Source organism: Acomys russatus, chromosome X (genome assembly GCF_903995435.1).
Source record: "Acomys russatus chromosome X, mAcoRus1.1, whole genome shotgun sequence".
Taxonomy (NCBI): Eukaryota; Metazoa; Chordata; class Mammalia; order Rodentia; family Muridae; genus Acomys; species Acomys russatus.
In genome coordinates this window covers 59,541,842-59,686,020 of record NC_067169.1, presented here as the reverse complement: position 1 = coordinate 59,686,020, position 144,179 = coordinate 59,541,842, and positions in this window count along the sequence as shown.

The following is a 144,179-nucleotide window of genomic DNA, read 5'->3' as shown; positions in this document are numbered from 1 at the left end:
CTATAACTGTATAATGATTGGATTATACATTGCCTGGCCTCAATGTGTTACTAGCAGCAATAGCCTTTGCACTTTTAATGTTGAAGCTTAAAAACAAAAAGTTTATTCTCTAGGAAGCTGTCTTTGATCAGTATATCTGTTTGTCTATGGCACCAGCCAAGGACAATACATGCAGTAAACTTTAAACCCCTACCCAGATCTAGCCAATGGATAGGACATTCTCCACAGTTGAGTGGAGAGTGAGGACTGACTTTCACACGTACTCTGGTGCCTCACATTTGACTATGTCCCCTGGATGGGGAGGCCTGGTGGCACTCAGAGGAAGGATAGCAGGCTACCAAGAAGAGACTTTATACCCTATGAGCATATACAGGGGGAGGAGGTCTCCCTCAGTCACAATCATAGGGGAGGGGAGTAAGGGGAAAATGGGAGGGAGGGAGGAATGGGAGGATACAAGGGATGGGATAACCATTGAGATGCAATATGAATAAATTAATAAAATATTTTTTAAAAGTACATCTGTTTGTCAGTTCAGGTTCTTTTCTTTTTCTTTTCTGCAGCCCTGGACTCCAAACACAGAGTCCTGTTCATAATTCATTTAAGTCTTTCCACATTAATTATTCTAGCCACACATGTCCAAAGGCTCATCTCTCAGTTGATTCTAAAGGTATCACACCCTTGGTCCTGCAAGTAAGACCAATAAATTCAGTTTCACACATTTGCACTTGGATGGCATCCTTAGTTCAAAGCCTTCCTTGTGCCATATGCAAGGCAAATAGGCATTTGTTCTCATCTCTTCAGGAAAAGTAACGTCATGACATTCATTAGCATATACCAAATTTGGTTTTTCTTTCTTGGAATTTGTATTTGGAATATAGCATATACGGTTTAGGCGTCATAATAAGCACACACTATATGATAACTGATATATATATATATGTATATATATATATATATATATATATATATATATATATATATATATATAGTGTTAAAGAATAGCATTAAATATACATTGAGTATTTATTGGCTAAAGTGGAAAGGACACATTTAGACAAATATAAAGCATTTTAGAATGTTGTATATTCAATGCATTAATGTAACTTTCAAAGTTGCACAAAATTAAAACTGACAATATTTGTCCCATAACCATACACATTTCTGCCACAGTGAAGCAGCTAGTAAAATGAACCTACCTAGTATGTCTTTTATTAGAGTTTGTAAATTATTAAATTTTTATTGGTTTCTAAATTTCTGTTTAAATGTTATCACTGCAATTTTCAAGAGACTTTTCTAGCTATCCAGCAACAAAGAATGTATTCACTAGTGAGCCACTTTCATCATTCTCTGCATATCTGACTGCAGTGTAAAGAACAATGAGAATTGCTTCCTTATTTATATACAGCTGAGAGTATATTATCATTCAGCGACTTATTAAAGATGTGAGTTGTAGCACACTTTTTGGGCATTATACGTTTAAAAATTTATCTATAATTACAAGAAAAATATAGTTTCCGTTCACTGACATATTATAAGTAGAATGGACATTCTATATATAGTTTAATTAATCATTCAATAAAAATTAGATGCAGTAATATTAAGAGTAATGATGTCAATAATATAAAAAGTAATTAAGTAGCCTAAAAGATAGAGAGAAAATAGTCTATGGAGAGCCACATAGATATCCCAGGAAAGTTTAGAATATGTAAAATATCACATTATCTGTTTCTCTACTGTTTTTCTTCACCATCTATCCTAGGAGACACAAGCACATAATAAACATTTACCACACCCACACACAAAGAGAAGTAGTGTGAGATTTATGTTGCAATTTAGCAACTTCTCAAAAGCAAAAGAACTGAGGTTTGTTCCAAAAGGCCTCAAGCATTTTCAGAAAGCAGGTTACAATTTCTACAATTAGCATCTTATGTACATTTAAATCAAAGCCACCAAGATGACGTGTTTGAAAAACAACAATCTTACTACAAAAATCAATAAAATAAAACAAATGAGACATTCGCAAATAAATAAGCAGCTTTCCCTTTCAGCTCTTTTAAAATATACTGAGGAATTGTAAATCTCAGACAACAACCATTAAAACTCTAAACGTTGTCTGACTCTATTGTTTTGTCTCTTCTGGGCTCTTTCTGTCCCACTTGATTTTGTTCTTTTTCTTTAAATTTAAGAACCATAATTAAACAAGCACTCACAAAATAGTTATCAAAACATGCACACAAATCCTGTGTTTTTGCGCCCCTCTTTTTCTTTGACTAGGAATCAGGATAGAAAAAATACCTAACTCTGAGACAGAAAACTGTTAAATTAATGAATTGATTTTTAAAAACAACTTTGAGATTGTTTGTTCATTTGTTGTTGTTTTGATTTTTAAGTGTCTGGACAAGGCAAACTTATTTTTGATCAAGACAGTTTTTGGGAAGGCAAACACTGCCCTGTAGGCAGTGTGGGAAGCTTCTGTGCTGCTCTATAATACGAGTGCCATGCCCTCTGGCAAACTGCGTGACACAAATGGAGGATTCCGAAAAACTGGTAGAGCCTCAAATTGGGCCCAGAATAGGGCACTAGCTGCTTTCTCCATCTGCACAGAAGTTCTCTTGGGTGACAGCAGGTATGGCACCTCCTCATAGTGACAGTGACATGACTAGCTACCATAGAGCTTGTATCAATTTCCCATTGGTTCAAAGGCTATATAAAAATGTTTGCTACTGCATAGCAAATTATAATATATATGTACAAAATGTCTCTAACAGAAAATATATTATTGAGCAATAAATATATTATGGATAAAAAACAAAGTAGTTCTGTACTTGATGGTGGTCTTGAGAGTCTCCCTCACCTCTTCCTGGTTTCTGGTTCCCAAACACACTGAAACAGGAAAGTAAATTTGATCTTTAAGATAGGAGTAATACCTGTGTCTTTTCCAAATTGTCTGGTATTTTTAAATCTGTTATTTGTAGAATTAAATACCTTGATTTCTAAAGCAGTACATTCCAATAAAATTATTTTATTTTGCAAATTTCAACTTAAATGCTGATATTCCACATGTTTTATCATGACTTAAAAAATAGATGCCTCCTCAAACTCTTGTGTACCTTTTGCATGACTCAAAGTGTCCATCTGTGTTTTGTCATATTTTCAAGTCTCTTCAATGAGGAGGGTAACTTTATTTAACTCATCGTACTGTCTTTATTCTGGTTTTGAAAGTATTTTAAACACTTCTTCATAAACCAATACAGTCATTTTACATTTTTTTAAAGATAGTGATCCTTACCCCTGTTATTTTCCCCACACTCTCTTCCACCCAGTCCACTTTTTTCATCTACTGCAGATGTCTATTTTATTTCATCTTCTAAGTAAGATTCAAGCATCCTTTCTTTGGCTATCTTTGGCTTCTTTGTTTCTGTGGATTGTAGCATCGTTATCCTGTACTAAGTGGCTACTATCCACATACAAGTGAGTATATACCACTGTGTATTTCTGATTCTGGGTTACCTCATTCAAGATGATCATTTCTAGTTCCATTCACTTGTCTGTAAATTGAATAATGATTTTGTTTTTAATAGCTGAGTAGTATTCCACTGCATAAATGTACCACAGTTTCTTTATCTGTTCTTCAGGAGAGGGGCATCTAGGTTGTTTCTAGTTTTCTGGCAATTAAAATAAAGCTGCTATGAACATAATTTAGCAAGTGTCTTTGTGGTATGGTGGAGCACCATTTATATATATTCCCTGGAGTGGTATAGCTTGGTCTTGAGTTAGAACTATCCCAAGTTTTCTGGAAAAAAAAAAAATGGCAGATTGATTTCTGAAGTGGCTGTACAGGTTCACGCCCTTTAGCAATGGAGGAGTGTTCCCCTTTCTCCAAATCCTTGCCAGAATGTGCGTCACTTGAGTTTTTGCTCTTAGCCATTCTAATAGATGTAAGATGAAATCTCACAGACGTTTTAATTTGCATTTCCCTGATGACTAAGGATGTTGAACATTTAAAGGTTTCTCATCCATTGGCGATTCCTCAGTTGAGAATTCTGTTTAGTTCTGTGCCCCATTTTTAAAAGTGCTATTTGAAGCCGAGCGTGGTGGCGCACGCCTTTAATCCCAGCACTCGGGAGGCAGAGGCAGGTGGATCGCTGTGAGTTCGAGGCCAGCCTGGTATACAAAGTGAGTCCAGGATGGCCAAGGCTACACAGAGAAACCCTGTCTCAAAAAACAAACAAAAAAAAGTGTGCTATTTTGTTTTGTGGTGTCTAATTTCTTGAGTTCTTTATGTGTTTTGGGTATTAGCCCTCTGTCCAATATTGGGTTGGTGAAGATCTTTTCACATTCTGTAGGCTGTTGTGTTGTCCTAGTGATAGTTCTTTGCCTTGCAGATGCTTTTCAGTTTCATGAGGTCCCATTTGTTAATTATTGATCATAGGGCTGAGCTATCAGTGATCTTTTCAGAAAGTTTTCAGGTATGAGGAGAGCTGGAGTCAGGGAGGGGAATGGAGGGAGAACAGAAATTGGCTTGAGGCATATCTGGGACAGGGGAGGCTCCCATGAGTCTATGGGAATAACTCTAGCTGAGACTTAGAGCAACAGATTAAAGAGCCTGAAGTTGCTACCCACTGTAGCCATGTGGGACTCCCAGTAGATGGAGGGTGATAACAGCCTACCCATAAAACCTTCCACCCAAAAGTTGTCTTACCTACAAGAAATATAGGTGTTAAGATGGAGCAGACATTGGAGGAATGACAAACCAACGACTTGCCCAAATTGAGACCCATCCTATGGGAGAGAGACAACCCTTGTCACTATTAACGACAACTATGTTTGCAGACAGGACCCTATCATAACTGTCTTCTGAGAAGCTTCATCTAGCAGCTGATAAAAACAAGAGACCTGCAACCAAACAATAGGCCAACTTCTGGGTATCTTGTGAAAGAGTGGGAAGAATGATTGAGAGACCTAGAGAGGTTTAAGGACACTATAAGAAGACCTACAGAGTAAAATAACCTGGGCCCATGGGGCCTTACAGAGACTGAATCAACAACCAAAGAGCATGCACAGGCTAGACCTAGATCTCCTACTCATATGTATCAGGTTGGCCAACATATTGGTCCCCTAAAAATGGTAGTAGGGGCTGTTTCTGACTCTGTTGCCCATCTTTGGACCCCTTACCTCTAGCTTGGCTGCCTTATCAAGCCTCAGTGAGAGAGAAAAATGTTTAGTCCTGCTGGGACTTGAGATTCCAGCGTGGGTTCCTACCCCTTGGGGGGTCTCCTCTTCTCTGAGAAGAAGAAAGGGAGGTAATCGGGAGAGGGACATGAGGATGGGACTGGGAGGAGAAAAAAGAGGGTTGGGATCAGTCTATAAAGTAATTAAATAAATAAATAAATGGAAAAGTTCGGTATAAAACAAAAATACAGTGAATCATGTAATCTTTTTAAATTCTTTTTAAAATATATTTTATTAATTTATTCATATTACATCTCAATTGTTATTCCATCCCTTGTATCCTCCCATTCCTCCCTCCTTCCCAAGTAATCTTATAACTCAGATACTCTTACAAAACCACTGCATATAAACAATTTAAAAAATAACAAATATTGGAGGCTTGAGAGATGGCTGAGCAGTTAATAGGACCGAGGTTTGATTCTTAGCACCCACATGGTAGATCTCAATCATCTGTAAGTCATATTACAGATGATTTAATGCGTTTTCCTAATCTCCATAGGCACGACATAAACATGGTGCAGACATACATGAAGATAAAACACCTACACATACCCAATATAAAATTTTCTTTGAAAAAAGAATCTTTAATTTTTCTACAGTTCTACACTAGCTGTTGCAGTTCTCTGCTTCATATTGCATGCCACCTGAAGCTTTCCAAATTTCTGTAAAATTTTAGGTAATTTTTCTTTCCATTGTAGTGTGTGTATGTGTGTGTGTGTGTGTGTGTGTGTGTGTGTGTGTGTGTGTGTGTGTGTGTGTGTGTGTTTGCGGACCTAGCATGGCATACATATAAAGATCAGAGAACAACTTTGTGGACTTAATTATTTCCTTCCACTTACAGTTTTGAAAGTTCTAGGAATTGAACTCAGTTCATTATCTGGTGACTAATATCTTTACCTGCTAAGCCATCTCTGCTCATAAATTTTAGATTTGTTTCACAGGTTTTATTAAGTAATCCTGGTTGAGGAAGCAACAGATTCCTTAGAACCACCCTTCTTACAAAAATCACAACACGGTGCAAAGAAAAGTCTGCAAGATTATGCAAAATTTCTTAAAATCTTGCTTAGGATTCGTGTATCACATTGGCCAAAAACTAGCCATAAAGACAAACTCAATTATGTGCTAGGCACAGTATCAATTTTAATTAATTCTTTCAACTATCTTGTAAAATTTGCATACTTTCTCTCATATTTGGCAGCTAGACTCAAAATCATACAGAATTTTTTTTATCTAAAATTATGTAAGATTGTGGTTTAAATGTGTCTCCTAACTTTGGAAATTTGGTTTTCTAAACACTTTTGGCATGGGATTTAATCACAAAAGGTCTGTACTAATGAACAGGTTAATCTTTTGCAGATGAATGGATTAAGGGGTTATGAGAGTGAGTGATGTAATGGCTCTGAGTCTTCACGTGGATGTGCCATGAGGAAATAAAACTTTAGAGACTTAGGCTGGCAAGATGGCTCAGTTGCAAAGAGCACTTGCATAAGGACTGACTGTGTCGCTCCACAGTTTGGTATTTAATGAAAGATTATAAGTAAGACATTACAGATTTTGCGGATAGATTTTGTTGAAGTGAGCAACATAGATACTTTGGAAATGTTTTCATGGAGAAAATTTTATCAGTGTAGTTTCAGGTGATACATGGGATTAAAAAAACATAAATTATAGTTCAAAATGTTGCTGAGGGTGAAAACTTGGAATTCCAGAAAAGCAAATGTTTGGGGTCTAAATGGAAGCTTGATTCCCATGAAGACAGGACACTTTTCAGAAAATCTAAACACCAGATTCCTTACAAACTCTTTTCTATGAAAGTCTATTTTTATCTGCATTTATCTCTTTGTCTTATATATACTCTAATCTACTTTAAATATGTGTACTTCCAAATAGCTTCTAGAATATAAAATGGCTTTCTAAGTATTCTATTCATTTCTAACTTTGCATTTCTATCAGAGTTACATTTTCAAAATGACATAAATCATGACATTTCTTCTAAAACCTTCAGTGATTCTCTATTGACTCAATAATGAATTCTTAATCCTCAAGTAAGAATCTAAGGCTCTCCATATTCTGGCCTCAAACTACTTGCCTGAATTTATATTTCAGTAAATCTCTTCATATTTGCTACCTTGGACTCATTTGCCTTTCCCCAAATACATTCTCTCAGCATAGGTATTACATCAGATTTTTTTTCATGTCCTTTTACATATTCATTGTATGTACTAAGCTTTCAAATATGCACTGAACTAAATTTAAAATGGATTTAAGTTTTTAAAATTAGATAAATATTTCACATTACTAAACAGAGAATATCATTAAATTTAGAAAAGATTTTTTATTGTACATAAAAATTGTTTGATGGTTAAATTCAAGGAAATAATGCAACTTAAATGTGTCTTGTCTATATTCCTCACATGTTGGGGGAGGGAAAACAGGGTCTCCCCAGAGGTCAGTGGCCAGTCAGTCTAGCAGAAATGATGAACCTCTGATTTAATGAAAGACCCTACATCTAGAAAAATATAACGTACACAGTGAGATAGGAAATATACTTGATATTAAACTCTGGCCTCAACATATGCATTCACAGGTACACAGACACAGACACATAGACAGACAGACAGACAGACACACACACACACACACACACAGACACACACACACAGACACACACAAACACACACACACATACACAGACACACACAAACCATAATACTATACACATACACAATGTCACAGACTATAATATACAAAGTAATGAATTATAAGAAGATTTATGAGAAAATATGTTGGGATACATCTAAGAAAATTAGGATAGAAGTATATATCCTCAAGGAATGTTAATTTTTTGTGGTATAAAAATGGGTAATCTTCCTGGGCGTGGTGGAACATGCCTTAAATCCCAGCACTTGGGAAGTAGAGGAAAGTGGATCTCTGTGAGTTCAAGACCTGCCTGGTCTACAGAGTGAGTTCCAGGACATCAAGACCTATACAGAGAAACACTGTCTCAAAAAACAAACAAAAAAATGGGAAATTCAAAGCCAGTCCATCATATGTTACTTTTTTTAGTTAAATATGTTAGCTGAAATTTGTGGAAAATGTATTGAGCTAGAAATGATTATAGTGAGTGAGTTAACCCAGAAGCAGAAAGACTCAAACGGTATATACTCACTTATATCTGCATACTAGCCCAAGGGGTACGTCCCACGAAAGCCTTCACTTACCAGGAAACTGGGACAGAGGAGAGGACATCCTATTGGGACTCTAGATGAGAGAAGCATGGGAGAATAGCAAAATAGAAGGATCCAGAGGGTCCTAGAAACCTACAAGTAGAACACTTTGAAAGGCAGATTTGCGCCCAGGGGTCCCACTCAAACTAAGGCACCAGCCAAGGACAATACAGGTGGTAAACTTTAAACCCCTACCCAGATCAAGCCAATGGGCAGAACATTCTCCACAGTTGAGTGGAGAGTGGGGTATGACTTGCACATGAACTCTGGTGCCTCATATTTGACCATGTTCCCTGGAGGGGGAGACCTGGTGGCACTCAGAGGAAGGATAGCAGGTTACCAAGAAGAGATTTGATACCCTATGAGCATATACAGGAGGAGGAAATCCCCCTCAGGAACAGTCATAGGGGAGGGGAATAAGGGAAAATTGGGAGGGAAGGAAGAATGGGAGGATACAAGGGATGGGATAACCTTTGAGATGTAACAAGAATAAATTAATAAAAAATTAAAAAAATATGTTAGCTGTCAAACACTTATTTTTAAATTATAAATAGTCTGCAATTCTTCTGTAACTCAATTTGATTTGTATATCCTTGTTAATCTTTGAGGTTCTGTCATATTTGTGTTTTTACATTTTCTTCAGTTTTTTTAATTAATTTATTCTTGTTACATCTCAATGTTTATCATGAGGCTGAAAAGCTTCTGTAAGGCAGAAGACACTGTCAAGAGAACAAAGCGACAGCCTACAGACTGGGAAAAGATCTTCACCAACCCTACATCTGACAAAGATCTAATATCCAAAATATATAAAGAACTCAAGAAATTAAACACCACCAAACCAAATAACCCAGTTGAGAAATAGGGCTTGGAACTAAACAGAGAATTCTCAACAGAGGAATACCAAATGGCTGAGAAGCACTTAAAGAAATGCTCAACCTCCTTAGTCATCAGGGAAATGCAAATCAAAACAACTCTGAGATTCCATCTTACACCCATCAGAATGGCTAAGATCAAAAATTCAAGTGACACCACATATTGGTGAGGATGTGAGGAGAGAGGACCACTCCTTCATTGCTGGTGGGAATGCAAACTAGTACAGCCACTTTGGAAATCTATTTGGTGCTATCTCAGAAAACTGGGAATAGGGTTTCCTCAAGACCCAGCTATTCCACTCCTTGGAATATACCCAGAAGATGCTCCAGCACACAATAAGAAAATTTGCTCAACCATGTTCATAGCAGCCTTATTCATAATAGCCAGAACATGGAAACAGCCTAAGTGTCCATCAGTAGAAGAATGGATAAAGAAACTGTGGTACATATACACTATGGACTACTACTCAGCTATTAAAAGCAAGGAATTCCCGAAATTTGTGGATAAATGGATTGAGCTAGAAATGATCATAATGAGTGAGTTAACCCAGAAGCAGAAAGAATCAAATGGTATATACTCACTTATATCTACATATTGTACATTTTCTTATACATACCACTGTCAAGAAGCAAAGAGAGATTCACATAAAATGTAGGATTAAAATAGAAAATAAGGAGAGAGGATATAACTCAATTGGTAGACTGCTCATCATGCATACTAAGGAACCTTGAGTTTGATCCCAAATGCCACATAAACAAGGAACACTAGTGCATGCCTTTAATCCCAGAAACAAAATATTTCCCAGAACCTTTTATTGCTGGAGAAACCATTGAGATATTACTATTAATTGTTGAAATTAGGTTTATGATTTTTTAAAGCTACATTCATTAGAAAAAGAAACATCTTATTTTTCCACCTTACAGAAGAAATTATAACATGACTATCTTTAAGAGAATCAAATATCTATGTATTCTAAAAATTATTACTTTATCTAGTAATGGAAGAAACGTTCAGGTATGGAAATTTTTATTCAATCTTTAGCCTATTCTATTTATATTGAAAAATACGTGACCCTAAAGGTAATATATTACTTATCTATTCACTTGAAAACCCAAAGATGACTCTAAAGCAAGCACAGGACCTACACTGATCTGTACCATGACCTCTACATATATATTAGTTTTCAGATTAGTATTTTTTAAATCCTTAGCATATGAATGTGTGAGCCATTTATCCTCTTTTCTTTCTCTTAGGTTGCATTGTCCAACTCCAATGTGATGGTTTTAGTTTTATCTTATATTTTATTTTATTAGTGTGTAGAGTAGTGGTTCTCAACCTGTGAATCGTGACCCCTTTGGAGTCAGATATCAGATATCCTGCATATCAAATACTTACATTACAATTAATAACTACAGTATAATTACAGTATGAAAGAACAACAGAAATAAATTTATGGTTGAGAGGGTCACGACAAAATGAAGAACTGTATCATAGGGTCATAGCATTAGGAAGGTTGAGGGCCACTGACTTAGAAGCCTGTTCTTTTTTTTGTTTAATTAAACATTTTTAATTTTTTACATAAACATTTATATTATCACACATATATACAATAAATTACCTATAGCAAGAAGAACCATGACACAATCAGGAATTATATAAAGGTTACATTCTTAGTGTTTTGGCTATTTGTATTTGACAGCCTTGAAAAAAAACATCTTTCTTATCTTAGTGTGTCTAAAATTCTGAATGTAGATCAATCTCCATCACATCTTGTCATTATCAACTTAAAACATCTATCCAGACCTAAAAACATCTTAACCTCTAAATAACTAAGTTTCATTGTAAAAATAAGCTACCTGGTCTTCAACTCCATCCGAGACTTGAGAAGGAATAAACTTGATTACCTGAGTATACTGGCAGTTTAGTAGCTTTACAAATGAGAAGATGACAGTGACAGTTTGCTGCCTGAACAGTCACCCAAAACTCTCTATAACATTGGAACATCTTCTTCAGCCTTCAGCCCAATATATTTAACAAACATATTTGTGAGGTAGGAACTATTGAGGACTTGCTTACCCTGTCTTGGCATAGTTTGGCTATCGACTCTGCCTGCATCTAAGCCTGCCCTTTTTTTAAATAGAATTCTGTCTGTGGTCGAAAAAAGGACATTTTACCAAATTACTTCTTTGCCACATTTGAAGCCATCTTCATAAGGAGGTTCTTTGATGCTCATCCTCCTCTTTGAGGTAGGCTGGGTGTTGCCAGGAGTTAACCTATCTCATTGTCAATGAATCTTTAAAATAGTAAAAGCATTTTAAATTCCATATTCTGCATGTCTCTGAGGTTTTTGAAGACCATATCTAACTATCCTAGCTTATCTTTCTATAGAATCATATCTATCTGCCACACCTAAGGTGTAAATTCTTGTGAAAAAAGTAGAGTAGTGATAGACATGACCATGATATGATCAACTAACAATTACCTTGTATAACATATTTATATTAAACAGCCTGCAATAGCACTTTCAAAGCATTAGAAGCAAACCTTCTATTACAATTGAATTATATGGGTATAATACTTCATATTAGAATATATATTATATGTATGTATAAAATATGTGTGATGATAAATTTACATTTGAGTTCTATACCACTGTATCTAGAATTAAACTTATTTTGCAACTATATACAAAATTCTATACCAGTGAATTAAAAATAACTTTTTGAGTGACAATTGAAGCATTAGGTTGAAGAGTAGGTTCACTAATATAGTTTTTGTTTTATCTTTCCTATATATTTCTATATTCCCCATTTTTCCTTTTCAATCTCTATCTCCAAACCTTTGAATGTATGATAAGGAAGAAGAGAGACATCACTGAGTATATCCTTGTTTTCTTTCTAAATAAGACCAAAAATAACTTTTAATCAAATTCCATTGGTAGTAACCCTCTATAGCCCAAGAAAGCAACTAAAAATCTACCCAACCCCCCTCATAGGAAATGAGGTGTCATTTCCTTAAGGTTTCTTCTGGCAGATTTAGCACTAATAATACCTAGTAGGGGCCCAAGTAAAATTGGGGAGATGGTTGAACAAGCTAGGAATCACATTTGTGGTCTAGTTTCTAAATGCTGAGAAATTCCAGGCTTAATTAGAGTCCTGTGTGGGACAGTCAGAAATGCTGGACCAATTGGAATTGTAAGCTTTCTTTGAAAGTGTCCTGGTAGCTGTCCTGTTCTGATGAGGAACAGCAATTGAAGCACTTGGTGCTGGAACATGAAGGATGAAGTATGTCAGTGTCCAGCATGCTGAGAGGATTGAATCCTGCCAGGTCTGATCCAATGTTGGTGTCCAGTTCTTTTGTTCTGAAAGCATATAATTTCTCACAAGCATTTACAGTTCTAAAATTATAAGTGTATAAAGTGTGCATGAAGCACAGAACAATTAAGGCAGGTTTTCTGCTCTGTGTATGAACAGAAGAAAAGGACATATGTAAATCTTCATTCATGCCATATAAAGTATGGTATCTAATAGTATTTTATAGGGGTTCTGAGTCCAACCAGAAACATTGTCTATGTCTATACATTCATGTCTCTGCCAGTCTCAGAACTAGTCCCATATAGTGGGATTAGGAACATGAGTTACGTGCTTGTTCTGCAATTTGAATGATTCACATCCTGATTGTATCCCCCTCCCTCATTCCCTCTCAACACCCCTCTCCCTTGTCCCCTGTCTGGCAGAGTTTGCCTGTCAACTCTGCCTGCATTCAAATTTGCCAATCTACCCAGAAAAACTTCCATCCCAAATTTACCTTACCTACAAGATGTGCAGGAATAAAGATAGAGCAGAGATTGATGAAATGAGCAAACAATGCCCCAACCCACCCAAGTCCCACTCCAAGGGAGAAAGGCAACCCTTGACATTATTAAGGATACTCTGAAATGCTTGCACAAAACAGCCTAGCACAGTTTTCCTATAAAAGTCTCCCACCAATCATAGGTTCAAAACAGATACTGAGACTCACAGCCAAACATTGGCTAATGAGTAGGAAGCCTTATGGAAGGGTTGGGGGGATAAAAGGACCTGGCGGTGACAGGAACTCCACAATTAGACGAACAGAACCAACTAACCAGGGCCCAGAGGGGCTTGTTGAGACTGAGCACCAACCAAGGGCTATGCATGTACTAGACCTAGGCTATCTACACAGATGTGGTCAATGGACAGCTCAGGTTTTATGTAGGTCCTCTGGTAAGGGGAATGGGGGCTATCTCTGATATGGAATCTGATCACAGATTTTGATCAGTGCCCCCTGGTGAGATTGCTTTGCTAGGTAACAGGAGAAGAGGACATGCATAGTCTTTATGTGACTTGATGATCTGGGATGGATGGGAAGGGAGATTCCCCTTTTCTGAGGAATAGGGAAGGGAAAGGGGGAGTGAGAGGGGGAGGAGGGACTGGGAGGAGAGGAGGGATTAGACTAGGATCAGACTGTAAAGTGAAGAAAGAAAGAAAGAAAGAAAGAAAGAAAGAAAGAAAGAAAGAAGGAAGAAAAGAAAGAAATAGAAAAATGGGAAAATAAAATAAAATACAATCTCAAAAGATAATTTTGAAAGTATATGACCTAGGGATCACATAGAAGCAATAATGTCTTTGGTTAGAGTCTATGATGGTAGAACAGAGGAAGCAAGTGACAGGCATATTGTTTGGAGTAGCAAGCTGAGAGCTCACATTCTAGGTCATAGGCATGAAACAGAGAGAAGAAACTGGGAATGACACATCAATTTGAAAGTTCAAAGCCCTGCCCCCAGTGACATACTTTTTAAGAAAATGCATGCATCCTCCACCTATGCCAATAGTACCCACCAGGGACAAAGTATGAAAACTTCTGAATACTGAATATCTAAAATATATGTATGTGAAATGGTGATGTAGAGATAGATAGATAGATAGATAGATAGATAGATAGATAGATAGATGATAGATAGATATTAGTATAGATGTAGATATAATATATTGTATTGGTTTATTAAATTGGCGGCTAGGCATCCAGCAATGGCAGTATGGATACCCCAGACCCAGAGAACTCAGTACTTTCTCAATCCAAGAAGCTGGAAGCCTGAGAACTGGAGGGAGTAATTATGCAGTCCTAGTTGGTAGCCAAAGACTCCCTGAATACATGTTTTAAATAGCTAAAGAACCTAGAGTATGATATGCCAGAGAAAGGGCAACAGCAACAAAGGCACTCACTCTGAAAAATAAAACTTTCACAAACTATCTGGTGTCCATTTTAAAATCATTTTTGTTCCATGTGTACTCTTTTGCTAATCACATTCAAAGTTTGCCTTGGCTTTACAGCTGTTTTCCTACACATTAGTAATTTTTGCAAATGTCTTTATAGACAAATGTAATGTACACTTTACTAATCTAGGAATCTCTCAATATAAATAAAGTTAGTTAGCAAAATTAGTCATAATACTGCTCAATGAAAAACTGCTTTCCATCTTGCTCTCCCCAAATCTGTCAGCTCTTTTGTAGTATTGATAAAAACTGTTCTTGAAAATCCTTCTAAAAATTCTGTATTCTGCCTTCCTTGATTATTTCTCATTACTCCCTACTAGTGTGTGTCACTCCTCCCAAATTAGATAATCAGCTGTTTCTCACATCTGGAATTTTCCATTCCCTGTTTTCCCAATTGTCCTTCTTTCTTGATAGATTGTTTGGTATTCAATAGCAATCTGTCATTTTTCCCCAGCTTCATGATTGCATAATTCCTTTAAGTTTTCCATTCATTTAATAGAGCATTCTCTGTATTTTACAATTCCTCTGATATTGAAATTTCTTGGAGGACAAGTTTTTTAAAAAATTATTTATCTATCTGAATGAAGACAAAGAAGAAAGGGTTTTATTGAGGCATCATTCATAAGTAAATTCATTGATTACATCTTTACATTTATATTTTTTACATGTATTTAATAAATACTTACTGTGACCCAAATACTATATTGTATCTTAGGATTTCCCTAATGAACAAGAACAGGCCATTTGCACTAAGAAAGAATTAACTGTTCTGTATTGAATATTTTAGTAGTTACCACACATATCTCCAGAGTATTTTCAATGACTTTTTTGGAAGTTTGGTGCTTGGTTGGATTGCCTTTTCAGGTTTCCAAAGAAACACAAGCACTAAATTTCTGTCTTTTGATTTTTTTATGCCCAGTTTCACATTGTTTTTATTCCTCTGTCTGATGTATCTGACAATCTCTGTTTATTGTGTTTAATCTAAATCAAACTTGTTCTTCCTGCTGTGTTTAGTCAGCATTTTGCAATGAGTTACTCTGGAATCCATCGACTCTGCTTTTCTTTAACACATTAACTCTTTGAATATTGCCCAGGTATTCCCAGGCACCCACAGTAAGATTAATTCTTCTATTCTGTGCAATGATAGCTTGCTGTGACCTTGTTCTCTTACAGGCTCACATAGGACAGATGTTGACTGACTGGTTATTCATTGCATCAATGTGTTTCTAATATTTTGTGCTAGTAGCAGGCAGAGAGCAAACGAAAATGCTCTTTATTGAGGACCTGATGATTATTCAGTACTGTGTACAGAAATTATGAAATAAAAAAAAAAGGTATGGGGTGATCCAAGATGGCAGCGAGCAGTGTGGACCGTGTTTGGAGGCTCCAGTGAACAATTCAGGGAATTGCACAGATTTCTGAGCCAGGAACACCGAGGTCCCCACACCACAGCAGCGGGAGTGCTCCATGGTTCGGAGGACCAGGGTGCGGAGGACCTGCATGCCCCTGCACACAGGAGGAGCACAGATTTTCTCAGATCAGTGTAGCAGCAGCAGAGACAGAGGGAGCAGCGGCACCAGCGGCACCAGCGGCACAAGCAGCGGTGGCTGAGGTTTGCAGCTCAGAGCCTTCTGGTGGAGGTGATTGGTGTGGTGGCCGGTGGTAGCTGCTACGGGAGAGGGGACTCTGGGCAGGATTTGGGTCACATGGTGCCTTGGGTCCCAGACTGGACCCGGCAGACAGTTCGGTCCCAGAGAGTCCCGGGTTCTGGCTCAGCCCACCAAACAATTCTGCCCGAGGCACTAACTCAGCTCAGCCACAGCTCCCCTGCTGTGGCAAGGCTGGGCAGAGCACTCAGTTCCACCCTAGGCACCACCTCAGCTCAGCAGCAGCTCCCCTGCAGTGACACAGTCTGGGCAGAGCGCCCAGTTCCAGCAGCGGTGCTAACTCAGCTCAGCCACAGTTCTCCTGCTATGACACAGGCTGGGTGGAGTGCTCGGTTCCCCCATTGGCGCTAACTCAGGGCAGCCACAGTTCTCCTGCTGTGACGCAGGCTGGGCAGAGCGCTCAGTTCCACCACCGGCGCTGGCTCAGCACAGCCACAGTTCCCCTGCTATGACGCAGCCTGGGCGGAGTGATCAGTTCCACCGGCTCTAAGACTCTGGTTGGACACAGTGTGCACTTTGAATCCAGAATGCCTGGCTGAGCTTGGCAGACAGTTCGGGCCCTGAGTCAATAACTGACCACAGCATGCACTTTGGGCCAAAAGCCCAGAGCTGAGCTGGGTGCCTAGTCCCAGTCCAAAAATTCTGGCTGGACACTGTGTGCATTTTGGGCCCAGAATCCCTAGCTGAGCTCGGCAGACAGTTCAGGCCTGAGAATCTAGCTGAGTTCAGCCCATGGTTTGGGCCCAGTGTTCCCGGCTGGACTTGGCAGGGGACACAGAAGGCTTTGGATACCTTGGCCTGACCCAATGCTCATTCAGAGACACAGAACGATTGCAGAACCCACAGCACACGGGAGCTGAAGATCACTGGCTGTGAGAGTCCAAAACGACAGGGCTAGCCTCCTAACAGCACATGACCTCAAATCCTTAGCAATGAGGATGATAATGGAGGAAACAAATAAAATTCGTAATCAAATGCAGGAAGACGCAGACAAACAGGTGAGAGACATAAAAGAAGCACATAGAGTGGAACTGGAAAAATTGCAGGAAAATGCAAACAACCAGATGAAAGAAATAAATAAAACAGTTCAAGCTCTGAAGACCTATAAAGAGGCAATGGAAGAAACTCAGGAATATACTAACAATCAGATGAAAGAAATCAAAAAATCAGTTCAAGATCTGAAAATGAAAATGGATTCAACAAGAAAATTTGCTCAACCATGTTCATAGCAGCCTTATTCATAATAGCCAGAACATGGAAACAGCCTAAGTGTCCCTCAGTAGAAGAGTGGATAAAGAAACTGTGGTACATTTACACTATGGAATACTACTCAGCTATTAAAAACAAGGAATTCCCGAAATTTGTGGATAAATGGATTGAGCTAGAAATGATCATAATGAGTGAGTTAACCCAGAAACAGAAAGAATCAAATGGTATATACTCACTTATATCTGCATACTAGCCCAAGGGCATGTCCCACAAAAGCCTTCACTTACCAGGAAACTGGGACAGAGGGGAAGGCATCCTATTGGGACTCTAAATGAGAGACGCATGGGAGAACAGCAAAATAAAAGGATCCAGAGGGTCCTAGAAATCTACAAGTAGAGCAATATGATAGGCAGATTTGGGCCCAGGGGTCCCGCTCAAACTAAGGCACCAGCCAAGGACAATACAGGAGGTAAACTTTAAACCCCTTCCCAGATCTAGCCAATGGTCAGATAATTCTCCACAGTTGAGTGGAGAGTGTTATACTACTTTCTCACATACTCTGGTGCCTCACATTTGACCATGTCCCCTGGAGGGGGAGACCTGGTGGCACTCAGAGGAAGGACAGCAAGTAGCCAAGAAGAGACTTGATACCCTATGAGAATATATAGGGGACGTAATCCCCCTCAGGAACAGTCATAGGGGAGGGGAATAATGGGAAAATGGGGGGGGGAGGAATGGGAGGATACAAGGGATGGGATAAACATTGAGATGTAACAAGAATAAATTAATAAAAAAAAAAAAAATTTAAAGCAAAAAAAAAAAAATAAATAAATAAATAAAAAAAAAAAAAAGGAAAAAAAAAAAAAAAAAAAAAAAAAAAAAAAAAAAAAAAAAAAAAAAAAAAGAAAATGGATTCAATGATAAACACACAGACAGAAGAAAAACGAGAATGTGAGACCTCAGAGAAGAAGGCGAGCAACACAGAGGTGAGCTTTTCTAACAGAATCCAAGAGATGGAAGAATGAATCTCAGGTCTAAAAGATACAATCACAGATCTTGAAGCAACCACTAAAGAAAACGCCAAATCTGGAAAACTCCTGACACAAAACATCCAAGAGATTAAGGACACCATGAAAAGTATCAATTTGAGGATAATAGTCATTGAAGAAAGAGAAGAGATCAGACTCCAAGGCCCAGAAACTATTCTCAACAATATCATAGAAGAAAATGTCCCCAATCTAAAGAAAGAGATACCTATAAACATACAAGAGGCCTACAGAACACCAAATAGAATTGACCAGAAAAGAAAAACTGCCCGTCACATAATAGTCAAGACACAAAACATACAGAAAAAAGAAAAAATATTAAAAGCTGCAAGGGAAAAGGGACAAATAACATTTAATGGCAAACCGATCAGAATTACACCTGACTGCTCAGCAGAGACCATAAAAGCCAGAAAGACGTGGACAAAGATCCTGCAAACCTTAAGAGACCAGAGATGCCAGGCCAGACTACTCTACCCAGCAAAACTATCAATAACCATTGATGGAGAAAACAAAATATTCCATGACAAAAACAAATTCAAACAGTACCTATCCACAAATCCAGCTTTACAGAAGGTACTAGAAGGAAAACTCCAGCCCAAAGGGTCAAGCTACAACCAAAACTACTCAGAAAATAGATAACTATCCCATGGCAAAAACACAACTACACAAACGCTCGACTGGAAACAACATCAAAATTAAGACTCTTAACAGTCACTGGTCATTAATATCTCTCAACATCAATGGCCTCAATTCTCCAATAAAAAGACACAGACTAACTGAATGGGTGAATAAAGAAGATCCAACATTCTTCTGCATTCAAGAAACACATCTCACCCATAATAATAGGCATTACCTCAGGGTAAAAGGTTGGAAAAAATATTCCAAGCAAATGGTCACAAGAAGCAAGCAGGTGCAGCCATTTTAGTATCAAACAAAATAGACTTTCAACCAAAATTAATCAAAAGAATGAGGAAGGACACTTCATACTCATCAAAAGTAAAGTCAACCAATATGATATCACAATTCTGAACATCTATGCTCCCAATACAAGGGCACCCACATTTGTAAAAGATCTCCGAAAAAAGCTGAAACCACACATTGTTCCCCCACAAACACCCCTCTCTCACTGAAGGATAAGTCATTGAAACAGAAACTAAGCTGAGAAATAACATTATTAACCAATGCCATGGGTCAAATGGATCTAACAGATATCTATAGAACCTTTCATCCAAACAAGAAAGAATATATCTTCTTCTCTGCACCCCATGGAACCTTCCCCAAAATTGATCACATCATAGGTCACAAAGCAAGCCTCAATAGATACAAGAGGATTGAAATAATACCTTGTATCCTATCAGATCACCATGCTCTTAGGCTGCAATTCAACAACAACAGAAATAACAAAAAGGCCTACACGTACGTGGAAACTAAACAACTCTCTGCTAAATGACACCTGGTTCAGGGAAAGAAATAAAGAAAGAAATCAGAAGTTTCTGAAATTCATGAAAATGAGAGAAAAACATACCAAATTGTGGGATACATTGAAAGCAGTGCTAAGAGGAAAATTCATAGCACTAAGTGCCTTTAAAAAGAATTGGAACATCGCACATAAGCATCTTAACAACACAACTGGAAGCCCTAGAGAAAAAAGAAGCAGAAACACCCAAGAGGAGTAGATGCCTGGAAATAATCAAACTCAGGGCTGAAATTAACAAATTAGAAACTAAGAAAACAGTCCAAAGAATCAACAAAACCAAAAGCTGGTTCTTGAGAAAATCAACAAGATAGACAGACCGTTAGCCAAACTAACTAAAAGGCAGAGAGACAGTATTGAAATCAACAAAATCAGAAATGAAAAGGGAGACATAACAACAGACACTGTAGAAATTCAAAGAATCATAAGATCCTACTTTCAAGGCATATATGCCACAAAATTTGAAAATCTAAGGGAAATGGACGATTTTCTTGATCAATTTCACTTGCCAAAGTTGAATGAAGAACAGATAAACAAGCTAAATAGTCCCATTTCCCCTACAGAAATAGAAGCAATCATCGATGGTCTCCCAACCAAAAAAGCCCAGGCCAGATGGTTTCAGTGCAGAATTCTACCAGACCTTCAAGGGCTAGCTAATACCGATACTCTTCAAGCTACTCCAAAAGATAGAAATGGATGGAAAATTACCAACTTCATTCTATGAGGCCATAGTCTCATTGATACCTAAACCTCACAAAGATTCAACAAAGAAAGAGAATTTCAGACCAATTTCTCTTATGAACATAGATGCAAAAATACTAAATAAAATACTTGCAAAAACGAATACAGGAAAACATCAAAGATATCATTCATCATGACCAAGTAGGCTTCATTACAGGCATGCAGGGATGGTTTAATATACGGAAGTCCATCAATGTAATCCACCATATAAACAAACTGAAAATAAAAAACCACATGATCATCTCCTTGGATGCACAGAAAGCATTTGATAAAATCCAACACCCATTCATGTTTAAAGTTTTAGAGAGATTGGGGATACAAGGCACTTTCCTCAACATAATAAAGGCTATACACAGCAAGCCAATAGCCAAAATCAAATAAATGGCAAGATACTCAAGGAAATTCCTCTAAAATCAGGAACAAGGCAAGGCTGCCCACTCTCTCCATATCTCTTCAATACAGTACTTGAAGTTCTAGCCAGAGCAATAAGACAACAAAAGGAGATCAAGGGTACCCAAATGGGAAAGGAGAAAGTCAAATTATCCCTATTTGCAGATGATATGATAGTGTCCATTAGTGACCCTCAAAATTCCACCAGAGAACTCCTAAAGCTGATAAACACCTTGAGCAAATTAGCTGGATACAAAATTAACTCAAAAAACTCTGTAGCCTTCCCATACACAAATGACAAGCTTGCAGAGGAAGAAATTAAGAAAACCACACCCTTCACATTAGCTACAACCAATATAAAATATTTAGGAGTTACTCTAACCAAGGAATTGAAGGGCTTGTTTGAAAAAAATTTCAAAACTCTGAAGAAAGAGATTGAATATGATATGAGAAAATGGAATGATCTTCCTTGCTCATGGATCGGGAGAATTAACATAATAAAAATGGCCATCCTGCCAAAAGCAATCTACAGATTCAATGCAATCCCTATCAAAATACCTACACAATTTTTTAAAGACATTGAAAGTTCAATTCTGAACTTCATATGGAAAAACAAAAAACCCAGAATAGCTAAAACAATCTTGTACAATAAAAGGTGCTCCGGAGGAATCTCCATACCTGATCTCAAACTGTACTATAAAGCAATAGTAATTAAAATAGCATGGTACTGGCACAGCAACAGGCTGTTTGATCAGTGGAATCGAATCGAAGACCCAGATATGAATCCACACACATACGGTCACTTGATTTTTGGCAAAGAAGCCAAATCCATTCAATGGAAAAAGGATAGCATCTTCAACAAATGGTACTGGTCTAACTGGATGTCTATGTGTAAAAAAATGAAACTGGACCCATATTTGTCACCTTGCCCAAAACTCAAATCCAAGTGGATTAAAGACCTCAACATAAAACCAGAGACACTAAGTCACTTAGTGGGAAAAAGCCTGGAACATATTGGCACAGGAGACAACTTCCTGAACAGAACACCAACAGCCCAGGCCCTAAAGTCAACATTTAATAAATGGGACCTCATGAGGCTGAGAAGCTTCTGTAAGGCAGGAGACACTGTCAAGAGAACAAAGCGACAGCCTAGAGACTTTAAACCCCTACCCAGATCAAGCCAATGGTCAGAACATTCTCCACAGTTGAGTGGAGAGTGGGATATGACTTTCTCACATACTCAGGTGCCTCACATTTGACCATGTTCCCTGGAGGGTGAGACCTGGTGGCACTCAGAGGAAGGACAGCAGTTTGCCAAGAAGAGACTTGATACCCTATGAGCATATACAGGGGGAGGTAATCTCCCTCAGGAACAGTCATAGGGGAGGGGAATAATGGGAAGATGGGAGGGAGAGAAGAATGGGAGGATACAAGTGATGGGATAAACATTGAGATATAACAAGAATAAAATAATAAAAAAAAACAATGTGAAAAAAAATAAAAAAGAGTGAAACTCAAAAAAAAAGAAAAAGGTATAATATTCTTCACATATAATCTTTGACATTTATTTATTATTCACATATATTTGTACTCATACACGCACATTCTACAACATGTAGGCAGAGTTAAAGAACAACTTTGTAGATTCTTTCTCCTTTCCTCTACATGGGTTTGCACAACTAAAATCTGGCCATCTTTGCCACACATTTACTCATTGTGACATCTTGTGAGCCTCACATAAATTTTAACTGTACTTTGGATCATGGTATACAAGGTATACATTGCAAAGTGTATTATATATGATACTCAAATTACTTAAATATGCTTTCCTCTTTTTAAAAGATTCATCTATGTGTTATATGTATTATTAATCTTTTTGAATGTATGTCTGTGTGCCATGTGCATGCAGTGTTTGGTGAGGCCATAAGTGAGTGCTGAATCTCTATGAACTGGAGTTGCAGGTGGTTTTGAACTGTGATATGGGTGTTGGGTATTAAATCTAGAACATCTGAAAAAAACATCCAGTGCTCTTAAATGCAGAGTCATCTTTATTCTTCATTACTTTTCTAAATTGCAGAGGCCACTATTTTAAAGTGTATTCTTCAAATATTTTACAATGTAATTAAGAAATTTTTAATCTCAAGTTTCAGCAATTTTCATCTACTGTGACTGTTAAAAGACCAAGTAGACTGAAGAAGCAGAAAATGTAGGTGTTAATATTAATAAGTTGATTAATATTGCTATTCATCTATGACTCCATCCCATCTCCTTTGTTTGGAAGTTTTTCAAGCTAAAAACTGAAATCTTAGCTTTTGGTTTATAGCCAGAACCCAAAAACTAATAGTCATAGGAAAGGATAATTGAAATTCATATATTTTAATTATATGAATTCAGTTCTCATTTTTATGTATTTAACTATAATCTGTTAAAATAATTTATACAAGCAGTCTTTCTTATATAAACACCACATTTACTTTTATAAATTATGTGCTCACTTATATTGTATATATGCTAGGAGTACATGAAAATCATTTAATGGCAGTGTTTTTATGAACAATGTAAAGTAATTTCAAAATGAATTTTGGGTAAATAAGAGTTTTAACTTAAATGTAATTACAACATGACACAATGTATAAGATATTCCTGTGAATTAGTATGAATTAGGCTTTCATCAAGTTTAGGAACAACCCCAGCTACCAGGGCCTGACACTTTTTGAAGTATTGTTTTGTTTGTTTGTTTGTTTGTTGTTTTTGTTTGTTTTCTTTTGGGGGTTTTTTTGTTGTTGTTTTTGGTTTTTCGAGTCAAGGTTTCTCTGTGTAGCCTTGGCTGTCATGGACTCCCTTTGTACACCAGCCTGGCCTCGAACTCACAACAATTCATCTGCCTCTGCCTCCTGAGTGTTGGGAATAAAAGCATGTGCCACCATGCCCAGCCTCCTTTTGAAGTATTGTAAGCCAAGTTATTTCTCACTAGTGGTTTGATGTTGGATGTAGAGAGAGACTGTTTCACTTTGCTACCCAAGTGGCAAAACTTCAAAAATCATTATTAAAATTTCTAGCTAGATTATATTGGAAGAACAGATGCCCATATTTTCAGTTCTGAAATCTTAGTCTTGGTCTTAGGACAGACTTCTGATTTAAAAAGAAGCCTCACTCAACCCCATGGGGGAATCTATATAACCAGTTAGATTATCTACACACCCAGCATTATGGGCAGCAAGACTGGACAAGTAAATCCATCACACCTGCCTCAAAACAGAAGCTATTCTTGATTCTAAGACATCAAAGGGTCCCAAGACCAAGAATCAACTTACTCTAGTTACTTCTGTAAACCACTAGAGCAGCTAAAACTGCCTTTCACATTTTTAACCCCCCCGCTGTCTACATGCTTCAGCCTAGACTAGTAGCTTACATAGGTATTGCTCTGACAGTGGATCTTATTATTTCTGTCTTCTCTTATTGTGCTTACCCCAATTTGCTTTATAGTGGAACATTTTATCACAATTTCAAAGTATTTACTACACTCCCTCTCTCAGGACTAAAAATTCCCTCTTCTACTCAGCCTACCTTGGTACTCCCTGATCCTGATTAAGACTCACAGGTTCTACAGTCCTATGTCCCACTAGCAGCCTGGTGAACAGGAATGGGAAGACACATGGTGTTATTCATTTACCTCTGACAAAAAGGAATCCTTTGTTATTTAGCCCATACCAGTCACAGAGAAGCCTCAAACTGATGGAATTGGGGTTATCTGTTTTAACTTACATAAAGAGGTCTCCTTTTCAGGTCTTCTGTATTTTATGTCAAAGAGTATAAACCAAAGACCTATAACCATTGGAAGTTACTCTTATAGAATTATAGGATATCGATCATCTTCCTGTATTGTCAGTAAGTTACACCTTAATGCCTCTATAAGTGATTATCAATTTTTGTCACCACTATGTAAGTCTGACTATTGTGCCATTGATTGTATCCCAAGCTATACACTGTTCAATTGTGGCTGTAAAATCCCAGACACTTGTACTCATCAGAGGGATACTTGTTGGACTTAACTCTGGAAAATGTTTATGATATCTTTAAGCAGAAAAGTGTCTTACTAGCAACAACTCTTTTAAGCATGAGAAGACATGTAAGCCCCTATGGCAGATTCATATTTCCGTTTATCTTGGAGTTCAATATAATGAACAAACTAGAACATTCAGAGATTTATGGAACATATCTCTTATCTTACCTACATTCAAACAACTGCACTCCAGTCCACCAATATTCCTGGTGGATTACCAAATATGACCTACTGAGTTGAAATTAGGTTGATGGGTTAAAAAAGATATTATGATTTGCATTTCTCTGATGACTAACAATGCTGAGCACTTTTTTAAGTGTTTCTCAGCCATTTGATATTCCTCTGTTGAGAATTCTTTGTTTAGTTTGGAACCCATTTCTTAATTGGGTTATTTGGTTTGGTGGTGTTTAATTTCTTGAGTTTTTAAAATATATATATTTTGGATATTAGACCTTTGTCAGATGTAGGGTTGGTGAAGATCTTTTCTCAGTCTGCAGGCTGTCACTTTGTTCTGTTGACAGTGTCTCTTGCCATCTTCCACCCATTGGAATGGCTAAAGGAAAAAATTCAAATGACACCACATGCTGGCAAGGATGTGGAGAAAGAGGAACACTCCTTCATTGCTGGTGGGAATGCAAACTGGTACAACCACTTTGGAAATCTATCTGGTGCTTTCTCAGGAAAATGGGAATATGGCTTCCTAAAGACCCAGATATTCCACTCCTTGGAATGTACCCAGAAAATGCTCCACCACACAACAGGGACATACACTCAGCCATGTTCATATCATAATGGCCTTATTCATAATAGCCAGAATATGGAAACAACCTAAGTATCCCTCAGTAGAACAATAGATAAAGAAACAGTGGTACATTTACACTATGGAATACCACTCAGCTATTAAAAACAAGGAATTCCTGAAATTTGTGGACAAATGGATTGAACTAGAAATGACCATAATGAGTGAGTTAACCCAGAAGCAGAAAGGGTCAAATGGTATATACTCACTTATATCTAGATACTAGCCCAAAGAAAATGTCCCATGAAATTCTTCACTTACCAGGAAAGTGGGTCAGAGGGAAGGACATGCTATTGGGACATTAAGTAAGAGAAGTATGGGAGAATGGGGAAATAGAAGGATCCAGAGGGTCCTAGAATCATACAAAGAGAACATTATGATGGGCGGATCCTGGGCCCAGGGGTCCTGCTCAAACTATGACACCAGCCAAGGACAATACAGAAAGTAAACTTCAAACCCCTACCCAGATCTAGCCAATGGACAGGACACTCTCCACCTTTGAGTGAACACGAGTTCACACGAACTCTGGTGCCCCATTTTTGACCATGTCCCCTGGATGAGGAAGCCTGATGTCACTCAGAGGAAGGATAGCAGGCTACCAAGAGGAGACTTGATACCCTATGAGCCTATACAGGGGGTGTATGTCCCCCTCAGTCACAGACGTAGTGGAACTTTTAGAATTCCACAGCCTTCAGGTTTTTGAAGCCTTATGATAGGCAGATTTGAGCTCAGGGGTCCTGCTTGAACTAAGGCACCAGCCAAGGACAATACAGGTGGTAAACTTTAAACCCCTACCCAGATCTAGCCAATGGTTAGAACATTCTCCACAGTTGAGTGGAGAGTGGGATATGACTTTCTCACGTACTCAGGTGCCTCACATTTGACCATGTCCCCTGGAGGGGGAGACCTGGTGGCACTCAGAGGAAGGACAACAGGTTACTTAGGCCTGTTTTATGATCCTGTTTTTGAGGTAGGGAATTTCTTTTATTCCAAACCTTTTATATATAAAAGATTGAGGTCAGAGGTTATTTTTGTTTGCCTACTTTCTGCTGGCAGAGGGGGTCTGGTTTTAGGATCTGGAGTGACTCTAGGAGAAGCATTGTTTTTATTTCATCCTATGTTGTAGACCAAGAAATGCTGGTAATTTAATCCAGTATATCTTGGTGAGAGCAATGAATTTATTAGAATATCTTATAGTCCACAGATGAGAGGCTATTTATAGCATCTTCTGTGACCCTTAAGTAGGATCATCACCACAAAGTCCCACACCATCATTAATAGAAACCTCAACACTTTCAATCATGTAATACTAGTTAATTTAACCTATTTCTTATGTACTCTACCATACACACAAGACCACTTGAAACTGGAGGAGGGAATAATAACTGGACTCCTAGGTAAGGAACTCTTGACCCTTCTTCTGATTCTCCATAGAGAGTGTCTATGCTTCTATTACTGCTGCTACAGACCTAGATACTGCTCTGCTGTAGTTGTTATAGCTAACAGGATAAACTACAAAATGACATCTTATCAAGACAATGACATCAGGAAAATGTGTAATACAGTACCTCCTCAAGACATAGAAATAGACAATAACCTTATGAATATGACCCAAAATTCAGAAAATAATAACAAAAACTTACCAATTTCTCCTTTGACCAAAGATAACTATTCAGTACATATAAAGAACTCCCAAAATTAAACTATAAAAAGTAATCTAATCATTTAACTGACAAAGGAATCAAGTTGGGTGTTTTAAAAAAGAATATATTGAAAGTTTCAATACTTATAGTAAAATTGTTCAGTGTTCTTAGCCATAGAGCATAGACAAGTCCAACTACACTGAGAGTCTCATGCCAGTCAGAATGGCTGTCTTTGAAAAAACAAACAACAAATATTTTTGAGATGTGGTGAAAAGGATTTCTTGTATTTTCTTGGTATGAATGAAATTAGTGTAACTATCATTGAAATAAGTGTGAGGTTTCTCAAAAACTAAATATGGACATACCAAAGGCTCCAGTTATTGCTATATGTTTTATATACCTAAAAGTAGCAAAGTCAATATACAATAAAGATACCAGCATACCCATGTTCATTACAGCACAGTTCACAAAAATCAAGATCTGTATCAGGCTAGATGCCTATCAATAAATGGATATATAAAGAGAAAATAGAAGCATAAATAATAGAATACAATGTGGGGGGATTCCAAGATGGCGCCGACCAATAAGCCACATATCTGATCTACTCCGAGGAGACCAGAGACATAAGAGGAGCAACAGATTGCTGGACTTTGAGAACTGTAGGTGAGTGGGACCCCAAAGGCCGCAGACCAAACAGGGGGCCTACCCCCTGGGACAAGCAACATCCCGGAGGTACTAAACACACTCCCCAAACTCTGGAACGGAATCCACATGCAAACTGCAGCCTGTATATAAAGCACAGACTCACTGTTTGGGGAGGGGATTTTCCAGAGTCCCTAGCCAGAGGAGTCTCAGTGAAGAGGGTGAATCTGCCCTAGGTCCTCCTTCCACACCACCCCAAACTGCGGACTATACCCGCCTAGGCGGAGTGGAAACACAGGCGGCGGGACCCAACAGAGACAGCTCGCTGGCCTTCCGGGGCCCAACCTAATACCGATCATAGCGGACTGAGCCTGCAAACAGAGGCAGTGAGAAACCAGCTTGGACTGCTTCCACAGACCTATCGGGAGACATGGGTCTTGCTGACAGTGATAGCTGAACATCATAGCCCTGCGGGAAGACCGGGTTCCGCTGGCTTCTGCCAGAGCTCCACAACCCTGTTGTTCCTACCCAGCCACAAGGCACTGGCCCTGCACTCCCCGAACAAAGGAGCCTAGCCCGGGCTCCTGGCCCTGAGCAAGGCAGGCACTCCCACATTATAGGGAGACAAGACGTGGGTGGGTCGTGTTTGCAGTGTCTAACTGCTGACCTAGAGCATTAGAGGAGTGCCATAGCCCGGCGGGAAGATCTGGTTCCATGGGCAACCGCCAGAGCTCTGCAACCCTAGGCTCCCTAACTTCCCATCTGCAAGGCTCTGGCCCTGCACTCCTGGATTGAGAGAACCTAGCTCAGGCTCCGGGCCCTGAGCAAGGCAGGCACTCTCACATTATTGGGAGACGAGACGTGGGAGACGTGGGTGGGTCGTGTTTGCAGTGTCTAATTGCTGACCTAGATCATTAGAGGAATGCCATAGCCTGGCGGGAAGATCTGGTTCCGCGGGTGACCACCAGAGCTCTGCAACCCTAAGCTCCCTAACCTCCCAGCTACAAGGCTCTCGCCCTACACTCCCTGAATGAGAGAGCCTAGCTGGGGCTCCTGGCCCCAACAAGGCAGGTACACTCACATTATTGGGAGACGAACCGTGGGTCTTGCTCGCAGTGTCTAATTGCTGACCAAGAGCGACCTTGGTCCCTCCAGGCACATAGTTCTGGGAGAGGTTGGACACCGCTACAGGGTATACAGACAGAGCTAAAAGACAGCTATACCCCCAGATGATCTGAACTACCTGGGGTGTGGACTACAAAGCCACAGGAAGAACAGGCAGCTGGAATCAACTTACACAACCAGAACGTTTGTGTGCGGACCTTATTCTAGGTCCCAAAGCTGCTGTTCTGAATTACAGTAGTAAAGTCCAAACAAATATCTACTCTGGCTGACTCAGCCTGGAGCCAAAGGTGCAGAGGAAAATCACCAGGAGTGAAACCGGATCACCTATCTGTTCCATGGAAATACTCCCTGATCCCCACAGGCAAGAGCACCTGACCTATAATCAGTCATCAATTAACCACTCTCAACCAGCGAAGGTCACTACAAAATACCTTCCAACATCAGAGCCATCAAAATGACAAGAGGACAGTGAAAGAACACTAACAAGAACCAAAACAATTTGGCATCTCTGGATCCCAACAATCCCAATGAAAACAACCTAGAGAACCTAACAGCAATGGATAGGCAAGAAAATGACATCAAGTCCTTAGTAAAGAAGATGATAATGGAAGAAACAAATAAAATCTGTAAACAAATGCAGGAGGAGGCAAACAAGAGGGCTGAAGAGTTAAAAGAATCATATAAAGAGGCACTTGAAGAATTTCAGAAAAATATAAATAACCAGATGATGGAAATCATTAAAACAGTACAAGACATGAAGATAAAAATGGAAGCTATGATGCAGGAACATACAGAAGAAAAACATGATCAAGAGGCATCAAAGAAGAAAGCAAATATCTCAGAGGTGGCCTTATCTAACAGATTGCAAGAAATGGAAGAACGAATATCGGGACTTGAAGATACAATCGCAGAACTGGAAACAACGATTCAGGAAAATGCTAAATCTGAAAAGTTCCTAACACAGACCATTCAAGAACTAAAAGACAACATGAGAAGACAAAACTTGAGAATAATAGGGATAGAGGAAAGAGTAGATAGCCTACTCCACAGCCCAGAACACATCTTTAATCAAATAACGGAAGAAAATTTCCCCAATTTGAAGAAAGAGATGCATACGAGCATACAAGAGGCCTATAGAACACCAACTAGAATAGACCTGAAAAGAAAATCTTCCCACCACATAATAATAACAACACAAAATATACAGAACAAGAAAAAATTATTGAAAGCGGCAAGAGAAAACGGCTGAGTAACATATGAAGGCAAATCTATCAGAATTACTCCTGACTTCTCAGCAGAGACCATGAAACCCAGAAAGGCCTGGACAGAGGTGCTGCAAAAGCTAAGAGAACACAGATACCAGGCAAGACTATTATATCCAGCAAAATTATCAATAACCATTTATGGAGAAGACAAGCTATTTCATGACAAAAACAAATTCAAACAGTACCTAGCCACAATTCCGGGTTTACAGAAGCTATTAGAAAGAAAACTCCACCCCAACTGGTCAAACTACAACCAAAACTACATAGGAAATAGGTAAATATACCATTGCAAAATCACAAACTCACAAAATCTCAACTGTTACAAATATCAAAAATGAAGGGACTTCCCAATCACTTGTCATTAATATCTCAATGGTCTCAATTCTCCAATAAAAAGACACAGACTAACAGAGTAGATGCATAAACATGACCCAACATTCTTCTGCATTCAAGAAACACACCTCAACCACAAGGACAGACATTGCCTCAGAGTAAAAGGTTGGGGAAAAATATTCCAAGCAAATGGTCACAAGAAACAAGGTGGGGTAGCCATTCTAATATCTAATAAAATAGACTTTCAACCAAAATTAATCAAACAAGATGAGGATGGACACTTCGTACTCGTCAAAGGTACAGTCAACCAAGAAGACATCACAATTTTGAACATCTATGCTCAGAATACAAGGGCTCCCACATTTGTAAAAGAGTTATTAACAAAGCTTGCCCCACTCATCGATACCCACACATTAATAGTGGGAGACTTCAACACCCCTCTTTCACTCAAGGATAAGTCTTTGATTAAAAAACTAAGCCTAGAAATAACTTCATTAACCAATGTCATGAATCAAATGCATCTAACAGATATCTACAGAACTTTCCACCCAAATGCAAAGGATTATACCTTTTTCTCAGCACCCTATGGAACGTTCTCTAAAATTGATCACATAGTTGGTCATGAAGCAAACCTCAATAGATACAAGAAGATTGAAATAATACCTTGTATCTTATCAGATCACCATGGTCTAAGGCTGGACTTCAACAACAACAGAAATAACAAAAAGCATACTAACACGTGGAAACTAAACAACTTTCTACTTAATGACACATGGGTCATGGAAGAAATAAGGGAAGAAATAAAAGACTTCTTGAAATTCAATGAAAATGATGGAACAACATACCCAAATTTGTGGGACACATTGAAAGCAGTGGTAAGAGGAAAATTCATAGCACTAAGTGCCTTCAAAAAGAAAAAGGAATCATCCCACATAAACAACCTAACAACACATCTGGAAGCTCTAGAAAAAAAAAAAAAAGAAGCAGAAACACCCAAGAGGAGTAGACGCCTAGAAATAATCAAACTCAGGGCTGAAATCAATAAATTAGAAATAAAGAGAACAATCCAAAGAATCAACAAAACCAAGAGCTGGTTCTTTGAGAAAATTAACAAGATAGACAAACCGTTAGCCAATCTAACTAAAAGACAGAGAAACACTATCCAAATTAACAAAATCAGAAATGAAAAGGGAGACATAACAACAGACACTGAAGAAATACAAAGAATCGTAAGAACCTACTTTAAAGGTATTTATGCCACAAAATTCGAAAATTTAAGGGAAATGGACAAATTTCTTGACCGATTCCATTTGCCAAAATTGAACCAAGACCAGATAAACAAATTAAATAGCCCTATTTCGCCTATAGAAATAGAAGCAACCATTGATAGTCTCCCAACCAGAAAAAGCCCAGGGCCAGATGGTTTCAGTGCAGAATTCTACCAGTCCTTCAAAGAGGAGCTAATACCGATACTATTCAAGCTATTCCAAAAGATAGAAATGGACGGAATACTACCAAATTCCTTTATGAGGCCACAGTCACATTGATACCTAAACTTCACAAAGACCCAACAAAAAAAGAGAGTTTCAGACCAATTTCTCTTATGAACATTGATGCAAAAATACTCAACAAAATGCTTGCAAAGAGAATACAACAGCATATCAAAGACATCATTCACCATGACCAGGTAGGATTCATTCCAGGCATGCAGGGATGATTTAACATACAGAAATCCATCAATGTAATCCATCATATAAACAAACTGAAAGAGAAAAACCACATGATCATCTCTTTAGATGTAGAAAAAGCATTTGACAAAATTCAACACCCATTTATGTTTAAAGTTCTGGAGAGATCGGGAATACAAGGCACTTATCTAAACATAATAAAGGCTATATACAGCAAACCAACAGCCAAAATTAAATTAAATGGAGAGATACTCAAGGAAATCCCTTTAAAATCGGGAACCTGACAAGGCTGCCCTCTGTCCCCATATCTCTTGAATATAGTTCTTGAAGTTCTAGCCAGAGCAATAAGGCACCAAAAGGAGATCAAGGGGATCCAAATGGGAAAGGAAGAAGTCGAATTATCCCTATTTGCAGATGATATGATAGTGTATATAAGTGACCCGCAAAATTCCACCAGAGAATTCCTACAGCTGATAAACACTTTCAGCAAGTTGGCAGGATAGAAAATAAACTCAAAAAAGTTAGTAGCTTTCCTGTATACAAATGACAAACAGGCAGAGGAAGAAATTAGAAAAACTACACCCTTCAGAATAGCCACAAACAATATAAAATATCTAGCAGTAACTCTAACCAAGCAAGTGAAGGACTTATTCGAAAAAAACTTCAAACCTCTGAAGAAAGAGATTGAAGATGACATCAGAAGATGGAGGGATTTACCTTGTTCGTGGATCGGGAAAATCAACATAGTAAAAATGGCCATCTTACCAAAAGCAATTTACAGATTCAACACAATCCCTATCAAAATACCCACAAAATATTTTGAAGATATTGAAAGATCAATTCTCAAATTCATATGGAGAAATAAAAAACCTAGAATAGCAAAAACAATCCTATACAATAAAAGATCCTCCGGAGGAATCTCCATACCTGATCTCAAGCTGTACTACAGAGCAACAGTAATTAAAACAGCATGGTACTAGCAAAGCAATGGAATTGAATTGAAGACCCAGAGATGAATCCACACACATTTGCTCACTTGAATTTTGACAAAGAAGCCAAATCTATTCAATGGAAAAAGAATAGCATCTTCAACAAATGGTGCTGGTCTAACTGGATGTCTACATGTAGAAAAATGCAATTAGACCCTTATTTGTCACCATGCACAAAACTCAAGTCCAAGTGGATTAAAGACCTCAACTTAAAACCAGAGATATTAATTCAGTTAGAGGAAAAAGTGGGAAAGAGCCTGAGACACATAGGCACAGGAAACAATTTCCTGAACAGTATACCAACAGCCCAGGCCTTAATGTCAACAATTAATAAATGGGACTTCATGAGGCTGAGAAGCTTCTGTAAGGCAGGAGACACTGTCAGTAGAACTAAGCGACAGCCTACAGAATGGGAAAAGATCTTCACCAACCCTTCATCTGACAAAGGCTTAATATCCAAAATATATAAAGAACTCAAGAAATTAAACACCACAAAACCAAACAACCCAATTGTGAAATGGGGCTTGGAACTTAACAGAGAATTCTCAACAGAGTAATATCAAATGGCCGAGAAACACTTAAAGAAATGCTTGTCCTTGTTAGTCATCAGAGAAATGCAAATCAAAACGACACTGAGATTCCATCTTACACCTATCAGAATGGCTAAGATCAAAAACTCAAATGACACCACATGTTGGCGAGGATGTGGAGAGGGAGGAACACTCCTTCATTGCTGGTGGGAATGCAAACTAGTACAACCACTTTGGCGCTTTCTCCGAAAAATGGGAATAGGGCTTCCTCAAGACCCAGCTATTCCATTCCTTGGAATATACCCAGAAAATGCCCTATCACACAATAGGGACATATGCTCAACCATGTTCATAGCTGCTTTATACATAACAGCCAGAACATGGAAACAGCCTAAGTGTCTCTCAGTAGAAGAATGGACTAAGAAAATCTGGTACATTTACACGATGGAATACGACTCAGCTATTAAAAACAAGGAATTCCCGAAATTTGTGGACAAATGGATTGATCTAGAAATTATCATGAGTTCACCCAGAAGCAAAAAGAGACAAATGGTATATACTCACTTATATCAAAACACTAGTCCAAGGGATACGTACCATGAAAAACTTTACTTACCAAAAAAGTGGGTCAGAGGAGAGGACATCCTATTGAGACTTTAGGCGAGAGTAACATGGAAGAATAAAGTAATAGTAGGAACCACAGGGTCCTGGAAACCTACAAGAAGAACTTTATGACAGGCAGACCTGGGTCCTGGGGTCCTCCTCAAACTAAGGCACCAGCCAAAGAGAATATAAGCATTAAACTTCGAACGTCTACCAAGACCTAGCCGATGACCATGATATTCTCCACCGTTGAGTGGAGAGTGATATCTGACTCTCACACAAACTCTGGTGCTCCTTTTCTGACCACGTCCCCTGGATGGGGAGGCCTGGCGGCACTCAGAGGAAGGATAGCAAGTTACCAAGAAGAGACTCGATATTCTAAGAGCATATATAGGGGGAGGAGGTCTCCCTCAATCATAGACATAGGGGAGGGGAGAAGGGGGGAAGTGGGAGGGAGGGAAGAATGGGAGGAAACAGGGGAAGGGCTAACAATCGAGATGTAATATGAATAAAATAAAAAATTGGAAAAATAGAATACAATGCAGTTATAAAGAAAATGAAATTATTTTATTTAAAGAAAATAAATGGACTTGGTGATTAACACATTAAGTGAAATAAACAAGACTCAGAAAAACATGTATGTTTTTTAAAGGTGTGAATAAAAGGGAACTATTTTCATGGAAAGCTATGACAGCAAATGAAGGGAGGGTACAAGGCAGTGTAACAAGGGTTGTGAATATTATCAAATATATTTTAAACATGAATGAAAATATAATGCAAACCATAACCATTAGTTTGTGTAATTTAAGCACACTTTAAAAAAAAAAAGAAGTAAATAGATAAAACACTGTCCACGACCAGTTTATTGTGGTATTTAATGACAGGAATGTCTTGTAGATTGCAGCAAAACCGAGTACATTGATGTATACTGATTTGGCAAATGTGACTGCATCATAGCCAAATGTGTATGGTAACAAAGTCAGAAACATTGACTGTTCCTGCTTCTTATAAAACTCCAAATAATTCTGCAATTTTTTGCACATAAAATTTGCTGAAAAAAAAAAATAGAAAAACAAGCTGTTGTTACTCTGGGGCAATCATTGTTCACTATGACATGGTTCAACTTACATTAAGCTCAATCCATATGGCAAGGTTAAATCTGAACTTGTTTAGTATTACAGTGATTTGCAGTTTTCAAAATGAGCCCTTTCAAAATTTATGTTTTAATGACTTTCACATGTTGAAAATTAAGGATCAATGATATAAATGATTGGATAAAACCATTAAATGTATTTTTAAGAAAGGCTTTGTTATGTTCATATTAAAGTTATAAATCTTAAAGTCACAATTTATATTTTTTGATTTAATATCATCATTGTAAAATTAATCATATTGTACTTCAAAAAAACCATCAGAATATTGATGCCACATTCTTGAAGTCACAAGAGTCTAGTACCAGGGGGATCACAAATTTGAAATCATTCTGGGTGATATAGAAAGTACTAGTCCAGCTTGATCTACATAGAAAAGCCTGTCTCTAACAAATGCTTCAGAATATTGCTATGGCACATATTTTGTACTGTGAAAATGTTTAACTTTAATAATATCTATTAATGGTAAATATTGAGGAAGCATTCCAGATAAAGTTATTTTCATAAACTATAATAAATATTTCTATTCCTTCAGAGAAAAATATCAAAAAGAATACAATACACAATTCTCTTTCATTTCATTGCTTTGAATAACTCAAGACAAACCCCCTCCAGAATTATAATTAGTGTAGTAATAAAAGGAAGCAAGCAGTATTTGTCAGTTATTTCAGTGATTTTACTGTGTAATAATGCATTATTGCTAACTCAATCTCCTCTACACACAACCCTCTTGATCCTCATACATCTCAGGTCCCAGTCACCATAACATAAATCCTCTATAAAAGAAACTTTATAACCTGGATTAGATAGATGTCTTATTGGACAAAGCACTTATCTCCCAAAGATTTTGCATCACCAGCATCCAAATGAAATCTTGGCAGGTTGAGCAGCCTCCTGTAATCAGCCTTTGAGTGGAAAAGACAAGAAGTCACTATTCAGCAAGCTAGCTAGCTAGACTAGACAGAATTGGTAGGTGTGTTTTGAATTCAATGAAAGACCCTGGCTCAAAAATGAAATTGGAAATGGTAGAAGAAGTAACCTGACCCGATATATATATAGACAGACAAATGTACCCATACAAATCTAAACACACAATTGCAGATATACACACACCACACTGACACACAGACACACACACACACACACACACACACACAGAGAGAGAGAGAGAGAGAGAGAGAGAGAGAGAGAGAGAGAGAGAGAGAGAGAGAGAGAGAGAGAGAGAGACAGAGAGACAGAGAGACAGAGAGACAGAGACAGACAGAGACAGAGAGAGAAAATACTGAAGAGACTCTGTTTTTAAGAAAATAGTATTTTAGAGATTCTCATAATCTTTTTTATCTTAACACACACACACACACACACACACACACACACACACACAAACACACACACACAGTAAAAAATTCCACTAAGCATTCCTGAGTACAGGACTAAAGAAATGGAAGAGATTAATCTTGCTCTTGGCTTTCTGCCCTGAAAAAAACTGCAACCTTTTGTATAATTTTAAATCTTTTTATCTTAAGTGACTCTAACTAAATTTTAACCAGGACTTTTGTGTAGAAAATATGAAGAAGGAAGAGTTTAAGTTAAAAAAAAATAAATTATTTATTTGACTTTTCGCACCTCTATAACATTGAAACATCAGGAAAATTAGAATGAATTGTCTACTTATTTTAACAGGAAAAAACATAAAAACCATAGATATGCAAATATGTACAAGTCCCTATATTGAATCACATCACATCAAACAAATTATGAAAAATTTCAGGCCTTTACTTTGCATTAACTCAGATAATTTCTATAATGATCACATGAAATAATATATTGAATATACTATTGAGCAGGAAGAATTCTTGAAAACCTAATTACTTATTTAAGCATTCCTTTTTAAGGGTTTGATTTTATGTGCATTGGTGCTTTCCCAGCAACTTTATAAGTGTACCACATGTGTGCCTGACAACAGTAAAAAAGAGAACTGAAGCTATAGATAGTTGTAATCCACCATGTGCATCTTCTGAGACATCTATCCAGCACCATTGATTAATTAGTCTTTAAAAATATATCTTATATTTTTGAGATTTGAATGTAATTACATGATTCCCTCCTTACTTTTCCTCTCTCCAAGCCATCCTATATATCTCTCCTTGCTGTCTTTCAAAGTCATGGCACTTTTTCATTAATTTTTGTTACATACTTATATGAATATATTCCTAAATACATAAATACACTATGCTCTATGTATTCTGAGTGACCATATAGTTTTGGAGAGTCTATTGGTGTTCTCTTTCTTAGGGAAAACTATTTCTTTCACTCTCAGCATTCCTTAGTTTCTGCAGTTATTTGCATAGCAATGAGGCCCCTTGGGGTTTACCCTGTATACCTTAGTATGTCTACCTTTATTGTTTTTGTTCAGCTCATGTTTTTTTTTCTTTTTTTTTATTAATTTATTCTTGTTACATCTCAATGTTTATCCCATCCCTTGTATCCTCCCATTCCTCCCCCCCCCATTTTCCCATTATACCCCTCCCCTATGACTGTTCTTGAGGGGGATTACGTCCCCCTATATATTCTCATAGGGTATCAAGTCTCTTCTTGGCTACTTGCTGTCCTTCCTCTGAGTGCCACCAGGTCTCCCCCTCCAGGGGACATGGTCAAATGTGAGGCACCAGTTTAGGCAGTTATATTGGTAAGATTTGATGGCATAGTTACCTAAATTCCTTGTAGACACAGACTCACAGCAAATTCCCTGATCTTCTGACTCTGACTATCTTTCTACCTCCTCTTTCTCAGTGATTCATGAGCCTTAGATGTGAGAGTTGTATGGTAGATTAATCAATCCAGACTAGCTTCCATCTAACTTTCCCATTGAAAAACACCATGCAAGCTTCCAAAGGAGGAAATCAACAATTCTACCTAGCTATAATTCCTATGGCTCACATAATGACCAACATATCACATTAAATTTAAGGGTGCAATAGTAGAACACAAAATTTGGCAGTAACCAAAAACTCTGTAATTTACTTAAGACACACACAATAGGGAAATCATGACTGGTGCTGAAAACCTAGCCATCTATCCAGATATAGAGAAGTCATGAATCTTGGAGAAGAGCCTACAACTACCACTTTATTAAACCATGGTAACTCTTAAGCATATTCTAAATATTTGTCCTTGTACTCACAGATAAGTGAATGCACACCCATCAAAGAAGCTTCTCTTTGCAACAGAGACCACTATAGCAACATTAAGTATTCTTAGAACTAATTTGCCATAAAAAGACTTCAAATCCAAAATTCTAGTTATTTACTTCAAATGCTTCAATCAAACAATCTGGCATCTATTTTCTTCTATATAAACCTATTTTCTTTATAAACTTTTATCCATAAGAGAAAAAACTTTTAAAATTATTTTTATTTTTTCACATATATTTATACTATTACACATATGTACAATAAACTACCTATAGCAAGAAGAACCCCGAAACAATCCATAATTACAGAAATGTTACATTCATAGTGTTTCTGCTGCACTTCCTGTCTACTCATATAATAAATTTTATTCCTTCTCAAGTCTCTGATGGGGTTGAAGACCAGATAGTTTAATTTTACAGTTAAGCTTAGTTGTTTAGGGGTTACGATGATTAAACCTTGATAGATGTTTTAAGTTGATAAAGATGAGATATGAAAAAAAACTTTTACTAGAAAATATAATCAAGTATGAAATGAAAATACTTGCAATACAACTCATCTAGCTTTAGGAAAAGCAACTGATTAATTTGGTGAATAAAATGTTCATTACTGTGAAGTATTACACCCATTTCTGTTACTCTTCTTATGAGGTTCCTAGAAGATTGTGATGTATTAACATACCAGGACGAATTTACGTAATAAAACATATGAACAGACTCTCTTCATTTATGCCTCAAGTATGTACCTGCTTGCTTAATTTCAAATATTGCAAATTGGAATGTTACAATGCTTGTTAAAATCGTGGTCTGTAATTGCAGTCTGAAATTTTTTAATTGTATTAATTTATTCAGGTTACAGCTAAACTGTTATCCTGTATTAATTTATTCAGATTAGAACTCAATTGTTATCCCATCACTTGTATCCTCCCATTCTTATCTCCCTCCTGTTTTGACCCTATTCCCCTCCTCTAGGTCTATGACTGTCTGGAAATTTTTAATGTATGTTGGTGCAGAAAGTTTCTCTATGACTTAGGAAAAATTTGCCATCTTACCGAAAGCAATCTACAGATTCAATGAAATTCCTATCAAAATATTTACACAATTTTTTACAGACCTTTAAAGGTCAATTCTCAGCTTCATATGGAAAATAAAAACAAAATAAAACAAAATACAGAATAGCTAAAAATAAATCTGATACAATAAAATATCTGGAGGAATCTCTGTCCCTGATCTCAATCTACACTATAGAGCAACAGTAATAAAAGCATAGTACTGGCATAGAAATAGGCTGGTTGATCAATGGAATCAATCAAAGACCCAGAAATAAACCCACACAACTATGGACACTTGATTTTTGACAAAGAAGGGAAAACCATACAATGGAAAAAGACAGCATCTTCAACAAATGGTGCCGGTCTAACTGGATGTCTTATAGCTCCATAATTTTCACCCTGCACAAAATCCAAGTGGATTAAAGACCTCAACATAAAACCAGACACACTAAATCTGTTAGAAGGAAAATTGGGAAGGGGCCTTGAACTCATTGGCTCAGGAGACAACTTCCTGAAGAGCTTAGGCTCTAAGGTCAACAATTAATAAACGAGACCTCCTGAAACTGAAAAGCTTCTGTAAGGCAATGGACACTGTCACCAGAACAAAACAGCAGCCTACAGACTGGGAAAAGATCTTCACCAACATAAGACTAATATCCAAATTATATAAAGACCTCAAGAAATTAGACACCACAAAACCAAATAGCACAATTTTTAAAATGGGGTATGGAACTAAACAGAAAATTCTCAGGAATCTCTAATGAACTAAAATCACTTAAATGTTCAACACCCTTAGTCATCAGGGAAATGCAAATCAAAATGTCTCTGAGATTCCAACTTATACCTATCAGAATGGTTAAGATAAAAAACCTCAAGTGACAGCACATGCTGGTGAGCATGTAGAGAAAGGGAAATACTCCTCCATTGCTGGTGGGAGTGCAGACTTGTACAATGACTTTGAAAGTCAATCTGGTACTTTCTTAGAAAATTGGGAATAGTGCTACCTCAAGACCCAGCTATAACACCCCTGGCCATATGCCCAAATGTGTTCCACTATACAGCAAGGACATATGCTCAAGCATGTTCATAGCAGCCTTATTCATAATAGCCAGAATCTGGAAGCAACCTAGATGTGCCTCAACCGAAGAATGGATAAAGAAACTGGTAAATTTACACAATGGAATACTATTAAGCTATCAAAACCCAGGAAATCTTGAAATTATCAGGCAAATTAAAGGAAGTAGAAATGATCATCTTGAGTGAGGTATATCAGACCCAGAAAGACACACAGGGTGGATATTAGCCCATTGTAGATGTTCTCTGAGAAACTTCACCTATCAGTGATTGGGACAGATACTGGGACCTGAAGCTGGTCTCTGGGGGCAGTGTGCTGAGAGTTGTAGTGAATAGGGGGAGGAATGGAAGGTCCAAGAGGGCAGCAGGAACTCCACTGGGCCTGTAGATCTAGGCACAAAGAAGCCTACACAAACTGATTCATCTACCAAGGACAATGCATGCAGAGAACAAAGACCTTCTGTTCTGATGTAGCATATGGACAGCTGATATTCCACGTGGGGTGAGTCTGCTGATGAACCTCTGACATGCTTTTTGATGCTCACGGTTTGGTCACTGCCCCTATGCAAGAAGGCCTGATGAGACCTAATACGTTGTGCACATATATATGAAAAATTAACAAAAACACAGAGTACAGTAATGAATTATTATAGACTTCACAGTTGGGCTCAAGTCAACTAATCCAATGGACATTCACATTTCTCAAAGAGAAAATGAAAAAATTAACTTAAAATTTTTTATATTAGAGAAACCTATGAATTTTGCTGATAAACACTTCTCTCACAAACAGATACCATTTAAAAAGAGAGAGATTTTTTTGAAAGTCAGAAGTAAAAAAATTGAATATTTATGCTGAGTTAATTTACATTCTGTAAGTTACAGTTAGAGAAAATTTTAGAAAAGAATGAACTAGCTGTCATTTGACTAATGAGAATACTGAATATCTACAAACTTTAACTTCTAAAAGGATAAATGTGGGACCAATGAAATCAGATTTTTCCCATTTCACCTTATCTCCTAATTAACTTTAAGATTACCAATTTCCATGTGGTAAACAATATTTATTTCATATACTTTTAGTCTCTTAGATTATTTTATTTACTTAAAAATAAACAAAGGTGGTTAAATGTTTTACTTAAAATGAAGCTTTTCCTTCTCTAGCACAAAAAATTCTCACTGTTTTAGATGACTTTTATATTTTATTTGAAAAAATATGTTTGACATAATCACTTAAATAATTAGCCCTCCAGTCAGAATTTTAGTTAACTCTATATTGGAGTAGCCCTATATTGATAAAATTGGATCACACTTTGTAGATTTTAGCATCTTTTGAATGTTTATGTAGAACATTCTGAAGCAGCAATTAAAATAATTAAGGAGGGTGAAAAAATCTTTAGCATGCAACAAAGATTTCTGCAAAATGTTAATTTCTGTCAAATAAGTGAATCTATGCACAGATGCCTCCTGACAGAGGCTGTGATTTCGAAATGCTTTGCATGCCAAATAACTTGTTTACCCCTTCAATGTTTGCCAAGTTTACTGTCAATTTACAAATAATTTCCATTTTGCTGTTTATTCCACTGCCTTTTGATGGATATGTCTTCCAGACTCTTATCTAGCATGTAGACAAACTAATTAATATTTTCCCTTCAGGCAAATATTTTTTCTTAGATCTAAATGTGGGTTAGATTCTTATTCGTTTCCATATGCTTTGTTCTGTCAATCATGTATGTTTCTGAGTTGCTAAAAATGTAACTCAGTGGATGTCAACATTCATTTCTATAGTGCATTCACACTCACTCACTCACACACACACACACACACACACACACACACACACACATACACGGAAGAAAGAGAGGGTGGTGAGACAGAGATAGAGAGATGCAGAGAAATAAGGAGGGACAGAGACAGAGAGACAATGAGAGACAGAGGAAGAGAGTATATTTAGTCTGTACACAGAGACATATAGTGCAGATATAATTGTAAGAAGTCTCTATGATAACAAATAGATTTAATAAATCAGTTTCAAAGTAAATATACCATACAGAAAATTGTGTTTTGGTTCCCTAATATGAATGACTTTATTATCCTTGAATGCTGATATTGCTGAAACATAAAGATCCTCATAGTATTAAGGATAAAATAAAATCATATATTATTTAGTATGCACATGTAGATACAGGTGAGAAATGAATTATGTCCAAACCTATTAGGCATACATCTAAATATAAAGTACATTGTGAAGACATTAAAAGATATTTAGCCAACCTTGAGATGGTAAAATATCACTTTGTTATTGATCACATTTTCTATGAGTAAAAATTTATTCTATTTGAAATAGTTGTGCTTTTCATATTTATATGTAGAGGGTGGTATAATACATATATCTATGATGAATTTTTAATGAAACTTTCCCAAATATAATTGCCAGTTATTCTTGATGTTAAACCAGAGAATCTAGAATATTTATTTTTTTGACAGCTGCACAAATTATCAAAGCTTTTGTAGGATTTTGAGAAATTTATGACCCACATAATAGGAAAAAATTAAACCTAAGCAGACTTTCAATGGAAAAGAGTAAAAATACATGAATAACTGATAATCCACAGATAAACATGTAGATTTTTACAATTTCAGTTGATAATCCTTATGTGTATATATTGATTTTAACTAGCTAGCAAGAGAAATGACACATTTCTACTAATTACAGTATTTTCAAGGCTTCTTGTGGCATAAACTCTCAATATTAAGAGTCTCAGAGTTTTCAAGTAATCTATCTGGAGGGTAAAATTTAAAATCTACTCCCTCTATTGAAATGAAGCACTGTCAAAGTTACATCAAGAGCACAAATTAAAAGTGCAAGAAATGTTAAAAAAAAAAAGGACATAAGAAACAATTTCAAATAGGTAATATTCACATACTGAAAGACATGAGAAATCAGGTGATAAGATGAATGATAAAACTCTTGACAAAATTAAATTCTCCTAAAATGAATAAATAAGGTGTAAATATGTTCTTTTGTACAATTTGTGTTTGCTAGTGGTCTACTGTGTAAAAGGAAAAGATTCTCCTACAGACCCTTAAAGCCTATGTATCCAATACTTTAGGTGTTCTCAACTCTTTTTCCATTAAAATTAAGTGATATATGATTTGCATAGCATACCTATTTCTGTGAATATACGGAGATATGTATACAGTTTTTAAAAAAACATATTAGTAAGATATGTCAGTTCCACTCTAATTCCTTGATAGCTACTTGAAATTTAGCTTATCTAATACTTCCATTAAGTATTAGTATCACCTCTATAATATAGAAAATGGAACTAAGGCTCAGAGACAGTATGTAGTCTTCATGAATTCACATGGTACTAAGAACTTAAAGAATGATTCCGAGGCAATATCCCCTTACTACATTGCATTTCATATTAAACAAACCGTAAAATACCCTAAAAACCAAGTGGCTTTGATTTTCTTCCTTTTTTTTTTTTTTTTTTTTTTTAGAAAAATCGTTCTTATACATCTTGAAAATATTTTGATTTACTTTGGCTGGCTTTTTTGCTGGATTATGGCCTCTTTAAGGGCCAAGCAATATATCATTCACACTTTTATCCATGACAACAGCATCTGGTACCTAAAAGTCATTGCATGAATGTATTATGAAATAAAAAAATGGCTTAATAAAGTAAAGGATTCCATTAAAAATATGATGAACATATTTACTTAGGTCTTAACACTGTGATACAATATAGATTAATGTCTATACATTTAAATATCTATATTCTTAAATACTTTAAAGTATATTCTTTTATTCATCTTTGCCATTCTGACTGGGGTAAGATAAAAATCTCAAAATTGCTTTTATTTGTTTTCCTTAATTGATAATGATGATAAACACTTTTGATATGTTTCTTAGGAATTTTTCCTTTGATATCATATATGTGCATTTTTTAATAATTACTAAAGGCTATGAATTTGAAAGATGAAGGAGAGATATACGAGAGTCTTTAGAGTGATGAGAGGGAAAGGATATAATATGTAATTATATTCTAATTTGAGAGTACAATTAATTTTTGAGTTAAATCAGTAGAAATATAAATTTTATATGATCATTATGACTTTCCTTATGTTACTTTACCACAGAAAACTAGGTATTCTGCTTTTCCAATCTCTGGGAAGAAATGTGAAACAAAAATTATGAAAAGGAATCTGCATTTCATAAATAAAAATGAGAGAATAGATGTTAACTTTAAGTGTAGAAGAGTGACATTCAGAAGCTTAAGATTAAGTTCTCAAGTAGAAGTACATTTCAAACAAACATGTGATAAGTCAATTCTGTCATCTTAGGAAAAAAAAAAAAACAACGGAAGAATTGGTTGACTAACAACTGATAGAATGTAACTATCTAGCTGTTTCTACCTGATGGAAGAACATCATACATTCAGTCCCCCAGAAATAGAAGTCCTTTATTTTGGACTGATATAGTTTCTCTACTTATTTTGTCATATTTTTATAATATATGTTATAATTTCTAAACCCCTGCTTTTGGGTGAAAGATGATTAATTCTTTGTTTTCATTAAATAATTTTAGCCAAAATATTTTATCCAGTTTTTAGCTGTTATATGTCACTAAAAAGAGCCATTAAATGAAGGATAATTTTGTGAAGAATACCTAATAACTGTTCCTCATGCCACAAAAGAAACAATGATTGCTCATCTTATACTAAACAACATATAAAATGACACTTTCTTTAAAAGAAATGAAATCAGTAACCTTACAGAGTAGCAGGTTTCCTAAAGGAACTTGCAGACCTACTTCATTTTGACTGATCTCTTCCCTACTCATCCAACTGCTCCATTCTTCTTTTCTTTACAGCATCCCTTTGCCCTCAAGACTATAACTCTAACATCTGGTGTTTTACTGCCTTCCACATCCTCACACACCAAGGTTCAGTAGTTATTATCCATCACATGAGTCCATTTTTACTTTCCTGTTCTTTTCACACATATACTTCCATGCAGATTCAGATTTCTGATAATTAGCAGGTAGGGTACAAATATGAAAGAGAACATACAGTACATTTCTTTTTGTCTCTCACGTTAATGTTTCTAGGACCCATAAGTTAATTTCTTTTCCTTTATATCTTAATAAAACTCTATTGTTCATACAGACCACATTATACTTATCCACTCCTATTTGAAAGACAGTTCTATTTCCTTGTTATTATGAAACAAATAGAGATAAATAAGGACATGCAAACATTTTTATATAGGGCAAACAGTCCTTTGAGTGTATGCACAGGAGTAGTACCACTGTGTCATTTGTAGTTCTAATCTTGTTTTTTTTTTTTTTAAAGAAACTTCCATACTAATAACTATGGTGGCTGCATGATTTACACTTCCATAGACAGTATAGGGTTCTCACATCCCCACAAGTATTTCTTGCCAAATGTTTTCTACAGGTTAGTTAGTTGTTCTGACTGAGGTAGAATCGAATATCAATGAAGTTTGAATTCATATTTGTTTAATGACTAGTAATGTTGAGGACTCTTGAAAATATTTGCCATTTGCATTTCTTTTTTTGAGTACTGTCTGCTTATACCATTGTCTCATTCATGGATTGGCAGTTTGTGTATTATGTTGTTCAGTTTCTACAGTTCTTTGAAAATTATAGTGTTAAGTCCTTATCTCAACTATAGCTGGCAAATATTCTCCCATACCTATATGTCATCTGTTCAAACTGTTGACCATCTGTCTTTTTGTGGAGAAGTTCTTTTTTAAAAAGAATATTTGAGGCTTTTTATTGTACTACTGATCTTCTTTTTTTTTTTTTAATCTTTTTTTTATTATTAATTTATTCTTGTTACATCTCAATGTTTATCCCATCCCTTGTATCCTCCCATTCCTCCCCCCCCCATTTTCCCATTATTCCCCTCCCCTATGACTGTTCCTGAGGGGGATTACCTCCCCCTATATATTCTCATAGGGTATCAAGTCTCTTCTTGGCTACTTGCTGTCCTTCCTCTGAGTACTACTGATCTTCTAGTCTAATATTTCTTTACTTATCTTCTGAAGTAGTACCCCTATATTCCTTTTGCAATTTCAGTGCTTCCATTTCCATAGCTATGATTCACTTTTAACTAGTCATGTGAAAAATGAAGAATGTGGACCTAAAGTTAATTCTTCTGTTTATAAGTATCAGTTTTGATAGGATCATTTGTTGAGTAAGTGATCTTTTTACACTGCATGCTTTTTGTCAAACATAGATATCAATGGCTGTATAATTTTATGTCTGAATCCTCTATTATATTTTCTTAGTCTACATGCCAATTTTTCCCAGTACTGTGTAGTCTTTGTCACCGTGGCTCTGCAATATAGTTTCATATCAGGAAATTCATCACTGGCAATATTCTTTCTGTATTGAGCTGCTTTGACTATCAATTACCTTTTGTGGTTTCATATGTTAGCAAAATTTTAAGTCTCTGAAGAGTATCATTGAGAAATTTCTGAGATTTACATTAAATATGTAAATTGTCATTGGTAGTAAAGGCATTTTCACCATATTAGTTGTAACAATTTAGTAGCCTCTAAGGTCTTTATAACATCTGTAATTTTCAAAAAATTTCAGTTTCTTAAAGTTTTCCTTTAATGCAAGATCTTATGATTCTTTGTATTTCTTCAGTGTCTGTTGTTATGTCTGTCTTTTCATTTCTGATTTTGTTGATTTGTATAGTGTCTCTCTGCCTTTTAGTTAGTTTGGCTAACGGTTTGTCTATCTTGTTGATTTTCTCAAAGAACCAGCTCTTGGTTTTGTGGATTCTCCAGACATCTACTCCTCTTGGGTGTTTCTGCTTCTTTTTTCTAGGGCTTCCAGATGTGTCATTAAGTTGATTATGTGGGATGTTTCCAATTTCTTTACAAAGGCACTTAGTGCTATGAATTTTCCTCTTAGCACCACTTTCAATGTGTCCCACAAATTTGGGTATGTTGTTGCTTCATTTTCATTGAATTTCAGGAAGTCCTTTAATTTATTTCTTTATTTCTTCCCTGACCCAGGTGTCATTAAGTAGAGAGATGTTTAGTTTCCATGTGTGTAGGATATTTGTTATTTCTGTTGTTGTTGAAGTCTAGCCTTAGACCATGGTAATCTGCTCAAACTATTGTACTAACCAAGGAAAATACAAGTAGTAAACATTGAATTTAGCCAATGGACAAGACATTCTCTACAGTTATGTGGAGAGCAGGGACTGACTCTGACATGAACTCTGATGCCCCATATTTGACCATGTCCCCTTATTGGGGAGACCTGATGGCACTCAAAGAAAGAATAACTAGGCTACCATGATGAGATTTGATAGCCTATGACCATACAGTAGGGGAGGAGGTCCCCCTTGGTCTTAGACCTAGGGAGGGGAATAGAGTGAAAGCTGGAGGGAAGGAAAAACAGGAGAATACAAGTGATGAGATAACAATTGAGTCATAAGCAGAATAGATTAATAAAATTAAAATTAAAAAAAGTTTCCCTTGTAGAAGTCTCTCACCTCATTTGTTAGGTTTACTTCTTGGCATGTATTTTTTCAAAGCAATTATGAATGTACTGTCTTTCAAATTTTTTCCTAACACATTTGTTGTTGTTATAGATAAATGCTATAAATTTTTGCATGTTGAAACAGGGATATGCTGAAAATTTATTAAAAATAGAGATAAATATGGGCATGCAAGCATCTGTACATAGGGTGAAGAGTCCTTTGAGTATATGCACAGGAGCAATACCACTGAGACATATGGTAGTTCTAATTTTTTTTAGCATTGTCCATTTCATAATTGTCTATGACTTTCAAACTAAGGTAATATGACTTAATATGCTATATTAAAGATTTAACTGCAAAGCACAGCAGAAATAATTCTTTATGAAGTTTAGGTATGCACAAGGCAGTGGCTTCTAATTATTAAGTCATGAATAGTAATATATGCATATCCCATTATTAAAAATGGATAATGAGTAATCATACTAATTATAGATGATGCTGATGCTGTGACAATGTCAAAATCAGGAAATATTGGAAGCAAAGGTTGAGTTATGAGTTTTTCTGTATTTCCATCTTTATAGTTATTTCATTACATTATACATTTTAACCCACTAAATTAGTTATTGCTGATAAACTGAAATTTATGAGTGTCTATAAATTAAATGCATGTATATTTTGGCAGATTTTTACAAGTTTATATCAAAAATACGCCATACTAGTTTTTTTTAATAAATTTCAATATCAATATTATATTATTGAATGTTAATATTGAGAAAATGAATTTGTACAATTTATCATGGTAATGTTCTTTAATTTTGTGCATGCATATACAAAATTACTTAAAATATAATTATGGCATAGCAATTATCTGTTGATGTTTAATAAGAAAATTTTATCAAAATAATATGTACCATATTGATAATTACCTTTTTCTATGTGTTTCTAACATTTTTTTTGGTTGCAAGGGAAATGAGCAAATTAGTCTTTATCCTTCTGTCTTTCAGAGGCTTTGTTGATTATTAATTTATTTTGAAACAACATTTTACTGTGTCATCCAGACTGGATTTGAATTACTTTCTTGGCCACCACTCAAGACCATGAGGACAGGAAAGTAAAGAATATATAAGGGAGTCCAAGACACTGTTTGTTCAATCTCTGCTTGCAATGAAACCAGATAATTTGATCTTCATCTCCTACCATAGTCAAATGCAAAAAACTGAATAAAGATTTTTATCTTTTTGAATAAAGATTTTAACCATGATATAAGATGATATAAGAAATTCTGAAATTCATAACTGCCATAAGGGAAATAATTTGTAACATTGTTATGTTCATCACATACAGAGAGAGAGAAAGAGAGAGAGAGAGAGAGAGAGAGAGAGAGAGAGAGAGAAAGAGAAAGGAAATAAATAAAGAAGAAGAAAGAGAGACAAAGAAACAAAGAAGATGGAAAAGAAAGAAAATATGTGATCAAAGATAAAATTAGTGATTAAGCCTAAACAAATAATAATAAATAGTATAATAAAAAAGAAGATTTTTCTATAGCTATGGAAATAATTAAGAATGAAAAGGAAAAGAAGTAATACATATATATTATTAACCATTTGCAAGATATATATCTAATATAAATTAACTCTAACAATCAAATACTAAAAAATAACTAACAATAAAATGGACATTTTTTTTTCAAAACACAGACACCTGATATAAGCAAAGGTGCTAAAAATTGCTCATTAACAGTTAAAGACAATTCTAAAATCTTGTAATATGTCATCTCAAATATTCAGAATTTATAATATCAAAAAGAAAGAAAATGAGAAGCTAAAATTTTTACAGTATTTGAGGCATTGGGTAACCCTGGAAAGATTTTTGATTGTTGGTGAAATTATAAAATGTAGCATTTAGGGAGATGGAGAGCAATTTACAGAAATGGGCTTTCTCTTTCTACTATGTAGGTCACTGGAATTGAACTGAAGTTGTCAGACTTGGCAGCTGGCACTATACCCATTGACTCAGCTCTCTGTCTCAGATACTGATTATGATAGAGTACATTAAATACATGAGCTACTATGGAACATCTGAATATTTTACAACCTATATCATCCTCTAGTTTGGAATGTCTACTGTGTTTCTATTTCTATTTCTGCATTTTTAAATTTCTTAGTGTGATGATTGATATTATTATCAAATGGAGTAGGTTTACAATTACCCTGAAGACCCATCTTGACAGATATGTCTATGTGGGTGCTTTCAGGAGGGTCTAATTGAAGTCTGTTTTGTCAGATATTAGGTTGATGATGTCTACTTGCTTCCTTTTCTCACTTGATTAGAGTATTGTTTTTGACCTCTTGCCCTAAAGTTGTACCTATCTTTAGTGCTAAGATGTATGCCTTGTAGAAAACACATAGACAAATTTTGTTTCTTGGTGAATTCATTCAGCTAGTATTTATTTTACTGGAGAATTGAGATCATTTGTATTTAAAGATATTATGAAAGTGTGTGTATTAATTGTGGCCATTGTTCTGTTGAAATTTGGTATTGTTCGTATTCTCAATGACACTTTGTGTTTTAGTAATTGTGGTTATATATATGATGTTCATAAAGTTTTTCTTTCTCTAATTATGGTGGACAATTTTGCTATATATATTATAATAGTCTATGTTGGTAATAATCTTTGAGGACTTGGAATGCATTGCTCAAGGCCCTTTGGAGTTTAATGTTTCCACTGAGAAATATTTATAAAATCAAGTTTTAAAAATACATGGAGCACTACCTGCCCAAAGATGGCACCAATAACCACTGACTGGGTTCTTTCACATTCATAATTAATCAATGAAGTGGCCTAGGGACTTACATACAGACAATCTGACATATGCATTTTCTCACCTGAGTTTCTACTTTCCAGATAAATATGGCTTATGTCAAATTGCCAAATAAGTATCTAATACAGACATGTAATAATCTCATTTTTTTTCTTGTAAAATTTTTCATCATCAAATTAGTCATTTTTTTCTTTAGATTGGGGAAGCTTTCTTTGAACCCCTACCCAGATCTAGCCAATGGACAGGACATTCTTCACAGTTGAGTGGAGAGTAGGCTATGACTTTCTCATGTACTCTGGTGCCTCACATTTGACCATGTCCCCTGGAGGGGGAGGCCTGGCGGCACTCAGAGGAAGTATAGCAGGCTAGCAAGGATAGACTTGATACCCTATGAGCATATACAGGGGGAGGAGGTCCTCCTCAGTCACAGTCATAGGGGAGGGGAGTAAGGGAAAATGGGAGGGAGGGAGGAATGGGAGGATACAAGGGATGGGATAACCATTGAGATGCAATATGAATAAACTAATAAAATATATTTTTAAAAAATTATTCATTTTTTGGTTGCACATTCATTTTTCCCCTCATCTAAGTTTTATGTCTGAAAAGAAGAGTTAATTTTTGTTCCTCTAATTTAGAAACTATAGAAACAAATGATTGTTGCTTTTATCCATGAATCTCTTATAATAGTTACCTTAAGCAGTTCTTTATGATCTTAATCCACAAGATTTAATAGTATAAATATCTTTTATTTGTCAAACCATCCAATATATGCCACATAACATTTTCTTTTACTATTTACCTGTTATAAATACTGCATTAGAATTTGTGTACCCAAAAATCTACAAATCTTTTTTTATTATTGGTCATAATTCAATTTTTAACTAATGAACAAAAATAAAAGTTGTCTAAGATAAAAATGAATGATATATAAAATGTAGTATGTGTACTAAAGTTTGTTCCAGTTGTAAGATGAATAAACTTATATCATTTAAATCGAAAAAGTGGGTAGCAAAACAAAAGAGAATTTAGAAGACAGGCACAATTCTTAATCTAGTCATTAATTCATTCATTCATTTCTAAGACAACATTTGACTAAGAAATGAAATATATTCAATTTTAGACAATCTTGTTCATCAAATAGAAAAAGCAGAACACTTCAAACGTCATTTTATTAGGTGCATAATGCCTAATAACAAAATCAGATGAAAAGGAGTAAAAAGGAAAAGATAAGTACACACCAGTATATATCATAATCTTACACAAAAACTCTTCATGAAAATGTTATACAGTCTAATATAATATTGCAAAAGAAAAGAATAAACCATAATGAGCAGTTAGAATTTATTTTCTAAATGAATAAAATAAGTCCAATCTTAAATGAAACAGTGGAAGTACAAACTTGCTTGACAAAACAAGCAAGAAAAAGCAATGAAAATATACAGAGACAAAATACTAAGTCAACATTTACTGAAACAATACAATTAACCATAAAAATGAAATTTAAAAGGAGGCAGGGGTAAAATATCAATGATTAAGAGGGAGTCTTGCCCAACACTTATTTCAGGTGGTTCATAACTGCCTATAACTGCAGATGATCTGACACCTTTGGCCTCTGTGAACATACACACACACACACACACACACACACAAACACAAACGCAGACATGGTAAACAGGATAACAGGATAACTAATTATGTAAATTATATAGAATGTGTTTTAATAGAAGTCAAGACTCACAGTCAAAATACTCAAAAGAACCTACTACTTCAGTAGGATGAAACAATCTACATAATATCAACACCATCAGTAAAGTAATGAAGAAGTAATATTAGTGAAAGTGTAGACACAGCACCAACGATAAAGTGGATCTAATGTGTAGCCCATTTAACCTGGAATTCAGCTTCCAATGTGCTAGAATATAGGCGTATACCATCACACTTGTTTTGAGTTTTGATTAAGATACAAAACAGTAATATTTTAAAGAAAATAGTACTGAAAAAGATTAGACTTCTATAAGAGGAAAACACAAATTGAAATAAATAGCACAAAGTTTTGAAAACAATTTCACATAATTTAACTCAAACTATATTTCACATTTAAACATCAAAATAGAACACTTTATAAAAATAGGAAAAAATCTTTAGTTTCTAGACTCAAAGAAAAGATTTTATATTTAATTCTGGCAACACTATAAATGGTCTAAAAAATAGAATTTCAGACCAATTTCTCTTATGAACATTGATGCAAAAATACTCATTAAAATGTTCGCAAAATGAATACAAGAACACATCAAAGATATCATTCACCAGGACCAGGTAAGCTTCATTCCAGGCATGCAGGGATGGTTTAATATATGGAAATCCATCAATGCAATCCACCATATAAACAAACTGAAAATAAAATACTACATAACATCTTCTTAGATGCAGAGAAAGCATTCAATAAAATCCAACACCCATTCATGTTTAAAGTTTTGGAGACATCAGCAATACAAGGCACATACCTCAACATAATAAAGGCTATATACAGCAAGCCAATAGCCAAAATCAAATTAAATGGTGAGATACTCAAAGAAATTCCTCTAAAACCGGGAACAATTCAAGGCTGCCCACTCTCTCCATATCTCATCAATATAGTTCTTGAAGTTCTAGCCAGAGCAATAAGACAGCAAAAGGAGATCAAGGAGATCCAAATGGGAAAGGAGGAAGTAAAATTATCCCTATTTTCAGATGATATGAATAGTGTATATAATAAGTGACCCCCAAAATTCCACCATAGAACTCCTACAGCTGATAAACACCTTCAGCAAATTGGCTGGATACAAAATTAACTCAAAAAGTCAGTAGCCATACAAAGGAATGTTGTCATTCATTTTTGCCTTATGTATTGTATGTTATATGTTGACAAAATATCATATATTGTATGTTAGAAACTTAAGTTCATTTTGTTCAATGTTTATTTAATGTATTATTCATGTACCACTAATGTCTTATGAAAAACTGTTCAGGAAGATTGGGGATAAAAGTTGATATTTAGTTACATAGAAATCCTACTAGATAGTAACTTACTTTGTCATAGAAGCAGGTTTGTTTAATTCCTTGTATATGTCTTCAAAGGAATAGATTGATAACTCTAAGAATAGATAGAGTTGGTCTTCAAACTCCTCAGAGATCCACAGAATATTGCATTTAATGATGAGGGCTTTCCTGACAGAGAGAGACATCCGCTCCTGGCTGCTTCTCCATTTGCATCATTGAAGATGGGGGCTTCAAGAGATGAGGGTGACAGAATGGTCACTGGACAGAGAAACTGCTCTTATCTCTACTGCTGATGACAGGCTGACTGTCTGCAATGATCAACAGTGATGCTGGAAAGTTGACTGTCCAGCTTTGAAGAGACTAGATGGATCAGACCGTCAGATTTCCTGCTTCAAAAAGCAGTTTGTTGGATGTGTTGGGCCGATAAGGCTGAAGACTGATTGCCCCAATGAAGGAGAGAATCCGGTGACTATCCAGGCGGTCTGTTCTCTCTGTTCCATGCAACTTGGAAGTTGCCTGCCAGCACTTCCTTTATTAGATAGATTTTCCTTCTTGGGTCTCTGATGGGATTGAAGACTAGATAACCACAGTATTACTAGAAGCTTTAGTTTAAGAATTAAAAACACATTTATAGATTGATAATTGCAATTTCTCATGAAAGAAAAGGACTCTTTTTGGTAGGATAGTGAAATACTTTCTCTCAGGTTAACAAGTATAAACAGATTTGGTTATGTACTTGATACCCGATGATTATTTATATGTGTATATGTGTGTATATAGTTCTTAATTTTTGTTTAAGAGAGAAGGGGGATGTGTGGGAAAGATTAAACTTTGTCACAGGTGGAAGCAATCTTGGCGGGCTTTACCCTTGGGGCACCCCATGAATACCTTGTGACAGGCTGAGTGGAGCCATCCTGTGCCTGGAGTTCAGGAAACAGACATGGGAACCCCTCCTGGGCTATTGTTTTTCTAATGGACCCTCACCTGGAGAAGGAGACCGCCTTTCCCACGTGACTCAGGCAGGTGGGGAGGAGAGAACAACAGGTTCAGCCCAGGCTTGCGCGTGTGTGGAGCAGCGAACAGGCCTGACCAACACGCGGGCCAGAGAGACACCTAAGGACCCGTCCCATGGAACAGATGCCGGAAGGTTCATTCTTTTGTCCCTTTAACCTTTTTTCCTTCTTGTGTAAGCTAGTTAGGTTGTATAATAAAGTTTAATTGTTAAGAAACAGAGCTAACATATGATCATATACAGAGGGAGGAGGTCCCCCTCAGTCACAGTCATAGGGGAGGGGAGTAAGGGGAAAATGGGGGGGGGGAATGGGAGGTTGCAATTGAGATGTAATTTAAATAAATTAATAAAATATATTAAAAAATAAACGCTATAAAAATTGATAGGTGTCTCTCTGTGTAGCTCAAACATTTTCTCTATGAATAAATGGATTAGATGAAAAGATGGAATACTGGGAGTAAATATTTACCACTCACATATTAACAGGATTACTCTCTAGGTACTAGAAGAACTTTCAAAACTCAGTAATGTGGAAACAGTCAATACAATTAGAAAATGGATAGATGTTATGAATATGTATTTCACAAAAGCATATGTCAAAAAATGCATAAAATAAGTTATAACTGAAGGCTGGGAGAGATGGCTAAATGGATAAGAGTACTGTCTGCTCTTTCAGAGGTCCTCAGTTTAATTCCTAGCAACCACACGGTGGCTCACAACCATGTATACTGGAGTCTGAAGCCCTTTTCTGTCATGCAGGTACACATGCAGATAGAGCACTCATATAAAAATAAAAAATAAAAATTTTAACAAAGTTATAACTAATCCTTGAATAGAATGTTAGGCACTTTTTATTGTTGTGAGGAGACACCATGACCATAGCAAATCTTATAAAGGAAAGCATTTAATTGGAGCTGTCTTACAGTCCAGAGGTCTAGTCTATATCTACAAACCTGGAAACATGACAGTATGAAGGCAACACGGTGGTGCAGAAGGAAGAGAGAGAGACAGACACTGGGCCTGGTGTGAATATTCGAAACCTCAAATCCCACCCTCAGTGACTCACTTCCTCCAATAAGGCTACACATCTAGTAGTGCCAATTTCTTTGAGCATATTAGGCCTATTTTCGTTGCAACCACCATAAGCACAATAATTTTTCTTCTGCTCTTCCCATTTTACTAGCATGTTAATACTCTAAACCAATATGATCTGTCAGGGTAGCGTGGAACATGCCTATAATCCCAACACATGGAAAGCTGAGTTAAGAATATTGTCATAAGTTTGAAGCAGCCTGCATCATATGCTGAATTCCAGGCCATCTTTGGCTAAGTATGGAACTGTTTCTCAAATGAACAAACATATAAATACATTGGTTTAAAATAATATATATATCATTTTGCTATATTTATAATGAAAGCCCAACTTTTTCTATATAGAATATTTTCTTTCACTTACAATAGATTTTATGGCACTAAGACAGGCTTTTTAATGATAGATGAGTATCTTTCTCCATTGTCACTTTTATCTAAAAATTATGAATATGTTGAAGTAAATATCCATACAGTTTTAACGATTTTAGTGTTGAATAATAAATGTAAGAAAAATTCTTAAGAGTATAAATGAAAATAAAAACAACAGAAGCCACATATTATGATTATGCCAGTAACCTTCATATAATATCAAGAAACTAGAAAATACCTTGTGAAAAGTTACTTGCCAAAATTAAATGAACATTTACTTATTCAAACATGTTCATTATGGTTTAAGAACAGTTGATTGTTAAAGGCATTGGGATTAAAAAGGTGGGTAGGTGTCACAACATCACTGTTTACATAGAAGCAATTTGTGTGTGTCATGGGTGTGAAAACACCGAGAAAAGAAAATATATTATAAAAGTGAATTTCTCACAGCTACACCTTATATCAAGTTCATTATATTTCTCCAATTGTGCTGAATAATAATAATTTAAAATTTTTTATCCTTTTGTTTTATTCTATTGTGTTATCCTTTTAACAGTATAGTAAAATAAGGTTAAGTGTGTGATAGACAAAAATCTGTCCTTATAACTAAAAAGATAATGCTAAAATAAATTGAAAGATACAGGGAGGGTTAAAAGAAGCTTCTCACCCTGATTTGAGCCAGATGGAGTCTGTGAACTTTAATTCTAAAAATTCCATGCCCTTGAGTTCATGATAGTCTTTCTACATTGAGCTCAGAGATCCTTCCTAGCTAGCAACAAAAGATTCTAAACCTTGAATGAGATGTTTGAAGTAAGCGCTTCCAATTCAGAAGAGCTCTTACATCCAAACTGCTTAAGCCCCTCAGCCTGGACAGCTGGACAGCAGCCTTTGTGAGGAAAGCTCTTTACTAATAATTAACAGAAAGGTCTGCAATCAAGTCAGGAAAACCCTAGCAGCTCCAGTGTCACCGAAAGGGCACTTTAGCACTGTTTTCTGTAGTCTACTAATGAAATGTGAATTTGGAGGTTATAAGATCGGCACTACCTTAAGTGGATCCTGGATTGTTTGGGTTACAAAAGTAGATTTATGAGCTTTTTTCCTTGCTATTTCTAGCTAAAGTTGCATGATCAGATTAGGGTAACAGGAAATCACTACATTTAAGGGGCCTTTGTAGGTGAGGACACTTGCTAAATTCTTTGTTTTTTCTCAATGGGTTTAACATGAAATATGACCTTTTTGTCTAATAAAAGCTTTGTTGATGCAAATGTCTATTTTCAGAAACTTCTGAAGCAGGTTTAGCAAGAACAAAATTGAGACTAGAAAACTTTTGTTTTTCATGATTTCCATCTTATCTCTCAATGCTCTGGTTTGCCTTCCCCAGCCCCCATCAACCCACCCACCAAGAACTGAAAGCCTTTATCCTGCCTGTCTGGGGTCCAGTCATTCTCATGGCCCATTCCACAGAACTCAACTGTTCTAGCTAATTGATCCACATTTTGCTTCCTTTATTTACCCTACAAATTCCATCCAGTCTTTATCTAGTGTCTACCAGGTAATACACTAAATTTACGTTATTATTGAATGATAGATACTGTCTTAGGTAGCAAATAAAATATTGAATCAGGTTCTTATAGATATCAAATATTTCAAAGACATAAACATTGAAACAGAACACTAACTAGTCAGTAGTTAACAGGACAAAAAAAGCTCACTTGTCACCTTTGAGTTACAGAGCTAAACAAATGCCCACATAGGAATGTCATTTGACATCATGTTTCCAATAGTTTCAAAGATAAAATTTGTTTTATTTTATATAGCATATTTAATTCAAAACAAAGATAATTATAATAACAAGTTAAACTTATGGAATACAAAGACCAAAGGAAAGCAATTCAAGACTATTTTCCTTCTTTTTCATATTACATTATTTATTTCAACAAAGCTTATGAGACAAAGGGAAGCCAGATGCCAAAAATTAAGATCAGTTAAGTCACAGCATACACTGCTTCTATTTTTTTTTATTGTAAGAAAATTTTAAGGGGGGTTGTATATCATTTATTTTTAATTAAATGTATTTATTTATTCATTTTACATCTCAATCACAGTCTCTGTCCTCTTCTCCCCCACTTCCAAAGTCCCACCCTTTTCTCCTTTCCTCCTCCCTTTCTCCTCAGAAAATGTGAGCCCCCTTGCCCCATACAAACCCACCCCAGCACATCAAGTTGCCTCAGGATTAACTGCATCCTCTTCCACTGAGGCCAGACAAGGCAGCCCAGATTGAAAAAAGTGATCCAAAAGCAGGCAACAGAGTCCATGTCAGAAACAGCCCTTACTTGAATTTCTAGGGGACACTCATGAACACCAAGTAGCCCATCAGCTATATATGTCTCAGGGTCCTAGGTCCAGTCCATATATGTTCTTTAGTTGATGTTTCACTTTCTGTAAGCTGCTATGGACCTGGGTAAGTTGACTCTATTAATCTTGTGTTCTTATTCCCTCCAGGACCTTCTAGTCTTCCTGACCCCTACTCTTCCACAAGACTCCCCACACTTTCCCTAATGTTTGGCTGTAGGTCTCAGCAGTCGCCCAGTGAATCCTCTCAGAGGACAGTTATGCTAGGCTCCTGTCTTCAAGCATATCATAGTATCATTAATAATGTCAGGGACTGGCTTTCTCCTATGGGGTGGGTCTCAGGTTGGGCCAGTCATTAGTTGGCCTTTCCCTCAATTTCTGTTCTATCATAATTCTTGCATGTCTTTTTGCAGGGTACATTTTGGGTATAAAGCTTTCTAGGTGGGTTGTTGTCACCCTCTTTCCACTAGAAGTCTTACCTAACTAGGGGGTGTCCTATGCAGACTCTATGTCACCCAGAGATAGTAGTCTCAGCCAGAGTCAACCCCTATACTCTCCTATTAGCCTACCTTGTCACAGATCTCCAGTTTGTCTCAGAGATGCCTTCCCAACTTGATTTCCCTTTACTCTTCCAGCTCTTGAACCTTCCACCCGAGCTCTTCCCAGGCCTGATCTTGACCCTCACTCACCTCCTCACTCCCTCTCCCACCCAGTTACCTCTCCTCATCCACTTCCAATGTTGTTCTATTTTCCCTTCAGAGTGGGATTCAAGCATGCTCCCTTGTCCCTCATTGCGACTTAGCTTTTTTGGGTATTGGTATTGTAGTATGTTTATCCTGTATTACACGGCTAGTATCCATTTATAAGTGAGTATATATCTTGCATGTCTTTCTGGGTCTTGGTTACTTCACTCAGGATGATCTTTTCTAGTTCTATCCTTTTGCCTAAAAATTGCAGGATATCCTTGTTTTTAATAACTGAGCAGTATTCCATTGTGTAAATGTACCACAATTTCTTTATCCATTATTTGGGAGAGGAACATCTGGGCTTTATTCCATTTTCTGGATATTACAAATAGAGCTGTTATGAACATAGTTGAGAAAAATGTCTCTGTGGTATGGTAGAGCATCATTTGGGTATATGCCCAGGAGTGGTATAGCTGGGTCTTGAGGTAGAACTTTTCCTCAACTTTCTGAGATACTGCCAGATTGATTTTCACAGTAGTTGTACATTTGTACACTCCTACTAGCAAAGGAAGAACAATCTCCTTTCTATACATCCTCTGCAGAATGTACTGTCACTTTAATTTTTTATCTTAGCCATTCTTATGGGTGTAAGATGGAATTTTAGAGTGATTTTGATTGCATATCCCTGATGAATAAGTATGTTGACCATTTCTTTAAGTGCTTCTTGGCCATTACAGATTCCTCTGTTGAGAATTATCTGTTTAACTCTGTACCCCAATTTTAATGGTATTAATTTGTTTGTTGGTGTTTAATTTCTTGAATTCTTTATGTATTTTGGATATTGGCCCTCTGTTGGATATAGGGTTGGTGAAGATGTTTTCCTATTTTGTAGGCTACTGTTTTGTTCTATTGACAGTGTCATTTGCCTTGCAGAAGCATTTCAGTTTCATAAAGTCCTATTCATTAATTGTTGATCTTTGTGCCTGAGCTATTTGAATTCTGTTCAGGAAGTTGTCTCCTATATAAATGAGTTCAAGATTATTTCCCACTTTCTCTTCTATTAGATTTAGTGTATCTGGTGTTGAGATCTTTGTTCAATTTCAATGTGGACTTGAGTTTTTGCAGGGTGATAAATGTGGATCTATTTCCAATCTTCAGCATGGCAGCATCCAGTTAGCCCAGTATCATTTGTTGAAGATGATTTATTTATCTGCAAGACTTGATAATCTCCTTGTGGAGCTCCTGACAACACCCCCTGCTCCTTCCATCCCCCAACTTTTCTATACAACTCATAACACTTCTCATGTCTGCAACTCCCAGTATCTGTCCAGATTCCCTGCTGGGTGGAGTCTCTAAGGGGACATCTATGTTGGGCTAATATCCACTTATAAGTGAATATATATCCTGTTGTGTCTTTCTGGATCTGGTTTACCTCACTCAGGATCATGTTTTAGTTCTATACATTTGCCTACAAATTTCCAGATTCTCTTGTTTTTGATAGCTGAATAGCATTCTACTGTGTGAATACAGCACAGTTTCTTTACCCATTCTTGGCTTGAGGGACATCTAGTCTGTTTCCAGATTCTGGCTATACATAAAGCTGCTACTGTGGTTAATTTAGAAGTATGATCTAATAGTGCTTATTATTAGCCTTAGTGTTATTAATATTGTGGTATTTTCTAATCTCCTAGCAATTTATGAAGACTCAGACATGTGTTATATTTTAAAATAGCTTAGTTATCATGGGCCAGAGCAGACACTAATCCCCTAAACTAATTCCCATATTGGGGCAGGTATCCCATTTTCTGCCTCAATCCCATATCTGCTTGCAAGGGCACAGAGGAAGGGGTTACAGATAGTATAGATGAGACTTGATAGGCTGAGTTCAGATGTTAGGAGAGGAGGGCTCGCTTCCCTTTCTGAGGACAAGGGGAGGGAGTAAGAGGGGATGAGGGAAGGAGGGGCAATTGGGAAGTAATGAGGAAGGGGGCTACAATTGGGCTATAAAGAATTCAAACTGTAGAACAAGCAGGTAACTTATATTGCTAATACCACAACATGGGAATAGCACTGAGACTGGCTGAGACATGAATGTCTATGGATAGATAAGGCTTTTTACTTGTTACAGAGTCCTTGTGACTTATTATTAGATGCCATTCTTCATATGGCATGCAAAAAATTTGCAGATGTCTTACTTCTGCTCATACAAAAAGCATTCTGCACACCTCATACATTTATAGTTTTAGATATAGTATAGTATAGTATAGTATAGTATAGTGTAGTATAGTGTAGTATAGTTTTAGGACAGTATAATGCTTGTGAGAAAATATGTTTTCAGTACAAAAGAACTGACTGGATCAGATCTGAAAGGATTCATTCCTCTTAGCATGCTGGAAGCTGATTTCCTGAATCCTTCATGTTCCAGCCCCAGGCACTTAAGTTGCTGTTATTCAACAGGACAGGACAGCTTCAAAGAAAGCTCCCACTCACAATTGGTCCAAAATTTCAGACTGTCCAACAAAGGACACCTATCAATCTTAGAATTTCTCAACATTTAGAAACCGGACCACAAATGCTATTCCTGGCTTTTTAACTGTTGTCCCCAATTTCATTGGGGCCCCTACAAAGGTATGACTCACCCCAAATCAGTCAGATGAAACCTTGAGAACGACACCCTATCTGATAAGTTTTTGTTTGCTCTCGAGCTACAGATGCTTATTATCATTGGGAGTTAGTTATAAGTTATTATTGGTCTTATACAGAGAGAAACCAGGTTAGACTCAGGGATGTTTCACTTTTTCTTTATATTTCTTTTGTAGATATGGATATATGGATTAAAAAAAGAAAGAATGGGGGAAAATAGAAATATATATATAGAACAAAAAAGTAGATTATTGAATCTTCTCCTCAATTTAAGGCCTTAATTGTTATTCACAAATGGGGTTATTTTTAATTCACTGGTATAGAAGTTTGTATATTGATGCAAAATCATTTTAATTTTGATACATTGGAATAGAATTCAAATTTAAATTATTACTCACACATTATATATATACATACATATATGTATATAGAGAGAGTATATATACATATATATACTCTAATATGAGTTATTGTACCCATACAACTCAATTGTAATATAAAATTTACTTCCAATACCTTGAAAGTGGTATTGTAGGCTGTTTAGTTTAATTAAGTAATACTAGCTAATTGTTAGTTGATCAAATCATGGCCATGTCAATTACTAGTCTATTTTTATGACAAAAATATACATCCTAAGTTTAACATATATGATTTTATAGATATGCAAGGTAAAATAGTTCAATAAGGTCTTCAAAAGCCTTAAAGACCTACAGAATATGACATTTAAAGATGTTTTTATTAGTTTAAAGATTATTTGACAACATGACAACTCCTAGCAACACCCAGCCTACCTCAAAGAAGATGATGAGTGTCAAAGAACCTCCTTCTGGAGATGGCTTCAAATGTGGCAAACAAACCACTGGACAAAATGTCATCGCTTCTACCAACGACAGAATTCTGTCTAAAAATGGGCAAGTTTGGATGCAGACAGAGTCAACGGCCAAACTCTGCTAAAACAGGATAAACAAGTCCTCAATAGTACATGCTTCACAGATAAATAAGTCAGATATATTCGGGCAAGAAGGCTGAAGATGATGCTCAAATGTTATAGAGAGTTTTAGGTGACTGTTGGGGCAGCAAACCGTCTCTGTCATTTTCTCATTTTGGAAGCTGCTCAACTACACTTCCAGTTTACTCAGGTATTTCTTTTTATTCCTTCTCAAGTCTCTGATGGGGTTGAAGATCAGATAGTTTCTATTTAGAATTAAGCATAGTTGTTTAGGGGTTAAGATGTTTTTAGGTCCAGATAGATATTTTAATTGACAGAGATGAGATATGACAGATACTGATTTACATTCAGAATTTTAGACTCACGAAGATAGGAAAGATGTTTTCTTCAAGTTTACCAAATACAAATAACCAAATCACTATGAATGTAACATTTATAAATTTCTTGATTGTTTCATGGTTCTTCTTGAGGTAGGTAGTTTATTTTATTTATGTGTAAATGTATATGTAAAAAGAAAAACAATAATAAAGAATTGCAAAAAAGAAAGTAATCAGCACACACATGCACGAACACACACACACACACACACACACACACACAACACACACACACACACGCACAGAGTAGGATAAAACAAAAACAAAATTCCGAAGAGTGTAATCCTAATTCATTGGGTTGCACCTGTAAAACAAAAAGAGAGAAATAGAATCTCAGCTTCACTCACTAGTGATTATCTAAGTATGAATTTCTTGCAACAGGAACACGAGTAAGCCAGTATATGTTGTCACAGTTCAAGATGGTTCGGGTTTAATTTTGTTATCTGTCAAGAAATGAATTTCTTCTCTTAGGCCTAATAATGCCTTTTATAAAAAGGATAATGAAAACACCTTGTTAATGGAGTTTTCTTCGTTAAAAAAAAAAAAAGTGTCCTAGTCCCACTGTCCATGTATTTTCTCTTGGAGTAAAGCTTTAAATATTATCATGTTTGTATGTACATAATCACTATGACAACTCAGATACAGAAAGTTATATCAACCCAGAACATTTATCAAGCCTTCCCCTTAGAACAGAGTTTGAAATTTAAATATAAAACAATAGCTTCAGCCTAAGAAAATTCCCCACAGATATTTCCCAATGTTACAATAAATATTTCATTGTAATACCTGAGTATGAAAATTTGAAATTAAAGAAATCCATAGCAAAAATTTTATAGTTACTGACCTTTTACAAGCATGGTTTGTAGTAAATCTTTCTTTCTGATAACTTCTGGCAACCTGCCCTAGAGGTTTGTCTTCTCAAAGTTTCTATATTCAAGTTTCTTTCACTAAAAAAGCTGATTTTTAGATTTCATCATGACACATCAGAAATTGGTTTTTATTTTCGAGCAATATCACAGTGCAGAAAAATGTAAAATATAACATAAACTCACAGTTACTGATCAATGTAGTGTACTGCATACAGGCTTTGTAGTTATGTATAGATTCCAGGAATACTTATGCACACTCTTTTGTGCTAACATAACTTTTTAATTTACAGGCTAATATTCTGTACTAGAATTACTAATGTGTGTAGCAATCATGTAGAGTTTCTCTATGTAGCTTTGGCTGTCTAGGCTGGTTTTATAATAAACAATCCCACAATTTTAGAGTGTCAGTGAAATTTCTCACGACCACTACATGATCAGAACTCATTTTTTCATACTTGGCTTTTGTTGGCTTTTAATCTAATTAGTGTTTAGTGCTGGTCTGCTTTTGTAACAAATTCATAATTTTTGTTCATTAGTATTATTATAAACTTGTGTTTTTATTGCACAATTTATCAAGTTTATTTACATTATCTTTGTGCAGACTTTATAAAACCAAAATTTAGTCTTCGCTAAGAGGTGAGAGGAAGCAATCTCTTATATGACAAATACAATATTATCATATGTAAACCTCATTTACTAGGGAATACCTTACTGTTTTCAGCTCATTAATTGAATGAAACCCATTTTCACAATTTACTAAACAGCAATGCTCTCCAAGTAATGAAATGGTATCTTTAGAAAAAAAGTGTGTGTGTGTGTGTGTGTGTGTGTGTGTGTGTGTGTGTGTGTGTGTGTGTGTGTGTAATGGAAAGATAATGTGAAGAAATAATTCCCTGAAAGGACTGCAGTGAAAATATGCAGATAGAGATGGTAAAGTAATAATATTATACTAGGTTGAGAAATATAAAATTAATAGGCAGAAGTGGTCATTCTTAAGCTACTAAAATTCTCTTTACTAAAATCTACCAAATAATTAATAAGAGGAAACTTGGATGGTTTTTCTCTATCTAATTAAAATTTCCCTAAATGACAAAAAGAAATGATTAATCCTGCTTCTTCCATATCCTTCTGTGGTGGGAAACTCCAAGGTCATTTAGTTTTACAATAGACACACCAGACTACCTATATAGACTGGCTGATTACAAATGTATAGTTATCTTACCATGAGACATTTGGGTGTATCATCCAAGTTCTCATCATGTATTTCACTCTTAGACTTCTTGACAAAGCTCCAAGGTTTAAATGTTTACAATGTAAATGGCCTATGAACTCTGGAAAAACACAACATAGAAAAATAGGCAATAATTATTAACTTCATTTTCATATGGTAATAGTTCTTCCTTGGTAAAGTTTATTTGAAAATCTATTTAAAAACCTTTTTAATATATAAAAACAAAGTAGCAAAAATAAATTATATTTCATAGAAAGATAAAAAAAGAACATACAGAAAATAACTAGGTGGAGAGAAAAAGAGGTGTTGTACTCCACCAATGTCCGTGTATACAGTGATGTTGAGTTACATTTACAGAACATATAGTGTTTTTGAATATATTACCTAAGTTGCTATGCAACAACTCCATACTGTTTCTCTGGGGGATTAATCTGCTTATGGAAACAAAATTACCTATAACAATAGTTTACACTATACACATTAGCATAACAAGTGTCTCTTGGATTTTGTCTACATAATCTGTTTTCTCTGAGAGAGAAAGCATATTCCTTATTGCAGCAAAAGACTGAGAGTTTCATTGACCATGTATTATGGCTCTGTCATTCAGACATTTCTCTACACTTTTCATAAATCTATGTATATTTTAAATTTTTATTATTTGCTATTCTGTTTTATTTTATTGCTTTTCCATTGGGTAAACAAGCAGTCTGTTTATTTGTCTTTTATTGAAATTAATAGTATAATCACACAATGAACATTCAGAATTAAAGAAAGAAGTAAAATAACTCTCCCTTCCATCCACTGAGATCTAGCCTCTTCCTAAGAAGTTAGTTATTAACTTTTTGTATATATTTAAAAACTTTCTGTGTGTATATATATACATATATATATTAAAACTTCTTGTATATATTTTAAAACTCATTTTATGTGTATGACTGTGTTTTCTGCATATCTGTTCATGAATCATCAGAGGATAGAAGAGGGTGCCAAATTATTGGTATTGGAAATAGAGAAAGTTCTGGACCCTTATATGGGTACTAGGACCCAAAACTAGGTCCTTGATAGTCCTCTTTATGTATTTTTATTGTTTAAAATGTAGAGATCAGACTATTCTCTGCTATGAGTTATTCCTATCATGGAAAACACTGATTTTTCAGTCTCTGCCATACACTAAGACTCTAGAACTCCGTTATGAGGCTGGAAGATGATTGAAGACTTAGGGGAATCTGCAAGCAAAACCAACTGTCTTCACTGTCTTTTCTGATAAATAACATTTTCCTAGGAATAGAAAAGGAACCATCATATAAATTTATTAAAATAAATGTACACTGTAGGTCCACATGGGCATATTAAAATTGTATTCTAGAAATAAGTCCCAGGAACTTATTGGGTATTTCAAGCTGGAGATCATAACTCTTTTTCCTAGCACTAGCATCACAGAGCTCACCTAGCGTGTATGCATGTCAATGGCTGATATAAAGAGAACTACCAATCATCCTTGCTGTTTCAGTTGATCTCAGTTTCCACTGTTGATGTTGCTTCTATAAATACAATTTACTTATCTATTTTTATTTGTATGGGTACATGTGACTGCCTTTATACCTGTATATCCTCATGAAGGGCATAAAAGCATGTTGTCTTCTCCAGAACAGGAATGAAAGGAGTTTATTAAATATCTGATACTGATGCATGGAACTGAACATATATTCTCTTTATGAGCATCAAGTGCCCTTAACCATTGAGCCATTCTACAGCAACTTGTATGTCCTTTTTCACTGCTTTCTGCTCATTCATTTGCTTACCCCTTTGTACTTAGAACTGTTTTCCTTCTCTTGAACCAGATCTGCTGTTTCATCTCCACACCTAACTATATCATTGTTCTCAGTCTTCATTCTCCAAGATATGACTTACAGTAGTAGCTTCTTCATATACCTGGTTTAGGTTTGTTATCTTCTCTATACATACTGTATGCATATCTATTAACCCAGTTCTCAAACCTGTTGAACTATACAATAGCCACTTTAAAGATCATTCTGTAGCTCAAGTCAATGGATAGATAGATGATAGATAGTAAATATTGGATGAATAGGCAAATATATTTTATGTGTGCTATATTTCATATGGTATGAGAGAAAATAGTAGCTAATAGTGAGATAAAAGGAGTTGCAGTAGCCTCAGCTAGAGTTCCAAGATAGATGTGATTGTTTGACCAAATGGCTGCTGTTGAAGCCTCTGAAAATTGCTGATATATTGTTGTTCCACAAATTATGACGTTGTGGAAAGAAAGAGATATGTACATCTACATTTATGGAATAGCATAATCACAACAAAATACAATTCTCTGTTGAAAAAAATATTCATATAGTGTCTCCTTAGCTCACCAATGCAGACAATATCTGTTAGTGACTTGTGGCTATTGAGTAACTATAGTATAGATTACATGAATCAAGTTGTATAAATGTGAAATACTAGCAGATTTAAGAGCCTGTATATTAAAAACAACATATCCCAATATTTCTATGTTTAAAACATATTTATATTATAATTCACTTAGTTATTAAACTTAAAAGCTTCCTTTCACTTGTTTAATTCTCTGTCTCTCTGTCTCTGTCTCTGTCTCTATCTGTCTGTCTGTCTGTCTGTCTGTCTCTCTCTCTCTCTCTCTCACACACACACACACACACACACATGCACACGCACACACACACACACACACACGCACACACACACACACACACACACACACACACACTCATACACACATGCACACATGCACATATGCAGTAGCAAATGTCAAAGATGATGGTTATTTGAATAGAACTGTTTCTTTTTTGGGATTTATTTATTTATTATGTATACAGTATTCTGCCTGCATTTATACATGCAGGACAGAAGAGCATAACAGATCTCATTATAAATGGCTGTGAGCCACCATGTGGTTGCTAGCAATTGAACTCAGGACCTTTGGAAGAACAGCCAGTGCTCTTAACCTCTGAGCCATCTCTATAGCCCTATTTTTTTTTTATTAAATTTATTTATTTTTAATTTATTCACTTTAAATCCTGACTGTAGCCCTATTCCTCATTGCCTTCTTACCCCACTCTCCCTCCTCCTCCCTCCCTACCCCCTCCCTCAGAAAAAGGTAGCCCTCTTCCTCTACCATTTGACCACTGCCTATCAAGTCTCATCTGCACTGCCTTCATCCTCTTCCTCTGTGGTCTGGCAAGGCCACCCCACCAGTAAAATGATCAATGAGTGGGTAACAGAGTCCATGTCAGAAGCAGCTCCTACTCTCTATATTAAGGGACCCACATGGAGACTGTACTGCTTATCAACTACATCTGAGCAAGATATCTCTCCTTGCATGCTTCTTGGTTGGTGCATCAATCTCTGCAGGCCAATATAGGCCCATTGGTTATATCTGTTGGTCTCCTTGTGAAGGTCCTGTCCTTTTCAGGTCCTTCTGTCCCCAATTCTTCCATAAGGCTCCCTGTACTCTGCCCCAAAGTTTGAATTTGAGTCTCAGCATCTGCTTGGTTCCCCTGCTGGGTGGAGACCTTCAGAGGACCTCTATGGTAGACCCCTGTCCTGTTTCCTTTCTTTGATTGCTACTAGTATCTGTTCTATTTGCCCTTCTGAATAAGAATTAAGCCTCTTCCATGTTGTTTAGCTTCTTTAGGTCTGTTGATTGTAGTATGGCTATCCTGTATAATAATGTTAATAACCACTTATAAGTGAGTATATACAATGCATGTCTTTCTGGGTCTAGGTCATCTCACTCAAATTCATGCTAAAAGGTTATGGTCACATTTACACCTAAACCACACTAAGACAGAACAAAGAAAGTGAATTCCAGACCAATTTCCCTTATGGACATTGATGCAAATATACTCAATAAAGTTCTCGCAAATCAAATCCAAAAATCACATCCACCATGATTAAGTAGGATATATACCAGGCATGCAGGGGCAATTTAATATATGGGAGTCCATCAATATAATCCACCACATAAATGAACTGAAACAAACCTACAAAATCATCTCTTTAGATACCAAAAAGGCATTTGGCAAAATACAACACCCATTCATGTAAAAAGCTTTGGAGAGATCAGGGATACAAGGCAAATACATAAACATAGTAAAAACACCATACAGCAAACATATAGGCAATATGAAACTACACAGAGAGAAATTAAAATCAATTCCACTGAAATCAGGAACAAGAATAAGACTGTTTTAAAAATACTAGGAATAGAATAAAATATAGAAAATGCATGTATGATCAAACATTTTATCAGTTGCATCTATGACCTTCCTAAAATTGATTTAATCTTCAGAAGCAAACCTACCTAATGAATTATTTTTTGTAGATTAAATTTTGGCTGATCACATACACTGCTATAAACAATTGGAGACTTAAAATGGATGCAAATTCATTTTATAAAATACTATACAGTTTTGCCATTTCCTAACCCTGATTGAGCAAGTGAACTTCGTTCCCAGGAATTTCAGTACATTTTCCGTATACATGAAGGTTTAAAAAATGTTGTATGTGATAACTAAATATCTGGTACTTTGGTTGACACAGAGTAAGATAATAAACATGTTTCTGCCCAACTATATCCAGCAGATTAAAAAACACTTCACATATTTCCCTCTCTTCCTCTTCCCCTCCTCCATTGAATTGTATGTATATATTTCTTCCTTGCTGACTCTTCCTTTACTTTTTACATCTCAAATTCCTGAGACTTTATTTTCACTTTTAAAAAATGATTTCTCAGAGGCAGAAAAAGGCAAATCTCTGATTTCAAGGCAAGCCAGGTCTATAAAATGTGTACCAGGACAGTTAAATTACACAGGGAAACTTTTCATATATATATATAATGAATATGTGTATATATATGTATGTATGTGTGTGTTTTCTATTATTTCAAACTATACTAACAAATTACATCATTTCACATTTCATATTTCCTTTCATCCAGTAAATCCTCCCACATTAACCTCTTTGACCTCTTTCAACTCTCAGACTTTTTAATTTATTTTTATTTACTTATTTAATTTATTCAGATTGCATATCAATTGTTTTCCCCTCACTCATATCCACCATTCCTCCCTCCCTTCTGCATTTACACTATTTCCCTTGCCTAGGTCTATGACAGAAGGGGACCTCCTCCCCCACTATATGGTCATAAGCTATCTATGAAGTCTCATCTTGGTAGCCTGCTTAAACTTTCTCTGATGGCACCAGGCCTCCCCACTATGGGGAACTGGTCAAATATTGGGCACCAGAGTTCATGTCAGAGACAGTTTCCACTCTCCACATAACTGTGGAGACTGTCAGGTTCATTGGCTAGATCTGAGTAAGGGTTCAATGTTTACTGCATGTATTGTCCTGGGTTGGTGCAGTAGTTTGAGCAGTCCCCCCAGGTCCAGATCTACCTGTCATGATGTACTTCTTGTAGGTTTCTAGAACACTCTGTGTCCTTCTATTTTCCTATTCTCCCATACTTCTCTCACCTAGGGTCCCAATAGGATGCCCTCATATCTATCCCAATCTCCTGATAAGGGAAGACTTTCATGGGGTAGTGTCCCATACTTGACAACCTCCCCTTGGTGGGGAGGCCTGGTGGCACTCAAAAAAAAGAATAAACAGGCCACCAAGATATGACTTGATAGCCAATTACCATAAAGTGGGGGAGGAGGTCCTCTTCCTTCATAGACCTAAGGGAGAGGAATAGAATGAAACTGGGAAGGACAGAGGAACAGGAGGATACAAGTGATGGGATAACGATAGAGTTGTAGATTGTATAAATGAATTAAATAAAAATTTTTTCAAAAGATGAAGAAAGGAGAGATATATACAACACTGCAATATTTGAAGATGAATAAAAAGAGACATAAGTTTTAATAAAATTAGTTATATAAATGTATGAAATTGCTGTTCACTAAAGCCATTAAAAATAAAAACAATGTACAAAATCTCTTGAAATAAACTCTGCTTAGAGGGACATGTTAAGTGGAAGTCTCCACTTTAAAAATAAATACCAAGATACAGGTGCAAGAAAGGATGTTCTGACTAAGATGTCATTCTCCTTGGACCTCATTAAATAAATAAAATGCTTCTCTACAGGAAAGATGACATCAGCTGTGCAAGGAAGAAGCACACAGATTGAAATATCTGCAAGGTGTACATCTAATAAAGAATTAAAACCCAGAATATACAAAGACCACAAATAAAGTGTCAAGAAAACAAATGATGCAATTATTTGGCACCCGCGCCACCGCGGTACTGAGTCGAGGGCAAGGGACTGCAGACTTAACTCATACACACACACACACACACACACACACACACACACACACACACACACAATAACACAGCAGGTCCTTCCTGCTAAGAGAGCAGTAGCTGCAGCAGCAGCCATGACAGCAGTTTATTATTCTCTTGAGTTCCAAAGAGCCTTCTTATAGGCAGCAAAACAGGAATCCTCCTCCCAGGTGAAATCCCTCAAGAGGTAATCGCACACAGGAGGAAAAGTCTCGAAGAAGGGAGGGGTGCGTTCTCAGAGCAGTAAACATGACTAGTTAACCAAGATAAACACAGACATGGAAGCTGCTAGAAACAGAACAAGAAACAGCAAGACAGGCAGGCAATCCAGTCAGGCCTGGTTCCTACAGGTCCCCCCTTTATATAAAATACAAATGAGCTCCTGTCTTAGGTTGCCAGGACATTGGTTTCCTATCTAACTCGTCATTGGAAAGGCTTTGTACTTCAAACCCCTCCTGTCTTAGGTTGATAGGTACCTCCTTGGTCTTATCCATCATTGGATACTCATTTATCAAGGCTCAGCCAAGCCAGGGCAGTGGGGTTATCCCCTGCCAAAGGCAGGACCTGTTGTGCATGGAACCGTTGAAATGCCTGTTGCATTCTCATGTGGCAGAGGCTGCAGAACGGAAAACCTCCTAAGCCACATAGCAGGATGCCTAGGGCAATAGCATCACTTCAGCCTTTTAGCAAGCTTCCCACATCTGTAGACCCTTTATAAAGGCATTCCCAGTAATGGGTAGATCTCTAGTCTCCTGTAATAAGACTGTTCACTGATTAAGATTTTAGATAGCCAATTGTATCATAGAATTTAGAGAATTCTGAATAACCAACGCACTGGCCACTTCTCCTGAGAGTTTATCCATCATGTGCACAGTGTTTAACAGACTGAGAAATGGCAATGCTCGCGGCAGCAGTAGAGGCAGTAGCTGCTACAGCAATGATGACAATCACAGCGGCAGTAGATCCGAAATCTCTCCTTTCACGATAGATCACTCTAGGTTTCTGTGCCACCACGGCAGTCTTCTCATCATTCCAGCAACTTCTTAGATGGCATGCAGGAAACAATTTAAAGCCTGCCCCTCAAGGGAGTCATTAGTAACAACAACAAGGAAAGCTACATCGCAGATAGCTGCACTTATAATATTTTTACTCCTTTTCAAATCCTCAGGCATAGCAGCTGTGCCCAGGCTGCAATTACTCAAATATAGCCATACTGGTCTGCTCAGACCTACTGGCATCAGGATGGGAGTGCTCTTCACCAGAGCCCTGTAGGCTGGGCTGACTCTTGTGGAAAAATGCATAGGTTGAATCACTTGAAGGGCAGGTGTCTACAATGCTCTGCACACCTGTCTTGACAGGGCCCAGAGCTGACCCCGGGGCCCATTTCCCTGCAATTGCCTCCCTTGCCTATTTGTCTTAGAGCGGCACTCATTCCCCCAACGATACCCTCGTTGGCAACAAGGACACAAACCTGGCTTAGGATGATTAACTTTATCTCAAGCTTGTCCAGTCTCCCTTCGAGGACATTCTCGCTTAAGGTTTCCTATCTGGCCACATCTGAAACATGTTTTTGGCCAAACTCCCCCAGAAGGTGACCATCCCTGAACAGCAGAAGCTAATACTTGTCCCATTATGTGAGTAGTATCTATACTTTGGCAAATTTTCAGATAGTCATTCACACTTTTATATTTATAAGGCCGAAGGGCTTCCTGACAATACTTATTAGCATTTTCAAAGGCCAATTGTTTAATAATAGGCATGGCTCCTTCCATATCTCCAAAAATCCTTCCTGCCAATTGCATAAGGCGATCTACAAATTCCTGGAAGGACTCTGAGGGTCCCTGGACCACTTTAGACAGCTGTTCTCCCACCCCCTTATTAGGCAAGGACTTCCAAGACCTCGTGGCGCAAGTTGCAATCTGTGCATACACAGCTGGGTCTTATTGTATCTGGGCACTAAGTTCAGTATACAAACCCATGCCTGCTAGCATATCCACATTTCTCTGTGGAACCCCAGCTGCTGCATTACGTGCAGCGGTCTGAATACACTGCTCTTGATAATCACTGCACCAAAGCAAATAATCATCCCCACTGAGGACTGCTCTACACATTTGTTGCCAATCACTAGGTGTTAAGAATTGTCCTGTGAAGGATTCAAAAATGGCAATTGTAAAAGGGGCATGTGGACCATAGGCCATAACTGCCTCCTTAAGCTGCTTTATGTCTTTAAACTGGAGGGCTTCATGCTGTCTCTGCGTTTGCCCTGGGTTAGTTGGGTGAGGCACTTCGACTACTGGAAAGACTACTCCCCGAGGGGAAGCAGAAGGCTTTGCCAAAAATAATTGACTTTGATAATCTGGGTTATACGTCGGAGGCCGCTCTCCTCTAGTTTCTTTTCCTTCAATCTTACACTCCTTCAACTTCGTCTTTAGGGCCCATATCTCAGAGGTTAAAGTTGCCTCTTCCTCCTCAGAATTAGAAGAAGATATATCAGAGGCAATCTCAGATGGGGCCAAATATTTTACAGATTGCTCCTCCTGCACTTCATTTAGGGTAAGTTCCAAACTTCCTCGCTGCTCTCTTATTTTCTCGTCCTCGCTCCTAAGTGCAACTCTAACAAGATGCCATAACGAAAAGGTAGCGATAGGAACACTATTGGACCCTCCATTTCATAAAGTCCTCTGGATATCAGACTTCACCTGATCCCAATCTTGGATATTTAGCTCTCCCGATACCATAAACCAAGGACTACTCGATTCTACTGTTTTTATAAAATCTTTAACACTCGCATACTTAATCCCGGTGCCTTAATCACTAGTCCACCAGAACCGTGGATGAACCTGCGGCACCTATTTTCCTGGTGCCTTAATCACTAGCCCACCAAAACAGTGGACGAACCTGTGGCACCTATCTCCATTACACCCATTTCCTACCTCCCTGAGGCGCTGGCCAGCTTCCCTGGGCGATCCGATCCGTCAGTTTCCTCCCTTTTTTTCCTGATCTTGGTGGGACCTCCACTTGTGGCGCCGCACCACCCTGGTACCTAGTCGAGGGCAAGGGACTGCAGATTTAACTCATGCACACACACAATAACACAGCAGGTCCTTCGTGTTAAGAGAGCAGCAGCCACAGCAACAGCCATGGCAGCGGTTTATTATTCTCCTCGTTTGTTGGTTCCCAGAGTTCCAAAGAGCCTTCTTATAGGCAGCAAAACAGGAATCCTCCACCCAGGTGAAATCCCTCAAGAGGTAATCGCACTCAGGAGGAAAAGTCTCGAAGAAGGGAGGGGCGCGTTCCCAGAGCAGTAAACATGACTAGCTAACCAAGATAAACACAGACATGGAAGCTGCTAGAAACAGGACAAGAAACAGCAAGACAGGCAGGCAGCCCAGTCGGGCCTGGTTTCTACACAATTAAAAGAAATGGGTTATGGATGAGAGCAGAGCTCTTTAAAAAGAAGAAACAGAAATGGCCAAAACCATACCTTGAGGCAGGATGATGGTGGTGCACACCTTTAATCCCAGCACTCAAGAGGAAGAGGCAGGCAGATCTCTGTGAGGATGAAGCCAGCCTGGTGTACAAAGAAAATCCAGGACAGCCAGGGATATTACACAGAGAAACATCTGTCTTAGAAAAAAAAACTTGAAGAGTGTTTATCATCCTTGGCAATTAGGGTAACGCAAATAAAAAATTACTTTGAGAATTCATTTTACCCAAGAATTGCTATGATCAAGAAAAGAACCCATAACAAAATTCTAGTGAAGATAATTGCACTGAGGTCTAACTACTCTAGAAATTAGTGTGGCTCATTCAAATAGCTAAAAGTGGATCATCCTTATGATTCAGCTATACTATTTCTTAGAATATATATATTAGAGACTCAATTTCCTACTATTGGAAAAAGCTGCTTAGGCACGCTCATTGGCATTTTATTCACAATAGCTAGGAAATGGAAACAACCTAAATGTGTTTCAACTGCTGAATGGAAAATGAAAATGTACATATACACCGTAGAATACTATTTACCCTTGGAAAAAATAAAATCAAAAACATTGCAGGTGGATGACTTAAATCATAAAGTAATGACCAAATGCAGAAAAGACAAATGCTATATGTACTCTCTTATTTGTACCTCCTTGATCTAAATTCTTAAATTTTAGGAAACTACAAAACTTAGGAAAGTAGAAGGGAATCTTGTGGGAAGAAGAGAATAAACTCTAAAGAGTGGAATCATAGGACACAGATGCTGCAAAGTAGAAAATGAGAAGAAAGGTTAGACAGAGGTTAACTAGATGGGAGGATAACACAGAAAAAGAGAGAGAGAGGGAAGAGTGATAAGCAACACTGAGACTATTTGAACAGACTGAGTAATTTTAGAGTTCTCTTGGTACCCACTATTTCATCTCTCATCTTCCTCTTCTCTACCCTCCATTGATATGTCCTCCCATCCTAGTCTCCTGCTCCTCCTCCTCAATCCATAACTACCTGTTCTATTTCCCTTTCCTCATGAGATCTGTGTGTGTTCCTAGTCCCTTACTCTATACATAACCTCTATAGTTCTATGGTTTGTAATTTAGTTATCATTGACATAAGAGGAAGTAGCCACAAACAAGCAAATGCATACCATATTTATCTTTATGCATTTGTGTTACTTCACTTAGGATGATTTTCCCTAGTTCCATGCATTCACCTGTAAATTTCAGAATTTATTTTTTAATGGCTGAGTAATAATTCATTGTTAATATGTATCACATCTTTATTCATTCATCTGTTAGGGGACATTGCAGATATTTCCAGTTTCTGGATATTATGAATAGGGCAAGAATTACCATGGCTGAGCAATTGTCCCTGTGGAAAGTAGAAATAACTTTAGATATATTTCTAAGAGTGGAATAGATGGGTCCTGAGATACATTGATTCTAATCCTCCTGAGTAAATGCCACAAATTTCCATAATATCTGTAAAAGTCTGCACTCCCATCAGTAATGGATGAGTAGACTCCTTACGTCACATCTTCGGCAGCATAAGTTGTCACTTGTTTTATTGATCTTAACTATTCTGATGAGTGTAAAAGAAAATTTCAAAGTTGTTTTGATTTGCATTTCCCTGATGATTAATGTTGAACATTTCTTTGAGTATTTCCCAACCATTTACATTTCTTCTGAGATTTCTCTGCTTATCTCTGTACCCCATTTTCAATTAGATTATTTGTTTTCTTGACAGTTTTTTAGTTGTTTAAATATTTTATATATTAATCCTCTATCCAACATATACTTGGTAATTTTTCCCATTCTGCAGGCTGATCATTGTTACACATGATTGTTCTTTACTGTTCAGAAGCTTTTCTGTTTCATGAAGTTCCATTTAATAATTTTTGATCACAGTGTCTGTGCTAATGATAGTCTGTTGATAAAGTCTTTTCTTGTACCAATGAGTTCAGGGTTTTTTTCCACTTTCTCTTTTATCAGGCTCAGTTTACTGGTTTTTTTTAAAATATTTTTTGTTTTTTACATATACATTCATATTATTACAGATATATACAATAAACTACATACAGCAAGAAGACCCATGAAACAATCAGGAATTGTATAAATGGTATATTCTTAGGTTTTTGGATATTTGTTTTATTGTTGATGTCTTTGTTCCATTTAGAGTTGAGTTTCATGCAGTGTGATAAATGTAGATGTATTTGTATTCTTCTACATGCTGCCACCTAATTTGACCAGCACCATTTATTAAAGATGCTTTCTTTTTCCAGTATGTATTTTGGGCTTCCTTATTTAAAAAATCAAAAGTCCATATATATTTGGGTTATATCTGGGTCTTTGATTGGATTCCATTGATCAATCTCTCTGGTTTTATGCCCATACCATGTGGTTATTAACACTGTAATTCTATAGTATAATTTGAGATTGGGAGTGGTGATACTTCCAGCAGCTTTTTTTAACTATTCATGATTGCATTAAATATCCTGGGTCTTTTGTGTTTCCATATAAAAGAGAAAGTTGTCCTTTTAAAATCTGTGAGAAACTATGTTGGAATTTCAATGGGAATGGCATTGAATCTGTATAATGTTTTTGGTAGGATGCCCATTTTTGCTATGTTTTTTGTATTGATCCATGAGTACGGGAGGTCTTTCACTTTTGGTATCTTCTTCAATTTCTTTCTTCAGAGACTTGAAGTATTTGCCATACAGATCTTTCACTTGCTTAGAGTGGTTAGAGTTATCACAAGATAGTTTATATTATTTGAGGCTATGCTAAAGGGTGTTGTTTCCCTGTTTTTAGTCTCAGTTCCTTTGTCATCTGTGTATAAGAATGCTACTCATTTTGTGAGTTAATTTTATATCTAGCTGTTTTGCTGAAAGTGTTTATCAGCTATATAAGTTTTGTCATGGCATTTCAATTGTCACCTATGTATATTGCCATATTATTTGCACATAAAGGTACTTTGACATCTTCCTTTCCTATTTGTATCCCCTTAATCTAATTCCGATGTCTTATTTCCCTAGCTAATACTTCAAGTACTATATTGAATAGGTATGGAGAGGTAAACAGCCTTGTTTTGTTCCTGGTTTTAGTGTGATTGCTTTGAGTTTCCCTACATTTAACTTGATGCTGCCTAAGTGCTAGCTGGAAACTGCCCTTATAATATTTAGTTATGTCCTTTGTATCTTTAATTGTTCTAGTACTTCAATTATTAAGGGATGTTGGATTTTGTCAAAGGCTTTTTTTCTGCATGTAATGAGATGATCATGTGGGTTTTGTCATTCAGTTCATTTATACATTAGACTATATTTCTCAACTTACACTTTTGGAACCATCCTTGCATTTCTGGGATAAAGCCATCTTGATTATGGTAGGTAATCCTTTTGGTATGTTCTTGGACTAGGCTTGCAAATATCTGCTGAGAATTTTTATTTCCATGCTTATTTCCAGACTTTCTCAGTTTGGATTTGCTTTACTGATTCTGTTTCTCACTTCAGACCTTAAACTATTTTATTCAGTTTCTTCCATTGTTTGTTTATATTTCCATAGATTTATTTAGGGGATTTGTTCAGTTTCTCCTTAACAACCTACATAATTTTTATAAAGGTTATTTTTTTTTTGTCTTTTGGTTTCTTATTTTTCCTTCCGTTTACTTTTTATATTATTTTTATTTTTAAGTTATTCACTTTGCATCTCAATTGTAGATTCCTCCTATATCTCCTTCCATTCCCGTTGTCCCTCCCTCATCTTCCCTCCCTCCTCTGCTAGTCTTCAGAAATGGAGAGACCTCTTCCTCTATCATCTGACCCCAATCTATCAAGCCTCATCTGAACTGCCTGCATCTTCTTCCTTTATGGCCTGGCAAGGCCACCTCTCTCCAGGGGAAAATGATCAATGAGTGGGCACCAGAGTACATGTCAGAGGTAGGGCCTAATCCCCATATTATAGGACGCACAAGGAGTCTGTGATGCCTATGGACTACATGTGAGCAGGGGTCTACGTCCTAACCAGGCATAGTCCTTGGTTGATGCATCGATTCCTACAGGCCCCATAAGGCCTAGATTTGTTCATCACATTCATCACATTGTGGAGCTCCTGTCCTCTCCAGGTGTTTCTATCCCCCTGCTCTTTAGTTAGACTCCCTATACTATACCCAAAATTTTGGCAGATAGTCTCAGCATTTGCTTCAATCCTCTACTGGGTGTAGTATTTCAGGAGACCATTATGGAAGGCTCTCATCCTCTGTCTTCTCTTCAACCTCTTTTGGTCTATATTTTATTTGCCCTTCTGAATGAGAATTAAGCATCTTTCCTTGGGTCCTCCTTCTTATTTAGGACTGTATATTATAGTATGGTTATGGTTGTCTTGACTTATTGGGCTAGTATCCATTTATAAGTGAGTATATATCATGTGTGTCTTTCTGGTCTGGGTGTTTCATCTATGTTGCAATATTCAGGGCCTGTTGTAGTTGGATTGCTTAGATCTAATAGAGAAATATTTTCCTGGAGGCCATTGATTGCATACGTAGGCTGATGTCTAGGCATCTGTGTTTGGAAAAAATATAATTCAAGTGCTGATGTTTAATCATGTCTTTGTTGGGTTGGTGTTTTGTTCCTTGATTTCTGTTGCTCTCTATGTTTCTAAGAAGTGTGTGGTAGATGTGTGATGCCTAATAGGGAAATCTTCTGGGATTCTGCTTGGGTTGGTAACTAGGAGATCATAGTACAATGTGTTTCCATGTATTAGGGACTGACACTTAATAAATAGGATGAATTGGAAACATCTAAGATAGAAGCACCAAAGACACACCATGTCTGATCAGCAGGACAACAGTGACTGCACCACGACATAAGGACTGAACTGAAAACTACAAAACACCAGTGCTGGAAGTTTCCTGGGGAGAGGGGTACACATTGTGTGGAGGAAAGGTGTATCTGGACTTGGGCCACCTGCTAATACACAGAAACATCCCTGGATCCCTGCAGGCCTATGTGCAGTGTCCAAAGTCTAGCCACTTGCCTACATGTTCAAGGTACCTTTGCCCTGGGTATAAGATTAAACTCAAGACTACAAACACTAGTTTCCAAGTTTTCTATCTCAGAGGACACCTAATGGTCTGGAACACAAGTGCATCTCACCAAGGTCACCAGGACAATCTAAGGAAAGTCCCTGTATCCATGTAGGCATTGGGGCAAGCTCCAAGGTCTAGTCATGTGCCTGGTGGGCATGTAGCATTTGAGCACTGTGCCTTAGAAGGAACCATGGGCTAAAAAAACCACTGTCTGAGTCTTCCTCATGAGAGGAGAAACCATGGTGAGGAACACAGGTATATCTCAACTCTGGTCACCTGGCTATTCCATGGAAAGTTCCCACGTGTGATCTCAGATCACCCATCTGATACAACTGAAGAGGTACCTTATCCCCACAAGTAAGGGGTCTCAGCCTATAGGACTTACCTATTGGCTGCTCTCAATGGGCAATGAAGGACACCAGAAACTACCACCCAATACCAGAGACAATAAAATGGCTAAAGGCCACTGTAAAAACAAACAACAAAAGCCAATATAATATGGCATCTTCAGAATCCAGTTAGCCCTGGAAATTATAACACAATTAAACACAATAAAATGATCACAAATAGTTCATTATGAAGATGATTTGGAGGAAATAAATAAAGTCCATAAATAAATAGAGGAAGATATAGCCAAACATATTGAGGCCATTAGAGAGGCTATGGCAGGGACCTATAGAGAAGAAATTAAGAAGCCACTGGAAGAAATTGAGGAAAATACAAACAGTGGAAGGAAATAAATAAAACAGTTCAAGATATGAAGATGAAAATGGAAGCAATAGTAAAAGCACAAACTGAAGAAAGCTTGGAAAGAGAGAAATTAGAGAAGCAAACAGAAACTGCAGAGATAAACAATAACAACAAAATACAAGAGATGATGTGGAAAGAATTTCAGGTGTAGAAGATACAGACGAATAATTTGATACCATGAAAGAAAATGTTGAATATAAAAAATTCCCGGCACAAAACATCCAAGAGATCAAGGACACCACAAAAATACAAAACCTAAGAATAATGGGAATGAGGAAAGAGAAGATGCCTGGAAGCAAGGCATAGAAAATATTTTCAACAAAATCATATAGGAAAAAATTCCCAATTTAAAGAAAGAGATGCCTATAAACATACATGAAGTCTACAGAACCCCAAATAGAGAAGAGCAGAAAAGAAAATCCTCCTGACACATAATAATCTTAACAATAAATGTAAAGAACAAAGAAAAAATATTAAAAGTAGCAAAGGAAAAAGGTAAAGTAACATAAAATGGCAAACCTATAGGAATCACACATGACTTCTCAACAGAGACCATAAAATCCAAAGAGCCTGGGCAGATGCTTTACAAACCCTGAGAGAACACAGAAGCCAATCTAGACTAAGACAACCAGGAAAACTTTCAATAACCATAGATGCAGAAAACAAGATATTCCATGACAAAACAAATTTAAACAGTACCTGTTTACAAACCCAGCCCTACAGAAGATACTAAAAGGAAAGCTCCAACACAAGGAGGATAACCGCACCTAGGAAGACACAGGAAATAGATAATTTCACTTTAGCAAAACAAAAATTAGATAAGCACACAAGCACATTATCACAACCAAATGCAAAATCAAAGTTACTGGTCATTAATCTCTTTCAACATCAATGGTCTCAACTCTCCAATAAAAAGACATGAACTAACAAAACAGATGAATAAACAAAACTCAACATTCTGCCACATACATCTATAACCCAAATACACACATTTGTAAAAGAAACATTAATAAAGCTTAAACCACACATCAAACTCCTCACATTAAGAATGGGAGACTTCAACCCTATCTTCTCACCAAAGGATAGGTCGATAAAACAGAAACTAAACCTAGAAACAATGACATTAACAGATATCATGAATCAAATGGACCTAACGGATACCAGAGAAATTTTCACCCAAACACAAAAGATTATAACCTCTCCAAAATTGAGCATATAATAGGTCACAAAGCAAACTTCGTCAGATAAAAGAAGATTGAAATAATATCTTGTATCCTATCAGACCACCATGGACTAAAGCTGGGCCATAATAACAACAGAAATAGCATGAAGCTTATACACACATGGAAATTGAGCAACTCTCTACTCAGAGAAGAAATAAAGAAATAAACTGTGGACTTCTTAAAATTCAACCAAAATGAATGTACAACATACTCAATCTTATGGGACACAATGAAAGCAGTTCTAAGAAGAGCATTCATAGCATGGAACACCTTCACAAAAAGATTGGAAACATATCATACAAAAAAATTACCAGCAAATCTGGAAGCCTGAGGGAAAAAAGAAGCAGAAACACACAAAAGAAGTAAATAGCTGGAAATAATCAAACTCAAGGCTGAACTCAATAAACTAAAAACAAAGAGAACAATTCAAAGAATCAAGGAAACCAAGAGCTGGTTCTTTGAGAAAAATCAATAAGATAGACAAACCTTTAGGCAAACTAAATAAAGGCAGAGAGACACTATCCAGATCAACAAAATCAGAAATGAAAAGGGAGACAACAATGAGGAAATCCAAAAAATATTTAGGGCTTATTTGAAAAGCTTATAGGCCACAAAATTTAAAAATCTAAATGAAGTGGACAATTCTCTTGATATATTCTTTGATGTATTCAAAGAAGAGCTAATACCAATGCTTTTGAAACTATTCCACAAAATAGAAATAGAAGGAATATAACCAAACTCATTGTATGAAGCCATAGTCACCTTGATACATAAACCACACAAAGACCCAACAAAGAGAATTTCAGACCAATTTCTCTTATGTACATTGATGCAAAATGACTCCATAAAATATTCATAAACTGAACCCAATACTACATCAAGGATATCATTAATAAGGACTAAGTAGGCTTCCTCACAGGGATGCAGGAATGGTTTAATATATGGAAATCCATCAATATAATCCATCACATAAACACCGAAGGAAAAAAAAAAACACATGATGTTCTCATTAGATGCTGAAAAAGCATTTGATACAATCCACAACCTATTCATTTTTAAAGTCATGGAGAAAGCAGTGATATAAGGCACATACCTAAATATAGTAAAGGTGGTATATAGCAATCTGAAAGCCAACATCAAATTAAATGGAGAAAAACTCAAGTTAATTTCATTAAAATTGTGAATTAGACAAGGCTGCCCATTCTCTCCATATCTCTTCAATATATTACTTGAAATTCTAGCTAGGTCAATAATACAAAAGGGGATCAAAGGGATCCACATCAGAAGGAAGAAATCAAAGTATCTCTATGCCCAGATGATATAATAGTGTACATAAGTGACATCAAAATTTCACCAGAGAGCTCCTACGCTGAAAACTACTGTCATCAAAGTAGCTAGATACAGATTAATTTAAAATAATTTGTAGCCCTCCTGTACCCAAATGACAAACAGGCTGAGAAAGAAATAAGTGAAAGTACATCCTTTACAATAGCTACAAGTAATATAAAGTAACTTGGTATAACTCTAACTAAGCAGGTCAAAGACTTGTATGAAAAAACTTCAAGTCTCTAAAGAAAGAAATTGAAGAAGATATCAGAAAATGGAAAGGTCTCCCATGCTTGAAGATAGGGAGGATCAACATAGTAAAAATTGTCATCTTACCAAAGCAATATATAGACTCAATGCAGTCCTTATAAAAAATCTAAAAATTCTTTAGAGACCTTGAGAGATAAATTTGCATATTCATATGGAAAAAACCAGAATAGCTAAAACAATTCTGGAAAATATAAAATCTTCCAGAGAAATCTCCATCCCTGATCTCAAGTTGTACTATAGAGCAACAGTAATAAAATGACATGGTACTGGCATAGAAACAGACTGGCAGAGAAATGAAGTCCAATCAAAGACCCATAAAAAAAAGACACACCTGTGGACACTTCATTTTCTTTAAAAGAGGCCAAATCCATACAATGGAAAAAAGATAGCATCTTCAACAAACTATGATGCTGTGATAGGCAGATTTGGGCCCAGGGGTCCCGCTCAAACTAAAGCACCAGCCAAGGACAATACAGGAGGTAAATTTTAAACCCCTTCCCAGATCTAGCCAATGGTCAGAATATTCTCCACAGTTGAGTGGAGAGTGTGATACGACTTTCTCACGTACTCTGGTGCCTCACATTTGACCATGTCCCCTGGAGGGGGAGACCTGGTGGCACTCAGAGGAAGGACAGCAAGTAGCCAAGAAGAGACTTGATACCCTATGAGAATATATAGGGGGACGTAATCCCCCTCAGGAACAGTCATAGGGGAGGGGAATAATGGGAAAATGGGGGGGGGAATGGGAGGATACAAGGGATGGGATAAACATTGAGATGTAACAAGAATAAATTAATAAAAAAAATAAAAAATAAAAAAAAAGAATAAGCAGATTACCAAGATGAGACTTGATAGCCCATGACCATATAGTGGGGGAGGATAGCCCCCTCAGTCATAGACCTAGGGGAGGGGAGTAGGGTGAAAGTAGGAGGGAGGGAAGGGAGGGAAGGAGGAATGGAAGGATACAAGTGATGGGATAGCAATTGAGTTGTAATCTGAATAAATTAATTAAATTTTTAAAAAAAGAAAGAAAAAAAAAAAGAAAAATGCCAATAGATCCATATTTATCACCCTGCCCCAAACTAAAGTCCAATTGCATTAAAGATCTCAAGGTAAAACCAGACATACTAAATGTGTTAGAAGAAAAAGTATTTATGAACCTTGAAATCACTGGATAGTAGACAATTTCCTCAACAGAACACCAGTAGCTCAGGCTCTAAGATCAACAACTAATAAATAGGACCTCATAAAACTAAAAGGCTTCTGAAAGGAAAGGAGTCTGTCAATAGAATAAAATGACAGTCTACAGAAAGGGAAAAGATCACCACTAGCCTTTCATCTGACAAAGGGCTAACATTCAAAATATATACAGTACTCCAGAAATTAAACACCACCAAACCAAATTACCCAATTAAAAAACACAGTAGAGAAGTAAACACACAATTCTCAACAGAAGAACATCGAGCAGCCGAGAAACACATAACGAAGTACTCAATGTCCTTAGTTATCAGAGAAGTGCAAATCTAAATGATTCTGAGATTCTATTCCTACCATAGTGGATAAGATAAAAAATTCAAATGACAGCACATGCAGGCAAGGATGTAGAGAACAGGGAACACTCCTCCATTGCTGATGGGAGTATAAACTTGTACTACTTTGGATCAATTTGATGCTGTCTAAGAAAATTGGGAATATTACCAATTGGGAGTGGGCACTGCCTCAAGACCCAGCTATATGACTCCTAGGCATATACCCAAAAGTTGTTCCAACATGCAACAAGGACATTTATTCAGCTATATTCATAGCAGTTTTATTTGTTATATCAAGAATCTGAAAACAACCTAAATGTCCTTCAACCAAAGAATGGATAAAGAAACTGTGGTACATTTACATAATGGAACACTACTTAGCTATTAAAAACAAGGAAATCTTGACATTTTCAGGCAAATGGATGGAACTAGAAATAAGTGACATAACCCAGACCCAGAAATACAGGCATGATATATACTCACATGTAAGTGTATAGTAGATGTCCTCTGAAAGTCTCAACTCAGCGTGGGATCAGGACAAATAATGGGACTTGAAGATGGACTCTGGGCTGGAGTCTGGAGAGTTGTTGGAAGAGTTAGGGGATTGAAGGACAAGGGAGGCTCGGGAGCCCCAATAGAAGACCCTCAAGGCTGGCATATCTGGACCCAGAGGAGCCTGCACAAACTGTTGTACCAAGAACAATGCATGCAGCAAACTAAGACCCCATGTTCAGATATAGTTAATGGACAGTGCATTCTCTACGGTTGTGGTGGAAGTGGGGACTGCTTCTGACATGAACTATGAACTCTGGTGCCTGCGATTTGATCACTACCCCCTGGTGGGGAGGACTGGAGGGCACACAAATGAAGGGTATACATGCTATAAGAATGAGACCTGATAGGCTGTGGTCATATGGTGGGAGAGGAGGTCCCCTTCTGTCAGAGGTCTAGGGGTGGAGAATAAGGTGGAAAAAGGAGGGAGGGTGGGAATGGGAAGATACAAGCAAGGGGATAATAATTGGAATATAATATAATTAAATTATAATAATTTTAAAAGAAAAACAAAGTATTAGGATGGTCTAAGTGGGAAGTTCTGAGGGGATGAAAGCAGAGGTTTCCACCAAGATCTTAGTTCTTTTCAAATGGTAGAAGTGATTGTGTAGTGGCCACAACTAGTCTGCTACAGAACAGGGCATGAGAGTTGGAGTATGCCTACTCACAAGGGAGAATTAAGATCTTAAGCTTCTTTGCTTCTCTGCCAGGCTCGGCTGGTGGGATCGTAGGGAATGTGTGCTGGTGTTGGAGGATGGAATACATGATGAATGGAGAGAAATTATTGGAGATCTCTGTGATCCATTGTAGAGGCAGAGAGGTAGGAGAGGCTGCAGCAGATGGTCTACTACAGGGTTGCAGATGATATAAGTCTGTTGGTTTTAGAGAAGAGGATGAAGAGGTTAGGCTACTTGCTGCTTAAGCTGGAGTGGCCTGCAGGCTCCCAAGGAATATCTGAAGGATTTGAGCGCTTAACTAAAGCAATGAATGGGAGACAAGAAGATTGAAGTGGATAATCATTATGATCTGCAGATGGAAAAAAATGAGGAAGAGGAGTCCACAACACCTTCTCTACTAAAAAGCTGGGCATTTGGCCTGAGGGATTGGATTTGGAGGAAAGGATGAAGAGGCCTACCTGCTTATGGAATGGAGTGGCTTGTGAAGTTGCTAAATAACTCAGGAAGGCTTTTTTGCTTACTCTGCTCCCTCAACTTTTGAAGTTCAACGATTGTAAGCTCAAGCTATCAAGCCTGGATGAATTTTTGTATATCTTTGGTATTTAGTAATTTCACTCTCGTCATTTCTAATTAAATGTATTTGACTCTTCATTGTCTTTTTCTTTGTTAGACCATTTGAGGATATATTCTACATTTGCTTCATTGATTTTTTTTTTTTGTAGTTTTTCTTTCTATTTTCATTTAGGTTCACTGTGATCTTTAACATTTCCTTCATTAAGCTAATTATAGGGTGGTTTTCTGTTTGTTTCAACAGTTTCTTTATATGCAGTAATAGGTTGCTAATTTACGGCTTCTTGTTTCTTTGAAGTAGGAGTTGATTGCTATAAACCTCCCTTTTTTATTTTGCTCTTTTTCTCTCCTTGGCCACCAGCACACTTTCAATATTAAAGCATTTTAAATATTTTTCTCATTAAAACATTTCATATATTTGCATATTTTCTTCTTAGTAATCTCTTGTACTATTACATAACTTCATTTCTGAGCCTAAAAAATTAAAACAAAGAATAATGTCTTTTATTTCTGTATTATTGCCTGAGTTAAAACAGTTTTTCTTGGTCTGTATTCTAGTTTTGTTGCATACTGTCTAGAACAGATAAATACCTGATCTAATTTCAACCTAACACAAGTGAGTTGATTTTTAAAGTCTGACTTCTTATATTACTTTACATGATAATATATGCTGACTTTGTTTTTCTGAAAACTATATAATTATATTCTTTCTAATAATATTTGAATCACACACACACACACACACACACACACTTTTTTATCTATTCACTTACATGGTTTCCATTGTTTGTTATTATTAACACTGCTCTATTAAACATAATATACAGTTATCTCTATGATAAACTGTCTTTGGTTGATTTGTGTAAGTACAGAGAAGTGAAACATGTCTGTGTTTTGTTGATTAGTTAACACCTTTAATGATTCCCATATTGTATCTATTTATAGTATGAACTTCTCTTTATTTTATTTTCTTCTCAGTGTTGTCAATTTTCTTGATAATTCTCATTCTAACAAAAATAAATTGCCTCAGTCTAGTTTTAGATTGCATTTCCAAGATAGTGAAGATGTTGGACATTGCTAACCATTTATACTTTTTATGTTTGCCCAATTTACTTACCCATTTATATGTTAGGTTATTTGCTTTTTTGGTAGTTTGGTATTTTGGTCTCTCCCCTCACACACACATATGGGTAGCATATGTGTATGTGTGTATACATATATACATATGTGCATATATTCATATATACATATATACAAATATACATATATATGTATAATACACATATATGTGTACATATATGTGCATATAAAAATATATATGCATCATATTTGTCTGTGTATCCGTAACGGAGAACTTTTAGCTGTCTTTATTGAACTTCACAAAAGAATCACATGATGAAGGAATAGGATACCTTATAGAACTCTTTAAAATAATTTACAAGGAATTAAATTGTCTACAACTAACTCTAACTGATGAAATAACAAATAGTACTGCAAATATTATTGTTTGTAAACCAATATCTAAATGTTGTATTCAATATTCATGATAGATGTCAGTTGTAAAATTGCTATCAACCTCTGTATTTTCTGTATTTAGCAAATAATAGACATGCACTCTTCTGGGTCAGGGGTATGGAAGAGCTCATAACTTCGGGTTGCAGTTGTGGGCTAGCTTAAGTTGTAAAGAAAATATTACATAGGAAATCCAATGCAAATAAAGTTGCTTCATTACTATCTTAAAATCAGGTTAAACAATAGACTGAGTACACGATAAGATAACTCACTGTGAGATTCCCCCAAACATTTCCATTTCATTTAATTTTATTATTTTATTGTATTAATTATTCACTTTACATCCAAGTCATAGCCCTATCCCTCCTCTCCTTCTTATCCCACCCATCCTCTCTGCTTCCCCTATACTCTCTCATCTACTCCTCAGAGAAAGGAAGCGCTCACCCACCCACTTATCCCATTGTATCAAGTCGCATCAGAACAGAGTGCATCTTCTTCCCCTGTGGCCTGGTGATGTAGCCCCATCTGGGAAAATGATTTAAAAGCAGTAAATAGAGTTCATATCAGAGTCATCCCCAATTCCCCTTACTAGGAGACCCAAGCTATCCATCAGTTACATCTTTGCAAGGGATCTAAGTCCATCCAGTCTATGCATGGTCCTTTGTTAGAGCTTCAGTATGAAAGCAACCACTGCCTTGGTTAGTTGACTATGTTGGTCTTCTTGTTGGGTTCTAGACCTGAGTCTTTCTATAGATTGTGGTTGCTATAATATTTTGATTAATTTCACCACATCTAAAAGTTTCATATCAAAGCTAAAACAGACAAAATATTTTCTTTTTTCATGGTTAGCTTTTCATGTTTTTATTGTGAATTTACATAAATGTTGGTATTTGAATATAACCCAATGCTTCTAGCTTTCTAGTACTCTCATTGCAAGGTGTTACAAATGCATTGCCTGTACAGGACAAATTTCAGTGCTCACACTTGTAGAGGAATGATATCTGAACCTAAGGGTCATCCAGATTTTGGTCTTTTTAGACTCCTCTTGTTGTAGAATCATGTGGTCTTTGTTGTGTATATATATTGCCTACTTTTTATACGCTACTTTGATAAATATATCAATTGTATTAGATAGCATACACACTAGTAATCTCATTTCAATTTAAAAATCTTATCTCCAGATGAGATCACTTTCTGTAATAGCAGAGTTTAAAAATTCAGCAAATAATTTTGTAAATAGGAGAAATTCAAATAAAACATTTTTAAATTTCTTATTTTCCTATTTGTGCGTTTGATGTACTATCTCAGAAATTGTTGTTTACTCAATCCATAACACTGTTCACCAGACTCTTCTAACAGTTGCATGGTTTTAATCCTATTACATCTATAATTTATTTTGAGCTATTTATTCTAAATATTAACATAGAAGAATGATTTTATTCATCTGAATATAAATAATCTAGTATTTCTAAGAGTACATATGTTTAAAATAATATTTTAATAATAAAACATATCTTAATCCAAATATCAAATTATCATAAGCATAATGTTTTATATTTGCATTATGAATCATATTTTACTTATGTAGGCATTGAATTTTATACCTTAAATTACTTTCCACCTGTGTTTCAAGTTTACATAGTGGAGAATTTTGGAAGTATTTTTACTCAAATTCAGAGTATCCATGAAGATAGGTTTTCTTTCCTTTATTAGATAGTATTTAAATGCTTTGAAAAACATCTTGAGTTTTGGAGAATGGAATTTACAGATTGTTGTAATACACTTACATCTTAGTGTTCCCATTTTTATAAACCACAAACTGAGTCCTAAAATTTAATTTTGTTTGTTTGCTGCTTGCTATTTTTAGAAAAAAAAATAGATTTCACATATAAATTTTACATATTGAATATATGACTCTTTACTAGTTAAAATAAGCTTGGTGATGTCTATTTTTATGTACAATGCTGTATAATCTGTAAATTAAAAAGACTTTCTTCTTCTCCCCAAATCTATATGGCTTCAGCCAGTTGTGGTGGTACATACCTTTAGTCCCAGCACTTTGAAGGCAGAGGCTGGCAGATCTCTTTTGTATGTACTCTCATACTCAATTTATTTTCACTTTTCAGTCATATACAATAAATACCAAAAATGTAAAGACTACAAAATATTGGTATTTAGGTACAAGGACTTAATACTCACACAGAATAATCAAAAAAGCAAAGGAAAAAATGTTAAATATTGACCATTTTTATATTTTTAAAAAGAGACAACTGTATGAATTTCCTCATTGGGGAAGGACATGCAGGGTATCCAGATGAGAACAGATAGGCTGTGGTCAAAAGTTGAGGGAGGAGAACCCCACGTGATAGAGGGCTGGGGATTGGAATAAGGTGGAAGAGTTAGGGAGAGAGGGGACAGAGAGATAAAAGTTGGAGGATTACAACTGGAATTTAATGTGAAAAAATTATAATAATAAAAAATTTTACATAAAAAATGTCCTTATTGGGAAAGTAAAACTTGCATTTTACAAAATCAAAAACAACAACAACAAACATGTAAGAATGTTAAATTTCTCAAGGTTATGCTAGAAGTAAAATACAAAATAGAGATCAGTCTTTCAAATTTGAATAAAATTATTTCTGGTATAAATTACTATGTTCATACCATGAAAATGCAATATCTAAACAATCTTCGGGTTTGCAAGTTTTCAGAAAATTAGAACTTCCTAAAACAGAAGATAAAAATTTCCTTCAAGTTTTAGAAGATCAATAAAGATTAAATCAAAGTATTCAGGAGGAAAATAAATTTATTGAGAAAATACTCAAAAATCATTTCAATGATGCTTAGAAAAGCATATCACATGATGACAGCTGATCTGTAGACCTAAAGATATGACTGATCAGATTAAACTTGGACTATTTAGAATTCAAGAAAAAGCATTTATCTTTGGGTACCTTTAGTAGAAAAAAAGCGCTTGCTATTCTTGCAGAGAATCCAGATTTGTTTCCCAAAATACACATCAAGATACTTACAACTTCCCATAGGTCAAGCTACAGAGAATCCATGAGGACCTGATGCCCTACTCTGGCCTCTAGAGGTACTGAATTCATATATACAGACTCTCACACATATACACACAATTAAAAAAAATAAATCTTTAAATCTTTTTTTTTCAGATTTTTCATTTTATTATTTAATGTATAAGAGTATTTCTACATGAATATCTGTCAAATCATGTTCATGTAGTGCCTCTGGAAGACATAGAAGGATATTTAGCCCCCTAAGACTAGAGTTACAGTTTTGAGCTGCCATGTGGGTCCTTGGGTATCAAACCCAGGTCCTCTGAAAGTGCAGTCAGTGATCTTACCCACTAACCCAACTCTCCAGCCCCTAAATTCTTTTTAAAACATGTTAAATGCAGTATGTGGTAAGATATATCAAATAATATATTATATGTTTAATTTTTGAAAACATGGCGTAAGCAAGAGTTGTCTATGTAGAGAAACCTCAATTAAGAAAATGCCTCCATCAGATTTTCTATTGATTGCTGGTACGAGTTTTGGAAGACCAGGCCCACTGTGGGTGGTACTAAGCCTATGAAAATGGTCCTGGATGGTATAAGAAAGTAGGCTAATTAAGTTCTACAGAGAAAACTAAGACTTTCCTTCACATCCTACCTCAAAATCTCTGTCTTGACTTCCTCTTTTAACTTCCCTCAGTTAAAGTGTGACTTATAAGTAAAAGAAACCCTGTCCTCCTCTTTTGGTGACTCTGTTGACAGTAAAATATTTGGTGACAACACCAACTTGACTATTTTTTAAATGAATTAAAGCCCAAGCAACAAGGTATCTGGACACTGTTTTCTTGGAGTCATCTATCACCTATGACTCTTACAATCTTTCAGCTTCCTCTTCTGTATAGCTCTCTGAGCCCTGATAGGAAGTTTGATGAGGACATCCCATTTGGGACTTAGTGTTCTAAAATATCTTCCTTTGCAATTATCCAGTTGTGGGTCTCTGTGTTAGTTGCCAGCTACTGAAAGAAGAAAATTCTCTTATGAGGGCTTAATCAAACACTTAACTCTGAGTATAGCAATGTGTGTATGTTTTTTTTTTTTTTTGAGTCATTTTACTGCTATGTTCCTTTAGAAGAACAATAGTATTTTGTTTTCCCCTAGGCTCCTGGCCTATCCAGTCTCAGGTTCTTGGCCACCCAAGCAGTGTCAGACATGGGTTATATGTCCTGGACTGGCCTTTAAATCCAATCAGAGAGTTGTTAGCTACTCACACGTTTGTGCTGTTATTATTCCACCAGCATATCATACAGATAGGTCACTCTTGTAGATCAAAGGGTTTGTCACGGGGCTGATGGTTCTCTCCTGCAATAGTGTGAAGAATCCCCTTAAGTACAATGAACACTAGTCCCTAAGGACAAAGGTTCTACTTAGGCACTAGCTCTACTTCTCCATGTTCAGTGAGATATGTAAGATTTGTCTTAGCTGTGGTTGTAGACAGCAACCATGGATGGTAGTTGCTAGTAGTGCTTAAGGGTTTCCATGTGTCTCCTTTGGTCAATGGCTTAACTGGGTGTAGCCCACTCTTGACACTGAGGTTTCACTTGGTGAAGAAAGATGTTTAATTGGGGCATTGTACCCTCTGTTATTTGATGAGGCTATTTAGATTTACTTCATATATGTTTGTATTGTAAGAAGCTTCACCTTTGATTCCCCAAATGGTCATTATTCTTAGCTGTCTCTCACTGTACTCTCTCTGTTATCCTTCTCTTTCTCATTTAATTCTCCCACTATTACCCCCAAAACTATACAGTATATTTCCCATTCCTTGGGAGATCCTCCCCTCCCCACTAGGACCTTACTCTATACCTAAACTCTGTGGTTATAGAGATTATAGCATGCTTATAAAGGCTTAAAAGCGAGCACCCACATATAAGAGAAAATACAATATTTGTCTTTGGGGTCTTAGTTAACTAAGAAATTTTCTTGATGGGATAACTTGAGGTGGGAAGACCTACCCTAAACATGGATCATTTAAAACCTCTTTTAGAAAGACAAATTTCTGCTCTTGATGAGATACTTTCCTTCTCCCATATTAAGATCCTTATAGAAATTCCCATTTCTTTGAGATCTCAGCATGGTAAAAGGAAATTCAAGATAAACGTAACATAAAAATCTATCCATGAAGCCTCCAAATGCAGACATGGCAGTGTCTTCCTGTGATATTTTATAAGTGTAAGATAGCTAACCAGCCAGACTCCAATATTCTATAAATTTCTGCCACCTGTAATTCCTCCCACAGGGTAAAACTTTATGTAATTAAAAAAAATCTCTTATAGTTCCAATAAGGTATCTTATCACCTTAGCAGATAAGACTGAGGGGTAGACAAGGACAGATTGATGGTGAGTAAGACCATATCTTCACTTAGACTGTATAGAAATGCATGCCTCTGGACCTCTATTTAAACTTTAATCTCATTTTAGGACCATGAAGAGGGACATGAAAGATTCAGTAATATCTATTTGTACCACTTAGAAATGTGGCCACATTGAATAAATCTTCTTTTCTGTCTTCTGCTATTAAAAAGGGAGTCTTCTATTCATATTACAATATAGGATTCAGAAATAATAAACCAGCAAATTAAAAGGTTAATTAAAATTTTAAAATCATCAAAATTTTAATCGCATCAGTGAGATAAAGATTTCCCTTTCATATTAAGCAAATGAAGACCAGAACAAATAAATAATAGTTTTCAGGATCATTAATATTCTAGACCAAATTACTCTGGTCATTGATTGATAGAAAAAATGCCAACTTTTAAAATTATATAGAAAACAATACACAGAAGAGACATGTTTGTACATATCAATACATAACAATGGCATGACAGAGACTAGAGTATCTCAATCTTCAGACAATTTCTGGACTAGCATTTCTGACTATTGGAATATAGAGTACCCAGAGTATACTGAGAATAGGATTGGGTTTGAGTTTGAGGAAACTATTGCAAGATAATAAAAGGAATAATTCAAAGAAGTTGCAGTACCAAGAGATGACACAGTGATGAAAGGATTTTCTACTCCTATAGGTCATTAAATAAAGTATGCAGAAGTAATTGGCATGGTAAGAAGGAACTTTGCACTGTGAGAGTTGTACTTAAGATACTTTATTAACTTTTAATTAAAACTGTGCACCAATGAGTTTCATTATGGACTTTTCATACATATTCATTTTACATTGATCTTCCTTTGCCATTCACATGCCATTCACAAAAATATCCATTTTTTTTTCATCACAATAAAACCACTTTCCTTCCCATAGTAGAATCTGCTGAGCTGTCCTGTCCAATGCATTGCTTTTCACTCTTTATTCCTTCCTCCCTATTAAGGTACCATTATTCCTACATACAGCTGTTGTTCTAGTTTCATGACCTATATACAAACACATACAATGTGTGACACACACACACACACACACACACACACATACTGTGTAGGACCTGGGTATGAAAGAAAGCATGTGTCTATGTGAGTCTTTCTACACTTTAAGATAATTCTTCCCATTTTTCAGAAAATGCCTTGATAAAATTTTTCTTTGTAGCTGTACAGAATTCCATTCGGTGTAAGGTTATAAAATAAGGTTTCTCAGTGGATTTTCAAACATTCTTGGTGTTATTTATTTCTCCTCCCTCTTTTTCTTTCTGTATTCTTCTCCCTACACTCCCTCGCTAATGTTTCTCCCCAGATTTTCTCATTTCTTTTTCATGGCTGCATCAATTAATGCATTAAAGTAACCTCAGAGAAGGAAGCAAAAAGCATCAATGGCTCATTAAGAAATTAAAATTGAGTTATTTCACTTCCATCTCTCCAGATTTACTCTTAGTGCTACTGCAGAGGAGTCCCTCCTCCATCCTTACCTTCATTCCCTGAGGACTCCACCTCTTGGTACAGATCCTGGGTCTCATTAGGGTTTTCCTGCTGACTCTTTCAGTCTCCTTGCCTTTGTGTCAACTGATGATCCACATAAACTTTTTCTACCAGGAGCAACCTAGGCAAAGTAGCTAGGACATAGGTAAGTGATTTTCAATACCATTTCTGTCCTCCATTCCAGTCTTTCCAAACTTACTATTAGTCTTTCTTTTCTTTATTTTTTTTGTAGATTCAGTGATTTTTTTGTATTATTGTTTTTCTTTTTTTATTTATACTCTATAAGTTCTACCCTTTTAAAATTATTTCTCCCTATGTAGAAGACATTTGTTTAGCTGTTCTTCTTGTTATTTGTGGTCTCTCTGATTGTTATTATTTCTTTTATTTTTAGGGATTATGATATAATTACATCATTCCCCCTTTTCTTTTATTTCCTCCAAATCTCTCCATATGCATCTCCTTTTTCTCTTTAAGTTCATGGCTTTTTTTTTTTCATTAACTGTTGTTAAATATATGCAGATTCTTAAAGATATAACATTGTCTCTTAAGGTTTCTTCTAATGTGTGGATATTTTCTATTTTTACTTTGATTATTTCTAGGGATTTTTAAATTTTCTTTTTGATTTCTTTTTTTACCCATTCTTCTTTCAGTAGTATGTTGGTTATTCTCCATGAGTTTTCATAATTTCTATGAATTCTTCTGCTCTTCTTTACATGCTTCACTGGGAAGGTTTAGGTAGTACAGCCTTGGGGAGGAAGTCTTCTTAGACCAGGCTTTGAGATTTTCTTACACCTTTGCCAGTAGATTATCACCTTTGTGGTTGAGGATATGAGCTTTCAGCTTCTTACCTCTGACAGCATTCCTGCCACTTGCAGTCATGTGTTTTGCTATGATAGTCTTTTTCTTCTAGAACCATAAGTTCTAATAAACTATATTCTATAAGATGTGTTTATTATAATATTTTATGGCAGCAATGAAAAAGTAACTAATACAGTTGAGATACATTTTGTCTCACAATAAGTCATTTGTTTTAGAGAAATTTCTTTGGCCTGTTAAGTAGAATGTGTATTCTTTCATATTTGTGTGAAATAGTCTGTAGATATTTTAAATCTATTTTATGAATAATATTTAATTTCAGTCATTTTCTTTTTACGTTTTCCCATATTACCTGTATATTGGAAAAAGTTGGGAATTGAAAGCACCCAATATTATTGAGTTGGAATTAATCTCTGTCCTGAAGTCCAACAGTATGCTTTTTATTAATTTTAGTCCTCCAGAATTTTGTATCTACATGTTTAGGATTGTAATATATTAATCACAATTTATTCCCTTGATCAGAATAAAATATCCTTTATACTTCATGATTAATTTTTATTTGAAGCCCCTTTTGTCAGATATCAGTAGATCAAAGCCTACTTTGATACCTATTAGTAGTTTGAAGCCTACTTGAACAGATATATTAGTATGTCAAAATATGATTGTTTCCTGATATCATTTTCTTGGAGTATTTTTCCATTTTTCCTTCTTCCTGTACTTGAAGATAAGATGAGTATCTTTAGACAACAAAACAATGTGTTTTATTTCTTAATCCATTCAACTAATGCATTCCTTTGGATTGGTAAGTTAAGTTAATAGATATTTAAAGCTATAATAGAAAAGTATGTGTTTTGGTTGCCGTCTTCCCCCCCCCCCCATTTTTGTGTTCTTATTCCTAGTTTTCCTTGCTCTAGGCTTTTCTGTCCTTTAAAGTTTCCATTGATAACTAATCTGGTGGGTCTCTTTTATATTTGGTTCATGAGTTTTCTTTTGTCCTTTCTATGTTCTGTATATTCATAATTTTTGCTGTTATATGCCATGAGGAGTTTCTTTTCTGGTCCTGTCTATTTTTGTATTCTGTATACTTCTAATATCTGTATGAGTATATCTTTTTATCATTTCAGGAACTGATTTTTTATTATCTTGTTGAAAAACATCATTTATGCCTTTGACCAGAGATTCCTCTCCTTTGTCTATATGTATTTTTAAATTGGCTTTTCAGGTGTCTCAAAATACTGCATATTCCTTTGGTGTGTGTGTGTGTGTGTGTGTGTGTGTGTGTGTGTGTGTGTGTGTGTATGTGTTAATGTATCATATTATTGGACTGAGTATTTCAATTTCACTACTTTATCTTTGAGGCTTGATATTGCTTGCTACTTTGTCCATTCTACTAATAAGGTTTCCCCCTGCATTTTCTAGTTGGCTTAGAAGAGAAATTTTAATTAAAATTTATAATGCATGTTGACTTTTACCTAAAGCAACTAATCAATATAACATATGTCGTAATGTGCAATACCCAATACCATGTTTGACTTGTTACATGTTACATTTTGCTGTGCTAAAGATCAAGCAAGAACATTGGCTTACACATGCAGCTTAGTAAGCATTTTACCACGTGCTCAATCATTATTAAACTTAAATAATCTTGAAGTCCAGGCTTGCCTCAAATTTGCAATCCCCTGCTTAATCCTTTCAAATATTTGAGTTACAGATGTGTGCTATCATACTCACCACATATGATTTCTTGAGTTTGAAACAGTTTAAATCAAATTAATTATAATTTTGTTCAGATTCTTAATGCCATTTTTATCATCCTCATTTCCAAGTAACTACCTGGTACTATTTCATTCTATGAAGTAATAACTAAAATGTTTTCCAATTATTTCAAACATTTAAGACTTTAATTACATATGTCCCTATAAATTTAAATACAAAAGTAAAGTGATAAATTGGATCCTTTAAGTCTTAAATTATCTGGTCTCAATTACCTGTTTGTCAATAACTCAAACCAAAGTGCTTTCAACCTATGTTCCAGGTAGTCACACTTACCCTTCATTTCCTAAAAACAGACATTTTAAGGCCGTAAAATTCAACTTAAATAGCATATTTTTTACTCTCTGGATGATGTAGGAATGTGAATGTTCTTCAGCCTTTTTCTAATGCATATAGCTATAAACACAGAAATGGACATGCACATATAAATAATATGTTCTCTGTTCTCATGCACATCTATATTTCATTAAAATCATACAGTTATTTCTATAAATAATTGGATTGAGGATATGTTTCAGACATTCCAAATAATTTACTTTTAAGCTAACCAACATGGTCTTTATCTTCCTAAATGCTGATTTTCAAAGCTTCTTGAGTGAAAGAGAACTTTAGAAAAATCTAAGTCATTCTGCAATTTACACATTTTTTATATCAGCACACTTACTAGTGACATACATAAGTGTTTCCTCTGAACAGATTTAATTTTTAATTTTCCTGAATCAGTGTTAACCAGGAAGAAGGTAATTGTTGTCAAGAGTATTCAAACTGTCAGAATATCCTTCAATCTAAAAGCTGTTAGAATCTGTGCAAAAGTAATTACTGAAACTCTATTCAACTGTAATAATAACCTGCCACTGATGACAGCAATTACTGGGAAAGTGCAATAGAAATCAAAGGCACATTTTTCTCTGACAAGTACATTTCTAACTAAGGTTTACATTGGCTGAATAGTGTTGACAATGATGATGTGCTGTATCATTCTTAATCACGTCTGGCATGATGTTACAGTTCGAACTGCTCACTGTTAGAAAGCAACTAATTGCTTGTTTCATTTGACACTGTCCAGACTCTCTCTGCAAAGAAATATATATTTTAGATGAATAGAGGTTAAGTGTTATGTTTCTTTGACTGTTTTACATCCTTTTAAGTGCAGGTTTTAAGTACATTGTACCTCAAATAAAGGAAACTAATTGCACTTAGGCCAAACTGACAAGGCAAACTTCTAAGATTTTACAAAGATTTGGTAACCCATAATTAGGTCAAATTATGGCTTCTTCTTTCAAGATGAACTTTTAGCAGTGGTCATCTTCACTATCAACATTGTTGGACATATTGCTTCTCGTGCTTTGAAATGAAACCACAATGAACCCTTTAAACTGAATTATCTCATATTATCATTAGGAAAACCCACAAAACATGAAACAAGTGTGCTCTCCCTATTTTTATTGAAAGAGTTAGAAAATAATAAGTAGTAGATGGTCATTTTTAATTCTGAAAGAAATAAAATATAAACAATAAGATTTTGAACATCAAAGACACTACAATAAAAACTACGACTTACTTGTTTATCCTCTTTGGATGAATCAAATTATCTCCAACATATAGCTTCTAAAAATAAAACTAAGTTTCTCTTCCATTTATTTACTTGTGATACATTAGTAACAAAGTTGTAAGATAGAAGCAACTCAAAAACAAAGAAGAAGTCGAGAGGTATCTTTCACAGTGTCCAGAACAAAAAGATATTTTAGATGTAGGTATATTTTTTAGCTTGTGACGTTGTTGATTTTTGTAAGACTGAAATTTAAAGCAATACTAACTGAAGTACTGTGTTTTTTTACTTTTTGCAGTAGCTCAGGAATTGATTTTGGAAGTCTTCAATATAATAATCTCAATTTTTTCAGGTTGTTTAATCAACAAACCCCAGTTTAAGCTATCAATGCCTCTGGAATAAGAAACTGTATACAATACTTTAGAGGCTACATAGAGAGTCTGAATCTTCTACAGACACATGTTATGAATAAAATTTCTTCTGAGTAATTAGAAGGATGCAATGGAGAAAGTACAATAATTCTGTTACTAGCTTTATACCTTTATTTATTGTGCTTTGGGAGAACAAGCATAATAAGCTTTGTATGAAAAATCTGGGGATGCAGAGATGAAAGAGGACACAAGCATGATGAACTGAGTTTGAGCTCTAGCACTCATTTGAGAAGAGCCACAGCAGCACCTTCCTATAAGTTCAGTTTTGGGGAGACAAAGACAAGAGGTCCTGGTCCAGCTAGTCCAGCCTAAACATTGATCTCAAAGAACAGGAAAGGACACTCTCAAGCACCAAAATGGAGGGCTACCACTACTACTTAATGGATAAAGTGTTTCCTTCATAGGCCAAATGGCCTTAGTTCTACCATTTCCTGGGAAGATAGTACACACAATTCTATTCATTCATATTGGAACCCGTGGCAGACCAAAGTAACAATATCACCAAAATCCGGCTTGATGAGCCATGAGATGACAGAAATATAGATGATGGGTTACTTACAAGAGCAGAAATGATTCAAAGACCAATACCAATCCCAGTACAGGTGATAGATCACAAAGTCTGTGAACCTGAAGCATACTTCACACTCCACAACCCCCTCAGCAGTTTAAAGAGTGCCCATTTTAAATGACTGTTGTACTCTTTCCGGGGAGTTCAGTTGATTTCTCCTTTTTCTAGGCAAAAAGAAAAATTATGTTCCTTTCTGGTCTTCTCCAGAGTCTTCTTTGTATCTTGGATTGTCTGAGAGGTTTCTTTCTTGATTGGCTTACTCTTACTCTGCGAGAGAAGAGACTAGTGAATCTGGCCTTTCTCAGGAACTTTTTTTTTTAATTTATTTTTATTTAATTAATTTATTCAGATTAAAACTAATTTGTTATCCTATTATTTGTATCCTCCCATTCCTCCCTCCATCCCTCTTTCACCCTATTCCTCTTCCCTAGGTCTATGACTGAGGGGGACCTCCTCCCCCACTATATGGTCACAGGATATCAAGTCTCATCTTGGTAGCCTGCTTATTCTCTTGAACCTATTTTGAGTTGTTTACCTTCCTTCTTAAAGAGCTTTCCCGCAGAATGGAATGTTTCAATCTAGTAGAAAACAGTTATACAACATATCCATAGAATCCATGATATAAGCAAAGAGCCACATCCACTGCACATCTGCATTTACACACATCAGATATACATGCACAAATAATAATAAAAATATGGACAAATACTGAGAGAGACATTTAGTGGAGACCCTTGGTCTCCAGAAACATATGCACATGTACATGCTAATACATACATGATCACATTAACAGTTTTAAAAAACACACTTTAAACATTAAATATTCTCCCTGTTGATTTAAGGAATATGCATTTCAAAAGAGAAAAAGATAAAATTCAAAATTAAAACAAAATTTTGGTACATTTAAAAAAGGAATGCATACCATAAAGGAGACTTTCATTTTTCTTTCTTCTTGTAATAATATGTGAGTCATACATAAAGAGACATCAACTAAGTAACAGAGGTCTCAGTTTCCTTTACAAATGTCTTCATCATTATAATAATTTGGATAAACTATAATATTGATAATTCTGGATTATATATATATATATTTGAATAATTACTGAACTATTCATTCTTTACAGTTGTTACAAAAATAAAAAGAAACTTATTTCTCAAAATACTTCTAAATTATTAAAAATTTGCAAATATAATGATAATTTATAACTTTACCCATGAATTAGCTAAGCCTATGTTCTGAGATATGATTATTTGTTTTTTAATATCTGGAAGATATCATTTATTATATCCTGTCACAGATAAAGCTGTTTAATTATAAACTATAAGCAAAGCAGAATATTAAGTGTAGAAAGGTGGTTATGGTTATGGTACATCAACAGTATGAATTGTTCCCTAAAGTCATCATGAGCTCAAAATAATTATCATTCATCCATTCTTAATATTCTGTCTGATTGTGCCAAATCTCAGCATGACAAAATATTTCACAGTCTACCAATAAGTTTTGGTTATTGAGGTTATCTAAGGGATTGATATACTGGGTACCTCAAAAATATGCCATATTTTACAGGTTGGGATGGTTCTACTCTAGTATGCCCTATTGTACCTGTACAACACAATTATAATACAAGATTTACTTCCAATACTTTGAAAGTACTATTGCAGGCTATTTAGGATAAATAAGTTATACAAATTAATTGTTAATTGATCAAACCATAATCATATAAATAACTAGTCTATTTTTATCACAAGAAGATTCATCCTAGATGTAACAGATAGACATGATTCTATAGAAGGACAAGGTAAAACAGATAAGGTCCTCAAAAACCTCAGAGACATACAGAATGTGGCATTTAAAGATGTTTTTATTATTATAAAAATTCTTTGACAAAAAGACAGGTTAACGCCTAGAAATATCCAGCATACCTCAAAGAAGATGATGAGCATCAAAGACTCTCCTTATTGAGATGGCTTAAAATGTGGCAAGCAAGCTACTTGGGAAAATGTCCTCGTTTCTGCCACAGACACAATTCTGCCAAAAAAGGGCAAGCTTGGATAAAGACAGAGTCAACGGCCAAACTCTGCCAAGACAGGATAAGCAAGTCCTTAATAGTTCCTGCCTCACAAATATGCTGTCAGATATATTTGGCCCGAAGGCTGAAGAAGATGCTCCAATGTTATAAAGAGTTTTCAGTGACTGTTCAGGCAGTAAACTGTGTCTGTAATTTTTTCATTTTGGAAGCTGCTAATCTGCACTTCCATTTCACTCAGGTAATGAAGTTTTATTCCTTTCCAAGTTTCTGATGGGGTCAAAGACCCTTTTCATTTTTATTACTTAATATTATTGAGCTTGAGGATCCAAGATGGTGGCAAGCAGAGTGGACTGCATTTGGAGGCTCCAGTGAACAATTCAGGGAATTGCACAGATTTCTGAGCCAGGAACACCGAGGTCCGAACATCACGGCAGTGGGAGTGCTCCACCGTTCTGAGGGACCAGGGTGCAGAGGACCTGCATGCCCCTGCACACGGGAGGAGCGTGGATTTTCTCTGATCGGAGCGGCAGCGGCAGAGGCAGCAGCACCAGCGGCACCAGCAGCGGTGGCTGAGGTTTGCAACTCATAGCCTTCCGGTGGAGGCGATTGGTGTGGTGGCTGGTGGGAGTTGCTGCGGGAGAGGGGACTCGGGGCAGGATTTGGGTCGCGTGGAGCCTTTGGACCCAGACTGGACTCGGCAGACAGTTCGGCCCCAGAGTCCCGGGTACTGGCCCGGCCCAGCAAGCAATTCTGCCCAAGGCACTAACTCAGCATGGCCACAATTCCCCTGCTGTGGCGCAGGCTTAGTTGAGCACACAGCTCCACACTAGGCAGCACCTCAGCTCAGCAGCAGCTCCCCTGCGGTGACACAGTTTGGTCAGAGCACTTGGTTCCACCACAGGCACTAACTCAGAGTAGCCACAGTTCTCCTGCTGTGCCGCAGGCTTTGCCAAGCACTCAGTTTCACCCTAGGCGCCACCTCAGCTCAGCGGCAGCTCCCCTGCGGTGACACAGTCTGGGCAGAGCACTTGTTGCACCACTGGTGCTAATTCAGAGCAGCCGCAGTTCTCCTGCTGTGGCGCAGGCTGGACAGAGCGCTCGGTTCCACCAGCTCTAAGACTCTGGTTGGACACAGTTTGCACTTTGAATCCAGAATTCCTGTCTGAGATTGGTGGACAATTCGGGCCCAGAGTCAATAACTGACCACAGCACGCACTTTGGGCCAAAAGGCCCTAGTGGAGCCTGGTGCGTATTCCCGCCCAAAAATTCTGACTGGACCCTGTGTGCATTTTGGGCCCAGAATCCCTAGCTGAGCTTGGCAGACGGTTCAGGCCCTGAGAATCGAGCTGAGTTCAGCCCGTGGTTCGGGCCCAGTGCTCCTGGCTGGACTTGGCAGGGAACACAGAAGGCTATGGATACCTTGGCCTGACCCAACGCTCATTCAGAGACCCAGAACAATTGCAGGATCCACAGCACAGGGGGGCTGAAGATCACTGCTGTGAGAGACCAGAACAACAGGGCTAACCTCCTAACATCCACACCAGTGAAGCTTTGAGCTCGCAGCTTTGGGAAATCGTGAGAAAACAAGTGAATCTATAGTCAGACACCCTCCATCCAACTCTGGAAGCTACCCAACAAAAACAAAGATGGCAAGATGTCTAAAGGACAACGAAAAGGCATACGCAAAAAACCCCAAAACAACATGGCGTCTCCAGTTTCCAGCTATCCCAAAGAAAACAACCCAGCGAACTCAAATACAACGGAAATACAAGAAAATGACCTCAAATCCTTAGTAATGAGGATGATAATGGAGGAAACAAATAAAATTCGTAATCAAATGCAGGAAGACGCAGACAAACAGGTGAGAGACATAAAGGAAGCACATAGAGTGGAACTGGAAAAATTGCAGGAAAATGCAAACAACCAGATGAAAGAAATAAAGAAAACGGTTCAAGCTCTGAAGACCTATAAAGAGGCAATGGAAGAAAGTCAGGAATATACAAAAAATCAGAGGAAAGAAATCAAAATATCAATTCAAGATCTGAAAATGAAAATGGATTCAATGATAAACACACAGACAGAAGAAAAACGAGAACGTGAGACCTCAGAGAAGAAGGCGAGCAGCACAGAGGTGAGCTTTTCTAACAGAATCCAAGAGATGGAAGAACGAATCTCAGGGCTAGAAGATGCAATCACAGATATTGAATCAACCATTAAAGAAAACGCCAAATCTGGAAAATTCCTGACGCAAAACATCCAGGAAATTAAGGACACCATGAAAAGAAGAAATTTGAGGATAATAGGCATTGAAGAAAGAGAAGACATCAGACTCCAGGGCCCAGAAACTATTCTCAACAAAATCATAGAAGAAAATGTCCCCAATCTAAAGAAAGAAATGCCTATAAACATACAAGAGGCCTACAGAACACCAAATAGAATTGACCAGAAAAGAAAAACTGTCCGCCACATAATAATCAAAACACAAAACATGCAGAAAAAAGAAAAAATATTAAAAGCTGCAAGGGAAAAGGGCCAAATAACATTTAATGGTAAACCTATCAGTATTACACCCGACTTCTCAGCAGAGACCATAAAAGCCAGAAGGGCCTGGACAGAGATCCTGCAAATCCTAAGAGACCACAGATGTCAGGCCAGATTACTTTACCCAGCAAAATTATCAATAACCATTGATGGAGAAAACAAAATATTCCATGACAAAAACAAATTCAAACAGTACCTATCCACAAATCCAGCTTTACAGAAGGTACTAGAAGGAAAACTCCATCCCAAAGGGGCAAGCTACAACCAAAACTACCCAGGAAATAGATAACTATCCCCTGGCAAAAACACAAGTACACAAATGCTCAACTGGAAACAACATCAAAATTAAGACTCTTAACAGTCACTGGTCATTAATATCTCTCAACATCAATGGCCTCAATTCTCCAATAAAAAGACACAGACTAACTGCATGGGTGAATAAAGAAGATCCAACATTCTTCTGCATTCAAGAAACACATCTCACCCATAATGAAAGGCATTACCTCAGGATAAAAGATTGGAAAAAAATATTCCAAGCAAATGGTCACAAGAAGCAAGCAGGCGTAGCCATTTTAGTATCGAACAAAATAGACTTTCAACCAAAATTAATCAAAAGGGATGAGGAAGGACACTTCATACTCATCAAAGGTAAAGTCATCCAAGATGACATCACAATTCTGAACATCTATGCTCCCAATACAAGGGCACCCACATTTGTAAAAGATCTCCTAAAAAAGCTTAAACCACACATCGATCCCCACACAATAATAGTGGGAGACTTCAACACCCCACTCTCACTGAAGGATAAGGCATTGAAACAGAAACTAAGCCGAGAAATAACATCATTAACCAATGCCATGGGTCAAATGGATCTAACAGATATCTATAGAACCTTTCACCCAAACAAGAAAGAATACACCTTCTTCTCTGCACCCCATGGAACCTTCTCCAAAATTGATCACATCATAGTTCACAAAGGAAGCCTCAATAGATACAAGAGGATTGAAATAATACCTTGTATCCTATCAGAACACCATGCTCTTAGGCTGCAATTCAACAACAACAGAAATAACAAAAAGCCTACATGTACGTGGAAACTAAACAACTCTCTGCTAAATGACACCTGGGTCAGGGAAGAAATAAAGAAAGATATCAAGGAGTTTCTGAAATTCAAAGAAAATGAAGAAACAACACACCCAAATTTGTGGGATACATTGAAAGCAGTGCTAAGAGGAAAATTCATAGCACTAAGTGCCTTTAAAAAGAAATTGCAAACATCGCACATAAGCATCTTAACAACACAACTGGAAGCCCTAGAAAAAAAAAAGGAGAAACACCCAAGAGGAGTAGACGCCTGGAAATAATCAAACTCAGGGCTGAAATTAACAAATTAGAAACTAAGAAAACAGTCCAAAGAATCAACAAAACCAAAAGCTGGTTCTTTGAGAAAATCAACAAGGTAGACAGACCATTAGCTAAACTAACTAAAAGGCAGAGAGACAGTATTGAAATCAACAAAATCAGAAAAGAAAATGGAGACATAACAACAGACAGTGAAGAAATTCAAAGAATCATAAGATCCTACTTTGAAGGCATATACGCCACAAAATTTGAAAATCTAAGGGAAATGGACGATTTTCTTGATCAATTTCACTTGCCAAAGTTGAATGAAGAACAGATAAACAAGTTAAATTGTCCCATTTCCCCTACAGAAATAGAAGCAATCATCGATGGTCTCCCAACCAAAAAAAGACCAAGGCCAGATGGTTTCAGTGCAGAATTCTACCAGACCTTCAAGGGCGAGCTAATACCGATATTCTTCAAGCTACTCCAAAAGATAGAAATGGATGGAAAATTACCAACTTCATTCTATGAGGCCATAGTCTCATTGATACCTAAACCTCACAAAGACTCAACACAGAAAGAGAATTTCAGACCAATTTCTCTTATGAACATAGATGCAAAAATACTAAATAAAATACTTGCAAAACGAATACAGGAAAACATCAAAAATATCATTCATCATGACCAAGTAGGCTTCATTCCAGGCTTGCAGGGATGGCTTAATATATGGAAATCCATCATTGTAATCCACCATATAAACAAACTGAAAATAAAAAACCACATGATCATCTCTTTGGATGCAGAGAAAGCATTTGATAAAATTCAACACCCATTCATGTTTAAAGTTTTAGAGAGATCGGGGATACAAGGCACTTTCCTCAACATAATAAAGGCTATATACAGCAAGCCAATAGCCAAAATCAAAGTAAATGGTGAGATACTCAAGAAAATTCCTCTAAAATCAGGAACAAGGCAAGGCTGCCCACTCTCTCCATATCTCTTCAATATAGTACTCGAAGTTCTAGCCAGAGCAATAAGACAACAAAAGGAGATCAAGGGTATCCAAATGGGAAAGAAGGAAGTCAAATTATCCCTATTTGCAGATGATATGATAGTGTACAAAAGTGACCCTCAAAATTCCACCAGAGAACTCCTAAAGCTGATAAACACCTTCAGCAAATTGGCTGAATACAAAATTAACTCAAAAAAGTCTGTAGCCTTCCTATACACAAATGACAAGCTTGCAGAGGAAGAAATTAGGAAAACCACACCCTTCACATTAGCCACAAGCAATATAAAATATCTAGGCGTTACCCTAACTAAGCAAGTGAAGGACTTGTATGAAAAAAATTTCAAAACTCTGAAGAAAGAGATTGAAGATGACCTGAGAAGATGGCATGATCTTCCTTGCTCATGGATCGGGAGAATTAACATAGTAAAAATGGCCATCCTACCAAAAGCAATCTACAGATTCAATGCAATCCCTATCAAAATACCTACACAACTTTTTAAAGACATTGAAAGTTCAATTCTGAACTTCATATGGAAAAACAAAAAACCCAGAATAGCTAAAACAATCTTGTACAATAAAAGGTGCTCCGGAGGAATCTCCATACCTGATCTCAAACTGTACTATAAAGCAATAGTAATTAAAACAGCATGGTACTGGCACAGCAACAGGCTGGTTGATCAGTGGAATCGAATCGAAGACCCAGATGTGAATCCACACACATATGGTCACTTGATTTTTGACAAAGAAGCCAAATCCATTCAATGGAAAAAGGATAGCATCTTCAACAAATGGTGCTGGTCTAACTGGAGGTCTATGTGTAAAAAAATGAAACTGGACCCATATTTGTCACCTTGCACAAAACTCAAATCCAAGTGGATTAAAGACTTCAACATAAAACCAGAGACACTAAGCCACTTAGAGGAAAAAGTGGGAAAGAGCCTGGAACATATTGGCACAGGAGACAACTTCCTGAACAGAACACCAATGGCCCAGGCCTTAATGTCAACCATTAATAAATGGGACCTCATGAGGCTGAGAAGCTTCTGTAAAGCAGGAGACACTGTCAAGAGAACAAAGCGACAGCCTACAGACTGGGAAAAAATCTTCACCAACCCTACATCTGACAAAGGTCTAATATCCAAAATATATAAAGAACTCAAGAAATTAAACGCCACCAAACCAAATAACCCAATTGAGAAATGGGGCTTGGAACTAAACAGAGAATTCTCAACAGAGGAATATCGAATGGCTAGAAACACTTAAAGAAATGCTCAACCTCCTTAGTCATCAGGGAAATGCAAATCAAAACAACTCTGAGATTCCATCTTACACCCATCAGAATGGCTAAGATCAAAAACTCAAGCGACACCACATGCTGGCGAGGATGTGGGGAGAGAGGAACACTCCTTCATTGCTGGTGGGAATGCAAACCAGTACAGCCACTTTGGAAATCTATCTGGTGCTATCTCAGAAAAATGGGAATAGGGCTTCCTCAAGACCCAGCTATTCCACTTCTTGGAATATACCCAGAAGATGCTCCAGCACACAACAAGGAAATTTGCTCAACCATGTTCATAGCAGCCTTATTCATAATAGCCAGAACATGGAAACAGCCTAAGTGTCCCTCAATAGAAGAGTGGATAAAGAAACTGTGGTACATACACACTATGGAATACTACTCAGCTATTAAAAACAAGGAATTCCCTAAATTTGTGGATAAATGGATTGAGCTATAAATGATCATAATGAGTGAGTTAACCCAGAAGCAGAAAAAAATCAAATGGTATATACTCACTTATATCTGCATACTAGCCCAAGGGGCATGTCCCATGAAAGTCTTCGCTTACCAGGAAAGTGGGACAGAGGGGAAGACTTCCTATTGGGACTCTACCTGAGAGAAGCATGGGAGTATGGGTAAATAGACAGATCCCGAGAGTCGTAGAAACCTACAAGTAGAACATGATGATGGGCTGATCTGGGCCCAGGGGTCCTGCTCAAACTGGGGCACCAGCCAAGGACACCATGTGCAATAAACTTCCAACCCCTACCCAGATCTAGCCAATGGACAAAACATTCACCACAGTTGAGTGGAGAGTGGGGACTGACTTTCACACAAGCTCTGGTGCCCCTTTTGTGGCTATATCCCCTGAATGGGGAGGCCTGGCGGCAGTCATAGGAAGGATAGCAGAGTATCAAGAAGAGACTTGATACCCTATGAGCATATACAGGGGGAAGAGGTCCCCCTCAGTCACAGTCATAGGAGAGGGGAGTAAGGGGAAAATGGGAGGGAAGGAGGAATGTGGAGATACAAGGGATGGGATAACAATTTAGATTAATATGAATAAATTAATAAAATATATTTTAAAAAGAAGAAAAAAACATACTTCTCTAAGAAAACAAAGAGGCACTTAAAAGTTTTTCCCATCTAACATTTTTATATTATAATAATCAAACTATTGCTATCAATATAAATCTGTAATTATTATTGTGCACAAATATTTATGGTTTTAAGAAATAATCACACATTTGAAATAATTTATATTTGGTATCACCTGGTATATGCAACCATCCTTCATTAGTTTTAGTGCTGTGCCTTAATTATAGCTCCATTAAAATTGATTTATGATTATTAAAACAAATTATAATAAAATTTCCCCTTGCTCTGATCCATTTAACAAGTAAATTCAATAAATGAAAATTAGTTACCACTTCAAGACAAAAAATGCAAATAATCGAAATTAATGTCATTTAAAATAGCTGTCTTAAATTTAAAACTTTTTTAAATGATCATGCACTATTCTATTTAGTTAATTTTCAATGGTGTCATCTGATTTGCTACATCCAGTTCCCAGTGTCCTTGCTTCCTTCCACTGATGCATTTATGATATCTAATACTGTGGCTTATACATTCTTGGAAAATCTTTTTTTTCCAATTGAATTTGCATTATTCCTTAACATCATCATCTTAATTTTCTGTTTTTTTTTTCTTATTAGTCTATGTTAGTGGCTCTTTCTTATTATCCCACTACTGTGGACACTTAGCTGGCAAGCTTCATTTTAAATGTATAAATATTAAATTGAAATAATTAGCAACTTTTCTTTAAATAGTCACTATCACACAATTCAATTTTCATTCATCCATACCTATCCTTTTTCTTTCTGTTAATTTATAAGGTTTGTATCATCTCTTATCTAATTTTATATATTCTAAGGTAAATGCTTTCTGAATTCTTAGTAACCTCATGTTAAAAATTTTTGCATCTTGCTTTGTTCAATATTTATATTTCTCCAGTGAATGTTTATCAAAAGTACATGCTTAAACATATATTAAACAAATCCTATAAAATATAAGTATCTGATACTCTATTTTCAATAGATATTAATGAGATTAAATGGAGCAGTTTAAGCTGATATTGGTCAGCATCCACACCTGAGAGGAGCAGGCTCAAGCAAGAAACTGAACGTAGTCAAGAAATTAAAATATCTAGTTCAAGAAGGTACTAAAGACATTGACAAAAAATACTATGTGAATAAACTGATTATAAATAACAATATAAAAATACATACTATCATGAATTAAGATGATTACTATCATACCACCCTCATCTATCATGGTGGTTAAGGTTTTTTTTTTATTATAAGTCAGTGAAAAATAAAGTCTATTAAATAAAAGGTTCTGATAAAACTAGATATGCACATGAGAAATTATACACATAAACCCTTAAAACAAACAAAACATAACTCACAATCAATTACTTGTCTCATTGTTACACTTAAATCAATTAAATGTAAAGAGTATGTAAATAACATCTATTAGTAAAAGGTTAGAAAAAAAGTGGGGAAGAGCCTGGAACACATTGGCACAGGAGGAAATTTCCTGAACAGAACACCCACATCCCAGGTCTTAAGGTCAACAATTAATAAATGAGACCTCATGGGGCTGAGAAGCTTCTGTAAGGCAGGGGACACTATCAACAGAACAAAGCGACAGCCTACAGACTGGGAAAAGATCTTCACCAACCCTTCATCTGACAAAGGTCTAATATCCAAAATATATAAAGAACTTAAGAAATTAAACACCACAAAACCAAACAACTCTATTGAGAAATAGATTTTTTTAGCTCCAAGTTTGTGCATATAGTTTATATCAATTTTAAATTATATGCTATTATTGAAAGAAATGCACTGTGCCAGAAGTATTAGATATTACATTCCCAGAAAGAAGAGAGGTGAATCTACATTGGCACAGCCATATATAATGGTAACAGTGACATTCATAAAGCCAGCACAGCTTCTTGACAAAGATCGAGAAAAGCTGAGCCGAATGATGCAATCACTGTGATGAGGTCTCACACATTTTGGCCTTGATTTCCACGAATTGCCTTCTTGAGTGGCCTGTATATTTGTACAACTTGGGGATATTGGAATGATGGAAATTTTTTAATGAATCATTTATGCCTTCTTCTATGGGTACTGCTTTGAAGCTTCATCAGGAAAATTCTGACCATTATGCCCTTCCCTCTTTTATGGAGGTATCCTTATCTGGCCCAACTTGAAGAACTTCTTTATGTCCTGGAGATTCTCAATCCTCCTTTCATAGCACATATGCCCTCCTGTAACTTCCGCTAGAGGTCTCTCTCCCCTATGTCTCATGGTCCATTTCTACATTCCTGACTTCTGTTGTTATTTAAAGTTATGAACTCCAGTGTCAAGATACATAGCTAGTATACACAAATGAGAGAGCATGTGATCTTTGTCTTTCTTGGTCTGAGTTACAATGTTCCTTTTTAAACACTACAGAATTTTATTCTCTCTATTGATTGCCAGGAATATGTTGCCTGGTTCTAATTTATGTAAATATTATTGTGTATTATATCCTAGAAAGAGGAACAAAAGCTGATGTTATTGATTTTTATTTTTAGGATCTGTCTCGTTCTGAATCCTGTATTTCCTATTTCTTATTTAATAAATAATAATAAAATGTGAATTTACTTGTTTTAACCAACTTAACAATTTCCTACATAATTAACTAATAAATTCTATAATTTAATGATATATTCCACCCTTAAATTATTAAGCATTTAGCAAGCATATAACATTTTATATCATATTCTTTTCCTGTAGTTTTCTCAGTCCAATTGCAGCTTAACTATAGAGTAATGGAAATTTACAGCAAAAAAACCATATCTAATGCTGCTTTATTAATATGCTTTGTTTTTCAAGTGATATAATTATTGGTTAAGGATTCCAATATGCTCTCACATTTGCATGATTTACATGTTAGTTTAAAGCATAGATTGCTTGTTTACAAATACAATTCTCCTTGTCCAGGATAAAATTAGGATTATCTACAACATGTGTCTTATATTGAATCTAACTGTTCTATCATTCCTGTGGGTTAGGTCATGGCTCACATTTCCAACCATTGAACTATCACCAAGTAAAACTGTTTGTTTCCAACTCTCATTTACTTCCTTGTTCCACTGTATCATAAAACATGCTCCATAACATTGCCACAGTACAACTGAACTGCACATTCTTCCCATGTCTCCCATTTTAATTTTCAGAAATTTAGAAATTATATTAGATACATCAATGAATCATTTTCTCTGTTCACTAAATCCCGTATTTTCTTATATCTCTTCTCATTTCCACAATGTTCTTCCAATTTACCCTTTTTTCATAGATTTCCAGACTGTGGCCTATATTGTTTTTAATTTTATCTTATTACTTTGTTTCTTACTATATTCTCTCTCTGAAATTCTGTAGCACCTATTGTTGGTATTTCTCCCCTGAAACCTAGATTCAACAGATTTATGATATATTCAATGCTTTCTTGTGTCTTCAATTAGTTCTTAAGTCTTTATACAAAGACTTAATACAAGAAAGTCTTTATACAAGAACCATATTAAATTCCACTTAAAAACTTCTTTTACTGTCACAGTGTAATGTTCAGAGTAAGCTCTTAATATTTTAATTGCTGACTGACATGAAAAACCACTAAACAAATGTTGAACAAGTCAATAAATTATTTGTACATCCTCTGAACATGCAACAGCATACATATGTTTATAAAACACTTAGCACAATGTGAAAACAGACTGAAACAATCTTCCCAGTCTACTTTCCTGGCAAAAAGAAGAACTTTTAATTACTTCCAGGTACTCCATCATGATTTTCTGCACCCAAAACTGGAGCTTATTCATGTATTTTCCCAACCTCCTGCTTGTACTTTCAGAGAAAGAATTTCCATCAATGCCATGTTTTCAACCAAGCTCTTGGCAAAGACTTCCAATTTGACTAAATTCTTACTGCTACTTCCCCTTGAGGTCTGTGTCTGCTTTGTCTGTCTCTGATTGTTCCCACATGCAGTATCCTAAACACTCTTACAAGGGAGTGGTGCCCAGTTTCCCAAGAGTGAAGCCTTGTCACCACCACTTCTGTCTTATCCATTAACTTTTTGGAACTCATCCATAGTTTGGCACAAATTGTGATCAGTCCCCATGCCTTCAAGGGTAAAATTTGTTACTTGAAATTTAGAAATAAAAATGAAAGGAATAATGAAATGAGTTATAAGCCAATTTTCTTGAAATCATCAAATCTAGTTTCTACTACATGCTGTGGCTCCTGGCATTGTTCATAGAATGCAGTTCTGGCAATGGTAACAATGCACATTTGCCTTTGTCCAGCATTTGGTTTATTCAACACTGTTTAGACAGCTTTGGAGATATAGTTTTACTTTCTTCCAGTGCTACTGCAACTGTCTATTTCTTTCATACTCAGCTCATATTGGAACATTATAAAATGTCCAAAATTAAAATACTGCAGAGACAACATCATGTTATTTATTCACTATGGTCTTTCCCTCATAAAGTCTTAATTCCATAAATATCATCTGTGTAAAAGCATAGAAACTGGCTTTTAATTTCTAGTGGGTGGTAAGAAGACCAACATCTGCCTTCCATAGCAGGTTTCCTACATAGTCCTACATATTTTTATATTATCCTAGAAGCTATATATATATATATATATATATATATATATATATATATATATATATATATATATATATACATTCATACATACTCACAGAAAGAGAGATGGATTTAAGTCCTCCTGTTTTCAATATTTAGGAACTTATTTTTCTGCCACAGCTTGTGTTACATTTTTTTTTTCATATGCTCACAATCAGAAAATTATGTGTGGATATCCTGTGATATTGACTTATATTAATATACTTCCATAATTTCCATTATATTAGAGACATATAAGAGCTAGTTATTCAGATGTTAACAAAGCAAAAATATTACTCTTACTTTATGTATCTAACAAAACAATAATATATATCTAAATACTTATACTGTGTGATAGAAATAATATCAAGTAACATACAAACAACAACAAAATGACTGTTCCTGAATATATAAATGACAAAAAATAAATTTAGTTAGTATGTGTGCTGAAGGTCAAATAAAATAAGTAATTTTCGAAGGCTTATTAAAACACTGTGATCAGTTGCACCATATCTGGCACAAGGAATGGCTTTCTTGAATTCTGCTTTATTCCTATTTATGTAGATGGATTATCTTGGTTCTTGTTGTTCTAGAGCTTTCAGGTATGTTGTTGATTTGCTAGCATAGGATCTCTCCAATTTCTTTATTAGGGCACTTAGTGCTAGGAACTTTCCTCTTTGCACTGCTTCCATTGTATCCCTTTGTGCCTTCATTTTCATTGAATTCTAAAAAGGATATATTTCTTTTTTTATTTTGTCCCAAACCTAGATGTTATTGAGTAGGGAACTGTTTAGTTTCCATGAGGTTGCAGGATTATCTATTGAAGTTTTCTTTGTGACAAAATATATGGTTGATTTTGGAGGAGGTTCCATGATGTACTGAGAAGAAGGTATATTCTTTTGTGTTTGGGGGAAATGTTCTGAAGATACATTAGGTCCATTTGATTCATGACATCTATTAGTTTCATTATTTCTCTGTTTAGTGTCTGTCTCAAAGATCGGTCAATTGGGGAGAGTAGGGTGTTAAAGTCTCCCATTATTAATATGTCGGTTTTTATGTGTCTATTTTAGGAATGTGGGTGCTCTTATGTTTGGGGCATAGATGTTCAGAATTAAGACATCATTTTTCTGTATTTTTTATTTGATGAGTATGAAGTGTCCTTCCCTATCTCATTTGACTAATTATAATTGAACGTTTATTTTATTAGATACTAGAATGGCTACTCCAGTTTGCTTCTTGGGTTTTTTTTTTTTTTTTTTTTTTTGCTTGGAATACCTTTTTCCAGCCATTTACTCTGGGATAATTTCTATCTTTATTGCCAAGGTATGTTCCTTGCATACAGTAGAATGCTGACTCCTGTTTTTGCATCCATTCTGTTAGTCTGTGTCTTTTTATTGGGGAGTTGAGGCCATTGATATTGAGATATATTAATGGCCAATGGTTGTTAGTTGCTTTTATTTTTTTTAGGTTGGTGCTGGTTGTGTGTGTGAGGGGGGTTATTTATTTCCTGAGTTTTTCTGGGTGTAGTTAGCTTCCTTGGGTTGGGATTTTCCTTCTAGTATCTTGTGTAGGGCAGGATTTGTGGCTAGGTACTGTTTAAACTTAGTTTTGACATTGAATATCTTATTTTCTCCACCTATGATGATTGAAATTTTTGCAGGGTATAGTAGTCTGGGATGGCATTTGTGATTTATTAGTTTCTGCATAACATCCATCTAGGCATTTTTCGGTTTTATAGTCTCTGTTGAAAAGTCATGTGTCATTCTAATAGTTTTGCCTTTATGTATGACTTGGCTTTTCTCATTTGCAACTTTTAATATTTTCTTTGTTTTGTGCATTTATTGTTTTGATTATTATGTGGCAGGAGAATTTTCTGGTCCAATCTTTTTTGAGTTCTGTAGGCTTCTTGTATGTTTATAGGTATCCCTTTCTTTAGGTTGAAGACATTTTCTTTTATTATTTTGTTGAAAATATTTCCTGGACCATGGAGATTGGCGTCTTCTCCTTATTCTATTCTTATTATTATTAGGTTTAATCTTTTTATAGTGTCCCAGATTTCTTGAACATTTTGTGACAGAAATTTTTTAATGTTAACGTTATCTTTGAATGATGTATATATTGTTTCAACCATATATGCTACATTTGAGATTCTCTCTTCCATCTCTTTAATTCTGTTGGTTTTGCTTGTGTCTGCTGTTCCTTTTCGCTTTCCAAGATTTTCCAACTCCAGTGTTGCCTCAGATTGTGTTTTCTTTGTTTCTTCTAATTCCAGGTCTAATTTTAGGTCTTGAATAGTTTTATTGATTTCTTTCATTTCTTTCTCTAGTTTGATTGTATTTTCTTGTAGTTCTTTAAAGGATTTATTCAATTTCTTCATCTGTTTGAATGTATTTTCCTGTATTTCTTTGAGAAATTAATTTTTCTTCGTCAAGGCTTCTATAATTTTCATCACCTCAGATTTAAAAACTTCTTCCTTGAACTTTGTTAGTATCTCCACGGCTTGCTGTGGCAGGACTGCTAGTTTCCAGTGGTGTCCTATGGCTGTGAATAGTGTTGCTTGTGTTCTTGTGCTAGCCTCTAGCCATACTAATGTCTCTGGTGTTATCATTCCTGGAGATAACTCCTATAAAATGGCTGTCTTTGTTACAGGTAAGCTAAGCAGGTTGGGAGCAGGCACAGAGAGCTTGAAGCCAAAAATCTGCTTGCTAGGGCTCCCCAGATGCCTCTTCAGGAGGGTGAACAATGGATGTTGGAGCCTGTGTGACCAGCTCAGCTCTTCTGGGTTCCCTGTCTGTGTCTCAGTTGGGTCAGGGTAGTGAGGATTAGGCAGTGAAATATTCAAGCCCAAGGCTTCTTTGGTGTCCCACAGATCTTCTAGGTCTGTGGCTAGCACCCAACTTACCTCTGCTGATTCAATCTCTGTGTCTCAGATGGCCCAGGCTGTTGATGTGATAGCAGAGAAAGAGATCCAAACCTGAAGCTGCTCAGATGCCTGACAAGCCTCCTCTGCTATTTCTCTGTCTATGTCCCAGATGGGCCAGGCTTGTGAGGAGCTCTGCTGGGTTATTCTTCATGTCCGACATGACACATAAGTTTATTAAGGAAAGGAGAATAATTGCACACAATTACTATTTCTATCTTCTTGTAAAAGCGTTCCCTCAAAATTATTCATTAATGTCTCTAAAGTTTCTTTCTTCTTAACTTTTTCTCCTATAAATTTCTCACTCCATCCTGAAACATTTTGACATTTAATGTGCAAGCTTCGTGGAGAAGAGAATAATGCAAAATGTGGTAATTGAATTGACATATTGGCAGAGAAAATTTTATATTTCCAAATATTAAACCTGTAACTGATTTTGTGATATAGTCACTCTCCCTTAATGATCTAAGAAATTCTTTGTAGAGTATTTTAGTCCATATTTTAATTTTTCCTTTTGAGAATGTTATATAGGTGTAAAAAGAAATATGTATAACCCTGTAGAGAAATTTTAATTCTGAACATGTATCCTCTGTCAAGAGACCATATCCAAAGGCCACTGTGTGATTTGGCTAGAAAACAGGCATGCCTTTAACCCCCTAAGACAAGGGTATGCGAATCACTGAGTTCTATTCAGTTCTTTTCAGGCAGTTCAGTTGAGCCAATGAGTTGACTCGGTATAATTATGTGTCTGGCTCACTATAACGGCATGATTTGATTTTAATTTCATATAAGGAAGACCTGTCCATTCAGATGAAGTGATTGATTACTGTAAACTTAGAGCTTTATACTTTTTTTGATGTATATAGCTGATTTGATATCCTATTTTACATTTTCATTTTTTTCATAAGGTTTACAAATTGTGTTCTTTTTTATTCATTCACTTTACATATCAGTCACAGAACCCTCCCTCCTCTCCTCGTCCCTTCTCTCTGTCCTTCCCTTATCCCATTATCACTCTCCCCTGCCATTCAAAAAAGGGGGAAACCCCCCAAACCTGCTCCAGTACTTTAAATCTCATCAGGACTGTGCACTCCCTCTTTCACAGTGTCCTAGCAAGACAACCACACAGGGTGAAGTTTTGAAAAGGCATGCAATTGAGACCATGTCAGAGACAGTCCAAATCTGTTTTCTGGGGGACCCAAATGGAAGCTAACCTGCCCATGGGGTATATATGGTGAGTGTCAAGAGAAGCATTTTGGAGGCTCACAGAGAATGAAGACTAAAGTGTCAGTGGCTCCTAAGACTCCTCGAATGGCCTGATCCACTATACACAGCAGTGATCTAGTAGAGATTCCAAGCACACAAGTGAAGTCTCAAAATGGATCCAAGCCTAAGTCTATGTCTGCTTCCTCTTTCTTCATGGAAGTCTCCTAAGGTGACCTTGCCCCCCACATACCCCACATTTCCCACATTTCCTTAAATCTGCACCAACCTTATAGATTGTTATTGGTGCTTGAGACTACAGATTGGTCCTTTAACCATTTAAAGGTCTTTACACTTGACAATAAAATTAGATTTGGACCTTTGAGTCTGGTCTCTGGAGTCTTATTCCCAGTAGTCTGTGTTAGCTCCATCATCATTCAGCCCTCCTTCACCTCAGTTACTGATCCCCCCAGGTATGTATTTGTAAAGGGTCTAGGACTAGTCCATGTCCGGTCCTTGGTTCATACTTCAGTCTCTGCAAGACCCTCTGGGCACAGGTTAGTTGGGACTGCTGATCTTCTGTGATGCTCCTATCTGCTCTGGGACACTCTATCTCCACCCCCTAGTTCTTCTACTAGGCTCCCTATGCTCTGCCCAATGTTTGGTTGTGAGTCTCACTCCATCCTTAAACATTTTGACATTTAATGTACAAGCTTCTTGAAGTGAAGAATAATGTAAAATTTGGTAATTGTATTGACATATTGATGGAGACATTTTATATCTCCAAATCATAACCTATAACTACATTTGTGATGTATGTAGTCAGTCTCCTTTAATAATCCAAGAAAATCTTTGTAGAGTGTGTTTAATCAATTTTTAAATATTTCCTCACTTTTGAGAATTATATAGATGTACAATGAAATATTTATAACCATGTAGAGGAAGTTTAATTCAGAACATGGATGTTCTGGCAAGAGATCACATCCAAAGACTACTCTGTTTTAGCTAGAACACAGACATACTTTTAAACCCAGTAAGAGAGACATGCAGATCTCTGAGTTCTAGTCAGTTCTGTTCAGGCAGTTTGGTTGAGTCAATGAGTTGAGAGGCAGTAAAATGGAACTGAGGTTGTCACAGTTCAGTTTGTGGAATGCAGAGGCAGTTATACTGGGAGAGTTTTACTGTAGGCATAAGGTTATTGGGTAGTTTAAATTCTGGTTTCCTACTTAAATGTGTAAATTCTGTTCTGCAATTGTCAGCTTGATATGTCAATAAAGCAGTTTGGAGCCAACTGATGAGCATGGGAGAGAATACAACTGAACTTCCTGCCACCCAGGAGAAAAGGAGTTAGGAGAGGAAATAGAGAATTGAGACAGAGGATTTAGTCAAGTGAGAGGTCCAAGGAAAGAGCAAGAGGAAGGAGCTGGAATCAAGGAAAGCTACAATGTCCATGTATTCCTGAAATGTTTGTTGGGAGTAAGAAAAATAGTAAAGAGGATTCAGAACAAACATAAACTGCTCAGATTGTGTTGTGAAGCCTTGTATCATAAAAAAGTCTCAATTATTTGTATGAAATCTAGGTTTAAAAATAAGCTAAAAAACAAACACTGTTTTATATAAATAACTTCAACATTTTATAGAGACAGATTGAAAAGAGAACAAACCAGACACACGTGAAGACAGAAAGTCCCAGAGAATGAGAAGTCAGAAGATTAGAACATATTGCCAAAGCTCTTACAAGGCCAGAGAAATTCAGTTTGAAGCCAAAAGAGAAGGCAGTTTGAATCACTCAGCTATAAGAGAAGTTTGAGCCAGAAGAGTTGAATTGAACTTCAGGTAGGGTTCAGAATGAACTAGGAAGAATGAGCTTCTTCAGCAGTATGTCTCAGAGGCTTAAACATTCTAGGCCTAGATTAGATTGTATGGAGGCTAGAAGCTTCCAAGTCTAGGTTAACAGTAGGAGGCAGTAAGCATCCAAGACAATAACTAAATCAGACAATTTATAGTTGCCTTTACATAACCCAAATACCACCTCCAACTTCTCCCATATGCTCTAACACATCCCCTTCCTAACTTTATGTCCTTTTCTTTCATAATGAAGTTCAATTAGTACTATCCATGTATACATGTGTATTCAGCTATCCACTGGAGCACAGCAAACATACTGAACATGATATTCTCCAAAGATGTGATCTTTTCTCCCCTACAAATTGGCTACTACTAAAAGTTCCTTAGTGAGGAGGTCATCTACAATATTTATGTGGGAATTTTGCCTGGCTTGGCCTTGTGTTGGTTGTGTATAAATAATCACAGCTCTTGTGAGTTTTTTCAATACCACAACCATGTCATGGTCAAAGAGCAGTATTTCAGAGCATTCCTCCCTATATTCTGCCTTCCTTCTCTTGCATAATGTTTCATGGGCCTTCAAAAGCAAGCTAATAGAGGTGTTTCATTTAAGGCTTGTCCCTGAGGCCCTTATTCTCAGTATTTTGACAACCCTCGAAAAAGCATGTTCTCTGACCAAGGTTGAGAGCAATCCAAATATATAGGTATAAACACAAATTTTAGAAATCAATTTGATAAGACTACTTAGCAAAATAACCAAAGACCTCCTGAAACATCAGTATTTGACCAAGATTGTAATAGCATGCATGTTAATTACAATTATATCTCTATTGAAACAGTGGGTACATCTTACCTGGCAGAAAAAATACAACAGGATGCATGGTCCTGTTCTTGATAAAACTATAGTTGTCTTTTCTTTTCAAGCAGTCTTCATAGCATTGTTACAGAATATGAAATCTATCAAGTAGGGCAGACATCTCTAGCTCAACCTGAAATTGATTTTTTTCTACATGTTATAACCAAAGTGTGATATGCCTTCAGCAGTATGGTCTTACTGTACAGCTATGGTGGGTAGTCAAGGACAATAGAAACAATCTGTCTTGTTTTCAAGATTTCTAAGGTCTCCTTGATCAATAATTCATAGAAAAAATACAATTCCTTAGTACATCTCATGTTACCTACTTTACAGTTATAGATATGTAATATTTAGAATGAGAGAATACCTAGAAGAGGCAGAAGGAAAATATTGTTAGCTAAGAAATGATTGGAGTGAGAAATTGGAAACGAGTGGCTAATAGTTCTGAGTTCCACTTCAGTAGATATTATAATATTTTCATAACTGAGAAGAGTATTTGAAGATTTGCTTAAGATGACTTAAATTACGTGTTAGGATGTATAAATAAAAACAAAGAAGGATTAAGAATATTGTCTAAATGAATCGCACAGAAGAAGTATCCTCCACAGAAGAAGAAGAAGAAGTAGTAGTAGTAGTAGTGGTAGTAGAGTAGTAGTAGAAGAAGAAGAAGAAGAAGAAGAAGAAGAAGAGAGAAGAAGAAGAAGAAGAAGAAGAAGAAGAAGAAGAAGAAGAAGAAGAAGAAATGGTTATATAGATAGACTCATTTTAAGTGAGTTATCACTAGAGAATTCTAAAACTTGCAAGACTATGGATGCTGGTACAACACCATAGACAGAGAATCATAGCATCCTTCAACTTCTGTCTTGGTCCACTAGGTAGTTATATTAACTTCCTTTGCAAAAAACAAAAAAGAAGTTAATGAAAGAATACCAGCAAAACTCCGATAACAGAGTTTTATTTGACCAGTCAAGGCCAAGATAGTTCCTGTGTACTGTTCTCTCATAGGCAAGAGTCTATTGTTGTGGTTACTGTTTTCTGGGCTTGACTTTGTCCCCAGTAAAAAAGCACCTTGTTCTGTCAGTTCTTGAGAAAGGGACTTTTCAGAAGTTTGGAAACCATTATATCTATCATTCCCCATAAAAGAAGCTTCTTGATATGATTTTGAATAACATCTCTCAAGTTAGTTCCCAAGTACACCAGTCAATTTTCATCACTTTTCTCTGTCTGTACAATCTTCTCTATTTCAGGGATGATAGCCAGCACAACAGCCTCATTATCTGAAATTTAACCCAACAACATGGCTAATCTGACAAGCTATCATAATGAAATACCTAGGTCTGTGTGGTCTGGCAGGAATACAAACAAGTCCTTAGTACATACCTTTAATCATTCTGACTGAAATACGTAGCTTTAATCCCTCTGGCAGGAATATAGACTCAACACACCTTGAGTCTCTCCAGCTGGAGTACAGACACACCTATAGTACACACAATTAATCTCCCAAAAAAGATGTCTAATTGAGAGACAGTCAAGAAAAATCAGAGAAAAGGTTTGACAGAATGAGTCAGAGAAAAGATATGCCCAACTCTCAGGAAACAGCAGCTGCTTAAGAGCAGGAGAGAGAGAGAGAGAGAGAGAGAGAGAGAGAGAGAGAGAGAGAGAGAGAGAGAGAGAATAGAAAAGTTTATGTAGATAGTACAGTAGAAATCTAGAGTATAGTGCAGTGCAGTTCTGTGCAGTTCACTTGAGTATAGTTCAGTTCATAGGACTGAGAGGCAGTTTTTCCAAGCAGAGCAATTCAGTGAGAAGCAGAGAGAAACTTGTTGGAATCCATCAGCTTGGAGAAGAATTTTGTTCCAGAACAGCTGACTTAACCAGCCAGCCAGAGTTCAGAAAGAACTAGAAAGGGTGAACTTATTCATAAGTACATTTTGGAGGCTGAAAACATTCTAGACCTAGGTTAGCAGATGAAAGCTGAATGCTTATGCTTTCAAGGTCTAGGCATTCAGAAGATTAGATAGTATGGAGTCTAGAATCTTCCAGGCCTAGGCTTAAGGATGATTATATATAAATGCTCTGGGCTCAGCACGCACAAGCTATTTATTTGTAAAGCTTGGGTAAGACTTTCATCTCATGCCCTATCTGAAGAAATAAAATCAGAGAAATGCAAATCAAAATGACATTGAGATTCCATATTATACTCATCAGAGTAGCTAAGATCAAAACCTCAAGTGACAGTATATGCTGGCAAGGATATAGAGAAAGGGGAACACTCTTTCATTGCTGGTGGGAGTGCAAATTTGTACAAACACTTTGGAAATGAATCTGGTGCTTCTCATAAAACAGGGACTAGGGCTACCTCAAGATGCAGTTATTCCACTCCTTGGAATATACCCAGAAGATGCTCCACCACACAACAAGGGCATATGCTCAACCATGTTCATAACAGACTTATTTGTAATAGCCAGAACCTAGAAACATCCTAGATGTCCCTCAGTCAAAGAATGGATAAAGAAACTATGGTACATTTACACTACGGAATACTACTCAGCTATTAAAAACAAGTACATCTTGAAATTTGTAAGGAAGTGATTTGAACTAGAAATTACCATCCTGAGTGAGTTAACTCAGATCCAGAAAGATACACATGGCATATACTCACTTATAATTGGACACTAGGCCAACCAAGATGTTCCCTGAAAGTCTTCACTTACCCGGAGATTGGGATAGATACTGGGACTTCCTAGTGATACTCTAGGTAAGAGAGCTAAGGAATAAAGGGGAAATAGAAGGATCCAGAGGGTCTTAGAAACCTACAAGAAGACAATTAAGGCTGGCTTAAATGGGCCCAGGCAAGTCAGCACAAACGACTGTACCAACCAAGGACAATGCATGCAGTAAGCCTAGAATCCCTATCCAGATCTAGCCAATGAACATCACATTCTCCACAATTGTGTGGTGAGCAGGGACTGACTTGTACATGAACTCTGGTGCCCCCTATTTTACCACTTTTCCTTGGTGGGGAGACCTAGTGACACTCATAGGAAGATTAAACAAGCTACCAGGAAGATACCTGATAGACTGTGATCTTATAATAAGGGATGAGGTCCCCTTCTGTCACAGACCTGAGAGGGGAAGAGGATGGAGGAGGGAGGGAGAGGGAACAGGAAAATACAAGTGAGGGGACAACAATTGAGATTTGATCTGAATAAATTACTTAAAAAAATTTTTTTAATTAAAATCAACATTTACAATTGCTGGTATATCTCTGGGTGTATGTCACTGTTATGGGTCAGTGTGAGTATCAAAGAGAGGAAAAAACTAATTCCCATCACCACCTCTTCACACACAATATGTAGGTATACACATTTCCAGGAATAACAGCATTTTTGTTTCTTTTGGTTTTTTTTAATGTATTTTCTGCTAGTTGGGTTGTCAGTCCTACAAAACCCTCAGAAGTTATTGAAGAAATGTCTACTTTTAAAATAGTTTACATCTCCAACTGTTAAAGTGGCAATATATGGGCATGTTACACAAATTACTTTGTATACCCACAATTATCTGAAACATAGAATTATCTTTATATCTGTCTGATACTCAGAATAACTGAATTTTAAAACATTCTACATGATGCCAAAAATTCACTAATTACAGCCAAAGAAGCTATGGGAATGCAAAAGTATGATGTCCATATCCAAAGCTAACACTATGTACTAATTTGATATCTTCAAACAAATCTTCATTTAAAAACCCATTTAGTGTGAAGGCCACTAAAAAAGTTGGTAGAAATAAGGAAAGTAATACCACAAGAAGCATTTGAAAGGGGATAAAATAACATGGTAATTTCAAATGAAAACAACTCTCCAGGAAAAGATCCAAACAAAAATGATATACATGAAATAGCTGATGAACTCAAATGGAAATTGCCTCATAAAAATCAAGAAAATAAGACCTGATGATTCTTTGAATTTCCTCAGTGTCTGTCATTATGTCCCCGATTTGATTTCTGATTTGTTGATTTGAACACTCTCCCCTCTTCCTTTTAGTTAGTCTGGCTAAAGATTTGTCAACCTTGTTGATTTTCTGAAAGAACCAGCTCTTGGTTTCTTTGATTCTTTGCATTGTTTTCTTTTTTCGAATTTATTGATTTCATCCCTGAATTTGATGATGTCAAGCCACTTACTCCTCTTGGGTGTGTCTGCTTTTTTTGTTCTAGAACTTTCAGATGTGCTATTAAGTTGCTAGTATGGGATCTCTCCAGTTTCTTTATAATGGCACTTAGTGCTATGAACTTTTCTCCAGCACTGCTTTCATTGCGTTCCATAAATTTTGGTATGTTGTGTCTTCAGTTTCATTGAATTCTAGGAAGTTTTTAATTTCTCTTTCTGTTTCATCCCTTACCCAGATGTCTTTGAGTAGGGAGTTTTTCTGTTTCCATGAATTTGTAGGCTTTCAGTTGTTTCTTTTGTTGTTGAGTTCCAGCCTTAATTCATGGTGGTCTGATAAGATGCAAGGGATTATTTCAATGTTCTTGTATCTGTGGTGGCACATACCTTTAATCCCAGCATTTAGAAGGCCTCTGTGAGGTCACGGCCAGGATGGTCTACAAAGTGAGACTAGAACAGCCAAGGCTACACAGAGAAACCCTGTCTCAAAAAAAATCAAGAAAATACAGGCAGATAGCTTAACCAAATAAGTAAAGCAGTTGCATGGATGTATTAGATTCACGACATATAAAAAATAGACATGGAAAAGGAACAAAACAAGAATTGGAAATGAAAGGCTCAATATTAGCCAAAGGAAAAATATGGTTGAAATCATTAGGTGTAAGCTATATTCAGTACATGAACAAATAAGTTAACTTGAGGAGAAGTCTGTTGAAATATTCTAGTCAGACAAAAGGAAGGGCAATATTGGACTAAATTAATAGAGCGTTCAAAATCTTTGGAAATGCATTAAATAAATAAATATTTGAATTTTTGCACTCAAAGGAGATGAAAGAGTGAACAGTATATAAAAACTATAATGTAATAACTAAAACTTCTCTTATTTTGGATACAAGGTAAACACATAAATAAAGTAGGCTAACTAGATAACAAATAGACATGACCATAAATGATTTTCACTACTCTATATTAAACTAAATTTGTCAAAATGAAAAGACAAATATAATTTTTAAAACTTCAACAGAAAGTCAACCGTCCTAGTTAAACTTTCTATTGTAGTGATGAAACAACATGACCTAAAGCAACATGGAGAGGAAATGGTTTGTTTCATCTTATAGACATGGTAATGAAACTGTTTGTTTCATATTCCAACTTATAGTCCATCATCCCAGGAAACTCTCTAGGAACTCAAGGCAGGAACATAGAAGCAAGAACTGATGTGAGGGCCAAGAAGGAATGCTATTACATGGCTTGTTACCCAAGGCTTTAAAATCTTGATTTATTATAGCACCCTGAACCACAAACCTAGTGTTGGCACCACTCACAGTAAGCAGGGCCCTCCCATGTCAATCATCAGCAAATCAAGCAAATGTACCACAAGCTTGCTCACAGGTCTATCTTTAAGTCTATTTTCTCAAATTAGGATCTCTTTCCAAGTAACTCTACACTATTTCTACCATATTTTTAAAAAATTTGGGAGACTTGATGGCACTCAGAGGAAGGAAGGATAGCAGGCTACCAAGAAGAGACTTGATACCCTATGAGCATATACAGGGGGAGGAAGTCCCCCTCAGTCACAGTCATAGGGGAGGGGGAGTAAGGGGAAAATGAGAGGGAGGGAGGAATGGGAGGATACAATGGAGGGGAAAACCATTGAGATGTAATCTGAATAAATTAATAAAATAAAAATTTTAAAACTTTTTATTAATTTATTCAGATTACATCTCAATGGTTATCCCCTCACTTTTATCTATGCATTCCGCCCTCCTCATCATATGGTCACAGCCTATCAAGCCTCATCCTTTTAACATGTTATCCTTTCTTTCAGTGTCACCAGGCCTCCCCACCAAGGGGAAGTGGTCAAATATGGGGCACCAGAATTCATGTCAGAGTCAGTCCCCACTCTCCTGCAACTGTGGAGAATGTCCTGTCCATTAGCTAGATCTGAATAGGGGTTCAATGTTTATTGAATGTATTGTCCTTGGTTGGTGCAGTAGGTTGAGCAAACCACCCTGAGTTCAGATCCACCCATCATGATGTTTTTTGTGGGTGTCTAGGACGCTCTGGGTCCTTTTATTTCCCCATTCTCCCATATTTCCCTCACCTAGAGTCCCAATAGGAAGTCCTCACATGTATCCAGATCTTCTGGTAAGTAAAGACTTTCACTGGACGTCCCTTTTGGGCTAGTATCCAATTATAGATGGTTATATACCAAGTGAGTCTTTCTGGGTCTGGATTAAATCACTCAGGACAATCATTCCTAGCTCCATCTACTTGCCAATAGATTTCAGGATTTCCTTGTTTTTAATAGCTGAGTAGTATTCCATAGTGTAAATGTACCAGTTTCTTTATCCATTCTTCTCTGAGGGACATTTAGGTTGTTTCCAGGTCCTGGTCTTTAAGAATAAGGCTGCTATGAACATGGTTGAGCATATGTTTTTGTTGTGTGCTGGAGCATCTTCTGGGTATATTCCAAGGAGTGGAATAACTGGGTCTTGAGGTAGCCCTATTCCCAGTTTTCTGGGAAAGGACCAGATTGATTTCCAAAGTGGTTGTACAAGTATGCAGTCCCACTAGTAATGAAAGAATGTTCTCCTTTCTCCATATCCTCACCAGCATGTGCTGTCACTTGAATTTTTTACCTTATGCATTCTGATGGGTTCAAGATGCAATCTCAGAGTTGTTTTGATCTGTATTTCTCTGATGACTAATGATGTTGAACATTACTTTAAGTGTTTCTCAACCATTCAATATTCCTCTGTTGAGAATTCTCTGTTTATTTCTGAGCCCCATTTCTTGAATGGGTTATTTGGTTTGGTGGTGTTTAATTTCTTGAGCTCTTTATATATTTTGGACAGACCTTTGTCAGATGTAGGGTTGGTAAGGATCTTTTCCCAGTCTCTAGGCTGTCACTTTGTTCTGTTGACAGTGTCTCCTGCCCACAGAAGCTTCTCAACCTCATGAAGTTCCATTTATTAATTGTTTGCCTTAAGGTCTGAGCTGTTGGAGTTCAGTTCTGGAAGTTATCTCCTATGCCAATGCATTCCAGGCTCTTCCTTATTTTTCTTCTAACAGATTTAGTATCTCTGGTTTTATGTTGAGGTCTTGAATCCACTTGGAATTGAGTTTTGTGCATGGTGATAAATATGGGTCTACTTACATTTTTCTACATTTAGACATCCAGTTAGACCAGCACCACTTGTTGAAGATGCTATCGTTTTTCCATTGAATAGATAAGGCTTCTTTGTCAAAATTCAAGTGTCTAAATGTGTGTGGATTCATTTCTGGATCTTCAGTTTGATTTCATTGTTCAACCAGCCTGATGCTAAGCCATCCTATTGTTGTGCCACTACCATGGTGTTTTAAGTACTGTTGCTCTATAGTACAAATTAAGGTCAGGAATGGAGATTCCTCTGAAGGATCTTTTATTGTACATGATTGCTTTAGCTATTGTGGGGTTTTTTGTTTTTCTATATGAAATTGAGAATTGATCTTTCAATGTCTTTTAATACTTGTGTAGGTATTTTGATAGGAATTGCCTTGAATGTGTAAATTGCCTTTGGAAAGATGGCCATTTTTACTACGTTAATTCTCCTGATCCATAAACAAGGGAGATCTTTCCATCTTCTTATGTCTTCTTCAATCTCCTTCTTCTGAAATTTGAAGGTTTTTTTCCAAACAAGTTTTTCACTTGCTTGGTTAGATTTATCCCTAGCTACCTTATATTGCTTGTGGCTATCGTGAAGGGTCTAGTTTTCCTAATTTCTTTCTCAGCATGTTTGTCATTTGTATACAGGAAGGCTATTGATATTTTTAGTTAATTTTGTATCCAGCCAATTTGCTGAAGGTATTTATCAGCTGTATAAGTTCTCTGATGGAATTTGGGGAGGGGTCACTTATGTATACTATCATATCATCTGCAAATAGGGATAATTTGACTTCCTCATTTCCCATTTGGACCCCCTTGGTCTCATTTTCTTGTCTTATTGCTCTTGCTAGAACATAAAGAACTATATTTAAGAGATATGTAGAAAGTTGGCAGCCTTGCCTGGTCTCTGATTTTAGAGGAATTTCCTTGAGTTATTCTCCATTTAATTTGATGTTGGCTATTGGCTTGCTGTATATAGACTTTATTATGTTTAAGTATGTACCTTGTATCACTGATTTTTCCAAAACTTTAAGCATGAATGGGTGTTGGATTTTGTTAAATGTTTCTCAGCATCTAAGGATATGATCATGTGGGTTTTTTCTTTCAGTTTATTTATATGATGGATTACATTGATGAATTTCCATATATTGAACCATCCCTGAATGCTTGGGAAGAAGCTTACTTGGTCATGGTGTATGACATCTTTCATGTGTTCTTGGATTTGGTTGGCAGGAATTCTATTAGTATTTTAGCATCAATGTTCATAAGAGAAATTGGTCTGAAATTCACTTTCTTTTTTGAGTCTTTGTGAGGTTTAGGTATCAAGGTGACTGTGGCCTCAGAAAAGGAGTTTGGTAATGTTCCACCCATTTCTAGTTTGTGGAGTAGGTTGAATAGTATCGGTATTAATACTTCTTTGAAGGTCTGATAGAATTCCACTCTAAAAACCATCTGGCCCTGAGCTTTTTTGAGTTGGGAGACAATCAATAGTCACTTTTATTTCTGTAGGAGATATAGGACTATGTAGTTTGGTTATCTGATCTTGATTCAACTTTGGCAAGTGGAAACGATCAATAAAGTTACCCATTTCCCTTAGATTTTCAAATTTTGTGGCATACAAGCCTTTGAAGTAGGACCTTATGATTCTTTGTATTTCTTAAATGTCTGTTATGTCTCCCTTTTCGTTTCTGATTTTCTTGGTTTGGGTAGTGTCTCTCTACCTTTTAGTTAGTTTGGTAATGGTTTATCTATCTTGTTGATTTTCTCAAAGAATCAGCTCATGGTTATGTTGATTCTTGGAATTGTTCTTTTTGTTTCTAATTTATTGATTTCAGCCTAGAGTTTGGTTATTTCCAGCTGTCTACTACTTTCGGTGTTTCTGCTTGTTTTTTTTTTTCTCTAGGGCTTCCAGATGTGTCATTTAAGTTGCCTATATGAGATATTTCCAGTTTCTTTATGAAGGCACTTAGTGCTATGAATTTTCCTCTTAGCACTGCTTTCAACGTGTCCCATAAATTTGGGTACATTGGTCCTTCATTTTCATTGAATTTTAGGAACTCCTTAATTTTTGTCTTTATTTCTTCCCTGACACATTTCTCATTAAGTAGGGAGTTGGTTAGTTTCCATGTGTGTGTAAGCTTTTTTTTGTTTCTGTTGTTGTTGAAGTCCAGTTTTAGTCCATGGTGGTCTGATGGGATTCAAGGTATTATTTCAATTTTCTTGTATCTGTTGAGGCTTGTTTTGTGACCTATTATATGATCAATTTTGGAGAAGGTTCCATGGGGTGCTTAGAAGAAGGTATAATCTTTCATATTAGGATAAATAGTTCTGTAGATATCTGTTAGATCCATTTGATTCATGACATTGGTTAATGTCATTGCTTCTTGATTGATTTTCTGTGTCAAAGACCTATGCTTCAGTGAAAGTGGGGTGTTGAATTCTCCCACTATCAATGTTTGGGGATAGATGTGTGATTTAAGCTTTGGTAATATTTCTTTTACAAATGTGGGTGCCTTTTTACTAGGAGCATACATGTTCAGAATTATGACATCATCTTGGTTGACTTTACCTTTGATGAATATGAAGTGTCCTTCCTCTTTCCTTTTGATTATTTTGGTTTAAAGTCTATTTTGTTAGATATTACAATGGCTACAACACCATGCTTCCTGTGACTGTTTGCTCAGAATACTTTTTTTCCAGCCTTTTACCCTGAGGTAATGTCTGTCCATGTGGCTCAGATGTGTTTCTTGGATGCAGAATGGTGTTGGGTCTTGTTTTTGCATCCATTCAGTTAGTCTGTGTCTTTTTATTGGAGAATTGAAACCATTGATGTTGACCAGGGATTGTTAAGTCCCTTAATTTTGATGCTGGTTGCAGTAAAGTATTTGTGTGGTTATGTTTTTGCTACAGTGTAGTTATCTATTTCCCATGTAATCTTGGTTGTAGTTTGTCACTTTGGCTTGGAGTTTTCCTTCAAGTAACTTCTGTAAGGATGGACTTATGGTTAAGTACTGTTTGAATTTGTTTTTATCATGGAATATCTTACTTTCTCCATCGATGGTTTTTGCTGGATAGAGTAATCTTGCCTGACATCTGTGGTCTATTAGGGTTTGCAGAACATCTGTCCAGGCCCTCCTATTTTTTATAGTCTCTGCTGAGAAGTCAGGTGTAAAGCTAACAGGTTTGTCATTATATGTTATTTGGCCCCTTTCCCTTGCTGCTTTTAGTATTTTTTCTTTATTCTATAAACTTTGTGTTTTGATTATTCTGTTGTGAGAGGATCTTCTTTTCTGGTCTATTCTGGTTGGTGTTTTGTAGACCTCTTGTATGTTTATCTATGCACCTCTTTCTTCAGATTGGGGAACTTTTCTTCTATGACTATGTTGAAGATATTTTCTGGGCCTTGGAGCCAGGTGTCTTCTCTTTTCTCAATTCCTATTATCCTCAGATTTCATCCTTTCATGGTGTTCTTGATTTCTTGGATGTTTTGTGTCAGGAATTTTTGAGATTTAGCATTTTTTTTTTGATGGTTGTTTCAAGTTCTACCATAGTATCTTCTACTGCCAAGATTAGTTCTTCCATCTCTTGAATTCTGTTAGAGGCTTAGATCTGCATTACTGGTTTGCTTCTCCGAGTTCTGTTGTTATCAGTTTTCTTCTGTCTGTGCTTTTTTCATTGTTTCCATGTTCATCTTCAGATCTTGAACTGTTTTGTTGATTTCCTTCATCTGATTGTATTTTCCTGAATTTCTTCCAGTGTCTTTCTATGGGCCTTCAGATCTTGAACTTCTTTATTGATTTTCTTCATCTGATTGTCTTTTCATGAATTTCTTCCAGTGCCTCTCTATAAGTCTCTTTAATGTCTTCAATCTGTTTGGCTGCATCTTCCTGCATTTGTTCATGAGTTTTATTAGTTTCCTCCATTATCATCTTCATTACTATGGATTTGGTGTCATTTTCTTGTGTTTCAATTGTGTTTGAGTTTTCAGGGTTGATTTCTTTGGGATAGGTGGGATTTAGAGATGCCATATTGTTCTAGTTTTTGCTGTTTATGTTCTTTACTCTGACATCTAGTCATCTTTCTGTCTTTTATGTTGAGAGTTAATTTCTGGTGTCTTTCCCTGGATCAGGCATGTGACCTGGTTTCAGTTCCTCCAGGGGACTTTACATGCTGGTCTCACCACTGGGTCAGCAAAGGCCAGTGCTGTTGCTCTGCAGCCCAAGGATCAGTTTGAGGTAATGTAGATAAATCTGATTATTCTGCCTTTGGCTAGGTTTGAAAGCATTTCCCTAGGGCACTGGTGATTTGGGGGCCTTGTCTCAGTCCACCCTAGAGTTCTGGAACTCCTGCTGGCTTGTAGGGGCTGGCTAGAATTCTGCATTCTCCATCCAAGCTGTGGGGCCTAGGATCAGTCCCACTTGAGAGAGCAGATACTGTCCTCTGGCTTCTGGGAGTTGGCTGTGCTTCTGTTCAATCCCTTCAGGCCAGTTCAGACCCCTCTGGGCATGTGTGTGCACTCTTGCTGGGTTGCTCCACCAAAGCTTACTGGAATGACTCCCTGGTTTGGAGCCGATGGCTGGTTTTCTGCCTGATCCTCATTAGGCCAGGTCAGACCCTCCTGAGAGTGTGGGAGCCCTAGCTAACCTGTGCTGACTAGGTAGGCATCTGCCTGGTCTATTTTGTGCAAAAAAGTTCTGCCCAAGTGTGCACGGAAAAGACCGCTGGGATGGAGGTTTCTGCCTGATCTGATCAGGAAGAGTGGCATCAGGTCTGTCAGCCTGAGTGTGAAGCTTTGGAGCTGTGGCTGGAGGATGTGTAGACAGATGTTTGAGCCCCTGTGCGGGCCTTGGGTCCCTCTGTGGACTGGTGGTCCCAGCTCCACACTTGCTGGTGCCCCTGGGCCAGCCATCCCACAGATCAATCAGAGAGGGATACAGAGAGCTTCAAGGACCCTGAGCTGTACTGTGCTTTGGATTTAGTGCCCGTGTGGTTGCTAACCTCTGGGGCTTTCTCATGACTCATGTAATGGTCTGAGGTCAGAATCCCCCTGTTTTCCTGTGTTTTTCCCAGGCCTTCAGCTCCAGGTTGGAGATACACTGCCCACAATTCAGTCTCAGATATGGAGTTCCTAGGTACACAGCAGCTCCCTGGCGGGTACAAGTCCAGTTTCTGGGGACTGGGCACTGGTCCTCCATGGACCAGTTGAGTGGCCTGAGGCCGGTCCCATCTGGCCTCTGCACTTTGCAGACCCCACTCACCTAAGCCTCTTCAGGTCTTGTGGTCTGTAGCTCCCAGCCTGGTCTGTAGTCTCTGTTCTGCAAATCAGATACCCTGTGTGTTTGGTGGCACCACCTTGGATTCCTCCTATTTCAGGTTGACATAAAACTGCCCAGAACAACCAATAAGTTAAATTTAAGCAAATTACCTTTCAACTAAAATTGCACTTCACAGTGGAAACCTTATGGATGAAAAAAGAAATTGGATGATGTACTTGAAGTTATAAAGCAAAACTAATCATAATCAACAATATTGTACATAATAATACTCCATCTCAGAAACAAAGAGGAAGTAAATATTTTTTTTAATTCAAGCAAAACCAAGGGATCCTAGACACCAGACCAGATTTACAGAAGATAGTTAATGGAATCATATATCCATAAGAGAATGAAAACTATCAGCAATGACACATGTGGAAATCCATGTATATAATGAAAAACGCATAAAAGAGAAAAAGAAATGAAATAAAACTTTGGGAGTCAGAAGAGTGTGAGTGACATCCATGCATAGACTGCTAGAATCTCTGGAGAATAATGAAAGAGCAGCTGGACAGCAATTACCATTATCAAGTTAGTTGATGGCTATGAATAATAGTTTCAGTACCAAAGAAATAAATGAAAAATATGAAAGAAGAGAAGGAGAGATAATCCAGAGTCCATTTTGGAGGGTTCAACCTCAACTGATGAGTACTTTTCTAACATTCTCATTGAGGGCAAATGCAAAGTTCAAATCATTATTTAAGTCCAAGAAATATCCACAGAAAATTAGTTATGTGTTTTCAGTAAAATATAACTTTGAGAAAGTGAGGGATAATGCATAAATCCTATACTGGCAAAATAGGGGTAGAATATTTTTGGAACAAGGACCATACAAAGTAAACATCAGCAGCCTGCTTCTTTATTTTTAAAACATATTTTCTTATTTAAGTAATATATTCAGATTACATCTCAATTTTTATCCCTTCACTTGTATCTTCTATTTCCCCCTCCCTCTCTCTTTTACCCTATTCTCCTACCCTAGGTTTGTCACAAAAGGGGATCTCCTCCCCCACCATATGACCACAGCCTATCAGGTCTCACCCAGATAGCCTGCTTACCCTTCCTTAGAGTGCTACCAGATACCCTCTATTTGACCACATTTCCTTGGTGGGGATGCCTGGTGGCACTAAGAGGAAGCCAGTCTCTCTCTCTCTCTCTCTCTCTCTCTCTCTCTCTCTCTCTCTCTCTCTCTCTCTCTCTCTCTTGCTTTTATTACCTGGCAAATACAACACCCCTGCACAAGGCACCTCATAGCTGACAAACATCACATACCTTTTCAGGAGGCAGCTATCAGCTATGGACAAACTGGAGCAGGCCACAAAACCATGTTTACATATAACCCAAAACTTCCACAACAAATGGGGGAATGAGTAAGGGGACCTAAGTGAATGTAAGACTGGGAATAGAGGAGGGAGGCAGCTGGGATCAGGCTTCAAATTGATTTAATTAATTAATTAATTATTAAATAAATAAATGGGAAAAATAGAAGAGTAATCAATTGCAAAAACCATCTAGACACTGTGCCCTTAAAGTAGGGAACATGCAGAGATAAGACCAGCATCTGAAAAACAGTGAGAAGCCACATACTGACTGCATACACGCACACACACACACACACACACACACACACACACACACACACACACACACACACCTCTTTATTCACTCTTAGACATCTTTTATTTAAGAACAAATTTTCATTTAAATAAATCAGCTTAATCCTATACTTTTCTCTTCTTCCCTCCCTCTTTTGACTTTTTTTTAGAATTTCATACTAGAGTTCACTGTATTTATATATCTATCATTTTCCATTCCTACCAAAGTTTGCATACCTCCCTTGTCTCCTTCCAATTTTGTTACTTCTATAATTTATATATGCATATATACAGATACACATAAAATGTATATATACATATATGTGTATAGCTCCTACTGAATACAATCAATCTTACATATTCACACACACACACACACACACACACACACACACATATATATATACATATATATACATACAAATAAGTTTCAGCTTGAACACTTCGTATTGGATAACCTATCATGGGAAAAGAAAACAATTTCTACTGATGGGGAAAGCTTTTGAGGACATTTATAGGACACAAAAGTTTCAACATTCATTTTCTACAGTCATTCTTGATTTTCTGTATAATTTTCATAACTTTTTCATATTTGCATAGAAGAAAACACATACTTTAACAAATAATAGAAAAATGAAAGTAAAGGTAAAGAATTGGCATGAGGAGGTACATGTTGTATCAGAAAGGTCACAGACTGCTTTATACAGAAAGGAAAACTGTATCTAATTCAAAGATAATTTTATTAAGCTTAAGTTTAAAGCATATTTCTAAAAGCAAATGTTTTAATCACTACCTTTCTGTTAATTATGTTTCCTATTACATGTTCCCTTAATATATCCTTATTTTACATTGAAGACTGGTTGTCATCATAGAAGAAAAATAGTCCCAAAAGGAAGCAGACTTGGAACTTCAGTGAAATGTCTGAAATGTGCCTTTAATAGAATTAACAGAAAACAAGAAAAAAGATTTGTCTTCCTTCCCAACAAAAGAGATCTGTAACTGTGCTATTATGAAGAACACAGCATAGTTAAAAGATATGGGTGTGTGTCATTTTAATCAAGGAATCATACTGTCAATCAGTCCGAAATATCTTAAGACTAAATTATAATTAAGCTGGAATGTAAAGAACTCTTTGGTCTAATCAATTATATTATAACCCGACGGCCTGAGGTAATGGCCCATCAACAAAAAGATAATCTTCATATCATTTTAAAAAGAAAGAGAGGGAGAGGCAAAGGGTTAGATGTCTACTAGCTACAGTCACTACTATAAATGCAGACAAATATGCACAAAACAAGCGGCAATCGAAGCATGCTTACTTAATAAAATTTTACAAGCCAGTGTCTTTGCTCTTGTTACATGTTCATCAGCTTTTTGGTTTCCAGAGTATATCAATTTGCACACAGACTTGTTTTCTTTTTGTAAACATTAACCAAGTTTCATCAAGATGTTTTATGTTTCAAAAAGTAAGATTGAAAATCAAACTACAGGTTCTTAGAAGAAAATATATTATAGTTGTTAAAGGAGCTCAATTTATTTGTAATATCAAAATCCATTTGGATATTTTCTCCACAAGGGGTCCTATTGTGTTGCGTAACCTGGCCTTGGACTCTGCAACAATCCTTCATCAGTATCACTGTAGCTTATTCCAATTTTGATTTCTTTACCCACTATAAGATCCTAAGTGTATGAAAATAAGTCTTCACTGATAATGATTAAATTAATCTCTTTTGTTAGTAGTGATCAAGGGAATAAATTTTCATTTCTACAGGCCTGTGTGAGAGTTTGAATATTTCAACTCTTATGCTAGGTCTCCATTTTCTCAAGCAAAAAAAAATATGCCTTGCATGACATAAAATGAGATGGTTCATGTGAGTTCTGGTGGTAATTGTGTCTGGAATGCTACTTGTTATTACTGACAACAGCAGAAGTATGGTGGCATTTGTACTCACACTGGAAGAAGTTACCTAGAAAGCAGATAGAATAGAGAGAAGCCCAATTCACAACTTACTGCAATGTTAGTACTGTTTATCATGTCTCACATCATTACTCAACAGAGATGGAACTGAACACATTAATAAAAAATCTCACCCGAGTTAGGCAAATTTAGAATCACTTAACTATTATTGTTGCTAGGGGAAACAGAGTATTTTGACCATCTTCACAATACATCTTTTTGACCTCAAATTTATTATAGACTAAATCTAAAACATTTATCTTATACAGTCATCAGTCAGTCAGTGTTAAAGTGTAATTCTTTTTTTTTCTTTTTTTTTTAAATTATTTTATTCTAGTTACATCTCAATGTTTATCCTATCCCTTGTATCCTCCCATTCCTCCTCCCCCCATTTTCCCATTATTCCCCTCCCCTATGACTGTTCCTGAGGGGGATTACGTCCCCCTATATATTCTCATAGGGTATCAAGTCTCTTCTTGGCTACTTGCTGTCTTTCCTCTGAGTGCCACCAGGTCTCCCCCTCCAGGGGACATGGTCAAATGTGAGGCACCAGAGTACGTGAGAAAGTCGTATCACACTCTCCACTCAACTGTGGAGAATATTCGACCAATTGGCTAGATCTGGGAAGGGGTTTTAAAGTTTACCTCCTGTATTGTCCTTGGCTGGTGCCTTAGTTTGAGCGGGACCCCTGGGCCCAAATCTGCCTATCATATTGTTCTACTTGTAGATTCTAGGACCCTCTGGATCCTTTTATTTTGCTGTTCTCCCATGCGTCTCTCATTTTAGAGTCCCAATAGGATGCCTTCCCCTCTGTCCCAGTTTCCTGGTAAGTGAAGGGTTTCGTGGGACATGCCCCTTGGGCTAGTATGCAGATATAAGTGAGTATATACCATTTGATTCTTTCTGCTTCTGGGTTAACTCACTCATTATGATCATTTCTAGCTCAATCCATTTATCCACAAATTTAGGGAATTCCTTGTTTTTAATAGCTGAGTAGTATTCCATAGTGTATATGTACCACAGTTTCTTTATCCACTCTTCTACTGAGGGACACTTAGGCTGTTTCCATGTTCTGGCTATTATGAATAAGGCTGCTATGAACTTGGTTGAGCAAATTTTCTTGTTGTGCTGGAGCATATTCTGGGTATATTCCAAGGAGTGGAATAGCTGGGTAAAGTGTAATTCTTACACCATAGAGTCATTGCAAAATATTAGTGAAAGAAAAAAAACTTAGGTATTCCAAGATGGTGGCGAGTGGTATGGCTCTTGTTTAGAAGCCAGAGAAATCAAGTCAGAAAATTGGACTTATTTCTTAAGCAGGAACACCAAGCTCCCCACCCCACTACAGCAGGAGAAACCATAGTGTAAAAGGAACAAACTAGGAACAATCTTTTTTTGTTTGTTTGTTTTGTTTTTGTTTTTTTCTTTTTCTTTTATTAATTTATTCATATTACATCTCAATGGTTATCCCATCCCTTGTATCCTCCCATTCCTCCCTCCCTCCCATTTTCCTCTATTCCCCTCCCCTATGATTGTTCCTGAGGAGGACTTCCTCCCCCTGTATATGCGCATAGGGTATAAAGTCTCTTCTTGGTAACCTGTCATCCTTCCTCTGAGTGCCACCAGGTCTCCCCATCCAGGGGACGTGGTCAAATATGAGGCACCAGAGTACGTGTGAAAGTCAGACCCCACTCTCCACTCAACTGTGGAGAATATTCTGTCCATTGGCTAGATCTGGGTAAGGGTTTGAAGTTTACAGCCTGTATTATCCTTGGCTGGTGCCATAGTTTGAGCTGGACCCCTGGGCCCAAATCTGCCTATCATAACGTTATTCTTGTAGGTTTCTAGGACCCTCTGGATCATTCTACTTTGCCATTCTCCCATGCTTCTCTCATCCAGAGTCCCAATAGGATGTCCTCCCCCTCTGTCCCAGTTTCATGGTAAGTGAAGACTTTCATGGGACATGTCCCTTGGGCTGGTATGCAGATATAAGTCTTATACACCCCTGAAAACAAGAAAAAGCATGGACCCCTAGGGGAGCAGACCAAGTGGCTGTGGCACTTGCTGAGGTAGGCCATGGGGGACAGCAGGGAAACCCCCTGCACCAAAATAGAGTGGCCTGCCTATACAGCAAGTGATTAACAAAACAGAAGCCACACAGCATCTGACATCCAAATCACAGATCCACTGGTTAGTAAATTGCTCAGAGGAGAATAAGTAGCCAGAGGAGCCCTATAAAACCATGGAATCTAGGTGGCAGAGCTCAAGAAAACATAAATACAGGAAGGCAGAGTCTGAGAAGCCAGTATATAGAAAATAGCTCCCTATCAAAGGCACTCATCCTTCATACTACCATCTCAGAAAGTCCAAGCCCTCTAAGCAGATGCCTAAAGGAAAGAATAAGAGGTCTTATAACAAAAATCAAGACATTATGGCTCCACCAGAAAGCTCAGAAACCAACAGATACCCTAGTATAGCAGAATCATAGGAAAATGACCTCAAAACCATGTTTATACAGCTATTTGAGAACTGTAAAGAGGAAATGAATAGATCCTTCCAAGAATTCCAGGATAATACAAACAAATGAATGGAAGCTATCAAGGAGAAACAAGAAACCACAAGCAAACAGGTGAAGGAATTAAATAGAACAGTTCAAGACATGAAAAAAGAATTAAACAATATTAAACAATCACAAATTGAGAAAAAAGTGAAATGGAACAATTAAAAAAGGAAGCAGGAATCCAACAAACAAGTATAATTAGTAGAGTCCAACACATAGAAGAGAGAATCTCAGGTGCTGAAGATACAAGAGAAGAAATTGATATATTTCTCAAAGAAAATCTTAAAACAGAAAAATTGGTGACACAAAGCATCCAAGAAATCCAGGATACCACAAGAAGGCATAACCTCAGGATTATAGGAGTAGATGAAAAGGAAGATGCAAAGTCCCAAGGACCAGAAAATGTCTTCAAGAGAATCAAAGAAGAAAACATTCCCAATGTACAGAAAGAGATACTCTTGAACATACAAGAGGCCTACAGAACACCAAATATGCTAGACCAGAAAAAAAATTCCTCCCGGCACATAATAATCAAAATGCTAAATCTGCAGAATGAAGAAAAGATATTAAAGGATGCAAGAGAGAAAGGCAAAATAACAGAATTACACCTGACTTTTCAACAGAAATTATGAAAGCCAGAAGAGCCTGGAATGAGGTTATGCAGACTCTGAGACCACAGATGAAAACCCAGGCTACTATATCCAGCAAAACTTTCAATCAACATAGATGGAGAAAACAAGATAGTCCATGGCAAAACCAAATTTAAACAGTATCTAAACACCAACCCTCCTCTACAGAAAATAGTAGACGGAAATCGTTATCACAGTGAGGTCAGCCACACCCAAGAAAATACAGTATACAGGTAATTGCATATCAGCAAAACCAAAACAGACACTGCCACACATAATCACAACTAACTCCACAATAAAAGGATCCAATAACCATTAGTCAATAATATCTCTCAACATCAATGCCTCAACTCCCTAGTAAAAAAGCACAGGCTAACAAAATGGATGCAAAAACAAGATCCATCAATATGTTGCATTCAAGAAACACATCTTATCAACAAAGATAGACATTACCTGGGAGTAAAGGGCTGGAAAAATATTTTTACAAGCAAATGGTCTCAGGAAGCAAGCAGAAGTAGCTATTTTAATATCTGACAAAATAGATTTTCTATTAAAATTGATCAAGAAATATCGAGGACACTTTGTCCTAATCAAATGAAAAATTCACTAAGAGGACACCACCATCCTAAATATCTATGCCCCAGATATTAGGGTACTGGCATTTGTAAAAAAAAAATACTTTTAAATTTTAAATCACTAATTGACTGCAACACAATAATAGTGAGAGACCTCAATACCCCACCATCATCAATGGACAGATCCTCAAGAAAAAATTTAAATGGAGAAATAATCAAACTAACAGAGGTCAGGCTCACTCTCCACTCAACTGTGAATAATGTCCTGTCCACTGGCTAGATCTGGGTAGGGGTTTTATGTTCACTGCACATATTGTCCTTGGCTGGTGCCATAGTTTGAGCAGGACCCCTGGACCCAGATCCTCCCTTTATAATGTTCTTGAAGGTTTCTAGGACCTTCTGGATCCTTCTATTTCCCCATTATCCCATGCTTCTCTCATCTAGAGTTCCAATAGGATGTCCTCCCTTCACATGAAATCTGGTGCACCATATTTGACCACGTCCAGTTTATGGGGAGGTCTGGTGGCACTCAGAGGAAGGATATCAGGCTACCAAGAAGAGACTTGATACCCTATAAGCATATACAGGGGGCAAAGATCCCCCTAATACACAGTCATAGGAGAAGGGAGTAAGGGGAAAATGGGAGGGAAGGAGGAATGGGAGGAGATAACAATTGAGGTGTAACATGAACAAATTAATAAAATACATTTTTAAAAAAGCTAATAGAGATCATGTATCAAATGGACCTAACAGACATTCACAGAGCATTTTACCCATATAGAAAAGAAAATACTTTCTTCTCTGAACCACATGGAACCTTCTCCAAAATAGACCATATAGTTGGTCACAAAACAAGCCTCAATAGATAGAAAAAATTCAAATAATATCCTGCATCCTATCAGACCAACATGGCTGAGCACTAACAACAATACAATTAACAAAAAGCCTACAAACATGGAAACTGAACAATCTTCTGCTCAATGAAAACTGGGTCAGGGATGAAATAAGGAAAGAAATCAAAGACTTCCTAGAGTTTATTGAAAATGAAAGCAAAACATATCCAAACTTTTGGGACACAATGAAAGCAGTGCTAAGAGGAAAATTCATAGCACTAGGTACCTTCATAAAGAAACTGGAGACATCACATATAAGCAACTTAATGGAACACCTGAAAACTCCAGAAAAAAAAAAAAAGAAGCAGACACACCCAAGAAGAGTAGATGGCTGAAAATAATCAAACTCAGTGCTGAAATCAAAAAGTTAGAAACAAAGAAAACAATTCAAAGAATCAATGAAACCAAGAGCTGGATCTTTGAGAAAATCAACAAGATAGACAAACCCTTAGCCAAATTGACTAAAAGGCAAAGGCAGAGTACACAAATTAACAAAATCAAAAATGAAAAGGGAGAAATAACAACAGATACTGAGGGAATTCAAAGAATCATTATGTTTAACTTCAAAAGCCTATACACCACAAAATTTGAAAATCTAAAGGATATGCACAAATTCCTTGATAAATTCTACTTTCCAACATTGAATCAAGGTCAGGAAATGAAATTAAACAGTCCTATATCCCCTAAATAAATGGAAGCAGTCATCAAAAGTCTCCCAACCAAAAAGAGCCATGGGTCAGAGGGATTCAGTGCAGAATTCTACTAAACCTTCAAAGAAGAACTAATACCAATACTCCTTAAAATATTCCACAAAATAGAAACAGAAAGAACTCTACCAAACTCATTCTATGGAACACTTCTCCACTGCTGGTGGGAGTGCAAACGTGTTCAACCACTCTGGAAAGGAATATAGCACTATCTCACAAAATTGG